This window comes from Leptosomus discolor, chromosome 7 (genome assembly GCF_034619465.1).
Source record: "Leptosomus discolor isolate bLepDis1 chromosome 7, bLepDis1.hap2, whole genome shotgun sequence".
Lineage (NCBI taxonomy): Eukaryota > Metazoa > Chordata > Aves > Leptosomiformes > Leptosomidae > Leptosomus > Leptosomus discolor.
The window spans coordinates 25,417,189-25,561,367 of NC_141397.1; the positions used below are offsets into that span (position 1 = coordinate 25,417,189).

General features: G+C 40.7%; 1 protein-coding gene across 2 annotated transcripts; it reads left to right on the forward strand.

Annotated features, from left to right (window-relative positions):
• Positions 1–30,756: 30,756 nt before the first annotated feature.
• STAC (SH3 and cysteine rich domain) lies at positions 30,757–104,413 on the forward strand. Of its 2 annotated transcripts, XM_086468243.1 has the most exons (11): positions 30,757–30,864; positions 56,313–56,589; positions 78,099–78,199; positions 80,430–80,511; positions 81,951–82,066; positions 86,437–86,518; positions 90,425–90,489; positions 91,386–91,474; positions 95,162–95,213; positions 95,338–95,475; positions 104,315–104,413. In XM_086468243.1, the coding sequence occupies exons 1-11, from the start codon at positions 30,757–30,759 to the stop codon at positions 104,411–104,413; spliced, it is 1,209 nt and encodes a 402-aa protein (XP_086324369.1). The 2 variants fall into 2 exon arrangements, with proteins under 2 accessions (XP_086324369.1, XP_086324370.1); XM_086468244.1 differs by lacking the exons at positions 78,099–78,199; positions 80,430–80,511.
• Positions 104,414–144,179: the final 39,766 nt, after the last annotated feature.

Below are 144,179 nucleotides of genomic sequence, written 5' to 3' on the forward strand. Positions count from 1 at the left end.
AGGATATTTTGTTTGATGCCTCTTTCAGTGACATTTTCCAAACTGATAACACGTTATGTGTCTAAGTATATTTTGCTGTGAATAACATGTTGAAAACAATCAGCTTGCTTTGATGAAACTGGGGGTTTGGGGTTTTTTAAATTTCTTTGCACAATAAGGAACATTCTGTACACCATAAAAGGTTGGAAAAGTCTAATTACCCGAAACAGAACTAAAGTGCTAAGTCCATCCTTTGAATGTGTTAAATTGCTTTGTTAAATTATTTCAGTTGCAGCTTATTTTATTATACCCCTTGAGTATTTATCTAACTTGAAAGCACTATACAAATGTTAATAAGGTATTTTTATACATGATATCTAATGACGTTGAAATAAAAACCCAAAGGATTTCTATCTCTTAGAAAACTATAGGATATTTTGTCAGTTGGTGAAAGTGGAAAAATTGGAATGGCTGTGAGGTAAAAATTCTTAACAGTCATCCAATTTAGAATTCAGCAGTTCCAAATAAAATTCTCAAATCTTGATTTCTTTGAAATTACACAATACTTTGAGGTAGCTTATTGCAGTACATTTCCTCATGGACATGAATTTGGAAAAAAAAAAAAAAAAAAAAAAAAAGAAATGCAGATCCTTCTGGATCTCCATCCAGACAGAGCATTCATCCCGTGGGATGCATTTCTCATAATACTCCCATCCCTTGAGTATAGTGTATTGATAGATTTAGACGGATGGCTGCAGGTGGCATTACACAGGGACAGTCTGAGGGTATATTGCACTTGGGGCTGAAGCCAGACAGAGATACTCTGGTCCTCAGCTGATCTTTCTACTCCCCTGTGCTGATGCAGATTTTGGGGGCCACAATGTAAACCAGATTAAAAATAGGCTTCCAGTACAGTTGTTGTCATAGCCTGGATCAGCACAGTGATATAAATATAAAAATAAAAATAAACATAAAATATAATGGACACATTAAAAGAAGTTTTTAACGCTTGTGGAGCCTTTGCCAGGTCCAGAAAGTATGCTCAATTTTAAGTGTGGAGACAGTAGTACAACTCATAATACCCCTAAAATGGGAATGAACTAAAATGAACTCATTACAACATCGTTTATGGCAGGCAGAAAAGAACAAACCACAAATATGTCAGTCACAATGTTTTGTTTTGCTAATTTTTTTGTGTCACGTTAAGGAAAATGAGAACAAAGAAGAAAAGACCAGTCATGTTCTCACTTGTGGACATAATCTAATATTGTGCCTCAAAAACAAAAAGCAAAGCAGCACATTTCCTGAAACTGATAAAATGAGACCTCAGTATTTAAAACAGCCTACGAAGAGGGAAAATTAAAGCAATTTCTCATTTTATTTGCGTATCACATTTCTGCAGCTGTAGTTCAGCTATATCAAGGCAGAGGTTTGTGGTGAATGTGATACAGAAAAGGGAGGGTTAGTGGTTAGCCTGTGGTGTGGATATTTGACTAGTGATGGGCTCTGTCGTCTGACTGTGACCCGCAAGCCCAACTCCCTTCTCCATGGAAAGCACACCAAAGGCATGGAAGACAGAAGATGGTCTTCCTCTAACCTGAAGTTAAAATGCCACCAGGTTGAGCTCTCAGCTCTGAGAAGTGACTCCTGCAGTTTACCTGCAGATTTCTAGCCTCAGCTTGTCTCCTACACAAAACCAGGGCAAACACTTCCCTTGGCATCCCCTCTATGCTGGGTTTGGATGTGCATTGAGGATTTTTTAAGCAATGTTCATAACATGCAACGTAGTTGCTCAAGGCTGAAAACACTGTCCATGCGGGTATTTTAAATGGGAATTTTTATCATTGGAGATGTTTTTCCATGGATTTTTCATTCATTGACTCTCTTGTTTAGGGACATATTCCCTTACAGATTTCAAAGGCAAGGAAGCCTGGGATGGGACATTTAGTCTGTGAAGCTAACTTCAAGTAGCCAATACAGTTAATGAGCACAATTTTACTGTTTAAAGACTGTTACACAACATGCAAGAAACCCCTTGCTATACTTTTCACCTTTATTCTGTAGGAAAAATATGGGTTTGGCATAGTTCCATTGCACCGTGGTTCCAGCTGATCCTTTTTGCTTTTGTCCTGTAAAGACAATTTTGCACTGCAAAAATCTCCTCTCTTTCACCAAGATCAAATTTCATTTTAGAAGCTCCCTATGTGAGCACAAACATGGGTAGGTTTCCTTAGGCAACCCTTCAATCTCTTAAGTACAAATAAGTTCTCAAGTTTTGGACAGTGTTAAAAGAAGCAAAAATGAGCTTCATGCCAAAGACAAACTGCACAAAAAGATGGGGACTAGTTTCACTTAAAGCCCTGACTGGAAATATTGGTGGTTAACAGAACTAAGACTGATGGTTAGCAGGACTAATCAAATCTTTGGCATTTACACCACTTTAGGCTCAGGGGGAAGAAAGAGCCTTTCTCTTATTTCCTAGCACTTTCAGATTTGCTCAAAAACTTGGAAAAAATGCTGATCGGCCTAGCCTCTGAAGTTAATAGAGGCTCTGAGAGGAAGACTGATGTAGATCCATTCAGCCCTCTCTCTACCAACACTGTGATCACTTTAATTACAGACACAGTATGTTTTATAAATATTTGTTTACTGCTTCCTGCATGAAAGCACAGGGAAAATATGGAAACAAATTTATATAATTATAGTTTAATGATCTGCATTTTAATTGAGATTTTACCAAATAATTTTTTAGGAAGTCAGGAATGCTCCAATAAGGCTGGTGTTTGGTTAAGCACTTGGGGTTTGAATTCTTTTATTTTGTTATACTGACACCTATAAGGGCATGAAGACAGGGGCATTAAAATACTTTCAAATGTCAGGATTTTTTTCTCACTCATATTTGCAGTATTCTAGAAAACTATGTACTCTTTTCTTATGTCTGGCTTCTTCTGATCAAAGTTTTGAAGAAGCACTTTGATTAAAGTTGATAGTGAGGCCTTATACATAATTGCAAAACACTTAGCTGTGTTGCTGTTACTCTCTGAGATGACCTCTCCCTAATTGTTTTTCTCTGAAGACAGAACCACATTTTCATGCTCTTGCATTTGCCTAATCCTCCAGTTTCTGCCCTATTTTGCCAACTAATGCTTATTTGACAGATATTGTAGCTTACGGAATAGAGATTTAAGACTGAGGTAGTAGAGGAAGTTGCCAGAACTGCTCCTAAGATAACTTTTTGCATAATTTATGAGAGTGTGACAATTGCCATGCTGGCTAAGCGAGCAGGAATTGAACCAAGATCTCTAATGGCCTGTGATACTACTATTTCATCCTTATTTGGAGCTGTAACAGACTCTTCTCCCCTGTCACTTTGGTTCAGAGGACAAACATACACTCAGTAATACTAAAATTAATGCGCTCCCCATTAAATGGTGTTGGAGACTAATTTTCCAGAGGGTTTTGCTGCATTTTCTAGGACAGCAGTGCGTTGACGAGTACAAAGCCTGGCTACCAATCTCCTTCCCTTTGCTCATTCCTGGTAACTTTAATACCACCAGCAAATCTTAACCAAACTTGCAAGGAGCATGTAGCTTCTTTTTGTGACAACAAGCTGGGTGGGAGGGGGAGACTCAAGCTTGTGCCACTCTGGGAGAGGTGATGAACTTCTCTGTGTTAGCCAAATCTATGCAGGTTCTCACACTTCAGATGCAGATCTGCTGAAGATTGGGTCTTGTTAGGTGAGGTATTGACAAAGCTATTACTGGTTCATGTTTTACTGCCTTTACTATAGCTTTTTTTGCATGTGTGTCCATATTTCAGATCAAACACTGGGAAAAATTCCAAATGGATGCAGCTTACTGTTTTCGAAGTGGTCCTCTGTAGTAATTCTTGTTTCCCTGCCATGTTCACGGGACCAGGGTTATCAACTTAAATGTATTTCTTTTCTTTGTCATTTTCCTTTGCTGCCAACTGCAAAGACCCACTTAACAATTCCTGAAAAAACATGTTTTGTGATTTCTCAGTTGCTACAGATGCTGAGGTTTTTTTAAGTGTAGTAACAGTAAATCAGAACATTCTTAGCAAGTGCACCAAATAAAAATGCAACTCTTCCCACAAACAAGGATAAAACCATTTGAATATATCCCTCTAGATATGGTTGTTTTCCAGATGTGCAGAGGGATTGCTACTCTTTTGGACTTAAAAGATCACAACCATGCATGAGATCCCCTGGGAATGGACTGAAAATTGTGTTTTAATTTGGTTCTTGTAGAGAAAAGTTGTAATGTTGTAACTTTTTATGTGCGACTTTTAGTTTCCTCAGAAACCTTTTCCTCTTCCATATCTCACCTCCACTGTCAAGCCTTGCCTTTCCTCTTGTGAGCTCTCATCCATTTAAAACAGTAATATTAGTCTAGAGAGCCATAAACAGGAAATTAGAGTATTATCAGTTATGGGCATTGGGGCTTGCAATGTGTGACTATTCACTGAGCCCTAACATACCTCTCCCAAGTCACAGAAGACTATTTGAGTGCAGACAAGAGTGGCTAGCACGTACCATTCCCGTTAAATATTAGACTTGGAAGAACCACCTGTGTCACGTAAAGTACGTGATGAGCAGAAAGCTTATGCTTATTTCTCTGCAGGTACTATTCCAGCTGTATGTGTGTGTAAAAATAGGTTATGTACATTAATTATGCATAGAAGTCATCCATAAGCAACCTTCTCATTTGGTTAAGAAAGATCCCCTATGCAATACACACATCTCTCTCTTTTGCACACAGCTTTTGTAATCTATGTCTCGGATATTACCTTACCTGATTTTACTGGGTATATTTCAGGCTGAATATCTTTTTTGCTTTATTTTCTTGCTCTGTGCTTTACCTTTTTTGTAAGGTAAGTTTTCCCTCCTAGGTAAAATATACAGCTATCTCTAGGCAGACTGTAGCTGAGAGTCTCTGGCTTTCACTTCTAGTGATAACCTTTGTTTCCTGTTTTCAGGTAACACATTCTGTGCTTTCTCATAGGCTAAACAGCCAGCGTGATGAAAAATATATAATCACCTAACAACCTGGTACTTAAAACCAGGAAAATCAATGTTGTAACTAATTATCTGTACTCTTATTTAACCCTATCTAATATAATTCTAATATTTTATTAGATTTTGATCCAAGCTTTCATCAAGAGCGTATGGACCCTAGGAAACAATTAGTAGCGAGTAATATTGCATTCTTTTCCACTATGAAAATATAATCTCATCACTGCAAAATAGTATTGCTTCCTACTGGTGTTCCATCTAGGCTGATAAAAAGAATGCTTAGTTGCATTAGACAAAATTAAATATCATGAAAAGTCTGAAGTCTTGTTACCTTAGAAAGACAAACAACAGGCTAGTCCATAATATATATATTTTTTGCTTTTCTCTATATCAGCCTACTGACTAGCAAAGGAAAAACGGTAACGGAGTAGAGGCAACATAATTGTGGTATCCTAAAGATAATTCATATTGGATCAAATTTAAATGTAACAGGTTGAACTGTTTTCCTGTACTGAAATCAGCAGCAAAGTATCCAGTGGGATCAGGGGCAAAGCAGTTGAGTTGCTTAATGCAAGCCATAATTCTCAGGAAAAAAGCGAGCTTAGACTATGGCGTTGTCCCATGACTAAATACAGGAAAACCAAGCCTTTCTATCTTGTTTGTACTATTGCAGAGTTGTGAAATCCTCAGAAGATGAAAGGACAGATCTGAGTGTGAAAGTGTGTGATATTTTCTGAGCAAAGGATGTTAGTTTTATGAACCTAAATATAGAGGGTGGACATAACAGTCACAAACTCCTAAACTCAGTGTGAGAGAATTATAATTACCATGAGCATAAAATTGCTGTTACATAATGTTGCAAAAGTCCTGACCAACACCAGAAAGAAAGAAAGGAAGGAGCCAGCATTTTCAGAAAGTCTTGTTACTCACTGATGGGAGCTCTAACATAGGCAGAAGGACGTTTGTGAAAATGCATTTCCTACATGGAAAGTAAGTATGTATAGAAAATGAGATGATGAGAATATGCAACTTTTTTTGAGGACTCAGGATTCAAAGGATTAGCTGCAGAAATTGAATGTAAACAAACAGCACTCCACTCCAAAATTGTCTTTATACAGAAAGCCAAGTTGTATTCTAGAGCCTTTTAGACTTTTTTCTCTGACTTTTCTCCTTGACATGCATCTGCTGACACCAGGAGGCATGTAGCAAATTCATCTTATTCTTCCCCTCCTCTCCTTCAGAGCAAGAATTAGTCTCCAGGAAGTTTTCTTCTTTTATGCTGCCTTCATGTCCTTGGATGTTACTAGTTTCAAACAGAATGTTATAGTAAAGCTTGAGAGAGCAAGCAAGGTTGCTTGTGGGGAGGCCTTTTAATTGCAACGATTGCACAGCTGCCTGTAAAGAAGGTAGATGTACTGCAACTTTGTGCAACTCCTTACCCAGGGAAAACTATACAGATGGCCATAAAATGAGAAGTGATGAGTGTGAGAAACTCCCTTTCAGTCTAAGGGGGAGGGTGGTTACTTCACACTCTAGCAGTCTTCCCTTTCAGGCTTCCAACAGATATTTCTCCTCTATTGACAAGAGAGAAACCAGGACTGCTCCTACAAATATTGCTCTCCCCATTCACTTGTTCATACGTTCCTCCCATTAAATGCAGAATTTGTCTGCCTGGGGCTGAGTGGGGTGATGCTACAATGAACATACCCCCCTGCACTGATTCATTGCACTCAGGGAGGGCTGTTGAATCATATGCCTTCGAAATAAAAGTTTTGTTCCCTCTCCACTGCTAGGGGTTTTTTTCCCCAAATCCAACAGCATGGATTGCTAGTGGGTTTTGTGCGAGTTGCTAGTTAGGGAAAAGTTAGAAAGAATTATTTACCTAGAGGGAAACACATTTAAAAATTTAAAAATCCTTCCAAACAAAAAAGCTATTCTCTAGCCTTTTTTTTTTTTTTTTCCACTTTGGTCATAAAATACAAAAATAATGATTAAAAGCTAAAGGGGAAACGTTGAGATGGTGACAAAAATAATTTGATGGCCCTAATGAGTCATAGCACTGCTTTGCTTACCATCTTTTCCGGTTTCTTATTAGTAGCCAAATGGACATACACATAGGAACATTTCCTCATGCTGGCTTACAGCAGAGCTGTAGGTTCAGCTGCTTATGATCCCTCAGCCAGTCATCTCCTCTGTCTTTGTGTAAGTGACTCCTCAGGATGCTATTGCAACAGCTGGATGTTTTGGCCATTTCCAAAAATAATCCCTTGTGAATGTCCCTGAGTTTTTAAATGAATCATTTCAGACTCTGAATCACTGAGATGTGCCACCAGGGGAAAACAATAGCCCAAATCAGTCATAGTTGAATTTCTAACTAAAAGCTATAAACTCAAGGCTTGTAGAAACAGGATTCTAATTTGGTGAAATACTTCAAACCCAAGATGGAGAGCAAGGACAACAGCTGCCTCTGATCAGCTTCTTGTCAAGCTGCATAAGCTGATGTCCATGATTTGGGGTGTTGAACTGCGAAGGTGTCCTGTGCTGCTCTTAGGAGATGCATGTTTTCACCCTCCCCTCCCACCTGCTGTTTAGCAGAGCAAAGGTGGGACACACACATCTTCTGGGAAGCATACAGATCTTCCAGAACTTGTTTAATTCCCAGCAGAGGCAACCAGTAATGACACTGATGGCTGTGACTTGGATGTGTATTTCAGGCATGGTCTAACATAGCCTCACCTGCTAGCGTTGCCTGGCACGGCTGCAGCACGTTGTTTACCCTAATTAAGGCAAATGAAAAATTGCATATCCAAAAGAAGTATTTTGCACTAACTGCATGAGTTGCTAACATCAGCCACAACTTAGCAGTGTCAGTTTTAATAAGATTGTTGACTGTTCATCTTCAAATGGACAAATACAATAAAATGTATTCTTGGCTACAGAAATTGCTATGTATTATGCCAAAGAAGCTCAGTAGGCCCCAAGGCCATAGCAGACCATTTAAATTTCTGCTGCACACTACTGTTCTTCGGCTTCATCAGTGAATTGCAGGTAAAGTCAGGGCAATGTCATCCTTGTTATAGGATAGGTTTATAGGTGTATGTGTTTTTTTTCAGGAGAAACACATTATGGTGTAATTGCCATAGACCACAGAGCCAGGATATAGAGGGGTTTGCAGTCCTTTTTGTACTCTCTTCTTTAGATCACCAAAAAAAATATGCTTACACATTAATTGTGCATTTTATCTTCTAATGAGTTTTTGTCTCCTCACAGCCATAGAGGGACTATCTACCCTGTTCCTAATTCTTTTATTAACCAGCTACATTTTTGTACATTGTTACATACAGGTTGTTTTGGGGTCTTTTCCAGCGTTGTAACTCTGTAGGTGTGGATTTTTTTCTGTCCTAGTATTCTGTAGACCTTCTTAAAATACATGTCAGATCTGCCCCTAAATGGCACCCCCACATTTTTTAAAGTGCACAGGATTTTAAGTGTGGGCATTGTCTGTAAGCATATTTTATAAACACATTACTGTGTTTGGAGAAACGGAGGTTTTTTCTTCCACAATTACACATTTTTCATATATGATACAATACTCCATTTAGAGGACATGAGGGCCCAGTGTGTTAATGCCTGTTAGTGGGTGCTAGTAAACTCTCGGGAATGTGCAGTCAGAAAAGACCAAAGCTTTTAATACACTTCATATAAATGTGTGGTTACTGAAATACATATGATTTAGTTGAATGTGCAATTACTATTTGACTGAATGACCTATCTGATGATAGTCTTTAAGTAAATGTTAAGAAATCTGGAAAGTAACCTGTGAAATGAGGTTAGTATAGCTGAACCGGTTTTGACAAAATCAAATGTAACGTTAGGCAAAGTTTTCAGCTGCATTGTTTACTAGCTGAAAAGTCAATTTCTGCATGACCTAAACAATCTTCCAGTGAGGAACTAAGTTCAGAAGAAAATTATTTTTGGGAATATTGAGGACCTTATCATAACACTACTTTTCATATTTCATGCAGCATTTTCTAAGTGAAAACATTTTCTCATTTTAGATTATGATAAACAAAAGTAAAATTTAGGAAAGAGATAACCAATGCCACCAGAAAAGTGCAGCTTTAAATTCTAAAAAATGTTTTTGCTTATTTTAATCTAGACAGAAGTTGGAGGAGGAAATATTACAGTTCAGAACACCTCATCCAAATTAGGACTTGTTTGTTGCTGGCTGGTTTCAGCAGTTTCAGTCACTAACCCCAAATAATCAATTATTTTTGCAGTTCTGTCTTTCTAAATGCTATGCTGAAAAATAGCTTAAAAGTTTTGCGACTTTAATTATTCCTACAGCTGTGGACTTTTGCCTTTATACAGAACTTGTAAAATAGTAGAAGGAAAGCTGACTGTCTTGCTTTTATGTCTGGGACTAGAAGGATGAGTCTGGGAAACTCATGAGATAACCTATTTTACTACGCACAGAGAACTTGTCAAAGTTGGCCAAAAAAAAAAAAAAAAAGCTTCAAGACCTTCAGAGAAGTATTCAAATGGCCTCATCCTGTTATAACTGATTCCTGAGCTTCCCACCTTTTAAGATTCTGCCAACTTTCGATGAACTTGTTTCATTTAAGCGAAAATATCCTCCTCCCCTCCACCCCTCCCAGAAGGCATTAACTATAGGAAAGAATAGAAATTGTTAGCATTTATTTTTTTGGCCGGGAGTTCAGATTAATTCCTTCATGTGTTTTATCACATTCTTCAGGAAAAGAAATGCCATTTTAGAGAAGTCCTTGGTTATGAAGTAACATAAAATAATAGCAAGTCTTGGGGTTTTTCCTGGTAAATACACTGTTTTGGATACTTTATTAGAGGGAGAAAAAAAATGGATAGCAGGAATTCATCATACAATTTCCTTGTCAATCTAGTTAGAAATTAGTTGTCAGCTTAAAACAAACAAAAAAAACTAATGAAAAAACCAACATGCATTCATGCTAGCACAAAATAATACAAAAGCACAAGAAGAGCTTATCTGGGATCTTGCTGTTTATCCTTCTGGCTGTGAATCTGTAGAAGTGAAAAGCATTTTGACATTTCATGGTAGTGGCGTGTCTACATAGTCCTGTAAAGACATCCCCAGCAGCAAATTCAAGGCTGAATGCCTCAACTGTCTGCCTGCTGTGAAATTCTGGGAACTGTCATACAAGCACATCACCTGACATGCTGGGAGTCCACAGAAGACATTTTAAATGGACCTTGCCCCTATTGTGCTGACAATAGGAGCCGGTATGAACAGCACGGCTGATGCTTGCTCAGAAAGGCCACTGGTCCTCCCTCCCACGTCTGTGCACCCCTGGAGCATCGGACTGACCATGCCCCTTGAGAAACCTTGGGCCTTTCCACCCTTTGCCTTACTGGGCTGTGGCAACATCAGGCTTTCTGCTGGAGCTGTGCCTTCTGCAGAGTGCCCTTCCTACTGCCCTCACCATAGAGAGACGTCTCCCATCCACATGTGTCCCCTGAACTTGCTTTGCAGCTACCACCCATGGTCAACCATCTGCCCTAAAGAACTCACTCCTTGCAAAAGCAACTGGCACACCTCTGAAGGCCTTTTTTTTTTTTTCTACGCAGGTTGCCTTTGCACAGAGGTCAGGTTTGCTTGGAGATCAAAATCTCAGTGTGTGATCCCAGGGTGGCATTGGCTATCCCCCTGTGCCTTTTCACAGATATGCTCACGCACTTCATATTATCATGGGCCTATTCAGCTTATTTGCATGGCCATAACTGCTGCCATCTCAGCCTTGCCTCTCTTTGTTCTCATCCACATCAGCACACCCCAATCCAGACAGTCTTACTAGTTTCAAATAGGTACCAGTTTTCCTTCTGGCAAAGAGCTATAGAGAAGTTTATCCACTGTGGTCTTCCCTGACATGCACGAGTAACCTCTTTGACTAAACTGGGCCATACTCATCTGCTCCACTTCTCTGAGCTGCTACCGGCTTCTGCTGGCAAACTTACAGCTCTGTCACCTTCCTCAAACACAGTTTGAGGAAAATCTCCTTCCACCCAGTGGGAGTTGAAGTCAAATGAGGGGATTGAGTCACACCTATAGATGCCCTCAAGAAGCAGGGAAAGTGATATTTGTTAGAAGGCCAGTTTTCTACCCTAACTTTTTTTTGTTTTCCTTTTTTTTCATTTAATGAAATACTAATTAGTTCTAAAAGTGCTTGTATCTCTTGCCTGTTTTAGTCAGTGGTTCTTAGACCTTTTGTCTTTGTGAATCTAATCTGAACAAGAGTTAGGTGGTCCTTACATTTTGGGCCAGATTTTGCAAACTCATTTAACTCACAGTAAGCATTTGGGCACCAGGCTAAGAGGCTGGATTTTCAAAAGAGCTCAAGAAATTGGATTGTGTAGATGCTTGAAATTCCACCGCAAATGCTACAGCAGGAACATGTTGAGAGTTCTTTAGTTTTCAAAACAAACATGTAAACAAAAATAAGTTCTTTGTCTTGGTAATGGAAGAGATAATTTGAAAAATCCTCCTATATCTGCAGACACTAATTCCTGAAAATGGTACTGTAAATACTCTTGGACTGATTGTTCAATATACTTGGTGAAAACCCAGTTCTTCCTGTCGCTAATAGAGAATTGCAAGTCTTGTGTACTCTGGTAGTAGAGAAAGTTTTTATGCCTTTGTTGCCAAGTTTTCCATATTTTATTTTTCAGATTTTAAATCAAACTTGTTTTGCAATCCAAAAAATGTACAGGTCACTGTATTTTTCACTACTAGTTTAATCGGAGGACAGTGTGTTTTGCTGGCTTTGTTTGTTTGACAGGGTTTTCAGTTCCTTGAGGTTACCATGGTTTGTGATGTCTTTTACTTGTAAGTACTTAAAGGCACAGTCAGCTTATAAGCTTTTTTTTCAGGCCTTGTTATTCTAGTATAAAGCTACCATGTTCATAAAGGAGTCAGTGTCTATTGATAATGAGCAACAATTAATATTGTTGTGCAGCGAAGTCACCCTTTTCCTCTTCTTGTCCTTTTATTTTGTCTTCAAAGTCCCCTTCTCTCTTCAAATGCTCTGCTTGGGCTAAAGAGTTGCTGGTGCTTAGTGAATCCAAAAATAGTGAAGTTGGCCTACAAGGTAGGATGGATCTCTAATTCATCACTGGGAGGGCAAGGCTTTAGCATAAGCCATTCCCAAGGTACGGGACTAGATTTGCGCTTGGGATCACAGGCCAGAAGGGTGCTGGCAGTGAGCTACAAGGTTAAGAAAAAGCTTGTGAGTGTTGATGCTGGTTGGAAATGATGACTCACTTCTTTCCGAGCATGATGTACTACAGTCTGATGTTGTTGTGTAGGATTTCCTGAGAGTCCCCTTGATCACAGATTTCCTTTATAGATTCATCTACTGCTTATGCACCATTACATGGGTATGATGCCAACCTTAAAATAAAAATTAACAGAGTGGCTCTTTAACTCCACTTACAGAAGGGGAAGGTTTTAGTTTTGTATTGAGGAAATATATTGTTTCCACAAAGCAGTCGCATTACAAAAAAGATTCCATCAAGCCACTAAAATGTCCTGTATGTAGCTGGGAAGGAAATATGGACTGGGGAAATGTGGAAGTAGTGTAGAAAATTGAATCAGAAGACTGTAAGACCAAAACTGAGCACAGTTTTAGTCAATTTTTGATAATTTAAAGAGAGAATTTTGAAATCACTTACTCCTTTCCCTTACCTCTTAATAAGAATCAGTTCTTCTCGCATGCCTTGTTAGAGACTTTGTTCTGTTTCTTTGTAGTCTCTGGCACATTCAGGATCCTTGCCTTCAGTTCTTATGGCTGGAATTAACAGCCATTTTTCAGGAAACTTTCTGTGGAGACATCCTCACAGAAATGGTCTAAGTAGTTTGCTACTCAGGAGAGAATTATCAAGCAGCAAGAAGAGAGCAGCAGGCGAGCATTTCAAAATGGAGTCAAAGCTGTAATGAAACTTTTGCCTCAAGCTAAAATAAGCCAGGTAGACTAGAACTAAAATAATCGCATGGTGCAAACACATGCTGAGTAGATGTAGCATAGCTCTTTTATCATAAAATCTTCCACACTTCATTGTGTAGTGTAAAAAGGCATCACCTACTCAGCACTATCATTCTCTACTCTCTCATGGTGGATTAGCACCATGTACTGGCCCAGGACTCCCCAGGTGTCAACTAGGTACACATACATGTAAAGTCACTCAGAGTGAAATCAATGCGTGCTGGATTTATCAGACGTATTGTTCATACGGAAGTTGATTCTGTAGTGAATGCATCTGTGTTTCTATCTGGGACCGTAATTTAGTCTATTAGATGGACATTTAGGTTATATATAGTTGTCCTGGGGCAAGTCTTTTGTATCCAGAACATCTAGGCTCTGTACATGTGTGGCATACCTGTGGCTGACACCTCTAGAAGGGCTGTCCAGACCTCTGGGGTTTGGGTAGTCCACTTAGACTTAGTGCTCCCCGGGGAAGTCTGTGTATGTTGAAATCCCAGGGGGATAACTAAATGCCTTATCTCTTCGTGAACAAAATATATGAGCAACAATAAGTCTTGCCAGGAAAATTCAGACTCATGGTAACTTTATCATGGGAGAAACAGGTTCATCACTTAATATATCCACGTTCCATATATTCACTATTTTTCTGATTTCAGAAGGACTTTTTAATTTTTTTTTAAGTTCTGCTGACTTTTTTCTCTCCTCTATTTGTTTTTAACCAAAACTATTGCTGTAGGAATTTTGGCCAGAGTGCCCAGCAGGGCAATGTGGGTGAAACATGCTGAGCTTCAGATGAAATTAATAAGAGGGCTTTCCATAGCAGCAGGAATGCTGACAGGCTTGTGCAGCTCCACTTAGAAGCCTGTGATCTGGATGTCAGTTTTTAAGCCAGAGCCTCCTCACAGGCAGTGGGAGTGTAATCTTTTTCTCTCCATTAGAGGTGCTTTCCTCATCCTGTATGTGGACCTGTTGTGTGGGTGGTGGAAATGGAAGAAAGCCCTATCACTTCTCCAGACCTCCTTAAGCATCCTGCTTCCCCCTCATAAGAGTAACAATGAAGGAACAGTTTCTGAATGACCTAAAATACAGGAATTGCTCTTGTTGGCTGACCCCCTCAACTGGCAGCTTGCAGGGAGAAGTCCACAACTGAGAGATGTCAGAAGGGTACCTGAGGTTGGTTTTCCTTTTTAGCTGTCAATACAGAGGCATAATAACACTTAAGCAATATATCCTTCTGGATGATCTTTAAAAATATCATCACCAGTAAGCCCTGGAGAGAAAGACTTGTACCGTTTTGCTGTAATGTATACATACATTCTTTCTGCCTGGCAAATGAAAGCAATTGTTTGTTTTAATTGTGCAGCAAAGGAGAAAGAAGTATGTGTACTTACTTTTATCACCATTAACCCTCCTAACCGTATATAAGGAGATGCTAGCATTTGAGAGCAATTGAACTTGTTCTGGTCATACTCTAAAGAGGTGAGAGTAGTAGTCTTTTCTAAGATTCCTATTCTTAAATGTCACAACAGTACTTGAAATGACTCAAAGTTCAGTGTAAATGTTGGATGCTGGCTGCTCTATGTTGATATTACTGTGGCATATTTCCCAGTAGCAAAACAAATAATTAGCACATGGGAAGAGGTTATTTTATTAATAAGCAATGTACAGTGACAGTTCATCCAATATAAACCTATTGCATCTGTCTGTCTAGACAGCATATATATGCTATAGGGCCATGGCCTCCTATCTGGCCAGAGTAAGAATGGTTGCTAAGTGGCTGGAAACCTGGAAAGATGCAAGAAGAGATGATTCAATAGTTTGCTTCTCCCTCAAATTCACCAATGATCCAAAGTAGCTGAGGAGATACTCTGCCTCTGGACATGGTGCCAGATTAATAACACTTAAAACAAAGGCCCTGACCAACAACGGGCATAACAGTCTCATATGCCTTGTTATGAGAGAGTGGAGTTTCCTGTTCATCCTAGGGAGGATAACTGTATTAACATCTATATCAAGTTCTCTTTATAGTCAAACTAACATGATGCAGTATAACTGCTTGTGTAAACTGGAGCAGACCTACTCATGTCACACAGGAAAGGGCAGTTTAATTCAGCAGAGGACGCAGCGCAGCACCCTTAGAAAAAGTTTCCTAGCAAACCATGTAGTATACACGGATTTGGCTGAACAGTTGGTCTCTAACCCTCCTCCAGCCTCCTTGAGAAAAGGTGAGGGTCTGGCTTTTCATATAGGTGTTGTTGAGAGGAGGAGCCAGAAACTGGAGCCCACCTGCCTGGCAGGCCACTAGGTAAGTTCACTCTGTGAGTGCAAGGAGGGAGACCTGACTATCAAGAGTAGGGTGATGGGCCCTTTTAAACCAGTTCACAGTGATCCAGACAACAATAACAGAGATGTTTCATCCCTTGAACTTCTCGCTACTTAATGATGAAAGGAACAAAAGCGCCAGCAAATTTGGAGAGCGCCCAGAGGCACATGTTTTGAGTTGGCATTTGCCCAAATGTGAGACATGAGCAGGGAGGGATGGTGTAATGGGATGGTAGTGAGGTTCAAAAGAAATATGTGAATTAAGATGGCTCCTTTCGTAATAGGGCCAACAAGGATGAGTTTCATTTTTCTTGAAGACGCAGCTTTCCAAAATCTGTGACACTTTCTTACGCTGTGGCTTCTTAGGACTTTTTCTTTTTCCTTCCATCTGTCATGCCGTCATCAGATGAAAGCGTAGTTGCCGCAAGCTTGAAAGTGAAGCTTCGCTTACCTTAAAAGTACTATTTCTCATTCCCCTTTGTCATGTTTTGAATCACTGTGACAAGCAAAACTGCTAACCTTAGCTCTCCTCCTCCTAATTAGGCAACAGCATTAAAACTCTTTATTAATGCCACTCCTCCCTGGTGGCTGCAGACATAAATACTTTCATGGAGTAATTGCTTTCTGGCCCTCATTCTAATCGGAGACAGTGGGAGGCCTGTGGAATTCCACTGCCTTCATCTCCCACCAATTCATTGTGCCTGTGCCACAAATTTAGAAACAGGGAACTATTTTCCAGATCTGCATCTGAAAGAATGTGTAAGTGAGGGGAAAAACCCCAACAACATTGCTGAGGTGTAAGAGGGATTAGATTGGGAGAAAACAAGGTCTTTCACTTTGGTTCCTTTTTTCACTGGGGAAGTGGTAGGGGGGATTGGTGAAAAAGCTTTCCAGCATTTCTGTTTAATGGCTTTTGTCTGATGTGCAGCTTGTAACTTGGTTAACCAGATCCTGAGGGAGCTTAAAGACTGTTTGAGACTAAGTTTAAATGTTAGTTAATATTGCACCTATTTTGCAGAAACAACCCTCAGTTTTCTGGGTCCTTGCAATCTCAGACAGTTTGTAGGGAGAGGTAACATCATGGCACAAGGGGAAATGCAATACACAATGTTACAGACACAAGTATGAAAGGAACTTCTCCCAGTTCAGATTTTTGTCAACTTTGGCTTCAGAAAAGTGTTTCAGTTCCATCGAACATTCATATTTCATTAGAAATGGACCCTTTTGAGGAGCAGAAAGAAACCATTGGCCAGAAGAAAATATCTCTACCAAAGAAACTCCAACAAATCTACAGGCTGGAAGGAGAATATATGTTCATGCTTGATTACACAAAATATAGTCAGGGGTTATTTTTATGCTTACAGAGAATAAAAGTTTTTGAGATATGTGCTTTAGCCAGGTATTTCAAATGAAATTAACAGTAGTGAAATGGTAACAGTATTGTTATTATCAGTCTGCAAAGTTAATATATGCTAAGGTGGGTGAAGTAATTCATATCAGTCCAAGCTATTGTTTCAGACAGTGACGCTTCTACTCCGTATAGTGTTCCAATTAATGTTTTCTAAATCATAATCGTAAGGATTAGAAACCATAATTACTCAAAAAAGTGTGTGGATACGACAGCATGAAAAGAAATTCTGTCTCTTATTTCAACATTTTAAAATAAGTTTTGTTTAATGCTTTCTGTGTTAAAGCAGAAATAACTTCCAAAAAACCGCAGGAATATAATTGCCTTTTGGGGATTTTTTTTTTTTTCAACATCTCACAGTTTTGACAGTTTTCAATTAATTCCACTAGAACTTATATCCATCCTTTGTTCTTCTATTTGTCTTTTCTTGATAAGTCTAGCTACTGGAGCACAGTTTCATGACAACCTAAACGTTCCCCAGTGCCACACACACAGAGGCACAATGCTCTACACCTGAGTGTCATTCGGTAGTAATTGCGGTGCTAATGTTTTGCTTCTTGTCTCTGATAAAAGGCTGATTACTGTTGCCAGCTCTATGCACAGTTGGGGGTTTCTGGAGAGGACAGTAGCTCCTCGTCATGTCTTTCTAATTAGGCTGATTAGTTTACAGGAGCCAACCTGATTGAGAGGTGTGCTTGGCTCAGTGTCCTTATTTCTAACTGCTTTTGCCTTGTGTTAAATGAACCTTTGCTGAGACTTCTCATGAGCCAGTCTTCCAGCTAGAAACAAAGATGCATGACGAACGTAATGCTGAAGAAGTAATACCTGTCCTGCTGACATGCTGTAAGCTATGCTACAAATATACTGAGGTCTTACTTCTAAATTGTGACTACATCAAGAAAAAAACAGTTGGGGGGTTCACAGATTAAGGACTTGGAAGACCTTCACATAACAGTAATCTGTATGTGGAGACTAATACAAGTGTATTAATCTGGTTCCCCATTTAAAGGTAGTTTGGCCATCCCAGATTTCTTTAAATCTGCATTGTAGAAGATATAAATAAAAGATCTGAGAAGACTGTGCTTGTTTCAGAGGCTGTGAGGCTACAGCAGATGTAGTTTCGGGCCTCAGTTCTTGTATCCCTTGCATAATTCAGTGATCCCATTCAATTCTCCTCCAGCAACTGAGACATTTGCTTAGGACCATTGACATCAGAAATGCAGCTTCCAGCGTTGCATAAGAAATAGGTTTTGTAGTAGCAGCAGCATGGAAACACTTGAGGAGGGTACACCTGATAAGTTATACTGGAGCAAAAAGGATGGGATAGGGTTATGCCTGGAGCAAGCTATCTGACTTCTGGGCTGCAAAGTCAAGAGGCAAGCAGAGGAGAGGAGGTGGCTGCATGGTGTGAAGTAGAATTCAGATGTTCATTCGTCTTTTAAATCCCAAACTTTGAGATGTTTAGATTTGTGAGATTTATTCATGCTGTAGTGGTGGCCCAGGAGCTAATTCTCTGCTGGCTGTAATTCTTGTAATTAAAACAATTAGTACAGCACTCCATGCCCAGAAAAGCATTTGCAGTATTCATATATACACATAAAATTGGATTTTGAACTCTCTCCTAAGTGGGGGATTGCCTTACTTGCAAAAAAATGTAGCTCTTACATTACAGCCTTTAAATTATCCATTGACTTTGAGAAGCAGTTATAGGAATGCTGTGATAACATAGAATTTAATATGGGAAAATGCTATTTTTTTGTTGACCCTCACAAGGAAAATGGCTCTAAGTGTCTGGAAACCTAAAACTACCGGGTGCTCTACTGGGTTCAAGTTCTGTTACAGTTAAGTTGCAGTTAACATCAAGTGCACCAAAATTTGCAGAAATCACGTTCCTTTAAAACAGATGAACCACCTGACAGATTTACATCAAAATCACAGACATATTTTGCAGCTTCATTTTATTACTTGTGAGAGTGTTTCATAATCTGATATTCTGCTGTGCAAATTTAGAGTGCTGCCATCAGCTTTGAAAACACTGCAGTGAATTTCACCATCCATGTACCTGGCCCAGCAAAAGTAAACCCTAACCCCATGTTCCTTGTCAAGATCCGAGTTCTTAATAAACTGCTCTTCTACCTTTGTGTACTTTTAAGGGATTAAAAAAAAACAATAAAATCATTCCATTTTGGAAGGAAGCTAATACAGCTGCAGCACTACTCAACATTTGATCCATTTTCCATTTCAAATATGCATCAGTATGTACAGCTGACATCCAACAAGAAAAAAGCTCATTTGAACGCAGTATACCCAGTGCATTCCCTCCTTTTATAGAAAGATCATTCTTCATGAGCAGTTGCCTAGAAAAAGACTTACTTCAAACACACAACAGATAAGAAAGCAAAGTGTTTCCACAAGAACACTCCTTCCTTGTTTCATAAGCTCACATGGCTTGATCAAGCTCTAATGACTCACAGGTTTGAAAGGCTCTGTCCACGTCATAAATGATAAACACTGGAGAGATTTGTCTGAAGAGATAAGATAAATTATTCACAACTATTCCAATCAAAGTGGAAGGTAAAGCATGGGTGGGAGAGAATAGTGTGCACTGGTCTGAGTGAGGGAATTAGGAGGTATGTTTGGTGGTTCAATAAGTAGATACAGGTATTAGCCTTCAGAGTGTATCACCTAAATGTCTTCATGCCATCACTACTAAGGCATTACAACTGAAAAGCTGGGCTTAGGAAAGGCTCAACAGTCTTTGATAAGTTACTTTACATTGTTGATTTAGAATTTCAAGGAGTAAAAAACCACCTACTCCTCTTCAGTTTGAATGACAGACCTTCATCAAGCCAAAACGGCTAATGAGTCTATGGTGGATAGGTCTTCATTTCTAATAGATAGGAAGCAGTTATTCCTCTCACCTCCATCTAAGGCAGCAGATAATCAGTGACCAAACCCTAGCTTTCTCCTAAACATGTTCTGCAACCTGCCTGCAGTCCATTCCTGAGTCTGCATGATATGAACACAGAGGCACACAGGTTTTATGTAGACAAATCCATGCTTTCCTTCCCCACCTGGGGAAGAAGGGAAGATCCTCTGGCCACAGCTCAAAGGGGAGTGCTCACACTCCAAACCTGGCCCCCAAGAAGCCTGCTTGTTGATGCCTCTCTACTAGGTCTGTGATGAGCCTTTAATAAAGGCCAAGACACCATCAGTGCTTTCACTGAGCAGCAACTCTCACCTTCTCCATTTTGGGAAAACCTATTCAGCTGGTTACAACACTGCCTAAGCTGACACCCATGCTTCTTTACATCTGCCGATAAATTCCAGTAGAGATAATAGTGTAGTTGTATTCTCTGAGTAAAAAAACAGTAGGTTAAATTTGTTGGAGAGCCTGGACAAACTGTTTGTTAGATAAGGTCCCCAATATCAAAGCTAGCCTTAGGGGGAATATAAAAACTATTTGATAACTAAGGTGAGTAATTAAAGAATAAAATCCTTGTTTCCTGAACTAACATGTAACATTTGAAGAGAATTAATAGGAACCCCTGAGGCTGAAATAGGGACGTGGCTTTTAAACTGTGCTGAAATGCATTGAAATAGTTACACTTCTTTGTGAGAAAGGCTATAGAGAAAATAGGAATGTGTGTGCTAAAAACAGGGATTGTCCTTTCTGAGTAGAAATATCTGACAGCTAAGACAAATTGGTTCAGCTTTGTCGTTTAAAATAGTAACCAATATTTTGTCAAGTTGCTCCCTTATGGGTAGACTCTTACAAAATGAGAGCGATGATTACATTAATTTGGGCCTCTTTCGTGGTCCCAGGTGATGCAGTTAATATAGTTTCTGTAATGTCAAGTTAACACTTATTCCTCCTTTTGGTGCATTCTTCTATAAATTTGCCCTCAGCTCATGTTATACCCTCTGGTAGTAGAGAAGTTGAACGTTGAAAACAGAGACTTTAGGCTTGATCTAAAAAAATTATAAGAGCTATCAAAATGAAACTTCCACATGTCTTCAGATGCAACTTAGGTTCTGGCTTGCCTGCTTTCCAGTGTTACTTCATCATTCTAAACTCATTTGTGTAAATTAACACAGCTCCCTAGATGCAGTTGAGCTATGATTGTTTAACCCAGCTGAATACGAACCAATATTGGTCCAACCCAAGACCTGGACATTTCACAGAATTTTCCTGCTTCTTCCTTTTCACCTTTGTCTCCACTTTACTTTTTCCTTTGTTTGTTTGGGGTTTTTTTGTTTTTGTTTTTTTTTTTTTTGTCTGTTAAGATTTTAAAGTAAAAAAATGCGAAGAGCACAGTCCCATAGAATCTTCACTTGTGACAACGATGAGGTATTTCAGCAGGAAACTTTGGGACAAAGTTGCCAAATGCAAAAATGCAAACCTGCTCTTGACTTGGATAATGCTTCCTAAGAGGCCTGGAGAAATAGCTAGTCCAGGGAACCTCTAGGCAGATGATGGAAAGGAGCCTAGTAATACTGGTCATCAGAAGATCTCCTAACTCAGCCGTTCCATTTCTTGAATTAAGTGAAACAAGCCAAGCACATCCATGCAGTGAAAACCTGTTTTCAGGAAGAAATTTCACCTAAACTCTCATTCTCTTTTATACGTCAATTACTGCTGATGAGCTTAAATAGTCAACAAAGCAGTTATTGATATTCTTCATGGCCCTAGGAATTTGTAAGTGGTCTTCTCAGAGGTGAAACAAATACTGGTGTAAAACTGTATTTCACAAAATAATTTTGTATGTTTCCAGGGATGCTTTTTTCATAGAGACTGAAAAAAAAATAACCAGGCTGCTTTGGGACAGTCAGATGGTACAAGAAGTGCTGGAAAGAGGTAAGCATTTGAAAGTAATATACTTCAGGATTATTTTTTCCTTTTTTCATGCCACTTGGAAAAAAAAACAACCCAGAGTTAAAACATAGTCAAAATTGATGCTGATCTCTCAGGCTAACACTTTCATGAGTGAAAACTTCAGGGAAGTTTGGCTATATTCCATTTTTTCAGTTCCGTGCTCTTTTAGGAATTTTAATTTTTTCTTGGATAATTAGATCTCTGACATTAGACACATATAATTAACAGGGAAAATGGTTTGCATGCAGACTATAATAGCACTCTCTGATCTGTTTGCCAGATAACTGTTATGGCCTGGTTTTTCAGAATCATCTTATTCCCACAGATAGCAGCAGACAGGGCTAACTGGAACCACCTGGATTTGATTGCAGGGATGAGATCCTGGGACATTTTACTGATTTCAGTGGTCCTATGCATCCTCAAATTTCCCTTTAAGATAAGCCTCTTTCAAAGTATTTATTGTTTCGCTAATTGAATGTGAATGACTTCCCCTTGTCAATAGAATAATAGGACTGAAACTTCATATGCGAAACTGTATTGCTCAGGGAAGATGTTTTTAGATTTTACTGTAATTTTAAAATGTGCTTCTCTGTGTGGGAAGGAGATATGTTCTCTTTAAACTAAAAATTAGCTTCATCTGTCTTTTTTTAACCAAAGTTCAGGACTGGTGTCATTTGTGTCTTTTGGAAAATTGTTCCCAAGTCTTTTTTAATAGCCTATTTACCAGCTGCTAAACAAACAACACCTAACAATAAAGGACTAGAAAAAAATTGGTTGCAGCTGCTTGTTTTTATTTATTTTATGCTACTTACAACTTACTTTTTGCATTTAGGTCAGATAAAGCTTTGATTCCGTAGAATAAAGCTTTCAGTCCTGACTTTTTAAGGAGTAAAACTATGGACATGAGGTGAGAGAAGCCAACACCAGATTACATGGAGTATTTTAAGGTGCCTGACAATAATAATAAAAAAAAGAAAAATAGATGTAAACTGGTTTGGACCAAAGTGTTACGATTTTCAGCTAAGTGCTCGATTATGGTACAAGTTTTCTGTCCAGGTCAAAGGAAGGCAGCTTTCACATCTGAGGAAGAAGAAAAAGGTCCATGAAGCATTTTTGAAAAATCCCATGATGATCTGAGCACAGTGTACTTCAGTTCATGGAGAAACAGCTTTTAAGACATATTGCAAGCATCCTTATAACTCCACTGGGTGCCATGGGATTAAAAAAATATCCCATAGAAGTCAAAACTTCTACCAAGTATCTGCAGTTAAAGCATATTGTTCACAGCTCTGCATATTCTTTGCTTTTCTTTGTGGAAGATAAAAACAGATTTCCTACACAAAGCTCTCATTAGAGGGGCACACAAATACACAGCAGACATTTTTTTTCTAAATCAGATCATTCTCTACATTACTTCTTTTGACGTCTGGAGTCCTTACTGCAGTGATCTTTCTCCTATCTTTCCTGAGTATTACTGCCTATTATTTGTTGTCTATCATTCAACAAGTATACAATATATGAAGCCATTGCTGTGAAAGTATGCAGCATATGAACATGTGCATATATATAAAACTACTGTTTAGCTTCTACTTTTTTATTTCAATGTCTTTGTTTAAACTTTCAGTCTTGAAAATACTGTTCTGTTTTGTTTTTTCTTTTTTTAAATCTTTTTTATAATTCTTCCTTCAGTTTCTAATAATCAGTGCAGAAAAGCAGAACTTTGTTTACCATAAAAGAATGGCGGGGGGGGGGGGTGGAGCTAGGGGGAAAGCAAAGGGAAAATTTTGGAGATAAAATTTTTGAACACAAACAAATATTGCACAAGTTAGATTTACAGTACTTCAAGGAATGACTAGACACATATCCACTTTTTAAAATTATTGTTTATTTTACTGTAATACCTGAGATCAGACATAAAGCAAAACTAGCTGCTAGATGCTAGCAGCTGTACAAACTCAAAATAGAAGGACAATACCTAGCCTGAAGAGCTCACAATTTAGACAAAAACTTTTTTTTTTTTCTTTTGCAGGAGTTCATGTCTGAGGGCTGGTCACAGCCCCTCAGAAAGACAATCTCATCTGTTGTATTCCAGCTTGATTACTAGTGCTTTCCTTTTCATATTTTCTCATGAATCAAACTTTTTTTCTGACTAGTGAAATTGTTTGCTTTTGCAGCTGAGCTTGACTCCTTTGAATAAGAGGCAGTGATATGTACTGATCAAAAGAAGCAGTGACTCCAAAATGATCTGTGTTGAGATTTCAAATGAAAGTAAGTGATCATATTCTTTGCTATTGATTTAAGCAACAAAATATAACAATTATATCCAGTGCAGCACTTTTTAGAATGGGTGTTATTTATGTGAAGTAATCTGGTTGGAAAGGTTCTCAACTACAATGCTTGGTGGTTTTATCACTGCTTGTAGGCTTAATAGTGAGATCTGATTTTTTCTATGTAAATTGACCTGAATCCTTTTAAAATGTATTGATCGTATTTGATAGACTTATAGGACAGTGATAGTCTTTACCAAGAAGGCAAACTTATCTTCCTATTATCATTTTGCAATGTACTCTAAGACTTTTTATTGCTTTAAATAAAATAGTACAAATCACATATAACCTCCTACAGTGTTTTACCTTTATTTTTTGCTCAGTTCAAATTTTACTTTCCATTTTTATTTTGAACTGGTAACTATGTAGAGAAATAACAACCCAGCTACTGTCAATCTTTCAAATTTTGCATGTTATCAAGATTCAAGGAACAAAATCAATGTATTTGGGCTGTAAGATATTCACTTTCTGATCAGATTTATAACAGGCTGAACATTTATTTTCTTCATTCTCGTTTGAGAGCTGTAATAGATTATAATAAGTTACATAATTGTGGGCAACCCTCATCATACACACTTGTATTCTAGCTGACACATGCACTAATCTGATAGAGTGGAATGCTAAACTTGATAATTTCTGATATTTCTATGAAGCTTTCCTTCCTATAGGGTCCCAAGGCATTCAAAAGATTTGCTGTGCATAATTGAGTTCTACCACACCCTGCAGAAAAGCCCCACTTTCCTCTCAAAGTCATTGGCATACTGCGAAATTATTCTTGCTTCCAAAGCAAAATATAACAGTACAACTGTTGCAGGTTTGCAGTTGAGAGTGAGGTTTGTTTTGCATTCGACATGCATGTTTGTGCCTAAATATTACCGTGACAGGCACACTGTAACTACCTAAGACAGGAAATCCTGTGCATGCACAGACTTTTAAAAATTGGTGCATAGCCATGAGATATCTGTACGAAAAAAAAATGCATATACATATCCTTGTTTTCACCACAAGCTATGCTGGGAGTGTTTGCCAGATCTTATTTTGGATTCTATTTACAGTCTAAGCAAAATGTTGCTCTCGATGCGTTTTCACTGATGTTAGTTAAGAAATAGCTTATGACGGTATTCAGAACCAGAGTGAAGGGAGAAAACAGGAACCTGAGACAAACCCAGTAAAGCCCTGTGAGCTGCAATACCCAACTCATGCTTGGAAAGGCTAACGACTGGACAAAGGAATTTAAGGGGCAATTCAGGGCATGGAAGGTCTAGGAAAGAAATAGGCAATTGAAATCTCAGTCCTATCAAAAAAGCCTTTCAGAAAAAAAATTAAGCCCAAGATCCAGCATGGTGACCCTGTGAGGGATTCCTGCCACCCTACCCTGGAAAAAGTTGAGGAAAAGAGAGAGGTAGAGCTGGCTGAGATGGTATCATTATATAAGACCCTTCTGAGTGCTACTGAGCCATCAGGAAGAGTCTTAATGACTGACTATCCAAGGAAACAGAAGTGAGGTTAAAACAGAGTCCAGAAAGATTGGAGGAAATTATGTTAATATGTCTTTGCTATCTCTTTACATATTTAGAGCCTGGATAGCCTGAAAGGATTGAGTGCATGGCTAAATCACCACTGCAGTAACCTCTTGAACTGGTTCGGGGCATTCCTGCTACAGTCAGATTGGACTTAGTCAGTAAATGGTTATTAAATGGCAGGAATTTCTAGGAGCATCTGTGATTTACAGGAAATAGTGCTACTGATTCCACAGGCCTCTTCTTTTTATATTGCATTCCTATAAAAAGTGAGAAGGACTTATATTGCCAGCAGAGATGTAAAATCAGGTCAGGACTGTCGCTGGTTATTTAAAGGTATTGCAATGCTTTTTGTAAGACTGAACATATTACATGCTGTATTTTGGCTAAATTCCATCTTTTATAATTACATCCTCTTCCCATCTCAAACATTTCTTGCTGTCACAAGAGGATGAAGCATTTGTCTTTTTTCTGGTATAGATGTCTGGGTAGCAGTGTTTCAATCTCAACATGATCTCTCTGAAAGACAGATTCAAGTTGCCCAAGATGCAGTGTGATCTCTGCATCAATCCCTGTGGCATTGCTGTGGATAAAGAGAGAGACGGTTTTGAAATTAATACTCGGGCAGAGGTTCTGTTTTTCTCCCTGCTTAAGTACAAGCACAAATCTGTTGGTTTGGCTTCTTCCACCATTACTTGTTTGCTACAGTGTAATCACTCCCTGGAGCAGTGGGAGGCTTAATACTTTAACTCTTAAAAAGTATTTTGAGATCATTTTAGTCAAAATGCAAACCAGCAGTACTGGGAATGCTTTCAGAGCATTGACCAGCTTGTGCTTCCAGCTTGGTGAGCTGGTGATTATAGCCCTTAGATGGCATTTTGATAAGCAGAATCCTGGGGGGGGGGGGGGGGGGGGGGGGGGGGTGTTACTATGTTAGCGGCTCGATGAACTGCCAAGATTGTACTGAAAGCAAACAAGGGGTGTGTGACTGTAAACAAAAAAAAACAGCCACCTGATACTATTTTAATATCTTTTTCTCTGTGGGTACAATGTTAGTGCCCACAAGCCCGTTACTTGGAAACACAGGCAGATATCCCACTAGAACAATGGTCTGGTATTTGCAGTCTAGTATCCTGCTGTAGGCGATAGTGGATGTTTGAGAGGAGAGCTTAGTGAAGATGTCAACCAGTACACCTGGCCAAATGCACCATGCCGAAAGCAAAATTCCCATCACAAATGGTGCTAGAGGGGAATCTTGTTGCCAGCTTCCACAAAGACAAAATTGAATTGACTGAGGAATGAAGCTACTATTTCTCACCTGGAATCTCACAAATTGGACCGAGTGGCTTGGGAAGAGGCTGATCAAGTTCCACTGCAAGTGTCCAAACTACAATCTTTTTTCTGTGTCTAATAGGTTTCTGTGGTGCTCAGTCTGCATCCCCTTAGAAGCTGGACTCTCAGCAGATTTAATTCCTGTTTTCTTCCAGGGCTCTGCTTTAGGGGCAACTGGACTGATTCCTCACTCTTTTGTACATTTCCAGAGAAAGGTACATGGTGGTTAAACCAGTGCCTTGTATCAGCAGGACCATTTCTATGTGCTCCCTTATACCTTCTTTACCCAGGAGTATTGGATAACTTATGTACCAGGCAGTGAATAGTGACACCTATAGCTCTTTCTCTCCTTTTTACTCCTTATTTTTCTCTAGTGAATATGTGGGGGTCTAAACAGGAATAACAACTTTTGATAAATACTGATTTCATGTATTTCCTTTGGTAAAATCCAGCTCTACCCAGGTACCTCTTTTGCAAAAGGGTGCTCAAATATTTCGAAGGAATGTCTGTACCAGAAGAAGAAGGCAAAAGAACATGGCATAGGCCAAAACCCCTACATCAACTTAATGTTGCCACTGTGGAGCTCTACAGCAGGTAGGAACTGGACATACAGCGGTGTGTGTATATTCATGGTGTCAGGAGCCTCTGGGATGCTCTTACTGTGCCAGCTGCAGCCAGAGCTTAGGAAGAACCACTGGAGCCCTGGCGCAGAGGAGTGCTGTGCATCACACGCTGTCACCTCTGAGTGTGTGGGCAGAGAGCGGGAGGGAGGGAGCATGGACAAGGCGTAGCACCCATGCACTCAGCCTCGGACCACGCAGCAGGGCAGTGCTTGACAGTGACTCCAGGCAGCATTCAAGTGCCTTTACACAGTGCAACAACTTCAGCTGGGGGTTGAGAATCATCTCTCATGTTTTATTCATCCAAATTGCTTTTCCCCACTCTAGAAATCTACACTCAGCTCTTCACTAGGGAATCTGTTCAATTTCCTCTTGTTTAGCACTGTGCTGCAGCGCTCACGTTTCCCCTGAGTACCTCCACTTCGAGACTGATCGGTGGTAATCACAAGTCCAACTTCTCAGGAGCGAAACACGGCAGAGAGGGGGAGATGTAGGTTCATCTAATTTGGTGTTTGGTTTTTATACTGAATATTTGATTTTCAATAGCCAGCTCCTGTGGAAGGAAATAAAAATATAAGAAATCCAGCTTCTTTTCTTTTTACTTTTTTGGTAAGACTTTAGGTTTGACTCATCTTTCCCAGGCTAATTGTCAAGAAAGTGACAGATCAGTCATGGTTGACAAGTGAGTAATTGGGAGAAGAGAGGGAGTGCAGCAGGTGTCAGTACTAATTTGGTAAAACAACAACAACAAAAAAAATGTAGAATGTGGTATGATAGTCACTTACACAGTCATGACGTTACAAGCTTTTCATAAAAAATGTGTGCAGGATTTTACAACGCTTAGAGCATTAACTATTAACCAGCTGGGTCCATTTCAAAGGTGCCGTAGAAGTTCACCAGAAGATGTTTTTGAGCCTCTTAACAGGAAAGACTGATTCACAACACTGCTGGGAGCTGGACAAAAACTAGTTTCGTGATTCTTACTTGTCACATTGCTGAACACCCAGAACAGTCCTTGCAGGGGGCAGACCCCATGCCCTGGCCCTGACTTGGCTGTGCTAGGCTGGACCATCAGGGAAGGATACTGCTGCCAGAGCTGGTGCATTCAATTGCTGTCGCCCTGCCAAGATCTCCAGTGACAACAGCTGCCCTAATTCTCCCAAACTGTGACTCTGCCCAGTCCCCTCTCATTGCTAAGAGGCTGATTTTACAGCAAAGCCCAAATCTCACTCGCTGAGTGGAAGATATGAGTTTGCACCTGGGCAATTCCTCTGGCTCTGAAGAGAACAGTCAAAGACGCTGCTGTATTTTAGAAATGAAATCCTTGGAAATAAATTCTTTTACTCTACCTGCCAAATCTGTCCCTCTGAGCTCTATGTTTCCTTTCTTCAGTCTCGGTTGTCTCTGACACTGCCTCGACAGCAGCTAGTGTTCTCTTTTTGATCTCCATAATGGTGTTTGAAACTACAGGCCAAATAATAGGTTCCACACACAGCCTCCTAAGATGCACTTTTACTCTGAATTAAGTATAAATAGGATTGCAGCATTTCACGTTATTGTCTGCTAAAAATTTCAGTTCCTTATATGCTGTATTTCAAAGAAATAAAGCTCTTTTTTTCCCCATCTAACTGCCAATCCTGAAAATTCACCAGGCAGTCAAAAAAAAAGCTGGATTTTTTCATGGTTTCGCCATAGCTTTATTAAGAATACAGAGGCTGCAGAGCAATTTCTGCTCTGGATTTCATCTGTATAACCCCTACTGTCTTGAAAACTTGCCTTTACTTTCATGTGTGGATTTTTTGAGGTGGAGGGGACCTGCAAGGCGGCTCCAGGTAGCAGTTATGTTTCTAAGGGATGGAGCTGGAAGGGAATCTGGTACCCTTTCCCAGAGCTACAAGGTACTGAAGCTCCTCTGACTTAGACCTCAGCAAATTGCCTCCAAACACCTGTACCTCTAGTATAGATGAACTAAGTGACATTTTTTTTCTTCCAAGATGTAAGTGTTGCTTATTGGAAACATGTTTGTGTTGGTTTTTTCTGTTTTCTTTTTTCTTTAAAAAAGATGTCTCTATCAGCCATACGGACTGGCTTCTGCTCTGAAAAGCGTGTATCTGGTGGGGAGTGCATCCATGCAACCTTCCACAATATGGACCTTAATTAGAAAGGGAGAGAGCTGACGGCCACCTTTGCAGCAGATTTAAATCAGAGGCAAAAACTCGAGCAATACAAAGCAATCTGAGCCAGCCAGCAAGTTCGTGCTGACCTTCTGCCGGTACTACTGCAGCCCCAAGCGTGACTTCGGGTGCCACATCCTCAGGAATGATGGCACTGGGGGAAGCCAGCGAGACCCTTCCTGATGGCTGCCTCTGCTCTGTTGCTGCCCGATGGAGTGTAATCACTATGACAACCTACAAGTATAGGATGTGTTCAGCAGCGGGAGATCCAGCTGACCCTGATTGCGTGTGCATGGCTTATAGCTGGGCTTCCCTGCCCAGGAGGGGAGCAAGGAACACGTGGATTCACAGGTGACTCTTCCCTGACTCTGTCCAGTCACTTGCTAGCAAGTATGGGATGTAAGGCAAGGTGGAAGCTTTAGAGAAACTGCGTAGCTAGGATTTTAAATAATCTTCTCTGAGACAAGGTAAAGGAAGACTCATTTTTCTCCTCTGTTCCTAGAGCCCTTCTTCAGGAAAAGACATAAGAATATAAAGCTGCCCTTCAAACTCTGCCTTCTCCAGCCTGTTAAAAGGTAAAATGTTTCCAAACCTCATTTACACTGCCTGTCTCTGTCTACATGTGTCTGTGTGTGCATGCATGCACACGTTACTTTCTTTCACTACTATGACAGCACATGCTCCTCCAAAGCTATTCACAGCATTAGAAATACAACTCCTCCCTCCAGTGCCCCGTGTGTGTGTGCGTGGCTCGGGCTTTCTGCTTCGGCTCACTCCCCTCTGATCGCGGGGCTGACAGTCACGACTCTGCTCCACACCTCTGGGCTTCACACGGAGGGGAGGAGGATCACGGAAAACACAGGCACACAACTGACCTACAGAGCCATCGATAACTTACTCCCCTCACAGCAGAATTGCATAGGGGAGGGGAGGGAGGAAGGAGCTGGGGGAAGGAGGAGGAGGAGAAGGAAATAAAGAAAATCCAGAGAATTCTAGTCTTGCAAATGTAGTGAAACCGAGCAGTCTTTCATTTGCTCTAGAAGAGCAGAGAAGAAAGGGGGCATTAAATGAAAAACAGCAAGAAAGATCTGTAGATTTTTTCCTGATAGTAGCAGTGTTTTAGAGGTAAAATGATTCCTCCAAGCAGCACGACTGAAGTCAACGTGGATAGCGTCGAGAAAGAGAATGAAGTGGAGCAGCCCCCCTCTCCAGCATCAACTACCAGCCAGGAATCAAAGGTACTCAGAGAATGAGGGGGTTTTATTTTTTAAATTATTTTTTTGTCTCTTTGTTTGGAAAAGAGATGTGTTGCTTTGATTTTTATTTGGAACCCTGTGCCAGGAGCAGGGGTAGAGTGCTCTGAGCCACCTCTGGTTGCAGTGCCTGCTCTGACACTTCTACTTCTGAATTCTCCCTGTCACCTGGGCAGCTCAGGAGTCTGAACAGGAAAAATACCTGTCTTTTCAGATGTTTAGGTTTGGGGATTTTTCCTTGTGTCTTCTCTTCCTTGTTACAGTAAGGGCCTGGGGAAGTAGCGGGGCTCAGGGAGGGGATCGATGCCAATAGATGTTGTTAGCTATTTTCACACCAAGCATTAGATCACTTAAAGGGCTTTGTCCATGGTTGGAAAGATTGATTTTTCTTGCATGTTCACAGAAGACAATTTTGCCTGGGGGCTTGGGGTGTTTCACCTGCCTCACCTTCTCTGGCAGACCTATCAGTGAACTCTCACTATTTAATGAGCTAGCAGTTGAAACAGGATGCAAGTGACAGTTTTGGCATAATAATCCTTATGTACACCATGCAGAAAAGGATTTTTTTTCACAGCCTTTTATTTTTTTATTAATATCTAAGTGTGGTTCAATTTACCTTACTGAAAACCAACTTCCAGCTCAAATAGCATGGCCTCTGGATTTTCAATTGACTTGTATATGAAAAGTTTTTCTGCCTGCCAGTATGTTACTTGGAAGATAGAGAGGTAAAGGGAGAAAAGCAGTAACTTCATATAATGAACATTTTTTGCAGCTTACCTGGATAATGTGTTTTTACTGATCATCTGTTGCTTACAAGTGATATCACAATATCATGACAGCACCTGACAGATCTTCCTGTGAAATTCATAGCCATGCTATGTGCTGTGTAAACATGTAAAAACAGGGAGGTCCTTGTCACTAGGAGCTTACAGCAGAGTAGAGACTTAGGAGGTAATGTAAGAGCAAAACAGCTACTTGACAGGGAAGGTTTGTGCTGGCCTAAGTTTAAAGGCAGTGGCTGCCTGAGTAACGTGGGAAGACTGCTATGTTATTCCGCAGTTATAGCTAGGTTTCTGGAGAATGAGTCAAAATTGTCTGTCTGTGTGGGCAGAGTTCTGACGTGGACTTTGGGATTATATTTTTTGTATTAGATGTTACACTCCAAGGAGGAGAGTTAAGGTATTCCCCGTGTAAAACTGCCGCTTTTTAAAAGAGCTCTCCCAGTAGCAATAGCATACAGTATTCACTATACACATCCAGCACTACTGGGACACAGCTGCAGTCTTCCTGGTTAATGGGAAATTAAAAGTAAACAGGTATTGGTTTAACCCTAGGCTTTAAGAGGATCTGGTTGATTAGTATCTAAATTCCTATGCTGAACAACTTCTCTAGAATTGCTGAATTGTTATTTGGCTCAGCCCCACAATGAGGTCCTAAAAGTAAGTGGGGCCTTCACTGTGCTGCCAGCACCAGCTCCTCGTGTACTGGGCTGTGCACAGGGCCTGGTGGGCTGTGTGCTCCCTGGAGTCCCAGCACTCGCAGCTATGGTCCTCACTCAGTGCTGGGCAAGTGGTTGTGGAGCTCAAGGTGCCCCACACATGTTTAGGCACTTCATTACAATGGTGCTTGAGGGAATTTCCCACTGGGTCACAGAGCACTGTGCCCAAGACAAACTGACCAGTATGAATCCTACACTGAGAGAAAGTAAAGCGCTGCATGTAGGATTCCTTCTTGCTGTTTGTGCATCCATGCACTGGCAAGGGTGACAACAAGAATTAGGTATATCTGGCCAGAGAAGAAATAGGCTACAAAATGGTTTATAATCAAATGTTATTATCATCAGTATTTTCAGTCTTGTGAGCATTTGATGCTATACACTGGAATAGGCAAAATCTATGACTGTGCAGTTGATGTCGTTACTTGCATACAGATATTTTTAGTAAGCATATAATCTGTATATTTGTATTTTAGAACTGCAAATACGATCAGAAAGCATGTTGTATTGTCATTTCAGTAGATGGAGTCAAAATAACCTTCTGATCGCTGGGGTAATGAGATAAGCTTTCTTTTTTTGGTCCTAGTAAACAGCAGGATGGAAAAATTCTCAGTGATTTCATAAAGATGTTTTTTGTGCTTGGGTTTTTTCTAAGAGAATTGATGTATTTCAAAAGCTAAAGACTTTGACAAAGGCCTGCCTGTGTGCAAGCTTTTATCCCGTGGTGTCCCCTGCTGAGGGAGCTATCCTGTCGTTCACAAAGGGCAAGCTTTCTTCAGGTGCTGTCTATTGCATAGGTTAACAAGTTCGTGTCTGCTGCAGTTACTCCAGAACAGTTTGTGCAGTATCTAATTATCCCACAACGACTTGGTTTTGTGGCAAAAGACTATTATGACTCCAAATACGGGAACAGAAACAACACGGATAATAGCAACTTTCAAAATGCATTTGAAAACATTTCAGTGGAAAAACAATTTTGAAAAACTAATGTAGACCTAACGTAGCAAGCTGGCTTCCAGTCCTGTGTAATCGTAGACAACTGTGGAATTTAGTAAAGGAAATCTAAAATTTGAAGGAATATGTGTCTGAAGAAAAGATTCCTACACCTGGCAATACTACAGTCCCTTGTAGTACTAAAGTCCAGAAAAAGATTTTATCTAGCACACTCCAGTCTGCACTCAGAAGATGACACAGAGGAGATATTGCAATTCCTGACTAGTATGAGTTTGAGAGACAGAACTCCAGGTTGCTACCAAGTAGCTTGAATTTGGAAGAATGACTTTTATGTTAGTCACACACCCCTGTCACAGAAAAGCAGCTCTATCTTTAATAAATGTTAAAGCCTCCCACCACCTATTCCTATGGATTAGGAACATATTTACAGGTAAGCACACACAGATGCTGAAAGACTAGACTCTCGTGTATGTCCTCATCATCATGAGTACCTTAACGCTTGGACCCAGTACAGCTGCTCAGAATGAGGAAATTGAAATACACTCTCAATTCACCACATTTCATGGGCTCTAAGAGCAAATCCATTTACATGTTCTAAGTATGTTTGCCTTCTGACATAGTATATATATTGCTGTATGATGTGACTGTGTCTTTTGGATTATGTCCTCAAGTACCTCACACAGAGTACATCCAGTGTACTGTCTTATTAATGTAACTTCAAATAGGTGTCCAAACACCTATTGTAACTGCGCCATCCTGTAGCACTGTATGTACTGCTACTGTGCTAAAACCCCTAGAGCTAAGGTTAAGAATGTTGTAAAACTAATAATTTATTAAATTAATTTATTGGCTCTTGAAAACATTTACTTCACACCTAATTACAACTTGGGTGGACAATTAGTTTACTAGGAGAGTAATTTTATGAGTGTACCGTACAAATACAAGTAATTGCTAATTTTATTACATTCATATGTTCGTAGTTGTGGCTCCCACCTGTTTGAGCCCTCCACATCTGGCTTCCAGGAAGGCAAATTACTAGTTTGCCAAAGACTTTTGTAGATCTATAACTCAGTGAGGGAGGAAGTCATTAGCTAATGAATCCTAAGGGAAAATTTCCTCCTGGTGGTAGCAATTAAGGACACGTTGCACACAGGTACAATCACTAACTTAGCAATATAAGCAGAAATATAGACGTAGCAATCAGATCATAATTTTGATAACTTTTATATAAAGGTACCTTGGAACTTAGTAAAGGAAACCTAAAATTTGAAGGAATATGTGTCTAAAGAAAAGATTCCTACACCTGGCAATACTTCTTTATGTTTTGGTATACTTGGCACATAACTCTGTTAGAATTATCCTTCTTATATTTAACTGGCATTTCTATACGAAGAAGAAAGAGCCCATCTTCTGATTTCTTTAGGTGTGAGTCAAGTCATTATCACTGTATTATGAATATTGACTGGGAGTATTCATAGACAATAGAGCGTATCTTAGAAAATTCTCTTACCATTTTGAAATTTTAGGGGGGCCCTGAGCATCTATGATGTTCGAGCTAGTTATCAGCAGGGTTGGTCAGCACTGCTGATCTTCAAGTTGTTAGTGTTTCATTTCAAGTATCTTAAACATCTTTCAGGCTCTTTCATGCACCTCAGAAAGGGATATCAAGCCCTGCCCCTACCATTACAGGCAATCTGTCATGTGAAAGTTACTTATTTGTAGATATCAGTAGACATATGTGAAGACCAAATGGTTTTTTTCACACCTTTGCCCATTTCCATCTACTCTTTGTAAAGTCCAGATATAATTGCGATGTACTGCATTCACACATCTTCAGTGCGATAGCTTCAAAATCTTCCTCTGACCCACAACTGGGCCTAACAAATTGCTTACACTTAGGTCAGTTATGTAACTTGAACAGCTGAAAAATGAGAAAAAAATCTCAACTAGACCTCCAGAAAAATATGGCATCTGGACCATGTATTTCACAAAATAAATGAGTCTTAGTCTGATACTTCCATACACTGACTATGTAGTGGCTAGTATTCAGGGAAATGCAGACCATTATTTTCAAATTCAGGTGTGGCAAATCAGGAGATGTAGCACAGTTGTTCAAACATTAGCTAACCTGATATGTAGTACATAAAATGGAAGTTGCTGGAAAGTAACAAGCCAAGAAAAGGATTAATCATTGAAGGTAAAGAGGTAGCCTTCATTTACATAGAGCCCCACATTGGTCAAGAAGATTGAACTTACTTTCCCCTGTCCTCCTGGTCCAACAGAGCAATATCGCTTACGTAAGGTTTCAAAACCAGGTGTTAATATTAGATACTGAACTAATGTAAACAGCTTGAAACTCTTTGGATTTTAATAGGATTGCATGGGATTTAAATCATGTAGGATTTGTGCTATGCTGTTAAGCAGAGATCTTCCCCACTTAAAGAGTTAATACTTTATGAGGTTCCATAGATGGTTAGTCATCAATTAATATTTTAAAAGGGCAGGGAGTATGGTGTACAGTTAGTGTTTCACCCACCACACCAGTGATAAATATCCAGTATGTGAACTACTGCTGTAGTCTTCAAAGGAATACCAAACAGCTTAAAAAAATCCTGTGAAAGGGGAAGAAAAAAAAACGGTTCTCATTTTTAATCTTACCTCCATGCCTCTGCAAAAAATGGTGAGTATATACTGTGAAGGTAAGACTAAGTGAAAGAAATGAGCTTAAGTGTTTTTATGTGTTTTGATAAAGTGTTAGGACAAATTATGTGCAGGAAGATTTCATTAATAGCATAAAACCAATACTCTTTCCTATTAATAGTTTCTTGAGCAGACTTATTCTTGTATTTACATTTATTTTGACTTTTCTCTCTTACTTTTTTTCCAGTTAAAACACTCAGGTATCGGTTTAGCTTTGATATATATTTCAGATCAGTTCCTAGGCACACTGAGATATCTAAGGCAAAATAGAAATGTGATCAGTTCATTGTCTTCTATCCACACTTTAGACTTTGCCAAAATGAAGAAAACATTTATTACTTTTGAAAAACTAAAGACGATTTGGCTAAAATCTGGTGTGGTAAAAAAAAAGGGATATACTAAAAAGTGCAAATTTTCACTGAAACAAAACATGTTGTTTTCAAAACTGGAAGACAGTCTAGTCCTACAGTCTCAGGCTCTTATGCTGTATTTTTTTTCATAAAGTAATCCTGTTGAATTCAGGTTTTACCACTACTTTTAAAAGGCTCTCCCAATACCTGGATGCTCTAACATCTAAGGGATGCCCTCTGCTCCGCTCATCCTTCTAATTCCAGTGTAAATTTATTTCTGGCCAGCTTGTGTAGCATTGTAATTTTGATAATGTTGCTTTAGCTTAAACATCTCTTTTCCATTCTTGGTGCAGCTTTCCATCATGTAAGAATAGACTTTTACATCTCTTCCCCGTCTTTTATTTTCTATATTAAACAAGTCAGGCTGACATAAGATAAACCGCCCATTCTTCATCTTGTTCTAACAGCAGATCTATGTACCTATTTCAGTTTTGAATAATCTCTCTTGAAAAAGGGTGACTGAATTTGTGTGTGGTATTCTATGTGAGATCTTGTACAGTATCACTAATTCTTCACTAGCTTTCCCAGAAACAGTGCTTCTGATGTCTCCTAGTCACCCCTTCGTCAACCAGAGGTCTCCATTCTGTTTCTCTGTAATTTTCAGTGGATCCAGAATACATTTGTCTGTCCTCATTTAGAATGTTTTGGATGAGGTCTCAGGTGCACAAGCTTGCATTTCCACAGCTGAATGTCATCACGTTTCTATGACTCCATTCCCCAAGCCCCAGGCCTCCTCAGTTTTGACAATGCCTCCAGCCTCATGTCAGAGGGAAATGGCCTTACAGCATTCCTAATCTTTGCATCAAATTAATAACAAAAATACAGAGAGCAAGATTAACCCTAAGACTAGGCTAGTGTTGTTCTTTGAAAACTCCACGAATGACTTTCCTTCAGCCTAGTACTTCTCCATTCAACAGTAACCATCTCCCATTGAAATTTCCTTAAAATTTCTTCACTACTTCTATTCGTTTCAATCATGGCTAATAGATTTCCTTTTGGTAGCACACTCTATAATTTTAATGGAATCCAAATAGAATCTACCTTTGACCTAAAACATTGTCTTTATCTAGAAAATTATTCATCTTATCCAAGACAACTTGTTTAGGATGATTGACTTTTTGTTTTTGTTAAGCACCATTGGGGTCAGATTTATAAATCTGTATTTGCTGGGGTAATTTTTCCTGCTTCTTGAAACAGACTTCTATTTTACTTTGTGAATTTCTGACTTGATAAAGCTTGTTAAGAAAGTTGTTTCTAGACTTCCAAAGTAAAATTTTGTAATGAAGATTAACTGGTTTCTTTTCTCACTTTCACCTCAGCAGATACATCAAACTGCTTTTTTTAATGCCGTAACACCCATTTCTGCAATCTCTTTTCTGTTACTCCTATTATTTTGCCCCAGGTTCATTGTTCTGGGAAGAAAGGAAGATGAAGTGTTTGTTGAAGTTCTGAGGCAACCTTTTATCCCATACTTGCTGTATTACAGCCTGTTTCTTCTTTTTCTTTCCCTAGCCTGAATCAATCCATTGACATTTCCTTAAATACTTTTTGCCAAGGACTCGCTCAGCTTTTCTTGACAGTTAACATGCTTAGAACTAAGGAAGTCTGCTTGAAAGCTCCAGTTTTATTTGTACACCAGTTTGGGGTTTTTTTCTCTATTTCTTTCTCTCGTTCCCCTCCCCACCATTCTTCGTGAACTCTTTGTTTATTCCAAATTTCCTTTTTGAGGTAACTATTTTCATGCAGTTTGCCAGGAGCACACATTCATAGAATCTTTTTATTTCTTTTCTTTTCATATTCCAGGTAGTGTTAACAGATTTACTTTGAAGAAATTTTGTGCCTCTTACACATCCAAGCACATCCAAGTATCTGACTATTTCTGATCAGTTGTGTTTGTCAATGAAGCATGTCTCTAATCCGATACCTCAAGGCTAGCAAAGGGCAAGGCTGTTCCACAACCCGTGGTCATCTGTGTTTATCAGCACTCAGTACTTGTTGAGAGCCAGCACTTGTTAGAAGACACAGTGACCTGCTTGCACAGCTGTGCTGCCTTCCAGACCACTGCTAAGACCTTCATACCTTCTGATAGACACTAGCTTGGGTCCTTCTGTGTAACACTCCAAAGTATGATATTGTCTAAAATATATCCCTAGGGAGCTGAGAGCACTGAAGACTTGAAATTTCTTCAAGGGAATGTAGCGCATCAAAGCCTATCCTTTTGAAATCCAAAACATGGCTTAGAGGTTTGTTTTTCTTTATTTAATTTAAATGGACTTTATTTAATTTAAATGGAAGTAAATCTTGATCACCTGATAGAAAAATGTAATTCCTCGTGTGACGAGCATTTCTCCTATTGCATGCCTGAGCCATTGCTGTATAATCTTTGTAGGTAGAAGATTGCATATTTGATAACTATGTGCTCATGCTTGTCAGGCAGAGGACTAATCTTTCAGATGTGAGCACGCATTGAGTATTCTTAACACAGTATTCAGTCTTGCACAACTTCTAGTTGCATAGGCAAATAGTCATTCAATGTTAAGTGAGCACTGCCTTTTCCAGGCAAATGAATATCTATATTCTAGCTAAAGCATAAGCAAACTTTTCATGTTCATAAGCAAAGAGGACCATAAGAAATCTATGTGTGAATGACTGAAATATCTTGACCTTGTTTTCCTTTGACATATGCCTCTGCTCAAGGAAACTCCCTTGATTCCATAGACCGACTGATACGATATATGCTCCTTGTCAGGGATTTAACTTAGGAACCCTGAAAATATATTTACAATGGATGTCTGAAAAGCAGCCTTCTTGCATCTTTGACATCAGCAGTTAAATATGACAAATGGTTTGCATATCTTCTTATTTAATTAAAAAAAATATTCTCATGTCTGTATACTCGCATAAATGTGCTAGATACTCATAGAAGATTTCCCATTGACAGGTCAGCATTTCTTAGCTGACCTGTTTTTAACTGAAGGGAATAGTTTGCTAAGCACTGTCAAATGGAAATGTTAACAGTTTAGGGGCTGTGGTGGCGAAACTTAAAAATACCATGGCATGAAAAATTGTGAGAGAGAGGTGTTTCCCAGCTGCAGGAGGCTGCAAGCTCAGTATGGAATTGCAGACAGAGTCCTGCAGGTGAGTAACAGCAACAACTTTTCTGTAGACATAATATGCTCCATTTCTGAGTGCCATTTAAAAGCTTTATTAAAATGCCATATAGGCACTCCTTTATTAATGAAGATCATTTTAGTAGTCTTGTGTTCTGAACAGAAAAGCAAAATTCAGCTGACCTATAGTAACCGATGATTAGATTTAATTCAGAAAGGAGCAAAATACTATAAATCGGTATTCACTAAGCTATTAAAATCAGCATTTAGAATACGTTTTTTTCTTAGCTTATTCATCAGAGTAAGACAAAGAAATGTACGCTATGGAGGTACAGCTCAGGTGAGACAGCAAAGTCAACCTGACATTTTTTTATAGCAAATACTGCTGAATACGATCTCGGAGACAGACTTGCATCTCCATTACCCCAATATTTGACTTCATTTCTGTTTTTACAAAAATTACGTATACATAGTGAAGGGAGACATCAACTTGTTGGCCAAGAGTTAGATTTTTGGCATGATGCACACAAGTCACTTCCTCGAACACCACATATACAGGTGTACTATTCATTATTGATTTGCCAGCATTTTCTCTACCAGTTTAAATACTGTGGTAGCAATTACCAAAACCAAAATGTCTCTGGATTGAACTGAGAGGCTGAAAACCTTGACCCAGCCTCACTTGCCTTTGTGCATACACAGGGTGAGAAATGGCCTTGAACTGGGCATCTCTGTCCTCACAAGTCAAGAAAAGTGTACAAGGCAAAATACAACATGGTAAACTTGGCAGAGTGCCACTGACTTCTGTGCAGTCAAACTGAGGTTCCAGTTGTTAAGATGATCAGGTCCATATGTGTTTTTAAAATGCACCTGCTGTTATCAATCAGTATCAATCAACTCAAGGATCCAGCAGATACAATTTTTGTTGTACTTCTTAGTATACTTATAAGTATGCGTAACTCATTTCTCACGTATGTTCACATATCCTCTTTTAATCCAAACTATCTAATTAAGGAATTATTTACAAATAAACATAAGGTGATTTGTAATGATTTGCCAGACGTTTCTGGTAATGAACATTCCAGTGAAACGTGTGCTTTTGGAGTGCTATTTTTCCTCCTTTTTTTTTAATGTCAAAGCTTCTGTTTTTGAGGAAATGTTCCATTTTCTTATTGTGTAAACTTTTGTCAGGAAGATTTCCCTGGTTACAGGTGAAATTTCCAGTCAAAAGAGGAGAAAAATGCGTCCTAGGTTAAATCATACCCGTAATTAGAGAGCAGCTTTAGGTGGTTAAGTTAGTATCTCTGTCTCCCTGTGTTATAAATGAAACACGGACCAAAATTGTTTTATCATAGATGATTTAGAAGAAAAGCCTGCCTTATGTGCTCTAAATTAGCCTCTCTGAGGGGAAATCTTTTTCTATTGACGATAGCAGGCAGCTACAGCTGAGTTAAAAGCTTGAATTTAACTAGGGTGAACATCACTGTGGATCTGTCAGAGAAAGGTCTTGAACCTTTCCTACAAAAACTGGTCAGTCATCTGTTCCCCAGCAGGTTAGTCTGTCTGACTTTCCCCTCTTCTGCCTACAGCTCTCTCAAAGACATTGTGAAAGGCTGCAGTTGTTTTTTATGACAATGTGGAACAAAAATCATTCAAACGTTGAAAATTTTTGCTAAGTGGAATGGCTGTTTTCCAGCCAGTCCTAGAATGGAAAGTTATGCACCTATGACAAAAAGAGAGAAAAATGTGAGCCTATCCAGGCTTCAAAATGTGAAGTGCTGCTATTAAACTGTAGCCACAAGATGAATCATGTACCAGTTTCATGAAGTATGGGCACACAGGAGTCTTTGGCAGGTTCACAGCAGTTAGATCTGTCTCCTGTAGTTAGTTGTAATGACTAATGGACTTCCTCCTCCTGGCCATTAAAGATCCAGGCGAACATTTAACTTTTTTGCTAGCTTACCCGCTCACTCTCTGCCTTTCAATGTTTCTCTCTTTCCTCTCTGTTCCTATTCTAACCAAAAGCTTTAGTCTAGGACCAGGCTCTCTGATACAATGAGCCAATGCAAGGTCTGTCTTTACAGGAAAAACTTCCAGGCTTCCAAGCTCAGCCAAGTTTAAAGATTCCTGTTAAGAAAATGGATGGTGGTTCTCCTGTTAAGGGGAGGGACCTTTTGTAAACACTGCATGGATGCTGGCACTCATGCCATAAGTACACTTGGGAAAAAGCAAACCTTAGTTTGCACTTTCCCTTTCACCAATACCCGAGCCACACTTACTTTATTCACAAAGAAATGCTTTAAGTTGTATTCTAGTTTGCTTGTGTTGCCTGGTATTACATGGCCTGTTCCTTGCGTATGGATACCTATTTATCTCTTGGTGTAACTCCTGTTTCTTTATATGTATGTGCAGGAAACTATACGTAAATACATAAAACCTAGGTGATGAGGTAATAAAAAAACATTCCTTACACAGAAGAAATTAAGCCCTCCTCTTAGTCTCCCCTGTCTTCTTAGTCTCTTCCTTTCTGGGTAGGTAGTTGAAGACTAATGCAACTCAGGAGATCCCTTTTCAACTGCACTGCCAGTGGAGGGTTTTGAGCTCCTGCCTCCCCAGCAGCTTAGGCTCACACAGATTTCCCTGGACTGCAATTCTGTGCTTCAACAGCACTGGCTTTTTCAGAAGTTTCTGCCTGGTATCCAAGAAAAATGCTCTGGACAAATGATTCCTTAGAGATTATCAAAGCTAAAATGAATGTCAACAGCTGTAACAGACCTACTTGAATCCTGCTAGAATGCAGATTAATTAAAAGCATTTCACAAATGTTCAAAAAATGATAGCCAAGCCTTAGAACAAAAATCTTAACAATGTGATTTGCCTCTGAGGAGAACTCAGCTATGACTAGATGATGGCCATAAGAAGTAGCCATTCAGTCCGGTCAAAAAAAGCCAGAGCTTTTTTAAACAAGATGAGAAAGCTAATCTATTTTTTCTGGCGCTGTTGGGAACACAGTGCAATAAATACAATATTCCTGAAGTAGCAACAGGGGTAACATCATTTGGTCTTTACTATCAGCTGCTGAGTTCCAGAAAAAAAAAAAAAAATCTCCTTTCCATGGGTTATCATCCCTCCAGTAGAGTTGTACATGTTGCTGCCACTGCATATAAAAAAAACCCCAACCGATAGGATAAAACAGATATAAATCTCAGAAGTTAGCACTGTTCTAGCTCTTCAGTTCAACAATGGTCAGTAGCTCTGCTTTCTGCTGTAGTATGACACACTCCTGATAAGTCAGTGCTGCTCTGTTTATACCAAGAATTGTACCTAATGTGCCAGTAGAATAGACTACATAAAGCGAGACACTTCATGGAAATTCCCCCTCTTACACAGGATTCATATTCATATTCTTTAAAACTCTCTCTCTCCTAACCTGACTTTTCTTTTCTCTTCCTTCTGTTGCCTGGCTTTCCTCCCTGCCAGAGTCCTGTGCAATGTGCTATTCCTGTTGAAGTCAGTCCTATTAAATCTTTTGATATCTTATGTCAATACCAACAGTTTTTTGTCTCTCAACAGCAAAAAGAATAAAGTTTGGATATGCTTCATTGAGGTGAGCACAACCTCATGACAGTGTTACAAGCTTTTTTTTTATTGTTATTATTAGATGTTTGTGTGCAGGATTTCATTAGCAACAGTTTAACTTGAGAGGATTCTGAGGGACTTAAAAAAACCTCTTTTAATATTCAGGAAAAAATTGTCTTGAGAAAGAGTTGTACTCAAATTCTCTACCTTACTGTTTGTGGTATTCTGCATGTAACTCTCTTTTTACATGAAGCTAGCTATCTCAGTATAAAAATACATTTTTGCAATTCAGACAGTCATTTTAATCTTGAAACTTTGATAGAGGTAATTTGAGGAGGAAAGTTAGGCAGCTAGTGAGGATAAAAATAAAATGTTTTTGTTTTGCAGGGTGGATCTTGAAACAATAGCTGGCTAAAGATGCTCAGCAGCTTGGAGGCTTAGGAAAAAATAAAAAGGAAATAGATTAGCCTGAGGCAAAAGGAGTCAAAGATATATGATATATCTCATAAACAACAACTCTCGCCAATTAGCATCTCCAAATATATGTATTTACATTGTCACTTTCTTGAAGCAGCATTTAGGCCTTCAAACGTCTCCATAAAGGGCCAAGTAACTGTATGTCATATATATGACAAATATCATCACCAAGTTAAACAGATTCTTCATGTGGAGAGTTAGCCTATTCTTTATGTAGGACACGGAATGGAGTGTTTGATGGGCATAACTAACACATGTAATAACAAGAAGACAAAAGACAGACTGAGATGGAAACTTTCTATACTAATACAAGTTCCTTGGAAACTGGTACTACAGGTGCAATTTTCCCCAAAATTATTTGAAGTACTTTTTGAAAATTAGAAAATTACTAAAGTAGATGTGTTGAAAGGGATAAATGTATGCCATAAGTCAGACTTTGAGAAGAGCTGTAACGAAAACTGTGCCAGAGCTGGACTAGACCTGGAACTAAACACATCTCTGCCACAGTGGACAGTAAGATAACTGGATGCAGAATGAACAAAAAGGAAGATATTACCGAGGTAGGAAAAAATTTTAATTGGCACAGCATTTGATATATATGTGATAGCTGCTGTAGGACTTTAGAACTTGACAGAAAGTTGAAGGAAACTCGGTGGGTACCCAGGTAAACCCTGGAGAAGTCCAGAGGAATTAGTTAGCTTTGCTTGACCTTGCTGTCAGCTCTTCCCTCGGATCAAAGGCTTCAGGCCAGAGTGGTGCCAGCGCAGCAATGTGGCTCCACACCAGGACCAGGGAGGTCCTGTTGGACTTGTGGTGTCAGAACAGGCAGTGCCAGGGCAGCCGCATGCCCTGGCCTCCAGAGTGGCTGGCAAGAAGCAGTGTTCACAGGATGGGCCAGAGTCGGTCTTTGGGAGGGATAAAAAGAAGGTGGAAGGCAGTAAATTTACTACCAGATTGCAAAAAAAATATGCACAAGAAGGGGAAGGGAACTGTGAAAAAGAAAAATTGGAAGTCAATGAACAAATGCTGCTAATATTCTGTAAGTCATAAGTTCCTACCATATCTCCCACTGAGAAGAGTTTAAAATTGAAAGATGGAAACAAGTTGTAAAATTTGGATCTGAATCTCTGTCTGCGAACAGGCAGTAAAGAAGGGAGTGTAGAAACCTGTGGGATCAAATAAGGCAAGATATCTATGTTTAGGGGCTTTTTTTAAAGCAAATAGGCTGTATAGTGCCCAAATTCTGGCATTGGGTTTCTGGTTCTTCCTTTGATAGGAAAATGAGGTAGCATCATTTCAGAGTTAAAGCACAGTAGCTAAGCAAGAAATTTGGGCAGAATTAATTTGCACAAAGTATGAATTTGAACCAAGTCTCTAGGAAAGACAAAACAAGCAAGAACTATAGGTGTCCCCCTGGATCTATCTATATTTGATATGAAGGAGCAGAGGTTGGCAGAGATGGTTTAAAAAAAGAGGGATTTGAGAAGGGTTGAACAAAGTCAGCCAGATAAGAGGATACCAAATGTGGCCAGGTATTTTTTCATGCTGCATGCAGAAATCTTTTGGTTTTAACGCACAGTGTAAAACAGTTTAAAAAAAAAAAAAAAAGTTTAATTTCAAAACAAAATAACCCAACCCAGCCAAACCCCAAGCCTTTAGTCAGGAAACATGCTCGCTAAAGTCAGCAGGAGTTAGCAGTAAGTAAAGGCCTTAGGATTTGGCCCAGTGACAATAACTTTGTTGTAGAGCTGAGCACTTACATGTTTTCATTGCAAAGCAATTTTAACAGCATAAGTTTGGAACCCCAGAAGTAGGAGTGGAAACACTGACAGAACATTAACTATAACAACTCCCAGTAGATCTCGGTCTTCTTTTTGTTTTAAGATGGTACAAATGTGATTATACAGTATGTGGGATCTGGTGCTGATATTAATTTGTGCTCAGTTAGTGTCAGCCTCCCTGCCGGTTGTATTTCCATATGTGCTTCAAGAGATATACTACACCATTTAAAGTATTATAAAATAGCCCTGTTTTGGGTTTTTTTTTTAAAAAAAAAAAAGAGGAAAAACAAATGGGTAAAATTAGTGGAAACAATTGCTATAGGTAAACCAGCACTTTTTAGCAGAACACTGTTCTATTTTTTTTTAAAGGTCCAAGGTAGTTGTATTGAGCTTTAATTTGTCATGAGATCAATAGTGGAAAAATAATGATGCACATTTTATAGATAGCAGACACGAGATACGAAGATGATTAATCTTACATTCGCCATCACATTCACAATCACAGTTTGTGGGACCTGATGAGATGCATCTGCTGGTCCTGAGGGAACTGTCAGATGAATTTGCCAAGCCACTGTCCATCATATTTGAGAAGTTGTGGCAGTCCAGTGAAGTTCCACTGACTGGAAAAGGGGAAACATAACCCCCATTTTTAAAAAGGGAAAAAAGGAAGACCTGGGGAACTAAAGACCGGTCAGTCTCACCTCTGTGTCTGGCAAGATCATAGAGCCAGATGGAAACTATGCTGGGGCACGTAGAAAAGTAAGGATGTGATTGGTGACAGCCAATATGGCTTCACTAAGGGCAAATCATGCCTGACAAATTTAGTGGCTTTGTATGACGGGGTTACAGCGATGGTGGATGAGAGAAGAGCAACTGATGTTGTGAACCAGGACTTGTGCAAAGCATTCAGCATTGTTCTGCCTAACATCTTTGTCTCTAAACTGGAGACACATGGATTAGATGGATGGACCACTCCACGGATAAGGAACTGGATGGATGGTTGCACTCAAAGAGTTGCAGTCAATGGCTCGATGTCCGAACGAAGACCGGTAAGGAGTTGTGTTCCTCAAGGGTCAGTATTGTGACTGGAGCTATTTAACATCTTTGTCAGCAATATGGACAGTGGGATTGAGCACACCCTCAACACGTTTGCCAGCAACACCAAGCTGTGTGATGCAGTTGACACGCTGGAGGGAAGGGATGCCATTCAGAGGGACCTGGACAGGCTGGAGAGGTGGGCTCGTGCAAACCTCATGAAGTTCAACAAGGCCAAGTGCAAGGTCCTGCACCTGGGTCAGGGCAAACCTAAGCACAAACATGGGCTGGGTGATGAGTGGATTGAGAGCAGCGCTGCAGAGAAGGACTTGGGGTGTTGATCGATGAAAAACTGACTATGAGCCAGCAATGTGCACTCACAGCCCAGAAAGCCAACCGCATCCTGGGCTGCGTCAAGAGAAGTGTGGCCAGCAGGTCAAGGGAGGTGATTCTCCCCTTCTACTCTGCTCTTGTGAGACTCCACCTGGAGCACTGCATTCAGCTCTGGGGCCCCCAGCATAAGAAAGACATGGACCTGCTCAAGCGGGTGCAGAGGAGAGCCACAAAGATTCTCAGGGGACTGCAGCACCTCCCCTGTGAGGACAGGCTGACGGAGTTGGGGTTGTTCAGCCTGGAGAAGAGAAGACTCTGGGGAGATTTTATAGCAGTCTCCCAGTATCTAAAGGGGGCCTGCAGGAAAGGTGGGGAGAGACTCTTTACCAGGGAGTGGAGTGATAGGACAAGCGATAATAGTTTCAAACTGAAAGAGGGGAGATTTAGATTAGATTAGATATCAGGAAGAAGCTCTTTACTGTGGGGGTGGTAAGACACTGGCATAGGTTGTCCAGAGAAGCTGTGGCTGCCCCCTCCCTTTGAACAACCTGATCTAGTGGAAGGCGTCCATGAGGGTTGGAACTAGATGATCATTAAGGTCCCTTCCAACCCAAACCACTTTATGATTCACTGCAGATTATTCATAGAAGGAAAAGATGTAAAAGGCCCTATTATTATTATTATTGACAACTCAGAGCAGGTAGATATTAGTGTAGCTTCCTTCACCTTAGCAGGGCTGCCTGGATTTACATTATTCTGAAATCCAGCCTTTTAATCTCCAAATTTCATTGTGCCACTTCCACGACAGCAAAGATTAGTAAATGACTAAATTGGGAGTTATCAAAGGGAAATCATGGTTCCATCCAGAAGCTGAAATGGAAAAGAGCTATCAAAACAAGGCAGGAAAAAAAAAAGGGACCTCAGAGATAACAGTCCAAATTTCTTCCATGGCAAGAGGTAGCCACAAGTGTGCCTCATCCTAGTGGGGACAAAGTATGGAGATGACCGGCTGCTTAGCAACCAGATGCCTGAGGTGAAATGCAAAGCACAAAACAAGATGTAAATACGTACCTGTCTTGAAACTGAAAGTACAGGGGGATTTTTAAAAAATGGAAGGACTGTTCCTAACCATCTCTTGCTTTCTTCATGATCTTTCCCATTGGTTTCAGGAGGAAAGACTGGAGACAATTCAATTGCCAAGACCATGAAAGAGAGATGGGAGCCACACAGGGGTTTTCAGATGGTTATTCCACCAGCCACCTTTCATAACCTGAATTATAAAAGATCTCCAGCGGCTGGTGCCACTCATGTTGGAACAGCTTTTTAGGAGCAAGGAGAATATAATCCTGGATACAAATACAGGATTTGTAGTCTTTCCCTCTGCTCCTGAAAGGAGCAGATCTTCTTTTGCTAGGTGAGGCTAGGAGAGGAGATGAAAGGGGCAAAAGGTTTTCCAACCCCAATATAAAACAAGCAATAGGCTTTGGTCTTGGCTGAAGTGTTGCTTCGTTTGATTTGTAAAGTGTTTTGATTTATGCACTTGTTCACAAAGGAGGAAGCATTGATGTTCATTGAGCTCACTCAACACAATGGATCTAGCAGAATTTACTTTGGCACTGTTAATCTGATTTTCATTAATTGGATGATAAACTTCAGAAAGCTACAGTAAAGCTTCTCTGAAAGATCTTGTGAGTTGTCAGCTTGAAACGCTGCAGATTTGGGAAAGATTTGCTGTTTTACCTCTCTGCTAGAAGCGGGCTGAACACAAACCATGGTTGAGTGACGTAATAATCATTTTTCCCAAACTAAACTTGAATCAAACCTGTTAAGAGTTTTGAAGAAGTACTAATAGAGACTGGATCTCTCAGGAAGAGAAATGCAATATGCACTTTTTTCTTTCTAGGTTACTCTTCCTAATATAGTTTGATTAAAAGAAAACATAGGAATACATCAAAATAGGGGTGTTCAAAAGCACAACCGCAAAAATCATAAAAAATTTGAGAGTTTTGGCAAAATAAATAAATTTATTAAATGTATCAGGGGGATTTTACTTAGGTTTTGATAGAGGAGTCTTAAAATTTTCTGGATTTGGCACACATACAAGTGTCATTGTATTTATTTTGCATGTTTCTATTTATAAGCTGGTTTAAACTGTTTAAATGGCTGTGAGTCTTTTGAAGTTAATAGGAAAATATATTTGTGAGGGAAGGTAGTACGAGCTCAGGGTAAGTCACAATTGCACAGTGCCTAAAACAGAATTTACTCTTTTTGTGCCTTAAGACTAAGTAGACAGTTTTGAGCATAATGGAGACAAAAAGGTTTTCCCTGAAATTTGATCGCAATTGCTATAGTTAATAAATTGTGTTTTTTCAAATCTATTACTCCCTGGATTGCATTACTTTGTACTGTCACATCTTGTGCTGAATTTTGAAGATATAAAAAGGAATTTGGAGCACAAGGGAGACTTTCCCGTGTTTTCAGGCCTTAAAATTTTCAGCACTTTATTTCACATTTTTGCTAATCCTGGTTCCTTGCAACATTAGAAGACGACGCACCCAAAACTGTAGGATCATTTCAAACCAACTGCAGGAGCAATTGTTGAGAACTAGATGAATTTTTCAGCTTGGTTTAAACGAAGCGTGAGGGTCGTACAGAATGAACAGGTCTGCTAAGCAAACACACTGTTTGGCTATGCATGCAGATTGTACCTCTTGATAATTTAGAGTTCTGCCAATTAGAGGTGCAAACACACAGCTGCCAAGGATGTAGTACATCAGGAGAGGGCTGAGAACGTGTGATTCACAGTGACATTTGTGGGAGCAGTGACAACTGGGCATCCCTTCAGATTTCATGCTTTCAAACACCGAGGCTCTTTCAGGGATTTTTGCTGTTGTGCTCTGGCATGCCAATCAGAGTATTTCATTGTAGTTAGGGCTCTGCATGTGAAACAAAATCAGAGAAAGAGCCCTGCCTGCAGAGGTTTATATCCTAAATAGGTTTGAGGATCAGTGAGTGGGTTTCAAAACCAGTATAGGGCAGGGAGGAGAATCTGAGGATGATGACCAGAGCAGCAAGAACCAACCAGAGTAGTTGGAGGTACCAAATTAATCACTAACAATGTTATTGTTAGGTATTATGGGAAATGTCTCCCCTTTGACTAGTCCAATACAGTATTCAAGCAGAGAGTTTGATTTATTTTTTTTACAACAATAACAAACATATTTGTTCTAATGTCAGCTATGCAATCTGTTTGGGAAAATACACAAATATAACACGTAGCAAATACTGCAATAATGAACACTCCCTCTTTGTCTGTAGTGGATTAAAGGATACAGCTTCCAAGAGAGCTGGCTAAGGCAGACACAAATACATGATAGGGCCAGATTCTCAGACTCTATAAATCAGCTACAATTCAAGTCAGTTTAGCTAATTCAATTTGTACTAGTAGAGCATTTGTACTACTTATTATTTAGAAAGAAGAAAGTAGAAAAGGAATCAGTTTTGCTCACAAATTTTATCATGGGTGCTCTGACAATAAACAATAACAACCCCTTAAGTGTTTGAAATATCCTTTTATCTTGTTAATGCTATAAGACATGGTACTTCTTTAATCAGCAGGCAAACACACGTATTATTTATGAAATTGCATACTGGCTTTGGGCATGTCATAATCTTATTTTTGCTCATTAAAATGCCAAGGCAGTGCATTTTCAAATAAAATCCAGAAAAAACCCCGTCCTTGTCTGTGCTCAAAAATCACTTATTTTTGTATCCCTCAATTTTAAGGAGAAAATAATTAGCTTTCATGCTCACAAAAAGTAAGCACTTCTGTTTGAACTGGTTCTTTGTTTGCTCTTAATCAGCGCAGCTAGCTGAAGCCCAGCAATGCCGCCAGGCTTGCTTACACCCTGGTAACATCCAGTCCTTCAACGAATGTAGTTAACATCTGAAGTATGTTCTGAGGGTTGCTAATACAAATTGAATGCTTCTTGACCCAGAAAATGTCCTGTAGTCAGTAGAGTAGATGCCATTCATCACAACTTTTGTTCTTTCCCTTATTTGAAAGTCTTTTCATCTAAGTACTTTTTGGTAATATCCCATGTACCTGACACGCTCTCTAGTGAATCTACAAAACGTCATCTGGGCCTATGCATTTAAGTCCTTCTTTTATAACAAAGTGAGAGTCAAATAATTTGGAAACTTGCCCTAAGAAGCTGAAAGGTAGAAGAAATGGTTCCTTGCAGAAGGTGGATGTTTATCTCACAGCAGAGTGAAATCTGCTTACAGAGCATTTTTAGCCTGCATAGCTAAACAAAATTGATGCATTTTATAAGAACTGCAAGAATCAGACTAGCTTGATGGCTCATTCCAACTCTGTTAATACCCTATATTACTTGTAATCCATCTAATGATATTGTTAACGCTAGTGTAAAGAAAGGTATAGAGAAGAGCAAGCAATATCTTTTTTTATTGCTAGCACAGTGGCAATACAGCAGACAACTGATGTCTGAAAATGAGGGCTTGGTTATATGGTTTGTCAGTAAATACAGTTGATAAGGCTGATTCATTTGTTCATTTCTCCTGGAAGATGGTTAAGAGTGGAAATGCATGAAAATAGTCTCCCTCTTGGCCTACACTGCACAGGAGCCTCTGCTGCTGGCAAGGATGGTTAGCAGTGGCTGAGAGGGGGACAAGACCAAACCTGTTGGAAAATAAGCTGATGTGGGTGGACTACGTGAGGGTTGCTCTGAATGCCAAACCTGATGGCCCAAGCAAACATAATATAATATAATATAATATAATATAATATAATATAATATAATGTAATGTAATGTAATGTAATGTAAATGTTTGTTCTCCTAGTAACCACCATTCACTCTGAGATCACTAAGGAGGGAGCCTCAGGAAGGGGAATGAAGTATTTGTGTGTATGATGTGGAGGGAGCCAGGCTTTCTCTGAGCTTTCAAAGGTGAGAAGGTGTGAGGAAAAAGTTGTGCTAAAGAAATGGTGGTGGCATAGGGGACACCTATCAGCATTTTAGTTTGATTTGGGAACATGGTTTCAAAGCAAATCTCCCAGTTGTTGCTGATCACTTTGGTCCTTGTTGTGGTGTGGGCACAGGCTCTATCACTTGGAAGTTTGCTTGTGCTCCAGGTGTGCACCTAACGTACACCAGAACTAACAGACAGGTCTGGTGCAGAGTACTCTGTGCCCTGAAATGCGTACAGTGTGTATGTAGGGTCCTCAACAGCCCCTGTTTCATTCTCCAGATCTACTCCTACTGAGCCACACTGACTGCTAATGTAGACAAGCTGGAGAGGCAAGGGAAAAACAGTTTTTAGGTATCAGGCAGCAGTTAGGAGCCTGAATAAATTACTATTTGCAGGGTGGATTATTATCTTTTGTAATTGCAAGGCTAGGGATTATAAAACAGCTCAAATCACTGATATTTTCCCAACTTCCACGGGAAGTTCTTAAACCAAAATTGTAGAAAAGGTTTGTGTGCTTCCAATGCTGAAGTAAAACAAAGTCTTAGTGAGGGCAGGTGTAATTCCTATTCACATCAAAAGCAGCAGCACCTAGTTATCACCAGGTGTTAACATAGCTGTCCTTTTGCTGGTTATAGCATCTAAAGAGTTGTACTATAGGGGAATTAGGAGCGGAGGAGGTGCTGATAAGCTGTGGCTCGTCACAGCTTCCTGATCCCTTGAAGCTTGAACATTCAGTAACTAAGAGGAAGATAGGGATTGTGTTGGAAGATACTGAAAAAAAAAGGTTAATCAAACCCTGAGTTTGAGCTATTGCACTTATCTCTACCTTGCATGTGGGGTTAGTATGTGCAGTCACTGAGAGTCTGTGTCACTGATAAAATGCTTTTAACCAGAAACAAACTTTTTCCCTGACTCTAATTTCAAACCACAAGAACATCCTGGGTTTGATATCAAAGGTTCATGCTTCTGAAGTGTCAATGTTCTGAAGCCTCATGATGCTATCTCGAGTCTAGAAAAACTCTCATGCTTGTGGGAATTTTATTTTTATTTTATTTGAATGAAAGCTAATTTGTAGCTTTCCTGTAATTTTCTTGCAGAAGAGAAAATGTGAAAGGCTTAGGAGATTTATCTCAAATACGTTTGTTAAAGTTTTCTTGTGCTTGGTTTAGTTGGGTTTTTTTTCTGTGCCAATACATGTTTTCTCACCGAAGTGTTGAAGTAAGTACTGAGTGCAGAACAACCCTAGTTGCAGGTTTTTCCAAAGTTTGGTAGTGTTTCTTCCTAAGATTTAACTTTGGACTCAGTCAGTCTGCAGAAAGAAATTATAAATAGTGAAATTTGCATATTTTCCTCTCTATTGAAAGAGCTGATTTCTGCCTCAGATGAATGCTATAGCAGCTCTGTTATGAGCCAGTGGCATCACAAGTGCATTAAATCAGTATATGAAAGATCAAAATCAGGCTTATATTACATGCCTGTATTTAATTGCATTTGAAATCTTCCAGTAAAAGAGCAGGACTAGGCCATAGCAAACTTCAAAATAAGGAGATAGTGATATTTAAGTAAGGGAAGTGATGCTTACTTGGCTGCAGGATAATAACCACTTACGCTTTTATGGTTTTACATTTTATGCTATCTGTACAACAACCTGCCCTTGCTTGGGCCAATTTTCCCTCAGTAAACCATCACATACCAGTACCCTATTTCAAATTCTCTCGTGGGCCTAGTATAAGAAAGGAAAGTTGGATTGGGTTTTAAAATCTCATGCCAATCTTTTATTGCCCTGTCTGCTCTCACTTATGCAAGATGGGTGTAAAACACTCTGGTCTGGGAAGTGCTTTTTAACAGTACTGAGCAAAGTATACAATTAGCTCTGCAAAATGATAAACGTTGCCTCTGTTCTGCATTTTTGCATAGTCACTTCTGTACACATATAACCTATTTGGGATATAATAGCTGCATTTCTGTTGATGTTTTAGGTACACAATGCAAGCCAAACACGTAAGTGTCTTCCAGTCTGAATGCAAATGAGTATGAAATCCACCTTTGGGTAATGACAAGGTTGCCCACCTTGTCTGAACATTATTTATCCACAGGGACTCAGGACAGTGCTCAGGGAATCTCAGAGAGGACTATTAGCTTGTGCAGAGATGCCTGCCAAATCTGTCAATGTAACTTGGTCAACTTGTTCTTGAGTATATGTCCTGCTTTGAACATTGTGGTTGGAGAAGCACGGAGTATGCATGGTTACTTGCTCACCTTAGTGTGTATGCATTTGTTTTGCTATGCATAGCTTGAATGCTGGACTACCCTTCTTTGGAAAAGAAAGCTTGTCGACTTTTCTGCCTGTGGGAGGAAAGTCTGCTGGTACATCCCTTGGCTGGCAAACAACTGTGCACAGGAGAACAGGATAAGGAGAGTAAATGCAGAACTCCTTAAAATATGCTGCATATATTGTCCAAACTTGCAGGACAGTTGTTTCGTGATAAAACAAATAGTGTATTGCACAGCTTAGTCTTCTTTCTGCAGCAGAAGCAGCATTTTGAGATTTAATTAACTTCATGTGGCACTGTAGAAATGAATGGCAAATCAATAATGAATGCCATTTCAGTCACCTTGTGGTGTTGTAATTCTCTGTGTTTTGCTCCACTAATTAGGTCTGACTTCAATGAGAAGCATTTCAGGAGAAAGGAGGTGAATTATTACTGAGTTCCTGGCTGTCATTGGGGAGATGAATTAATCTCAGTACTGAGGAACCTCAATGATTTCAGGAGCCAGTGACTTAACATCCAAGCAGAAGAGGGAAGAGCTAATGTTTTGCTTGTGCAGTTGTACAGTCAGTTTTGGGCTCAGCTAGTCCATGACTTACACTTCAGCTGAAAGAGCTTCAGAAACCAGAAACTGCTTTTACCTCGTAGCTGGCATTTAATGACTTAATTGCTCTTATTTACACATTCCCCTAGAGACTGAGTGTTTCTTGCAAACAGGTGAGTATTTCCTTCATTTGGATCCAGGGCTCCTTCTGTGAACCCAGAGAGGATTGTGGGTGAGAGTGGTGCATGTGAGATGGGCCCCTGGCTCTGATCCCCCGCTACTTCCAAAGTCACTGTGGAGAAAAAAGGAGAGCCGAATGCAGTTTGCTTCCATGTAGCAAACACAAGCACTGTTAACCAGAGGGAATGACAGCTCTTTGCCTGTTTATGGGACTCAGGGAGTTTATCATGGAATGTGGGGAAGAGAGCAAGAGTGCCTCCCTTCTCCAAGAACAAGCTGCTTGTGTCTGAACGTGGAAGAGAGGCTTCCCCCGGAATGTCTTGGGGTTCTTCTCTGACAGCATGCTTTCGGCTGCATCATAAAAAAATAGATGGAACAGAAACAGAATCTACGGAAAGCAAGTGCTCTGAGGCCACTAAGTCAGTGTGACAGACCAGTGCCATGCTTTTTTGGGAAAGTATGTGGACTCCCTCCCTTTATATTTGCATGAATTATGATTCCAAATCATCATTGCTTCTAACATAAACAGTTTCTAATATAAACCATTCCTGCTGGTTACCACGGACAGTCTGAGCAGCATGGAAAATCTCAGTTGTTATATCACGTTCACCCAGAGAATTGCAGCAGTGATTGAAGTGATGAAGTGGACGCAAAAATGAAGTGGACACAGAGCTGGCTTTCCTTTTACTTGGGCTCTCCCTGTGGGCCGTTGGAGTTGACAAACCCAGAAATTTGTGTAGCTGATATCCTGATGGCTTCTGCACCTCACCTAGCGCGCTTCTCAGCCTTATATAAAATTCAGGGGGTGAAGGGTGAGAGGAGCTCTCATAAGGTATGAGACAGCTTCCAGGTAAAGAGTTTGAGTTAATAAATTTAAGTAAATAATGCCTTACTGTGGTGCTTAATAGTCTGACAATACACTAGATGAGAATATATGTGAATGTGTGTTAACTAGTATTAATTAATTCATGCATTAACTATTAATTAGCTGGTAAATTATATTGTTTCTGCTCCTTAGCCTTCTTTCCTTTAAAAAAATGAAAGAAAACAAGTTGTTCTCAGTCAAAACTGTATATAATTTCTGTTTCTGCTAAATTCAAGAAATTTAAGTATATAAAATATAATTACTGAATTCGCTGTTCATGTGCTGCCATTTAACAGCTGTTCGTGAAATGGCTTTACAGGCTGCTTAAGGACCATGTGAGGATGAAAAATACTCTAAGTTCTCTCATGTGTGAATACAAAGGATACATTATCCAGTGCGTGCTACTCTCTGCAGTAACTCTTTGCTGTCATACCTGAAAGAAAAGACCAACAGAAGCATTCCTTAGGGCTATCAAGTTTATTGTCTATCAGAAAGCATATGTAGAGTAGTTTATTTTCTGACTGGGATCTGTTTTCTTTGCTGTGAAACTGGTGGTTAAATTCTAAAGTAAATTTTATTGTTCAGGTGGTTCAAGGTTTGCCAGTGGCTCCCAGGTTCACTCGGCAACAGCACACCCCAAAACCAGGAGCCCTGCCTTGATGTTGAAGAGGAAAAGGCAGTAATTGTAACTGGCTTTTTTTGTTACAGCTGCAGAAACTGAAACGATCACTCTCCTTCAAGACCAAAAGCTTGCGGAGTAAAAGTGCAGACAATTTCTTCCAGAGGACTAATAGTGACGTGAAACTGCAAGTAGACTTGATGCCTGAAGTCAGCACAAGCACCGGGCAGCTCCCCAGCTCAGACAGCCAGGCATCCTCCCCCACCAGAGCCCAGCAGCTGTCAGAAAACAACAAGGCTCACATCTTCCAGGAGCATATCTTCAAAAAACCCACCTTCTGCGATGTCTGCAACCACATGATTGTTGGTAAGAAAATTATTTTTTTAATCTGCATGGGCGTCCATGATAGAATTTGCAGGATGACTTTTCAATAACTTACATGAGCCCAGTGGTCTACTTGAAAATATTCATGCAAAAGGGATGTGGACTTAGGTCACAGCTGTCACAGGCTAGTACAAGTTCTATGTTTGTTGACAGATCTCGTGCCTTACAGATCTCTTGCCTTACAGACACATATCGTTATCACAAATTACAGGTGAGGGTTTCAACTAGAGTCCAACTCCTCTCTTGTTCAGGTTATATTGAGCACCAAGCACAAACTCTGTTGTATGCTACACTAGAAACAGCAGAATCTATCTTGCAAATTTGTGTCTGCTATCCTTACTCTTTTCCACAGCAGTAATTTTAACTCCCTTGTTCTTTGTGTCTGCCCCCACACCTTGCAGTGGCCCCAGTTCCCATTCACTGTGGTGACCATGCCCACCTCCTCTAGCTGCCTCACATCTCTCTTAAGTGACAAATGGGCAAGAAGTAACATCTGCTGGGTAGTAGGCCTAGAGCTGCTTGTGTGTGTGTGTGTTGGCTGTCTAGGACACATGCTTTGGGACGCCAGGTCAACAGAACAAATAGCTGAATTTACACTACAGACTTTCTTGGGATTCTTCTACCTGATCCCAGCTACTCACAAAACCTCACACAAACTTTATGACTTTGAAAGATCGCCCTGTCTTCTCTCAGAAACTGTCCATGGGACTGACTGACTGACTGACAGAAATAGAAGACAGAGCTAACAATTTATTATTCTCTTCATTGTGCAAAGAATAACTCCACGCTGAGTCCTGTTTGTAAGACAATTTTCAGTGCAGTGTGAAGGCCTAAAAAGCCAGCCTTCATGCTGCAGATTATCTATGTACAAGGGGAGATCAGGAAAGAAGTGGTGGCACATCGCTGCAGGTATAGAACATGCATGGTCACCTCTGTAGGAAGCTGCAGGAGTTGTATTCAGAAGTCTGGTCCTAGAAATTAACATCATTGAGGCTAGCTTGTTACGTGCATGAATTGGTCTTTTCGCTACTTATCATCTAGTTGTCCCAGGACAGGAGATCAGGAATGAATTCGGTGGCAGCATACCAGTGTGAAAGCGAGCGACACAATTTCCAGGTTTTTAGACAGGACAAGGAGTAAGACACTGTTTTAGCTTCATGTAGAAGTAATGCAGGTCTTTGAGTACAAACTATTGTCTCTCTAGCTTACTATAAGAAACTCATGTCCCTTGGCATCAAGTCACTGCCTTTCAGGTAACAGTATGCTAAGTTCTTGAAAAATGCTGATAGGATTGCTCAACCTTTTTCAGACAATGGTGCCTTTTTTTCCACATAAGGGTGCTCAGTGTTCCCCACTTGTGTGTGGAACTCATGTTCTGTGGAAAAGGCAGCTGTCTGCAGAACATTAAATGTGATGCAAGGCAATCCTGCTTCCATAAATTAAAGAATTAAAGACATGAGGCCTGATTTCATTCTCTCTGCACCACAGGTCTACTGAATCCAGCGAAACAAGAGTTTTGATCTCAGATTTTTGGTGTCATTTTCCAGTCTTTTAAGGTTTTTTCTACTTTAGCTGTTAAAACAAGTCAAAGAGAGGAGTAGTAAAGCATAGGTCTCAGGCAAGTTCATAGTCCAGAGACTGAAAGAAAGTCTGGAAGACAGGTTAGTTGGAATAACTTTGTGTATGGAAGCAGACCCAGAACTTGTCTCCTTCTGTAATGTGGATGGACGTTCTATCAAAGCTTAGTTTCACAAATATATACTGCAAATGTAAGTCCTTCACATTTCTGGCAGCTTCTCATGGAGTTGTATGGAGATTAATGTCATCACAAATCTGCACAACTCAGCAACACTGTTTCAAAACACTGCTGCTCAAGACAGATTATTACTGGCAGTAAACTTTGTAGGGAGTAACTCCAGTTCATAAATACCCGTGCCCTTCTCCTTTGTTGGGCAATCTGTGTCCCACCTGGGATAGGAAAGTCCTGAAGCATAGCTATAAGCTTCAAAACACCAGCTTTAACCCCACCTGCCTTCTGGACTTCTTCTGTTCTTTTCTATCCTTTGAGGGCTTCCCTTTTCCCTTTTGTATCTCAGCCACTTCGTTAGAGAAAGAAGCCTTTCATAATTGCTGAAGAAGCTGATGTAACCTATTTTGTCTGGCAGCAGGCTGAGTCAGGTGAATTGCTCTGACCTCCTCCAGCTTATCTCTGCTTGGAGGTATGGCAGAAAAGATGTAAGAGTTTTACCTTATAATGCCTTAGAGTCTAGATGCCCTGATTCTCATAGGCAGACGTCTACTCTATTCCTGCAATTCTCTCTCTCTGATCCTTACTGCAGTCATGTCTGGTTTCTCTATATTGTATTTTAAGTAGCATGGGAGATCAGGATGTTACTGTTTGCAGCTCAATTAATTCATATAAGATGTACAATTGTTGGTCATAGTGATGGTGAAGCGAAGCAGACAGCTTCTCAGGAAATCATGTCAGTGCTCCCAAAGGCAGGCTGAAAAAAATACAATTCTGTGTCTCTGAATTTACACTTGCAACATGGAGCCTATTCGTTCTCTCTGTTTGCATTTTTCGTGGGCAATGACATTTAAGAGTCTATGGCTTTAAATTCCTTATTGATGAGAATAAAGGCAAAGACAGATACATGTTTTGAAGACTGGGGGAAAGAGTCCAGGAAAATCCCAGCTTGACTTTAGATGGTTTCAACTTTGCCACCAAGAATGATTCAAGGTTCACCTTAAATGGTTCTCTGATCTATGAACTAAGCAGCTCTGTTTGGTATATGACAGCATGATGAACTGTGCATAGCACGCACGTGCAGTACAGGCTTCAATCTCATGAGCATGGCAGAATCTGTCTGTAGCTTCAGAGTGAACAGGACACTCAGAGCAGAGGCAGCAGGCTCCCTGTGCTTCTCCTTTCAGAACAAAATTAAGGCAAAGCAACATGAAACATTATCTTCCTAGAAAAAAAAACATGCATCATCTCTCCTTGATTTTCTGGCACTATGAGCCAATGGTTGCCTTTGGGATACAGCACGCGTGCCTGTTCATTTGACAGAAGTATAGTCATAAGATAAAGGCCAAATACATGTAACTGGATTCAGCTTTCAGAGGAAGATGTTTGCTAGGATCAATATAATGCAAATTTACTCATTCAAATGCTTTTTGTGCATCCAACACTGCCATGCAATATATTCAAAAGAAAATTTGCATTTTCTTTTAGGTTAGGTTTCAAAAAAGGAAAACCAGTATTAATAGTATGCTTCATATCTCACATTAAAGACAGCAGTCGAAGTGCTCCTACTAACTGGTAATAGACTGGGGCTAGAGTTCCACCTTCGTAAACAGAAGGAAAATTTGATACAGAAGCAGTAGTTTTCTGCCAGATGAAATAAGGGACTGAATTTCAGACTCAAGGGAACTCTGAGGACTGCATGGAGGAATCATTTTACCTTAATGGGGCCTTCTTGCAACATCAAATACTCCAATAAAATCATCAGTTCTAATACTGAAGTAAGCAGTAATAATTCATGTAATTTCAGAGCAAATCAATAGTATGTTGGAGCAGACTCTGTACTCCTTTCTGCTGCTCACTGTTCCGCTGCTGTGAGCTCCATGCATTGGTTAGTTTAAGATGAGGTTTCAGCTCCATGATGGGTTACATATTTCCCTAAATATATCCACTCATGAACATCCTCTCACAGCACGACTCTTAGAAACCCATTCGTCTTACTAGTAGTATTCATTACTATTCAAATATCTAACCCCAGCAAGGGAGAACTTTGAAAATCAAAGTATCTCGTGGTATGTATCACTAAATAATTATTTAGAAGATGTTGGTTTATTTATTTTACATCACTGTGAAAAGAAAATCAAGTCAGAACACTTCTGAGTTTGCTTCTTGTCATTTACCATTTTCTGTGGTTGGCAAGAATGAGGTAAGCTTTGGCAATGTCCAATAAGGGGAGGCAAAACTACCTAGCACCAGCAAAGATAGAAACTATTAAATTAATGTTGCATCAGATTACAGTCTCAAACTATGCTGATCAGAAGCAAGTTCTTGCTCTTCTTCAGTCTCTGCAATACTTTACTCTTGAAGAAAACATCATGTCAGTATTCTACTCTTGAAAAACTTTTCGTATTTTAAAAAAAAACCTGCGTCTGTAGACTTCTCAACATTTTACTCATTTGCAGTTCATTTCCTGTGCTGACTCACATGGAAAAAATGTTATTTTCCACACATTCCAAGCATATTACATGCAATTAATGTGTTCCCATCTAGGTCAAATATAAGTAGTACGGCAACAAAGAAAGCCACTTTGCTTTTAAAAATAGCTGACTTTAAAGTCAATCCTTTAAAGCTGCATTTTAAAGAAATAGCTGCTCATTTATAACAGCATCTCTGTATGTTTCTTTGTGTTTCAAAAGTGTATTTTGCAGTTTCATTCCACGTTTAACCTTAACTCCAACACAGAATTTTGACCAACCACCTGTTTTATTGACATACCTGTTAGGTGTCTTTGCCTGGAAAGACATGCTAGAGGGCCACGAACTTTTGGAAAGACCAAACGAAATTGTGGTCTGCAGTGTCCAATAACAGTCAAAACCAGATCCTTCTGGAACATGCCATTGCTGGCTTAGGTACCTGAGATACATGCATTTATAGGTGGTCTCAGGGAAACAGAAAGTTTCTGTTTCGGGTACAGATTCTCCAGACGTTTGCAGCTCTGGAGGTAAATAACTTAGTACCTCAAGGAACTAACTAGGTTCCACTCAGAGAAACCTGTAGAAAACAAACAATCAAGCTAAAAGATTAAACCAATAATAAACCTCTAGCACAGTTTACTTCCAGTCTGCTAATCAACAGTGCTTAAGTGGTGAAACTGTGCTGTCCCTTCGGTATTGAGCCACTCCTACCACTGTCTGTTCTGGTTTAGCCAGTCATCCTGGAGTTTCAAACAACCAACAAAGTTCCATGAATAATTCTTTCTGGACACATCTTTTAAAAGCATCCTGTATTTCTTTATTTCACTCTGCTGCTGTGGATACTATAACTTCCAACCGCTTTTATCCCCAAAGCTGTAACGCAACATCCTTCATAAGGCGAGGTTCAAAGTTGATAAATTGGCCCAGCTTTTCAAATGCAGGAACAAAAGAAAGAAAGAGATAGATTGGAGCTGTGGTCTACCATTCTTGTTATATCTACATCTGAACCTCTCCTCTTAGTCTATCAGTAACTGCAACTAATAAGTAATGGAAAAACTCATAGTCTGAGGAAGTGTTTATATAACTGTAATTTATGTGGACATTTATTGAATATAGGAAAATTTCACAGGAACTATGACACAGTGCTTTCTGCCTCCAGTCTGATCAGCTCTCTCACAAAGAATATTCCTGACTTTTTTTAAGCTTATTGCCTCAACTCCATTATGTAGGCATTCTGATTTGATTCAAGCCTGCCTTTATTCAGGTAGACAAGGATGCGATAAACAGGCACGGGTTGATCACCACTGCTTGGCAGCTAGACAAAGTAGAAGTACTCCTTGGAAGCAGGACTGTAACTGAAGCTGTGTTTCCAAGGCTATGGTCGTTTGGAGGACTCCTCCAGAGCACTTAAAAAAAGATATTAAAAATACACTTTTATTTACTGAGGCTTTTCTTGTAGGATGAAGCAAAAAAAAAGTTACTCATTCAGTGTTCACCGGGCCCTCCACTCTTGCCAGTATCCCTAGCATCTCCCAGCCCAGATGACCGTGGGGAAAGATGTTTATGCTGCTACTGCATCAGCATGGGAGTTGTTCCCTGTAGAGAAAGGTGAAGAGCTGCCAGTGAGGAAGAGATCACCCTGGAGCAGCTTGTGGAGGCGGATTCGTGTCCACCTCTCCAATGGATTTGAGCAGTCACAGCTGAGCTTTCCCAGATTTATCTTCTAGATGACAAACTATTACCATATAAAATAGTGTGTGTGTGTGTGCGTTGTTTATTATTAATGCAAAATGGCAAAGAGTTTCCCTGTGGAAAGAGGTTTTCAAAAGCAGCTGAATCCAGCCTCCTTTGCTCTTGACTGTGGGGAAAAGGGGCAGTTGTGTAACCTTGTCACTGACTGGTACCAGGTGCCAGCTCATATGTTATTAAGTGGCCTAAAGTCCTTGTCTCTCCCTCCTCCTTCCCTCCAGTAAATCCACTCCTGGATGTAGGAGACAGGTTCTTGCTCTAATTGATGCTGAATGGCTCTGGGCACCTAAATTTTCTAGCCCTTTTGAGAATCGGTGTGAATGAGAATTACTGCAGTCCTCCCTGACCTGCTGTGCTAGGATTTAGGGAAAAATAAAATTGGGGGTTTTAACACACATTTGCAAAAAATTGATGCAAAATAACAGTTTTAACATATCTGTTAGCCTGAAATTAAACCTGGCTTCTTCTATGATTTTGTTCTTGAGTTAATAAATCTCCATAAGCACAGACCTTCCCGCTTTTGAGAAGAGCCCTGTAAGAAGAGCTAAACAAAAGCCTTCTGGAAATATGAAGTACTACATTAGTCAAACTGTACAGTATGCAGTTAACTGTTAGTTATAGACTAGTCAGGTATAGATAACATCATCTGGACTCTGCAAAATTTCTAGAAAGTAAATAGTTTGTCTATTAAAATGCATAAAGTGGGGATGAATGGATGGAAAGAGGTGGAAACACATATGGTATACACTGTATAGGTGTGCTCCATCGGTACATCTCTTACTTTTAATAAGAGTGACAAAAAGTATCCAATTCATACAGCCCCACATTTGTAAAATATCTACGGAGGGCCAGACAGTATCCCTGCACTAAATTAATACTTTTCTTTGGCAATAAAGAGGTAGGCATACTTTAAAGCAAATACTGAAAAGCAAATATTTAGTCTGTTTATCCTCTGGGAGGGCTTCCTCCCCTGAGATGAGGCAAGAATGTTATCAGTAAATTGGATAATCAGGAACTGCTTAGCTGAGAAAAGAGGGTGGAAATATATTTTAAATTCTAATTTGTCCTTGAACAGCATCAAGCATGTTTCACATTTGTTACCAGATAATTTTCAAGCTTACTGTAATTTTGGGGAAATTGCTATTAATATGGAACTGCAATAATCCTCAGTGAAAAGAGACTTTTCTGCTTATTTAGATGGAAAACAATAAAAATTTCCAGCACATCTACAATCAGTGTTTTAACATGGTGTTAGCCAAGATGATTTTTGACCAAAAACTACACTGAAAAACACTAAACACTCTACTAAGTAGTGGCCATTGCTCCTGAGATCAGCCCTAGTAAAGAACATAACAAACCTAAGCTTAAGGTTTGTTAAAGACCTAGGGATGAAGCAGAATACAAGATTTCTTTTTTCATGTCCTGCTATGCACTTTTCCTGAACTCATGTAAGACATCAAGTGTTTTCAGAGAAGCAAATTAAATGCATCTTCTTTGAAGCTGACCTTCTAGTGAAAACATTATTTTTCTACTTAGAGTCTTTGTCTACAAGAATATCAGTTATGTGGATAATTACATTGCCACGTAGCTGACAAAAGCATCATCTAGAAGGGAAATTATTAGGAGCTTCACCTTACTATGAGTTGCAGAAGCCATAAAATTGGCAAAAATGCTTTTGTAAGAAAGAGAGCACTGCCATCATGTAGAGTAAAATGCCTGCCCACAGTTGCTTGTTGCTGTACTTAATATAGAAGGATGTCTCAGAGCGCAATGATCCTTGTAGCTCACATGGAGCATTGAACACTCTTTCTGCTTTGCTAATATGAATGCAAGTAAATGCAACTTCAGCAGTTACCTTCTCTAAACTGCCTAAATTTTGGTTTTCCAGGTATGCACAACCTATAACTTTTTCCCTCTTTGACATAAGTTTATCTCACATACTGAAGGATCCTGCACTCACATGGATCCCCTCCCTGACTTCTAATTCTGAAGACAAGCTCTGCAGTTGAAAATGGTGATTACATTGTCATTTCCTTTATAGCGTGCAGGTAATGATCCTGAAAACCTTGGAATACTTTGTTTTGATGACTAGATTATTTCCTGCTTAATGGAAGTATTGGAGGCAAGAAAGAAAAAGAAAAGGTGGCTATGTCTTTCCCCCAGTCCCCGCAATAATTCCCCTTTCCCAGCCAAGAGAGGAAATTGCGTATGGCTGGTATAATCCCTGAGCCAGTATGAACTACAAAGTCATAGTTCGTAAGTTCCTGGTTGCCTTCATCGGCAATCGCAAAAGAAAGGCTATAGATTTAACGCACAGGAAGATCCATTCGAATATGGACTGGGTCTACTGATGAGGGAAGTCATATTTGCACTGCTAATATTGCCTATTTTTCTAGCTGTACCTCTCAGAAGCATAGCAATCGTTCATATCCCAAGATCTGTGGCACATGAAACTCTCTTGACAGACTGTGCTGCCCCAGGGCTCTTTTTCGTAAACTTGTTGTTTACAGAGCTCCATCATCAATGGGCTTGAAATGAGAGGCTACTATGTGCAGCCTCATTTTGTTCCACCACTTTGCCTTGCTCTGTAAGCCCAGGCACAGCATATTGACATCATCAGGGGTTCATCTGCATGTCTTTTTGCAGCGGCAAGGTGACATGTTGTCTGTTTAGCAGTATTTGCTACAGCTAGCAAATATGGAGTTTACACCAAGGTGCTTGGTCTGTTTGGCTAGATGTAGTCACTCAACACAGGTAGGCATGGAAATCTATTTTCCATTAATAACCTCTGGATGGGTGTTGTGGTTTAACCCCAGCCAGGAACTAAGCATTACACAGCCACTCGCTCACTCCCCTTGAGAGGGATGGGGGAGAGAATCAGAATGGTAAAAACGAGAAAACTTGTGGGTTGAGATGAAAACACTTCAATAACTGAAATAAAATAAAAGTAATAAATAATAATAATAAATTGTAATGAAAAGGAAAATAACAAAGAGAGAGAAATAAAACCCAAGAAAGACAAATGGCACAAATGAAAACAATTTCTCACCACCAACTGACCACTTGTTCAGCTGGTCCCTGAGCAGCAACCCCCTGCACCAACCTTCCCCCTAGTTGTGTTGCTGAGCATGACATCATATGGTGTGGAATGTCCTATCCCTTTGGTCAGCCGTGTCCCCTCCCAACTTCTTGTGCACCCCCAGCCTACTTGCTGGTGGAGTTCTATGAGAATCAGAAAAGGCCTTGACGCTGTGCAAGCACAGCTCAGCAACAGCTCAAACAACCTTGTGTTAACACTGCTTTCAGCACAAATCCAAAACATAGCCAATACTCGCTACTGTGAAGGAGATTAACTCTATCCCAGCCAAAACTAGCACAATGGGATAAACAGCCTCTGAGTATGATGGGTCTCAAATGTCATCAGAAGGCAGGACACAGGATTGTTTCTCTTGGAGAGCAGCAGATGAGCAATAGCCTCTGATGAACAGTTGTTTTCCATAACAAGCTGATGACACGCTCTGGCAGACTGAACTGCTTAGTGGTATTCTCCAAAGGCAACAAACTCTGTTAGCTGAAACAGATATTTTTCTGAAGAGCAATAGAAAATTCAGCACTTAAGATGTTGATGGGGTTTGGGTGAGTCTCTCACAGACAGTCTTTCAAAATGCCCCATCTGGAAATCTAGGCTGTTTCCTAAACAAAGAATCAAAAACGATGCTGAGCTTTTGTCAAGTATGAGTCAGCATAAATGCCAATGTGGAGAGGATCTGGATGCCAGGTTTTATTGAAGAATCAGTGACATTACAGCTTTACTCATTCCTTCTCACACTTGCTCACTCCCTCCCTCCCTGCCAGCATTTCGTTCCCTAGGTCTCCCCTTCGCTGCACGGAGGTCACTGCTGGTGTGGGAAGGCTGGGCAGAAAGTTGTGCTGGTTCCTGCTGTAATGCTGCTTGCAGTTACCCATCTCAGGCACCACTGGCCAAGGTCCCTGGGCATCCCCTGGCATTGGTGTCCATGGCTTCCTCATCTCCAGGATCTTCCCTCATTTCCGAGACCTCACCCCAGGCCAGGATCTTCACCTTCTTTCTGGGCTCCCTCCTGGACTCCTTTCCGGGCTCCTTTCCAAGACTACTTCTTCCTTTCAGGAACCCATCCTTGGCACCAAATCTTCTTTCTGGAAACGAAGCTCCCAGTTCCTCCAGTCTAAATAGTGTATGTGCATAAGAACAGTGTATGATCAGCCTCTTAACCAGTGTGTCAGTTTCCTGTCTTTTTACTTATTGGCAGATTTGAGATGCATGAGTCTTGTTTAGTCAAAGTGTTACCAAAATTTCCAAGCAGCCCATACTGGTTGCAGCTTGCAAGGCCCCTGTCTGAGAGTTCAGGTGTTCAATTTCAGACATTCACCCATTCACATTCACACTTACCTACTTCTGTTCACAATTTCAGCTATTTTTTGCCTATGACAGCTCCTAAGTCTGAATGTGTGTATTGATCTAGCTCTCTGTTAGTGAGATCCAGCTATGTGCCAGTGTTTTCCGACACACTTTTTTTTCTCCCCTTCAAATCTTGCCTTCAGTGACTTCCTACTAACAGCTCCTTTTACACTGGAAATCACTTTGCTAAAAGGAAGGTTATCTGATGGATTTTGCCAGACTTTTATTACAAGTTATATCACTGTACAAGGCAGACTGTTGTAGCTACTAAACCTATTGCTACCCCTATGAGTTTCGTTATCTCTAACAGTGCTAACACAATTATGGTGTCCTGGTTTGGCTAGGACAGAATCACAGCCCAGCCATGCTGGGCAGACCATCAGCAGTTTCAAGCCAGCCAGGGCAGCTGACCTGAGTTAGCTGCAGGTGTAGCCCACACCGTAATGTCGTGGTCATTATAAAAGGTTTACTGAGGAAGGTGAACTGCTGTGGGGTTCCCGCTGAGGTTCCTCCTGCTCCTCCACTGGCTTCTCCTGAGAACTACTCTCTGGTCAGTTGTGATGACTAGATATTAATCTGTTTGAGTATAACCCTGTATGTCTCCGTTTCTATTGATGTTACCTCATTAAAATCTGTTCTTACTTCCAGCCACATGTCTGCTCTCCTTTTTCCTGATTCCCCTGCCTGGCTAGTGAAGGATTGTTGAGTGATAGAGCAACTGTAATCGTTTAGCCCTGGGCACAGGCTAAACCTAGACATATGGTCAATGTTAATTAAGGCTTTTGGACAACAAACCACGTAGGCATGCTTGTGCAAACCCCATGTGTACATGAGAAAAGCTTAGGCTTGAGTTGGCTTGGCTAGGCTTGTTCCTACTTGAATCCAGAGTGTGTACAGATAATGTGAATACTTTCTAACCATGGGCAGTTTATGAATTATCCCTGTTGATAGGCAAAATCTTAAAAAGCAGATTTTTTTATATTCTTGGCTTAAAGATCTAAATATTTAGAAATGCAGTAAATTTTCAGCTTAATGTTCGTATTTTTTCACTCCCCATGTTGACCCCCAGGCAGGTAATTCTCTTTTTGCGTTGCTGAGCTGCAGAAACTTCTGTACAATCATTTGACAGATGTTTTTCTTATTCATTTAAACAATAATTGATGCCATGTGGAAGTGTACTTGTGGGTGTGCTTTAGGCCAGCACTGCTATGTGTCAAGTACTAAATTCTCTCAGGCTGTAACAGTGAAGGCTGAGATTGCCTCTTTGAGCAGATGACAGTAGTAAACAAAAATGATTTTCTACCCAACTTGTGTGATTTCACTGAAATCAGTAACTTTCTGGAAAAAAGTAATTTACAAAAACTTGCATGTGGGTTTCATTTTAATGTTTTTCCACATTTACCATTTTTACCATCTTTTATTTTCAAAACCACTGTAGAAAAGAAACTGAAATACTTTTATTATAAAATGATGGTAAAATTCTGAAAAGAAGCAACACATTGTGACTACCATGAAGATGATCAGGGGCCGAAGCACCTCCCCTATGAGGACAGGCTGACAGAGTTGGGGTTGTTCAGCCTGCGGAAGAGAAGGCTCCGGGGAGACCTTATAATGGCTTTCCAGGACCTAAAGGGGGCCCGCAGGAAAGGTGGAGAGGGACTCTTTTTTCAGGGATCACAGTGACAGGATGAGGGGTAATGATTTCAAACTGAAAGAGAATAGAGTTAGATTAGGTATTGGGAAGAAGCTCTTTACTGTGGGGGTGGTGAGACACTGGCACAGGTTGCCCAGAGAAGCTGTGGCTGCCCCCTCCCTGGTGGTGTTCAAGGCCAGGTTGGGGCTTGGAGCAACCTGGTCTAGTGGAAGATGTCTCTGCCCATGGCAGTGGTGTTGGAACTAGATGATCTTTAAGGTCCCTTCCAACTCATTCTATGAATCTATGATTCTATGACTAACTGTAAAAGTAACTCCCCTGAAAACAGATTCCACCACACTGGCATAACTGCCCAGTTACTTGCAATGATGCACTGAATCATCTCTAGTCTGAGCAAATCATGCTGTCAATTACACCTGTAGCTTCTGATTAAGTCTTCCTCAGCTACATGTGATCCAAGGGAAGAAAAGGCTTTGGAACAGAAGCCTTTGTATGGCCAAATCCTGACTGTGCACTAGATTTCAGGTGGAGATATGTATAGTTATCTTCCACTGGTCTGCTTTCCAGCTCCATCACTAGGTACTGTGAAAAGAGGGAGGGAGAGGAATCACGGCCATGGTAAAGCATGTCAGTGTGTGAGGTTCATCGCTGCAGGCACTGCCAGTCAGTCTGTGCTAACAAAGACCAGGAACAACAAGAAGTTGCACTAATCAGGGAGCATTTTTGCTACAGGAGGAAAGCGCCAAAAACCTCAGCAAGTTTGGAACAGCAGTAGGCCAGAGAGCAACTGGCTATTTACTTATCGGGTTTTTTTTTAAACTAAATCTTTTATAGTCCTAATTGATTGTCCTAGTCTTCTGGCATATAGCAGCCTCTCATTTCAAGCCCATTGAAGATGGAGCTCTCTAAGCAATAGGCAATATTAAAAATCCATTAGCAGATCAGAGAGGATATTAAAGCCTTTTGATGAGCGTAGACTATTCTTTTGTTCTGTAACTCTTTTCCCACATTTTCAGCAAGCCCAGAGCCTTGCTCTTCATTTTGCAGCATAGTTTTTGTTCAGATATTGCTTTTCTGTTTTGAAATTCTTCTGTAATGGTACAATGCCTTTGAAAGATCAAGGTTTCGGCACATGTAAGTGGCCCTACAAAATACAACTGCTTTTTCAAAGCATCTCAAAACACAGAAAAAAGGCTGTAACTAGATGTCTTTTCATTTCAACACATGTAAGAATACAGATACAAATAACCTTAGCCTTCAATATTGAAATCTGACTTTCATCATCTTCATCTCAAGAAAAGTTACTGAACACGCTACATTTATTAATATTACTGAGACTAAGATCAGACATTGATCTCTGCTTGTTCTCCTTTGGGACACCACATCAAGTTTAATTTCTCCATGTTCCCTTGCCCAGTTCAGCTCTGGTACCATCATCATCTCTGGAGCAGTTCAGCATCACCTCCCATTGGCAAGTCTATACCTGTCATCTCTGAGATATTTTCCTTCTCAGCAAAGCAACCCGATGCAAAGATCTACAAGCACAGGCTCAGCAGTCTAGAAAACTGTCTAGAAAATTGTCTAGAAAAGTGGGTATTGAGATATTGTGGTTGGTTTGTCTAGAGCAAAGAACATTAAATATGATTTATCATGTTTGGTTTTTCGAGGAATGGGACTTTTTCTTTTGATAATAGTAGGCTGTTAGTTTATTTATCACAGTGTTCCAGCATCTTAATTAACATTTAGATAATCAAAATCCTGAGATAGTATTCTAAGTATGGAGGTGGATAATTCCTTTCAGCAACAGATATTTATAACAAAGCTTCTGAATATGTGAAAAGTGCCTTGAAAAAAAAACCTCGTGTCCAAACTTTTCATCACGGAGCAGCGTGTTTCATCCTCTTCTGATCACCAAACATCAAGAATGAGAATCACTTTTGCACCAAAAGACAGGAAAGGACTGTTTGCATTTTAAGTAAGACTTATTGTTCCTGAACCACAGAATAAAAGGTTTGGCAGCATTAAAAGTTCTTTTCAAGGAGTTAGAGTTGATTTGCAAGAGGAATAAAGGCGTTTCCTCTTGCTGATATGTATGGTTTAAAGCTATGAAATTAGAAAGGACTTTATTTTCACAGGGATATTTTTTTCTCTGTAACAGCCTTGAAGAAAAGTCTGCCTACTACTGCCTTAGTTTTTTTCTCAGCACATGGTTTCTAAAGAAAACTATGGCATTAGGAAGTCAGTTCTAATTTTATGCACTGTTTTGTAGCCTGCTTACATGCAAGGCAACTTTTATTGCTATTTAAACATTGGATATTTTTATGAGGAAATTGGGTAGGGTAGGCACTCAAACAGACCCATACCTCTCAGTGACACACAATCTACAATTTATTAATTTGGCAAGGTAGGTACCATGGTTGGATATCAAGTCCTGTTCTACAGAACATAAACATACAAGTCCCAGCTTCTCCCCACACCCCATTTGGATTATATTGGCACAAAGTGAACTCAGAGGAATGGGACACTCCAACCAGTCAAGGTGTCAGGTCCAGACCTGTCAGCTTGGTCCCAAATGGAGGGGTTCCTCCTCTAGCTCCCACATGTTGTTGGACATCCCTGTACAGTGTACCCCCAACCCAGGGAGCTACTGATTTAACCTATCCACAAATGTGCACATTTAGAACTGGCAGATTTAACCATAAAAAAAAACAAATCCACAAAACAAAAAGAATCCCTTACTAAAGAGCAAAATATTTGAAATCAATTCCATGCTGCATTCATGAAAAATTGCCTAAGATTTTTTTCCTAGTTTTCTCTGTTTAGTACTTTTTCATCCTACGCTTCTGTTGTTTGTGCATAGAGTGCCTTTGCCACAGTGTGCAAATGAGTGTGGACTATCTAGACAGGTCAAAAGAGAAGGGTGTCTGTAAAGCGCAATTTTGTCTCCCTAGAAAAGGAAAATTGATCCTTTTGAATTATCAAAATGACAATGCTAAGGGCTGCCATAATACATTTATCTGGGGATACGCAATACATAGCAGACCACAAAATTTTTATGTCCTTTTTTTATTACTTTTTTGAACAACCCATTCAGTCCTGTATTTAGCAGTGGAAAATGTAATGGGAGGATTGCTAACAGCACTGGTAATTTTATGTGAGGTGAATATTTATGTATCATTCAACACACCTGGCAACTGTGCATCTATCGAGTTAAATTAGTCAGGCATCAGAGGGAAATGACTTCTAGTGGTCAGTCATCTAAGGGCTGGGGAAATGTGGCTTCAGGCTTTGATCTGTAGTTCTCCTGATGACCAGCTGAGGAGCTGCACCTCTGTCCTCTCCATGATGTCAGCAGGGGTTCCAGCACCAGTTAAGAAAATGAAGCAGGAGGGTGTCAGGTATTAGAACAGAGAAAGGGGGCAATTGCCAAGGTGGCAGGAGGCATGCAAGGAGGCTGAAGGGCAAGCAAAGGGATGCCCAGCTCATCCTTATAAGCCTAACGATTTGGGGGAATTAGGCTCAAGATTTTTAACTTTAAAGGTGTGGGTGTCTTGCATAGAAAATGCCATTCTCTGATCTCCCTACAGCTCTTGACTGAGGCAGAGCAGGGGAAGGAGGAGGGCGAGCACTTGTCCAGCAGTAGCAAGCCACAGGGGCAGGAAGTAGCCATAGAGGGATTTTTAAAAATAGTCTGCCTTTCAGCATCAGAGCTTTTACACACACACACACAAAAAAAAGAAAATAAAAAAATAAAAATTAAGAAGGGAGTAGGAGAGGAGCTTGCACAAAGGCTTAGAGACGACTGCAGGGTCACCAGTGACATTTCAGGGACTTTTCTTTCTCCTTCTAAGGTGACATCCTAAACCCTTCATTGCTACAATACTGGCCCAACTTGCTTAAAATTCTCCATTTTGCATAAATTCTGGCATGGAGACAGATTTCTGGTGACAATTGCAAATGCGCTTGGGGAGAAGGGGACAAGGCGCTCATTATTTTTATCAGCCTCTCACAGCAGAAGTTAAAGTTCTATGGAAAATATGACATTTTAAATATATTTATTTATGAAAGTTTTAAATCAAAACAATTTCTGACTAGTATGTTCCTCTCAGCTGGAATGATAAAAAATAGTGGTTGGGTCATAGCTGGATTAGCTGGAGGTGACAGTCTCTGTGTCTCTTTCCCTTCTTCTTTTTCTCTTTTATAGACCTGAATCTTTTATTTTTTTTTTTTCCTACTTTAGCATAAGTGCCTAATATAGTTATCTTGATACAGTTAGCATAATGTCATGTTGTTACCAACATTTGCAGTTTTCTTTCAAATTTCTCCAGGGTATAGGACTTGTTCTGCCTTTCTAGCTATTAATCTTATGTTGAGTCTTGAAACAACAGGCAAAAAGCAACAGCCAACAGTGCTGCAGCCATAGCTGTGCTGGTCAAGAGGATGATAAAAGTTCCCTTCACATGCATGTGACAAACATAATTCTCATTTGCATTCCTTAGGATAAATGTCACTTTCCTGAAATGCAGAGTAGTTACTAAATTACCTTTATAGGAGAGACAGTAGTAAAGACTTGGAATCTAATTCTGCCCTGTCTCCTCTGTCCCTCTCTGCCTCCAAATCTTTCCATTCACCTATATTGAGGTGTTCTGTTTTCATTTAGGCTTCCTCCAAAAAAGGCTTAAATTTACAAAAGTGATGCAGTGTGTCCTTTTGGTAGTATTTAAGGTCAGATTATCACAACAGTTTAAGATTCAATTTTCCATGGCTGTTCTGAAAAACCAAGCCACTGGTTTAGATATTCAAACGGGAGTTGACCCAGCCATTGACTATTTCTAGCAAGGCGTTATTAAACATGACCTGCTTCTCAAAACAGGGCGTCCTTCCAGTGCCAGGTGTCTGGATGCATTAGCTGGTATCTGAAGAAAATGACTGTGGCAGAACCTCATTTGTAAGTTTACTTAAGAGCTACTCGGGTATCCTGACGTGAAATTTCCTCATTTGCTTCCAGTGAAACAGTGTCTTTTGTCAGTTTTGACTTTTTCATTTGCAAAAGGAATGCCAGATGTTACAGACTGAGAGATAATTAATAGATACATTAATACATAGGACACAGAAGACATATGTGCAGAGTATGTGTGAGTGGTTTTTTCCTATATGAATTTCATTACTACATTGACAGTTATGTTTATGGGCTCTCTGAGTCAGCTAAACATGTCCAGTACTTTCTATTCTAAACCCTCAGTTTTAGCAGCTTGCAATTTTTACAACTTAAACACTAGTGTCTGGGCCAAACTGTGACAGTTCTTCCCATTAGTCCCTCAGATGGGAGCCATCCCATTCAAGTTTTGGCAAACATACTCATATTGCAAGGCATAAAGAGACAAAGAGAGTGAGCCCCCATAGGAAGGCCCATGAGGCTGTTAATCACCTTGTATTTGGAATTAGGCTAATATGGTACTCAAGATGATGCTTAAGGACGCACACTGACCAATGAAAGTAAAAAGAAGTATTGAATAGAGCTGCCCATTCATTGAACACTGTCCACCCTGCTCAGTGAATGAAGTAGCGTGTCTTGAAGAAAAATAGTGACAAACACGTCCTTAGATTGCAATCAAGAAGTGAGTGAGCAGAACCTTTGGTCTGGCATGCTCAGCATTTAACAATTTGTTTAAGTAACCTTAGTAAGGTCCTTGGAGAAGAAGGCGGGAGCGATGATTACTTCTTGAAGGTGATAACAAAGAGTCCATCAAAGCTGTTAGCCTACTGTCCCTTTGACTGAAAACCAGAGGAAAAATAGTTAGGGTACTCTAAGTTTAGCTTAATTTTGAAGCCTTTAGTTCCTCTGTTTCTGATTCACCACAAATGGAAATGATTCCAGGTAGACTAAGACATTTCAGTGAGTACTTTATACCAGTAGCTTCCAGCTGCTTTTTAAGGTTGGCATAGGGGAATATCTGCTAAGGGGAATAAATGGTAGGCTGCAGTCAGGCTGTGGGCTATTTAGGGGGCACGAAGCAAACAAGAGAGTGATGGTCAGGCTTGCAGGTCATCAGAGTACGTTCAGCAGAAGTGTCCAAGGAGAGCATTTTAGTAGCCTAGACTTCACTACTTCTGCAGGAACACTGCCCTTTCCAGATACTGCTGTGGCCATCTCAAATGTGAACCGTCTCCTTACCCTTCCCCTTCCCCATGCTTCAATTTATGGAAAGATTAACCTAGTGGGAATAAACAAACCACAGAGAGGCTTTCAACTTCAAACAAGCCCTCTTACCCTTGGTAGATAAGTGAAATGATAGATACAAATTCCCCTCAAATATTATGCCCCATTGTGGTGTGATTAGTACTACTATTATTGTTATGATAATGCGCCATAATAATATTAATAAATTTTTTATGTTCAGGCCAAATTTCTAGTTTTCTCGGGGGGGGGCGCGGATATTTCAACATATTGCAATATCCTGTGCTACTACTTTAGGCATAATGACATACCTCTCTTATACCAGCATGACTGTAGGACTCTCACTGTACTCACTCATTTTTACATAATTTGTTTTCAAGATCCATGTTCTGTCTGGTTTTTCCCCATTTCAAACTACCAGGATGCCTTCCAAAACCAGCCCCATTCAGGCAACCGCAAAGTCAACAAGCTTGCTTACCTAGGAGGCCAAAGACTGATGCAACAGGCAAGCCCTGGTCTCATTTACATCTATACTAAATATGGACCTGTTCTTCTGCATAATGTGAACTGTGGCTGAGCCTCAGTTCTGAATCCCAGGAACTTTTGGGTCAGATACATTGCCAATATGTAGTTGTCTAATCTCCGGCGCACAGTTTTGAAACAGCTTAGCCATGATTCTCTGAGGAGGTTTGATTTAGTGTGATGGAGATCAGAAACTGAAGAAGAAAGAATTATCCTGGTGAAAAAAGGAAATCTGTCTTGTAGAAATGCCATTTTGAGAGCTTGAGATATGGTAATTAAGTGTAAATACAGAATAAATGCTGCTTCTTTAAGCCCTTTAGTTATTCCTCAGTGGGAGGCAGGGAGATGCATGCAAATTATTTCCAAGCTGCCTAGTCCCACAGTAAACCAAGTAGTTAGAAATTACAATGAATTAAAGATTGAAGCTTCTCGTAGTTACAGGGAATTTAATTTTGATTTACAAAGACTTCTTGTAGACTCGAATGTGTGGTTGGAAAATACTTTTCCTCTCTTTGAAGCCACTACTTACCTACCCACAGGTAGCAAATGGCATTCAGCAATAAAAATATAGTACTCTTCTGTGATTTATTGTCTTATACATTTCACATGACCACAGATTTCTGTTCTGAAGAAGCTGGGGTTTGATTTTTGAAAGTAGCACAGATATTTGCATTCATCTTGCTCGTCCTTTGGGTGTGCAGGTGTATTGACAAATGTGTATCTTCCGTGATCATATGGTTATAACATGTAAGGACTAATATCCGCATCCACCTTGTAATGTTATCCCTAAAATGGCTGAAAGAGCATAACAACCAGCAGAAAGGTCTGTGAGACTGACTGCCTTTTCAGCTGAATCTCGGGAGTAACTTGGTGAAGCAGGTAAGAGTTATGCCAGTACAGAGCAGTGTGAGAGGAGAATTAGACCCAGTGTAAGCATGGACGCTAAATACGTGTTGTATAGGCAAAGTATGATGTAATTTTCTTTTTTTTCTTACTGTGTCAGTTGTTGACAATCAGGAAGGGTGATTCAGCATTTCATCATCAGTAATAAAAACACACAGCCACAGAAATCAGTATTGGTTTGAGCATGTGTTAATTGAAAAGAAACTATAACTGAAAAAATCATCACAGCACACTAATCCAAGTGCAAACATGGGGGGGGGGGGGGGGGGGGCGGGAAGGAACAAACAAACCAGGAATGTGTTTTTTCTAGTAAATCCTGTGTTTACTAAGAAAAGAGACCCCAGGAATGAAGCCAGACGTCTGCACACACCCAAGCAGTGAGGTGCCATGCATTAGTTCAGCTGAGAGTGGCCAGGCAGGCAAGAAGCAGGGAGCAGGCGCTGACCCCACTCTGTGGGAGTCCCTGGGATGCACACCACACTCAAATCCATTCACTCCCCATCTCTCCAGCAGTCTCAGTAGGAAGGTGGGAAGGATGTTTGTTCCCTGTCCTACAAGAAGTGCACAAGTGAAACGTCTGAGCCCGGCTCACTGCAACTCCTCCAGCCTGCCTCTGTTTGGCTTGAAAGTGGCCGCTTCAGGGACCTCTTCCCTGAAAGCAGTCCTATCAAGGCCCAGGTTTTGTCACCAACTTGATGAGCCCTTACCTGAAGTGCTTCTTTCAGATGTAGCATTTCACTGAATGAAGTCAGCAGCATGTACATGGCATTGACTACTCAAATAACCAAGAGCTACATGAGTACTTTCAGATGCAGGATCCTTCTGACTAATATTCCTGTCATGTCTGACTATTGAGGGATGGTTAAAATGCCAGGAGTTTTGGGGGGGTTTTTTACTGCCTTGTTTCTTATTCACTCTCACAATAGATGATAATGAACTGCCACGTTGTTTACTCAGTGCATTAATACAGTCCTGTGGGGATAAAAGAGTTGCTGCAGCTTATCTGCTTCTGCATAGTTTAGAAAGTCTTACGGATGTATGAATGAGAGTGACTGTTCCTGCCTGGAAGCAAGTAGGTTTGGCTCTGTCATTTAAAAGTAGGTCCACATCGAAGATAATGCAGAACAACTGTCGCCCAAGAGGGAGAAGTCTGCTTCTGTAAGGCAAAATTTCTCCTGGAGCTCCTCTACCTGTGACGCCAAATTTTTCCACTGCCAGTGAAGGAGAGCAAGGTCAGACCCGTGACATCCTCACTGCCCCACTCAGTGATGTGCAAGGACCCTTTCCTGAACCCTCTGAGCACTGGCCCAGGGAGGTGAGAGCAGCAGTCCCTGAGTGCATGGGTGGGCAATGGTAGGAGAACAGGTTTAGTCCTCTCACACACCTCTGGAGCTACCTCTTACCCACAAAACCTGGCCCTCCAGTCCCTGGCTCCCCAGGGCAGCTCCAGAGTCTGGGTGTTCCTTCGGTGGCTCCCTCAGCCGTGCACAGCTCTCACGCCAAGCCCTTTCAAAATAAGAAAGGGATTTTGCTTGACATTCGTGAGGCAGAGACGTCACTGATAAGACTATCATACAACAGAGCATAATCCAATATATATCTAAAGGCAGCAATAGCCTAGGAAAGAGCCTGGGGCAGAAATGCCTAAAATGGAGAGGCTGTAAAGACAAGACATGTGTGAATGTATATTAAAAAAAAGTATGCAAGAAGAATGCTGTCAATATTTACCCTACTGCAACTGATCTCCCCATCGGTTCTTTCAGGTCATTTGTTAAATGCATGGAAACTATTGGTTTTGTCTAATTAAATCATTTCCATGCATTTCACAGGGACAAACGCTAAGCATGGACTGCGCTGTAAGGCTTGTAAGATGAGCATCCACCACAAGTGTGCAGACAGTATTGGACAACAGCGCTGCATGGGCAAGCTGGTAAGTGAGCAGCTCAAGGCAGCAAGTGCAGTGGGAGGCACCAGCTTGTGCTGGAGGCACTTCGCGTGCCTGACCCCTAGGCTGGCATTTAGCTGGCGCATTAACAGAACTGACACCAGGTCACTTTACTGAGGCAGGAAAAGTAAAGCCAGGTGGTGCCCTGTTATCAATTTGGGCAATGGCTACTACTCAAAACCTGAACAAAAACTAAACACAGATCTGGCCTGCTTTATGGATGTGAAATAATCCAATTTTAGCTAAATAACAGAATTAATTTCCTCAATTTAAACTGTGCTTGCTATACTGTAAATCTCTCAAGGAATGCTATAGATTAGTCAAAATATTTCATTGGAGTTTAACAAATTAAAAATCCTGCAAATTATATCTTGTTTTTTCCACTGTTAGGGCTTGAAGGAAAACATAGTTCATCTTAAAAGGGAAGCCAAGGATATTTTGCAGTGAGACACTACTAAGTTGGAAGAAATCAGTCTGTAGGAGAGACTGGGAGGAGATCTGCCCCTGTATGGACACAGCACCTTAGTGCCTGGGTCACGTTCTGAGCAGCAAATTCTCATTATTGGCAAAGGCCGGACACTGTGTTTGAGATGATTCTAAACCAATTTGATGACTTTTATCGGAATATGGTTCTTTTGGTTACTTTTGGAAAAAGAACTTTAAAAAATTGTGATTTGGAATATGAAAACTGAATACATATATTCATGTTTCAGACACTCTCAGATTTGTTTCAACCTTAAGGCACCCGAAACAAATATGAACTAAAACTGTTTTACTGTGTTAAATGGTGAAAAAATGCAAACATTGACTTCAAAAAGGCTAGAAAACCCACCTTTCACTGGGAAGATCTTTTCTCTCTAAGAGTATTCAGTGAAAGCTATTGTTGTTCACACACCTAAGGCATATCTTTATGCATTTAAATCATAATCATAACCCTAGTGTGAGGCATTCTGGTATAGGAAGTTGGTCTGTGAAGAGCTGAATGACCTCGTTGCAAGCCCTGGACAAGCCAAATAATAAATCACGTGAATTGTTTCACGCATTTTTTTATTCCAGTCTCAGCTCTTGTGGTCACTAGTTTACAAAAGCAGAGAAGTAGAGGCCACATTTACAGCAGGCAGTCATCCAGCAAAGTCACGGGAGTTTTATGAGCTTGTATTGTGTCTGGATCTAGTTTGGGGGCAAACTGAGGACGGAGAATCTGGAATTTATTCCTGTAAGAAACCAAATTTATCAATCCCCTCATTCCTTCTCAATCTATGCTGCAGCTTACTGGCAAAAGAACTAGTTGTCTATCATTTTTTGATGTGTACTGAGTGTACAAGACAGAAAATATGCACATCTCCATTAGACTTCTCCACTTCTCACTGTGGCTGGAAGTTCTCACAGCCTGCAAAGATTAGAAATCTGAGACACCGTTTGTGAATCTCTTGAATGCCTTGAAGGGCCTTTCCAAAGACTTAGATGTTAGCACCTTCATTTTGGGTACTCAGCTTTTGCCTGAGATACTTACTAGCTGAGATAGTAAATACAGAGGTAACAGGAAATGTTTAACTTTCTAAGAATGGGTTTTAGTGTGGTATAGGGCACCATTATTGGACATGTTGTAGTATTCCATAATGGCATAACTTGTGTTGTTATAGTGCATTTCTCTACAAATGGACGTTGACAGGACATCTGGCGATGACTTGGGGAGTTTTTTGACCTTACAATACAAAAAAGCAGTAGAAGCTGCAGTCAGCAGCAAACCTTAGAAAAACCTATAGAAAGGCTCTAAAATTCTTGGGTTATGCAAGTGCATATGTGGGAACATAAGCATTTGGAGTTAGGGTGAGGAAGGATAGTTGCATATTTAGCAAGCGCAAAACAACGCAAATTCACATTACATAAGAAGAAAGGGAGAACGAAACTTCCCAGAACCTCTAATGATTCAGCACTTCTGCTGCAATCAATTAGTGCTGCTTTTGTGTAAGACAAAAGAAAAAGAGGAGCTGAAAATGAGCCCCTCCTTCCACATAAATACAGGAAACTATTTTTTCTGGGAGAAAAATCAATTAAATCCCTGATCTCTAAACCCCACAGTGACTCAGCGACAGGAGGCAAATTTCGAGCCTCGCCACACTGTTATACCATTAGCTGAAGAGCTGAGGTTATTTCTACTATGTCAATCATGGCAGCAATGCACTTCAGTTGTTTTTGCTTTCTCTCCCTCCAGCCAAAGGGATTTCGACGGTACTACAGCTCACCACTACTCATTCATGAACAGTTTGGCTGCATCAAAGAAGTGATGCCTATTGGTAGGTTTTGATTGCTTTTCCGTTCAGTCTCCCTTTGGCAGTGCTCTGCAGCAGCAGCGGCAGACTTCCAGCCGTGATATTTACCCTCAACAGCCCTCCAGCTCCTTTCGGTGACTGGATATCCTTCTGCCGTCTCAGGAAAGGACCACTTCAAAGACACAAAGCTGGAAGAGGAGAGGGTGTGTTTATTGTGTGTTTCACTCAAAACCTCGTACATAAAACCTCTTATCAATTACCCTGTTTATAGTAGTATCTGAGATCAAGGTTTCAATGGGAAGAAATACTGGAATATTGAGGTGAAGGTGTAAGCTGGGAACAACAAGATAAGAGACAGAGAGAGCAAAACAGCAGGAGGCATTTAAACCACTGGTCTGGCTTTGGAGGGATGTTACTTGGTTCCTGAGTTAATTACGTGGATTTCATCTAAGTTTCTCTTTCTAAAAAACATCCATCATTTTTGTCAGAAGTAATAGAAACATTCTGAAAAAACTCTGGCTGAAGAATGAGGTGTGCTTGTGCATCAAAATTCAGAACCCCATGTATTTTCTCAGTACTTTGGCCAAAATTTCCCTCCTTCTACACAGTACTACAATTGTACTGTATTCTATGGGTTTACCGCCTTGTACTGCAAGGGATGCTGAGGTCTAATAACGCAGTATGTAGAAGAGAATTTGAACCAAATTGGAGGCGTCCATTTCTCTGCCACTTGAGATGACTTTTGGGGCCAGCTAGGAAGGAGAGTGGGAGTGAGTGTTGAACAGACATGCACCAATGGGGTGGTTGGCCTTTCTGGCTGCTTCTAGACTGAGCTGAGTAACCTGGAGCACATTCCCAACAGCAGGCACCTACTCACAGCTGCCTCCGGACCCCATAAGGCCCCATAGCGGGGATGTCAGTGCCTTTCAAGGAAGATCCAGGCCATCCTGTTTATCTACATTAGCTAGGTAGGAGCACTGTGAGAGTAGATGGATAAAGGTGGTGGCCCACTCATACCACAAGGATGCTGAGGCACAATGCAGGGTTTTTCCCTTCAAACATCTACTGTTGAGAGCAATCCAAGAAGTCAGAGGTAAGAAGAGGCATCAAACATGGATTAAAGCTTCCTGGTACATTGTCTTCCTTACCTCAGTGTAGGCAGTATCAGCAATGATTAGAGAAGGAGGATAGCAGGCAAGAAGAGACAATGCATTGACAGGGACATGAAAAGACTGTATGAGGGGAGGGTGATCTTTATAGGAGCAGAGAGGCAGCAGAAAATCGCTAGCAGAAGCCAATTCCATTAAGTTCATCAAACACTTTTTATCAGGATAGTCTCTCAACTTGTGTCTAAGCATACACCCCAACATGTTGGTAGAGGCAAGTGTTTCTCTAAGTGGAGCAGGAACATGACCAGAAATATCTTCCAGGGACTGATGTATGTTTTGCTCCTTCTGTTGCAGCCTGTGGAAATAAGGTTGACCCTGTGTATGAAACTCTCCGCTTTGGGACTTCCTTAGCCCAAAAAAACAAAAAGGGCAGTTCTGGAAGTGGATCTGACTCTCCCAACAGAAACTCTGTAAGTATCCCACATCTTCCATTTTCTTTCTGTATTCATTCACAGGAGTTTGTATCAGAGTTCACAAAACTTGTATGTCAAACTGTAAAAAAAAGTATCTCACTCAGCTACCAAAATGGGACCAGAAACCACATTATTTTGCAAATTCCGGGTTTAAGTGTCTTATATTACTCTTGAGAAAAAAGAGAAAAATACAAATCAAATTAATAATCTTCTTTTATCAGATTGGAAAAGGAAATTATATTCTTCTGATTTTGCACATATGTGTAAAAGTGGAACAGAAATATTTAACTGTCGTGCTGGAGTAGATGAATCCTGCCTGGTGTTGATGGTGGGCATTTACCTTCCATACAAGTGATAGCGATGGGTTCAAGTCCTCAGAGCCTAGATTTAAAAGTAAAAGTTCCATGATACAAGCCCAGTCAAAATTAAGCGGCTGCTACTGCAACAAGGCAATGGACTGGCACCTCCACCCCTGCCCAGTGTAGACTCAGGAGAGAGGCATCACAGATTTGGACTTCTTTCTCCAAAACCCCTATACAGTCAGGTGTGCCAAGCTTGTTGTATCCAGACAGGGAGATTTTCACCTTCATGTTACTTTGTCATTCACTGTCTCCTCATAGAAGTCACTTTCTTCAGGACCATGACAGAATGGCTGGAGAAAGAGGACAAGGGAAATGATAGTTCTCTTAGCCCTGCTTTTGCTAAACCCATACTTAGTTCAACAGTAACCATTACCAACTTCTTCATTATAGAAATGGTCATTTCAACAATATTGGGACCCACGAAATCAGGAGCACATTCATGGTATTGAAAGAATGTTTCATAGCCTCTCATCTCTCATAAACAGGCACTTAAGCCTATGCTTGAGGCTCTCTTTTTTTTTTTTTTCCTTTTTTTTTTTCCCCAAGAGAACCTCACCACTACACCCTCCACGTACAAAAATAAATTAAAAAAAAAAATCACACCTGAATACACTGGAGGCTAAAGCTGACGGTCATGTCTAAAAACCAAACCCCCATTATCTGACAATCTCTCCTGCACTCAGCGCAGAATGAAACTCACCAGGCATAGAGACAATGAGACTTGGTCTCCAGGCCTCAGTGGACATACTTACATATGTAATATAAAGTTGTGCTAATACTGGTCTATGTTTGGCACAACATTTCCCTGTACTTAAATATATGCTCACTCACATGGCTGAACTGTAAACTCAGGTGGTATGGGTGTTCTCTAAATAGATGTCCATTTGTGTCAGACGGGAAAGAAGACAAATAAATTTAAACACGAATGAAGTGAAATCTGCAAGGGAGTTACTAGAGGACATGTCCTACATCCACCCTTGTTTGTGCCTTAAAAGGAATTTGGTCATTTCCATTCTTTTTTAAAACCCAGAGTGACTCTACCACCTGTCGCATTGTGATTACAGTTCTTTCTTTCAATTATTTAATTTACTTTGAAACAGAAGTTCTACAAATGTAATTATTGCTTTCTAAATCAATAAAGCATTCTGTTGAATTATGAACGACGACTGAAGCGTAGAAATCATGAACGTTGTGTCAGTTTGCCCTAGGCAGCTGATCATAACTAGGTGGGGTGTGGGTGTAGAATGAGGAACACAAGTTCATTACGGGAATTTCTCCAGTGTATTGAGGCTAAGAGAGAATATAACCTGTTAACATACAGAAAATAGAAAACGTTGGATAACTGAATAAACAGACATGCAAACCCGTAACTTCTGCCAATGCAAGCCTCTGGATTGAGACAAGGATTAAAAACCAGGGGTAGACATAACCCTCATCCTAATGATGGAGTCATGGAACTTTACAACTGTGATGTGCGATCCAGGAGCAGGCACTGACAAGTCACCAGAGCAGGGATGTGACACAGAGCCCTCAGAGCCCAGGTAAAAATGCACCAGAGCATGTGACCTAGCAGCACATGTGCAGTTAATAACGCATTGGGACTACAATTTTTCCCCAGTGGTCCTCACTTCTGTGCTGCTCTCAAAGCAGAAGTAGCGATGCAGCTGTGAGGCTCACAGCAGCAAGAGGGCTTTGTGCCTGGGCTGTGCATCAGCCCTGTGAGCTGGGGAGTCCTTCAAGGTTCTGCCATGTCACCAAATCTGGGACACCAAGGAACATGGTGACACCTGGGATCCTACTTCACCTCGCAGGTGGTGTCCAAGCTCTCAGAGGGCTAGGTCTGGGTCAGAGCAGTATAGTTGCTCCTGCTGAAGGCAGTTAATAGCACAGGTGACAAGCCTAGGAGCTATGCCTTGCCTCTACAGCCATGAAACTTCCAGGGCTGTAGTACATGTCTCTGCACAGAGTAAAGGAAACGTCTTGCTCTGAACTAGTCAAGGTATTTTTAACATGACTGAGCAGTGTGGACTCACCCACCATGATTTTTTCAGCCCGGATTCTGTATTTCCCACAGAAGAAAGTGGCCATATGCTCCAGATTTACTACCTACTGCTTCCTTCAAAAATGTCCTTCTGCAACCCACATTTATACAGAAAGTCACTTGAGGTGATGTAAATGTAATTCCAGTTCTTGTTAGTTTTTCGTGGATCAACTCCTCTCAAGAGCAGCTTTGTACCTCTATCATTTCTATTAGACCAGCTTTTGACTGAAAAATCATTACAGTAACTGAGATCACGTCAGGAGATTTTGGATGAGGTATATACTGAAGAGACAGTCACTGCAAATCCCAAATGCAGTAGTACCCAACAAAATATGAAGCTGCTCAGCAATTATGAAGCTAGTCTCTGAAGACTGAGGAACATGCTGTAGCAAATAGCTGGGACTTACTGTTTTAACAAAGCCAGCCTTTCCTTTCTCCACTCAGTAACTGGAAATCCCTAAATATGCTCTGCACTGACTCTGTGTTAGCATTGCAATTGCAGTGCCTTCTCATCCAGAGGTGACCGATTTGTGCAAGATACAAGACAAACACGACCTGCTGCAACAGGCTGAGTCTAAAAACAAGCATAACAAAGCAGTAAAGTAGAAGGCTCTTAAAATAGCAAGGGAAACAAGACAATCACAAGATATCTGTGGCATAAATCTACTTTTAACCTCTTTGTTCATTAGGATCCTTGGATGGAGAAGTACCTAGGAAAGTACTAGACAGGGGAAATAAAATTGTCAAAGTACTTTCTATAAAAAGACGTTTTGTCAACACGAGTAAAAGGAAAAAAACATAGAAAAATCCATAAAGCGATTCAGATTTTTTGGCCCCTGAACAAAAGCAGTGAATGTTGCTCACTTGGCTTTTCTTCCTGTAATGCAGGCAAAGGTCTGCAAAGCAATGTACAGAGCTATGTGTACGGTACAATTGTAAAGTGTCACAGAAGTTAAGTCCTTCCATTTGTCTTTAAGTCCTGTTAATGAGAAATAAATAAAGCTTAGGAGCATATAAGGATTTATAGTTTTTCATGTTAGAGAGAGCACCTGACTCAAGTTCAATGTTTGGGGTTTTTGTGACTCTAAACGATGTTTTACCCAAAATAGTCACGTGTGGAGAGTTCAGAAACTGAAGCTCTGTAAAGCCAGATTCGGACAGAGTTGTTTGGAGCAGCTCCTGGTTCCTGTTGGAGAAGGTGACGGCCCAACTAAGGAATCTCATGCCTTATGCAGAGTATGCTTCTGAGGCTTCAGATTATGTCATCCCATGTTTTCCTACACCCTAGAACAATGGGTCCCTAATCATGATTGACATTAATAAGGTACAAATAAGAAATCATAGTAATTCTAACAACAACATTTGGCTTTCATTTTTCCCTAACCATACCAGCCAGATGACTGTTTGAAAAGAAAGTGAGGGCAGATATTTAAAGACTGACTTCACCAACTCCATTACGCTCCAGCTTGTTCTTCCACAGCATATTAACAGAACTAAATCACCCTTATATTACAGTTGTTTTACTGAATAATGTATCGAGGATTAATAAATTAATAGTCAATAGTTTCAACAAATGTCCAGTCTCCTTGGTAGATAGATGTTTGGTATACCTGGAGGTATACAAATTCCCCCAAGCCCCTTTTGTTTTATACAGAGAACTACATTTTTTAACATAATCCTTTGTTTCTTAACTTTCACTTCACTTTATATTGCAGAAATCTTTTGTACTCCAGAGTGTAAACTTGGTCTGGAGTTCTTTCTGGGTTTTCACTGCTCCCTGTGAAGTAGGTATTTGTTGTGCATCACCAGATACAGCGTTTTCTGCAATTCCATTAGGCTGACTTGCTCTGCTCTGATAGCACCAAAGTACTGCATTCCCCAAAGGCTCTTATGTGGTCTTATATCACCTCATTGCTCACTTTTTCTGGCTTATCCCATCTTATTTGCTCTTTCTGTCCCTGCAGACAGCTGACCTGGCAGAAGTTCCTGAGGAAGGAGATAGCTCTGCAGGCAACCTTGACATAAGCAGGAAACGCAGCAACAGTGGTGAGTGCTGACAGGCCAGGATAGCATCTTCAGATATATAGGCCTGTGTACAACCTATTTCAGATGGGTTTTTTATGGCATGTTTGTGTTTTAGCAGCCTTCTGGTTTTCAAAGTGGGAGGTGAGCAGGGTATATAGTTGGTTCAAGAATTTGGGGAATGCTTTTTGCCGTTCAGATTAAATCCAAGCCACCAGTTTTCTTAATTTGTTGTGTCCAGACCTGACACTAGACAAGGTTCAGGTCCATTCCCTATCTTCTACACTTCATGAATGGAACTCTAGACAAATCACTTAACATGCTTCAGTTCCACATTGACGAAGTGGAACAAAAAATAACTCTTTCTTTTCCGTATGTTTGACTTGTCTACATGTCTCTATATACCATAACCTCTTTGGGACAGGCAATGAATCACATAATATCCACATGTCTGTAAAATATCCAACACAGTGAATCCTGATTATAGTTGCAGCTTCTCAGTACAAGAGTAATGTTTTTACAGCATTGGTATGATGTGATTTCAAGACTATCATACCAATAGAGAGCTTAATAATGAAATCTCAGCCATTGAGAGATGGTGTTTGTGACACCATTCTTGAATTCAGTCATGGTGAGGGAAGCAATAAGTACAAAGGGGTTTGGAGCACTAAGCAAAATTTCAGGCCCAAACCATCGGAGCAACTTCTCTACCAGCACCTGAAAGCTGCTTTGCTGAATCTCACATTAGGTGTACACTACAAAATTAATTCACAGTGAGCATAGCTTTCTTCTTCATAGCACCCCCAGTGCTCCTTACATGCTGCTGGAAATTTGTGTAGTTGAAACTCCAGCTTCAGCTGTCCATTCCTGTTTTATGCTACCTCCTTATTCGTTTCCTCCCCTTCTGGTCCTATCGCTTCTCCTCGCTGTGTTCCGTCATTTCCTCCTTCTCATTTTGTGAACATCCCATCTATGTTATCTGCTTTCTCCTGAGAATTTTTTTAGGTTTTCTCTCTTGCAAGTGCAAGTCGACCTGACCTGGTTAAAGATAAACTGTCCATCTGCTTCACACTGTTTAATCCTGCCCACCTGAGACTAATTTGGCCCTATTTAAGTTTTCAGCTAACTTTTTGTTTCATTTTTGATCAGTAGTTTCATTTCTGAAACCCAAAGAAACTTTTTTCTCAGAGATCTGTATTCACTGAATGCACCGAGAAGCATTCAAGGAACTTACACAAAGAGATTAGTTTAAAAACTCAGCATGTGTCAAACCTCCAAATAACTTCCGCGGCACATTAACGATTCCTTTGATCAGCACTGGCTTTTTTACAATCCATCCTTCAGAGGCTCAGGGTATAAATTATGCATCAGTGACTCCAAAAATTTCCCCTCGGTAGATTTTTAATAGACTGCCCGCACTGTTTGCATAAACTGTGGAAATCATAAAAAACCTTTTCAGACTGTAAAAATACCCAATTTTATTTTATTTTATTTTTTTTTTTGGTCAGCTGCTTTTAGGGGAAACAAATGTGAAAACTGACAGATTTCTGTTGTGTGGAGATGTGAACTACGTACCTCTATGGCCTTCAGATTCAAGTGTTTCCTAGTACTATCCAGAGACCATGAGCTAACCAGAGAGTAAAAATTTAACAATGTAAATTCAAAATGTTGTTACAGAGTGATTCACCACTTTTTTCCTCAGTTGTCCACTGCCTCTTTAGCAGGCATTTCCTTCCACATTAATACCTTGATGAATCAGGTCCATTCCAGTTTGTGGGGTTTTTTTTTCTGTTAAAAAACTGTCTTCTGCAAATAAGATCTTAGGAAAATACATTTGAGACTCCGCTTAAATAGAAATAGCAGAAAAGATACAGCCAGCAGAAGGGTGAAAGGACTTAGCACATGCGTGGCCATGTAATTGCTCCTATGACAACGACTTCAAGGGACGATTCTTGCTTTCAGGCCCTGGCATACCTATGATGAAGCAAAGCTTCCTAGTTTACAACTGTAAGATGGCATACCTAATTTCCAGTCCTTCAGCCTCCTCTAAGCCAGTTATACTCCTGCACTGCTGTGAATTGCCATCTGTAACAGAAATCCCGCAAGCCAAAATCTGCTTCAAGTGGCATGTGTGATCTTGTTATCAACAGGGATTTAAGTACTTTCCCCTCGAGTCAAATATGGGATGTCCTCCCTGCAAACCCAAGTTTGGTGAGCACTTCTTGGCAAATACAAGGCTACAGGCCAGCTCCCTCCCCACCTGCTAGGTCAGCTCCACAGCTCACAAGGCTGTACATTAGTAACTCAGCTTTATTTTCTGTCACCAAGCAGAAATTACTCTGAACGTGATGATGAAATACTTGCACTCAGTCTGACGGATGACTTTCTGCAAGTCCAAAATGCTCCTGATTACCCAACTCATTATTCACCAGAACTTCTTCTATTTGCCTCCCTAACTCCTTTTCCTCTGGACACAAAAACACAGCATGGTTATCTAAGCAGGACTTAGACACTGCCAGATTGTAACAGCAGCATTTTACACCCTTTTAATTAGATATCAGACATACATATATACCTATACTAGAAGATACAGAAAATTAATTTTATTTTTAAGGTTTTCCCTCTGGTACTCGTGGCAGTTTGCAGGGTTGGAGTCACTCTACAACAGGACTTGGTGAGCAGCACAGTGAGGCCCCCAGGTCAGCTGCAATCAGACCATCTGGACAAAACTTGGGGCATTTTCAGATTAAAAGCTGCAGGTATCAGCTCACATGCAGTCTCCATATTTGCACATTGAACTTTATGACTACAATATTGTAGGATGAGCAAGTGAAAGAGCAGAGGGGGAAAGAAATCCAGCAGTTTGGTGTTCTCTGGCACCTTCTTTCACCTGAACACATGTAACTGTATCACAGAGAAACAAAAGGAAAATGCACTCAATCAGCCCGCTACTTACTACCATTTTGGAGATTTCAAAATTGTCAGAGACTATGAAATCCAGCTGCTGCTCAAAACACCTGCAGAGGTAAATGGTGGGAGAAGATGCTGATAGTTCTAGCTGCTCAAAGACTCTAGCTGTTAAAATCATATTCAGACTTTATGTAGAAGAAAGAAACACCAGACAAGTCTTAAAATGTGAAGGGGGAATTCAGTCAATGTAATAAAGCCATTGTGGTTTTTCTAGCAAGATAACTGAGAACAGGCATCAGTCAGCTCTTGAAGCAATTACAGTAGAGGGTAACTGATTAGATATCAGGTATGTTATGTGTCGTGACCATTGTTTTATTCTATGAGTTTCTGATTTAGTAACTTAGAAGCAAATTTTCACACATACAGGCCTGTGTCTCAGAAAACCCATCCTGATTTGAAAGCAATTCAGGTACTCCCTATAAAATCAGAGGGAGAGGCAGCATATCCAATGCCCCCCAGGCGGGGCCTCCTGGAGAGAGAGATCAAAGAATGCTAGCAAACATTTAGCGACAGAGGGTTGAAGAGGAGTAAGAAGGGGTTTTGCATACAAACTTCCCGCAAGATTGCTCGTATATGGTTTTGCAGGTGCTTTTAAATGGAAATACTGCTCGTCCTAAACATGAAAATACAGTGATCAGTGTAAGGAAAAGGCTGCTGAACTTCAAATAGTAATGCCTTTACGGGACCTAGGTTCTATTCCTTTGCTGTACTTGTATATATTCATCTGATCAAAATGGTTTATTTGTTACAATTGTAAATTCTTCAGGACAGTGATTGTATTGTGTGCAATATGCCAGTGGCATACGTGGGGGTGTTGGGGGTGTAGAAGGGTTCAGAGGAGAGCACAAAGGCATCAAAGAAATTAAGTGGGAAAGGGAAGAGATTAACAAAATAAAGGTGATCCTGTTGAACTAGAGTCTTAAACTACTCCTAAAATGTCGTGTGTTTGCTTTATTTCAGTGTTTACATACTCCGAAAATGGCACAGAACACTCTGGAGAAGAACCAAAAACTATACATTCCCCGGTACGGGCATAAATTTTGTGAGAATGCAATGGAAAGTCATATAAAAGTGTTGTTTTTATGGATAGCTGGGGGTCTTGAGTAGATCGACTGGGGCACTATTCTGGAGAAACATCGGTATCTGACTGTCATATTTGCATACCATGTCTGGGCCACTGGCCACAGTTGCAAGCAATATACAGGACTGGATGGCTTACCCATTTTGGTCCCTTTGATGTTCTTCTGTTTATTACAAATTGACATTGTGAACATAAAAGACCCAGTGTGGATGGAGTCCATGTCATTACAATAGCACTGCAGTACTGTAAAAATCACAGCTTTGATTTAGAAAATTATTTGGGATTTGGTTTAGGTGCGCTTTTTTCTCCAGATTACCAGTGGAGAAAGTGAGGAGAGAGAGTAGCCAGTCTTCTCTGTGGGAAGCCCAGTGCAAGCAGCTTTCTGTTTAAGAAACTGATTTTCCCACCCTGTTTTTTGGACCTGTGCACTGTACAAGTCTAGCTCCATCCATAACAAAGACTGTATAATAGACACCTTATATAATGCCATTAATACACAACTGGGCTTGTAAGAGTCATACATTAACAAAGAGAAAAAGGCAGAGTAGTTTTTAAGATCTCACCCAAAAGACCAACTCGTGCAGATTTGTACTTGTGTTCTTTGGAAGCCTGGAATTTGATCTTGGGGTTCAAATAATCTTATTTCTAAATTAAGGTAATTACTGCCTTAGTGGCTCGCAATGTAGCTGCGCCGTAGTCCTCCAAGGTGTGAAAGCAATCAGATGATTTTGGCTCATTTCTTTGGAAGATCAGGCCCTGGTTCCTCTGTCTCTAATAAAATTAACTGAATTCCTGTACAGGACAGATATTTAAATTTTCTCTTTCTCTTTTTTCTTAAAGGGACCATTTTATAAAAGCACATTACAGATGAACACCTATGTTGCCTTGTACAAATTTGTACCACAAGAAAACGAAGACTTGGAGATGAGGTAAAACCCCAAAATATTTGTGACTTGATTTGTCCCATGAGAACTGAAGGTCGCATGGCTGTATATGACTTCGGGGGAGGAAGGATTCATTCTGACTTTTGTACTAAACACTTTTTATAGAGGTAGATACAAAGATACTCTTATAGATAAAAAGCTGGTGACCAGCTTTTTTGGCAAGGACACAGTAGGTAAAAGGTTTCAAAAACACTTATGTCACTTTAGGACCAAGACGTATTTCAGCTAGAAAATCTTCCATTTTCCGGTTGCTTTGTTTTTTCAACCAGAACTTTTCAACTAGGAATTCCTCACTAGCTCTCATGTTAATGCTGAATATTTTGCCAGTCCTGTGTGCTTTTCCTTTACATTAAGGTTATGCCTGAGAAAAGACAATGATGTCCGGCTGCTGGATGGCAGTGCTTTCACATGAGAAAGACGCATTCTGAGCTTTGCAAAATAATCTTGTTAGTTATAATTTTTAACAGTTTCTTCCTCGGTTCTGCATCAGTTGCTAGCACTGCGAGATCTAATCCAAGCCCACTGAACTGAAAGGACATCTTTTCTTTTAGTGCGATTTGTTTGACTCTTGCTACTCACATTTTGCACAGTCTTGTTAGAGCTCTTGTCGTGAAATGCATCAGCTGTCTTCAAGGCATCCCTTATATCAAAATGATCATGTGCATGCAACAGAATTTAGGGAATTGCCAGAGAAATGCCCCTGTTGTCAGCATCTCCTTCACTGAAAGCCTTTTTCCTGTTCCCAGCTGTGCCTTCTCGTCACTCTGGAACTAACAGGTGACATGTAAGGCAGAAATTACAAGCTTCCCTATCATTCTGCATTGCTGGCATTTCCTGATCATTATTTTAGAAATGTCAGCTTTTCAAGAAATAACTACAGGGTATGGAGACCTTCAGGACAACTTGCCAGCTATTCTGCTTGAGGGATTCCACTTTGCATCCTGCTCCTTTAGGGGGTATTCCAGCTTGCACGTTTGTTCCATGAAGAGGAACACCACCACTCGGACAAGCCTGCATTAAACTACCATCCTCATCAAGACATAGTGATCCAGAAAACACATCATTCTCCAAAATTCTCCTGCCCCTCATATTAGGGGAAAAAGCAACATGCGGTCTGCAGCTGGGACTGTCATGACTAAGAGGCTCCTTCCAGAGACACCAGTCAGGTTTTAGACTGGTGTTACTCAGCTACAGCAGTGCTGTTTGTCACATGGCCGGAAATTCAGTAATACAGGGGTTGACGCTGTTTCATAAGGGATACGAAATAGCTAGTAATGTTGTTTGCTCACTGCAGAGCCAGGCAGGATTCAGCTCAGTTGTATGAATCTTCGTTTAACATAGTTGAGTTGCTGGAGATGGGTTCAGCATAGCAATGTTGTCAAGACTAACAAAGCATTGTCCTACGAACCCAGGTTAGGGACGAGCTGGGCACTGATCAGCCCTAACATAATGAAGGCAAGTAGGAAGGGAGGGACCTGAGCTGGGAAGATTTCTGGAGATCTCGGTTCACCTCTGAGTGGATGTAATGGGTAGCAGATTACTGCAGTGAAGAAGTGCCAGCCCTGATTTCAGCACCAATTAGTACTTGCCACAACTTTGAATTCTTCCTCAACAGCAGGAGCAGCCAGTCAGGTTTTCCAAAGCTCTGGCATAAGTAAAATAGGACATTGCAGTAATAAGCTTATTCTATGAGATGGCCTTATATTACAACAAGTAGAGAATCCTGGAGACAAGCAACTCCAGGTTTCAGACACTGCAATGAATAGAACAGTTGGAAATAATGTACAATGATCATTGGTGGTTGCCTGGGCACTTCAGGTTGATGAGTGCCTATCTTGCCACCTACTGAAATCAAGAGCCCTGATGTAAAGCAGACAACTTATCCAGGGTTGTGATTGTGATTTACAGAAGAAGAAAAATGAGACCTGAGAGCAATTTCAACCAGTAGGAAACACCAAGCAGTTTGCCCCCTTTCAGGACTTAGCAGCCTAAGTCTAGGCAGCAAGAGTAACATAGATCTAGCTGGTGCTTCTATTTTTAATCCTTTTTGGAGATTAGAGACATCTATGTTAGCCTTATGCTAAAAAAATATCAGAAAGCAAAATCTGCAAGTCTTGCATGCAAAAATCTCAATGCTCAGACCACTGACACAGAGAGACTTTAGGTTCAGTTGTCGTCTTTCTCTGACAGCCAAATAGATTTTTATTTTCTAAGTTATTTTTCTAACAACCAGACTGAAGGGTATTCGGAGGACGGGGCTCTCTAAATCCTCTTGTAAGTGTTCTTCCTTGCAATGTAAAGGCTGTAATGGTGTTACAGCCTATTTATTTTGAAGTGGCAAGATGGGCTCCCTCAAAACCTCTGTGTTTTATATTAATAAAGGAATAAGTAATAAGGGACTCAGATGTCCTTTCTCATGGAAAAAATCTTTTACTACTGGGATACCAAGTTGTCCTTTTTCTCTACCTTCCTTTCACACCTCAGCATCGTTTAATTATTCCAAACATATAGGAACAGCTTCCTGAGAAGGGCTTGAGCAAAATCCTACCCTATTACCCTATTGGTAGCTCCTTTCTCTGAAAGGTGGAAAACTCTGGTTCAGATCACACAGTGTTACAAGACTAAATACCTGTTTTTCCAGTTGTCAGCAGTAATGATAACCACTTGGAAAGTGGACCAAAGAGGCCCACCACCACCCCCACCTCTAGCTGCATCCTGGACAGGTCCACATGTTCTACGTGTGCTCCGAAAGAGCCCATTAAATTGGACCCATTACCCATCATATGCTCCAGACACGTTTGCAAGCTCTTGTGCTGATAACTCAACAATACAGTGAACCTAACAGGGAATGCAAGGAAAGCTGAATAATTAGGGGTCAACCATTACTTTTATTAAGATCAAAGAAATGTCTGTTATGAACCAGACAGGGTTTTCTGAAGTTAATCCATTTGGAAGTGGGCTGCTGCTTACTTTCTACAACACAGCGTTATTGTAATTACATAATAACATTGATGAAATGCCACCAATGGGGGGAAGGAGGTCAAATAACCATTCAAATACCTGCACAAAATCAGCTCAGCACATTTTGTTATTAGAATTTCCAGCCAAATTATTCTCTTAGCTCTGCTTTGGAGCTAGTCAGCTGGATGCTGATACTTAGCAATTACAACCCTGCACCACACATTATAAAGGTAAATACGTCCCATTCAAATCAAAAAGACATTCTTGGGCAGGATTATATCGCTGCTGACTAATTGCCTTTGACAGTTAAATAGAACTACTTTCCTGCTGCCTTCCGTCTGCAATCACAGCTTGAAAACACAGATGATAAAATGGTGTGTCCCAACAATGTGAAATGTCTTGAAGTAACAAGATAATGCCTGTAACAAATAGGGACTGTATTTTAAACAGTTTCTTATTAAACAGGAAGCAGAAATTCCAGTTCACAGACATTGTCTCAAAATAAAGGTCTAGCCCAAATATACAGACTCTCTTTCTACATTACCGTATATGATTGAAGAAAACCTTGCTGCCTCATTGAGTCTACCTGCAGCAAATGCTCAGATAAAATGACCAGGAAAGGACCACCTCCCTATTAGAAGGTAATCGTGGAAGCTGACGCAGCATAACAATTAAGAGTCATCTTGACTATTATTGCTCTTCTAATTACAGGCCAGGGGATATGATCACTCTTTTGGAAGACTCCAATGAAGACTGGTGGAAGGTATGTGCTAATTATTTTATATCTGTTTTCTTCCCAAAGGGAAAAATACGTTATTTTCAATACTGAATGTTTAATAAATTACTAGTGTTAACAATCTTTTTCTATCACCATGTTTCTTCCACAGGGGAAAATTGATGACAGAATTGGATTTTTTCCCGCTAATTTTGTTCAAAGAGTGCAGCATGATGAGAAGATTTACAGGTGTATCAGGACATTCATTGGCTGCAAGGAACAGGGACAGATAACTCTGAAAGAGAACCAGGTAAGCCCCCCTGTGCTGGATCCCCACCAGACTTGAGCATCCAGCAGTTTAACCAATGACCGGAGGAAAAGTTGTGCAAGATGAGCACAGGCAGATGCTGTTCACTGCAATTTTACTACAAGATTTATTATTTGTATGGTAAGCTTCTAGTAGCCAGTTAAAAGCAGTGTTGGCCTTGTGCAAATGCATGCTCCCTGCCTAATGTAACCTAAATTTTCAGTCTCACAGACATTCATAAAGCTACTTTACATATTATGCACTCTCCTACTGACTTCAGAGGTACAGCTTGAAGAACACAGTCTTAAAGGGAGATCTTGTGTGCCTAAAAAATTATCTGTTTTTTTTGTCACTATTAGAGCTGATCAAAAAAAGACAGTGGCTCCCTCCCCAGACCTTAACTTATCTAAAGATCTAAACACAGCCCTTTGTTTTGGTTCAACAGGAACAGAGTTAAGACAGCACCAAACAAACATGTAAATCTTAAATTTAACTCTTGTTCACCAGTTGCAAAGTATCTTTAATCATTAATTGCTTGTGCCACCACTTACACATCCTCTCTACAGGCTGTAATTTCTTCCAAACTAGTGCTGTGAGCTAAAATACACCATGTACAGTGAGGATTCACAGGGTCCATTCCCCCTGATGTACTTTCAGCAGCTCCTTCTACTTTGTGTCCTTCAGGTGGTTTCACTACGTGAAAGCCATGGCCACCATTATGAGGTTTGTCTTTGATCTGATCTTAAATGTGACTTTAAAACAATTTTTACCAGACATTTAATACATCCAAGTGTCAAGACTTGTGATGCTGCTATAAGTGCTTGCTGGGGTAAAGTGAGAGAATATGGCTCAAAACCTGAATCAAGGGACGGTCAGGTTTATGGCATAAGCTGATGTAAACCGGAGGATGGTTGACTAAGGGTGACGCAAGCTTGAGTTCTCTGACACCTGGACGAAATAGAAAGCTAGACTTTTCTCAGTGCATCTTGTGAAGCCCAGTGTTCTTCAACATCATCTGGTATTTCCTTTCCTTTGGCAATTGTCTCATCACCAGGAATCGTTTGCCTTACAGTGCCTGAACAGACACTGATTTTGATAAAGTAGAGCAGAAGTCAGCATCACAGTGGACTTCAAGGCCATAGACTTTTCCACGCAGAACTTGTGTAACACTTCACTCCACTGGTGCATAAGATTAGCTTACACCCTTGCTGTTGCTGTCTTGTGGCATGGCATAACATACAAATGCGAATAATCCTTGGGTATACACAGCTTTTTAAGGAAGGCTCAGCAATACAGTGACCAGAATGTATTTTAACAGCCCCTGCGCACATAGTATATTGGGCAATTCTGAAGTTGCTATAAAGAGAGGAAGTGCTTAATTTTTTTTTACCCAGCACCTCTTTTGATTATTTATATATGTGCACAGAGAGGGAAAAAGTATTAGCAAAGCAGAACAAGAGGTTTTGCACACTTTGTGCTCTAGAATAGGCAATACAAAAGGACAAATCTTGAGGAAACGGTAGTGTGGGGATATGGTGTGCCAGCATGACAGAATGGTCAAGGTCTGAGTCCCTGTTCATCAGTAGGGATACCAGATCCTCTCTGTTAGTGTGGCTGCTGCTGCAAACAGTGAGGGCCCGCTTTCTTGTCTCATTTCTCACAAAACCACAGCTTCCAAGTGGGCAGGTCTGTCAGCTTCATCTAAACACAAGGATTTCCTATTGTCCCTATTTCATAATAGGCTCACAAGGGAGCTCATGATTGGGCATGTCATCATCTCTGGTAGGGCAGGAGGTAAAGAAAGGGATGAATTGTCCTGTCTGTTTACTGTTGCCTTTTTTTTAGCAAACTTATTCAACTCTTTCTCAAACCCATGCAAACGCTAAGGTTGAATGTGAACGCTGTCGGGTCATCATTCCACGTGGCAGAGGCTTCAAAGGAAGAAATAAATTAATATTTGGTGTCAAAGAAGGTGCAGCAGTCAGACTGAACAAACACACAAATGCAGAGACATGAAAGGAAAGGTGTGGAGCCAACAGACATCACTCCAGATATCTGGAACAGATACCCTTGCACAAATTATGCAAAAAAGGGACATTCAAGTAGCTTCAAGGTCATTTTGAGTAATTTCCAGGCAGGACAGTCACAGCAAGACCATGGACACTCATCTGCTTCCTGCTGTCCCTCCATACAGGGTTTGAGACCCCCATAATAGCACCCAGTGAGAGCTGGCAGCATGCATAAGACCAGCTTTTAGCAGCAGCATGAGGACAGCACAGTCTGCCAAGGCTAGCCTGTGGGTCATGTGCCCGTCATGGAGATCACTGCTTGAATGGCACAATTTTTTGCCTGTCTTTTTAACAGAACAACTTTGCCATCACTGTGGAAAAACTCATTGCGAAAAACATTTTAGCTGTTATCGGGAATTTTTTGCTCTAAAAATATATTTTATATTTCCAAAGTCAAATTTCCTTTCTTCTTTCTTCAGCCTTTTCTCTTATTTTCTGTCCTTTATTTCCTTTTTTTTTTTCCCCCTGTGAAGCAGAGAGAGGGGTGTAATAGGGAAGGCATAAAAAGAAAAAAAGTTATCGGAATGGGACTTTTGAGAAAAGTTCAGCAGAATTCTTTTTTTTTTTTTTGGTCATATTTGGGGATTTCTGTGGGATGTAACCAGACGTTTTAGCTGTCTCTGGACACAGTGTCCAGTGCTATGAGTGTGCAATATATGCACTACGTGAAAACACTGGCTTGGTCCAGATTAGTAAATAGGAGAGATTATTCATTACTACCAATTCCTGTCAAGTCTCACTTTAGCTAGAAAAAATCATTAACTGGTCTAATAAATTCTTATGACTATAGTATGGCAAATTGTCTGAATTTTATACTGTTAATTCACTGGGTCATATTCTATGGTGTCCAACAAGAGTCCAGAACCATTCTGACAACAAAAGCAAGGATGATATGCCAGCAGAAAAACTTATCCAGTGACAGTAATTTGAATTTTCATTATATTGCTGGATACCATCCATAGTTTGTACTGCAGGACTCTATCCCCTTTGTGCCTTATATAAATGTTCCCAGGTAGAGAGTCTATTCTTGTAAGGCAAAAGGCAATATATTCACATGAACAAAGCCACATGACTACCTTAAGAAAAGCCATTTCAGGCAAGCAGAGACATTTTCAAAGTTTGAAGCACAGTGGGTGAGGCTTTCTCTGGAAACACCTGGCAGTTTCATGCCCCAGGAATAACAATTTGAGCTTCAGCTTCATGCAAACCTTTCTAGCCAATACTCAAGGAGAGGACTGAGGGAAAAACAACACAACTTGCTCACCCATCTTGAGCAAGATGAGTGAGCTCGTCTTCACAAAGGATCCCTTAAAAATTTCATTGTGAAATATGAAACCCAACCTGGGGGACAAAAAGTGTACTGCTTCAGAGACACCAACATCTTGGAGTTTAGGGTTCACTGACAGATTTGTGGGAAACCAAATCAGAAGATGACTGTGCACCACAGGGCTCAATCAGGAATCTGTGGGAGGGTAGCAGACATAGCTCCTGACATCAACAAAGCAAGATTATTAACAGGAAAACAAAAACCAGCCAATTTCTGTGGCTTTCCACTCTTTTAAGCTGTCTCACACACAATACTGGCTGCATAATTTCCAACTCTGATTGATGGTACCATCACTCGGGTATGTAAAGTTTTCTCCAGCCTGTAACTTCTGCTCTAGCCTACTCGAATTCATTACCACACATTATACAAATGCTTCTTTGCGTGACTACAGGCTCTGATTTGACCTCTTTTCACAAAAGAAAAAGTCACCTTATTTAATATAACATCAATGTTTGGAAAAGCATCTCTTAAAATGTCTCTAACATTTTTGGTCATCCTTATTTTTAGAGAAGTCATAATAACCTATTGTTTGAATGTCTGGTTTTACTCCTCTTATAATATCCTACTTAAATAAAGGAAATAACCTCTTTAAAAAAAAACTACTCATACCCTTCACTGGCTGCCTCTATGACTTCTACAGTCACACTGATACAAACCACTTCAGAGCTGGGCTTTTTGTGATTAATTAACACGATGAATTTTAAATTGCCCAAGCAATCTTGTGCAACAGAAGTGACCCCAAACCACAACATTTGTAACAACACTGGCAATCAGAAACTCTCTGCCTCATCCAGGACTGAGTTTACGTAAAGGTCAGTACAACAGATCCATTTTGCAATGAATGTGTTTTATAAATGTCACTGATGTAAACTAGACCCGTTACCAAAAACATCTCCCAGTCAGCTTCTGCAATGACTGCAAATAGGCCACTGCTGTTGTAACCACCACCATTTCACAACTTCCAAACCAGAGCCATGAGCCTTGCTGTCCCCTTGGCACCACAGCGCAGAGGACAAACTTCTCTCCTACCCCAACAATGAGTCTCAAAAATTTCAAAAAGAGTGACTTTCAGGCATGTGTATTTTAGGACCTACGTGCAAATATGATCCAGTCACTTCAGGAGAGCCTGTGAATGGGCTTAAACATATCCACGAGGCTAGGCTCATCAAGGCAGGATTGCAGCCCAGGTCTCCAGACAAGGGGATCCACCTGTCTCAGGTCTTGATGCTTTGTTGCTATCTGGCTTTTCACCTCACTGCCTAGGAATTACTTTATGTCCCCACATTTTTCATCCTGGGATACTTAAAAAGGAGCTGAACTTCTAAGATCATGATTCAGCTGCTTTTGAAAACCAGTTGCATCACAGTGACTTATGCATGCAGACTAAATCACTTAAAACACAAACCTAGCGCAGAAAATGATGTTGCAGTTCTTCATGTGCTCCCCAGCTATAACTGCTGCACTTCATAGCTAGGCTTAAGGGGAAAAGGGTCTTTTTCCAGCTATCTCTGATTTTCATTGACATCAGTCTTACTGAACAAGTGTGGGTGTCTCTATACTTTTGGAGATACTGAGTGGCACACAAGTTTTACAAGAGTCCAAAACATGGCACAGCCAATTATGCATCCAGTTTAGTCCAGGTCATCTTTAAAACCCTAAATAAGTGCAGCAGGTAAAATAAGCTGTTGTTCTCGGTCCAAAAGCTAATGAAACAGCTGATATATAACCTGTCATCATCATTTGCACTGTGGCTAAAGGGGTATAAAAACTGAACTACTTAGCATTTCCTACCCACAAATCTCAAGTAAGCAAGAACTTCAGTGCATGAGCAGCAGCAGATGTAGAAACTCACAGTGTCCCTGTGCTGTCATTCTTACAGACAAACAGAAGACTTGAGCTTTCAAACCTCTTGACCTAGCACTGTCTGCAAGCTCCAGGACAGCTTTTGAATGTGTACTGTCCTCATAACCGAATTCCTACTTTATCAGAACCAGTCTGTGTCTGACAGATGGCTTAAATATATGGGAGAGAAAAGATAAGCAAAAGACAGCAGCATAAAATTAAAGCAAGTTCAAAATTACTCCTGGACAAAGAGAATTTGTCACTTGATCCCAAATTCAAAATACAGGACTCAGAAGAACAGAAGAGTACTAATGACCGTGCAGCTTAAAGGGTCATTTCCTAATTGCTTCCCTCCCCCATCTGCTTGGGTCTGACTGACGGATAAAAAATCCTCAGGGCAGATGTTGACAAGTTCAGACAACAGTCATGATCTGAATAGTTGTTTGTTTTGGTTTTAGTGTTTTGGGGGGGGGGTTAAACAAAATGAGATTAAAGAATGGGGAAGCGACTTTATAATATTAGATCCCGCTTTCAGCTAATTCTGAAAATCACTTGATGACTAAGAAATAGCCTGAGATGTGATTTCTTACCCTGTGACTTACTCCACTACTGACCTCTTGATCCAGGGTGCAGGGGAAACAAACCACATATATCTCCATTTGTGCTCCTATCAAATTCACTGGAGAGTGTCTGCTCAGTGGCTCACTTACCTTGTCAGGCCAGAAGCCTTCCCCCCAAAACATGCCGGCTTGAGTAGCTGCCATTTTAAGCAGTTTCCAATTTTATACCGTGATGATCACATAATGTAGCTGTGGCACCTTGTGCCTTCACAACTGTAATGTTTGCTGTCTGTTACCAGGGCTAGTCCTCAGCAATAGCTGATTCATCAGGTGGAGCCAAAACTCCGGATACTACCATACACTTATCTGGGGTTACTCCTGATTTATAACCACCAAAGAAAGTCAAGAGCCAAAGCCCAAGGCTACAACTTCTGGGTGAAATCCTTGGCAGCACTCTCCAAAGGGGATGAGGACAAAAGAGACCAAACATGGTGTTGTGTTCCCTTTTTTCTGAAACTGCAGAATCTGGAGCAGCTCCAGGTTTTTGCAAATTTCCAGTAGCTGCCACAGCCCCAGGAAACCTCCTGAGTCGCACAGGATTAGGGAAGTATGGCATATTGTGGCCAAGCTCGCTCTGCCCCTGACCCATCCCCTTCTTTGGGAAGAAGTGAGAAAAAACTCTGCCATCTGGGGGCCAGCCCATGCAAGTCTTAGTGTATTAGTGTGAGAGAATTTCAGCTGGAATTTGGGAGAATTCAGATCAATGCATTAGTATGTAAAGTGAGGCAGTTTCTTACACATAGGCCTTGTACTCATCATGCCCAGTGAAGATCTGGAGTTATTGCTGCACCAGAGCACTCCCACTGATATCAAGGAGCACTCAAATCAGCAGCAGAACCAAAAAAAAAAAAAAACCCTCTAAAAAAAGGCCAAATCTGCCATCCTTTTTCACTCCAATGATAAAGAAAACCAGTGTTCAGAAAGCTCAGTATTGTTCTTGTGTCCACAAACCATTCTGCTGACAGTACAAGACATCAGGGGAAAGCACTCTGTTCTTGTAATATGTTCTGCACAGTACCAGCTAAGCAAGAAATGCAGTATGGTTAGTGAGCAGTGCAGACCTGCTGGGCGTGCCTTCTGGAGACCTACTGTTTTGGGGATTCTTTGGCCCACACAAACAGCTAGAGGTCTTGCAGACACGTTTAGTTAGGAGGAAAGCTGAGTGGTGGAGTCAGGCATTCCTTTTAACCAGCCAGGCCTACTTATGGAGAAGTTGCAAAGGCTCATTTTCCCACACAGCAGCAAGGATCAACCGAGAAGGGGCATCTTTCAGCCAAGATGCTCTTTCTCACTTTTGGATACTGTGCCATGCTCGGCTATCCTTAGTCTTATGTTTCTTTGCAGGCTTTTTCTGTCATCATTGAAGTTTTCATAGTCTTTCTCAGAGACACAGACCAACATCTAGCAGCAGTCAGAAACACCTTTCTGTGTACATGTGCTTTACACCTCTCTGCTTCGAATGGTGACATGACTGCAGAGGGAGCAGCTGCTGTGCTAGGCATTCATGACACAAATGAGCTTGACTGTTTTGTAACAGAACCTAAACTAAATGGCATCAATTCCATACCTCTCCCATGTTTTCCATGTGATTTAGCCCAAACAATACATATTTTTAGTTGCATGTCAGCTCTAGTCATTCTGCCCCAGGGATCCAATTTGGTTAGTGCTAAGTGGGTAGCTTAAGTAATAAAAATAATGAAACCATTTGCTTTCCAAGACTCTGCAGGTACAGAGATGCACCTGACCATTTCCAAATATGGGAACAAGGTGGGAACTATGAAGCAACTTCACCTCCTTCCTATGACCTTTCATTTCTCTCTGGCAGCATCAGTGTTGCTGGTAAATGTATGTAACAAGAGAAGGACAAGCTGGCCCAGAATTCAGATGTGGTATTTAGGTGTCACCAAACAATCCATAACAGTCAGGCTGAAATGGATTTATCCAGGAACACATTAGAACCTTTTTTGTTCATTTCATACCCTCTGAATTATTGTAATTAAACACTGTAAATACCTATCAGAGCCTTTGTGAATGTTAGCCCAGACAGAGGGCTTTATAGACCTGGCACTGACATCATGAGAAGTCAACAAGTTGGTCTCAATAGGACCATCCGTTTTCTGCTAATTTTTTAAGGTTGGTTGATTAGCAGGAGATAGATAGACAGTTTGGCACAGATGTTTGCAAACAGTTCTTTATTTTGTGTGGCTCTGTGCTCAAGTGCCCAGTCTAAAGTATATGTGCCACTAGGCTTCCAAATGGCTTGCCCGTTACCAGGAATGGCCCTGAAGTGGAAACACCTGAGATCACAAAGGTCTTCAGGAAATGCAAGCCTTTACCATGATGTAATACTTATGCTATTGTAAAGCCCATATGGTTTCGCCATAACTGCCTCATTTAGAGTAGGGGTTATGCAAACACAATCACAGAGCTGGATTCAGACCACATACTTTGCTATCCAAAACAAGATACCTGCAGGTGCAAGGGCTCAGTAAATAACATAACCCACTGCTCATCTGAGAAGCACCTGCGCTCCTTAAACATGCGGAAGAGAATATGCTTGCATTCAGATCAGCTGCTACAAGTGACCCAACTTGGTCTCATGATTACTTTTCACCACCAACTGCTGAAGGAGCCAGCTAGCTCATGATCTGAAATACCCATTCCTCTCATATACAACTAAATCACCATCTCTACAGTAGGCTGAAGTCATAATTCGAGTTTCAAAATCTGTGATCTACCATAGAGTTCTTAATTATTTTAATGTCTCTTATGTGTATGTGGCACTTCAGGGAGATGGGTGAAAGGTAACATTCTAAATGTGTGAGTCTGAGTTTCTTATCAAAGCAGTGAGAGTCTAAAAGGGATTGTTCTGCTTATAGACGTAACTAGCAGGATGTCTAAGCCACCTGATAAATAGCCTAGAATAATTTGTCGCTTTGATCATGGCAAAGAGTTTATTATTTTCGTACCTTCTTTGCATTCAGATTTGTGTGACTTCTGAAAAGGAACATGATGGCTTTATCAAAGTATACAGCGGGAAGAAGAAAGGCTTTGTCCCCATAGACGTCTTAGAAAACATCTGATTTCAACAGCCCACTTGCTGCAGTAGGAGCCCTTTGTTGGCAATGCCTGTCTGCCTCATCTCACACTGTGTCAACCCAGATGGGCTGTCTTGCAGATGTTCAGGGAAATAGTGAGAAAACTGCAACTACAAGAAGAAAAAGACATTTAGACTGACACAGCAACACTAAGAAATAAGAAAAGTCGAATGTTTGAAAGAATGTAAAGTCAGAAACCACTAGGGAAATGAGAGGTCCTTGGATACTAACAGGAATAAGGTAAGGAAAAAAAAAAGTCTGGGCTGATTTCTGTTGCAAGATGGCTGTTACAACCCTGATGGAGACAGACAGCTTGTTCTGAAGGACTAAGCTCATGTCCTGTTCTTGTGTCTTAGAAAACTATTGGACTGCTTTCGTGTGAAGTGTGTTTAGGGGGGGAGGGGAGGGAAATACCATTCAAACTGTCCTCATACTACAGTCCAATGCTTGTGGTAAAGTGTGGCTGTGGTTCTACAGTTTCGTCCCCAGTATCAATCAATCAATTCAAGTGTTTGATCCTGGTGTTTAGCCTCATAACAAAGCAGTTTGGAGACACCATGTGAACATCAGTTCGAGAAGTGCACTGTGCCCTGGAAGTTGGCAGCTTTCTCTTCCTGTGCAATCTTCCCGTATGAAAGAGTAACGAACTCATGTGTCCTTTGTTTTCTCTGTACCAAATCAAAATCTCTCAGCATATGTTGGGTGTGATGGCTGCTGTCATAGCTCACAAAAATAGTCGGTCCTATGATTCCAAAGCCTTCTTGGAACTGTCCCTCTGTGTTTCCTACAACTTCATTTGGTGATACAGAAAATGGGCAAGCATCACAGCCTTGAAATGTTTTATATTTTTCTGTGTTTATTGCACTTAAAAGATTTTATATATTAATGCTATTTATAAAAAATAAAACAGTTAACTAACCCCTTGAAGACTGAAAATGCTAGGAAAGGACAGACTGCATGTAGAAGTGAAGTATGTAATTATCAAAAATCCGGAAATCGTTAAAGAAAGGCACTGAATATCTTAGCGTTCTGGTCACACATTGAAGGCGTCTTCTTCATTTGCTAAATAGAAGTTTCACAGATTCAGCAGTAAATACACTGACATGAATTATTCCTTGGCATAAACCACCTTGAGCATCCCATAAATCTTCTCCATCCTAGTGAGACTGTGCAGCCAGCTCTGCTTTGTCCATGTAAGACTCCATCTTCAAACATGTTTTGGGCATATGAACCTTTTCATACCTGGAGAGCAGTCTGCGGGACCTGTAGATCTTGACCAAATTGTACAAGTCAGCCAGTGCCAATCCTGTTGTAGAGCGGGGGCCTTACGATGTTTAAAGACAGGGAACCTCATTTCCAAGTATTTAATTGGATGTAATTGCACCAAATACACTTAAACAGTTTAGCATGTATTATGATGTAGAGATAAAGTCCTACCCCAAAGCTCCCTGCTGAATTCATGCCTTATTTGACCAGCTTGAGCCTGAATGCCAGTCTTTACAGTGATTAACCCCAAATTGATGTCCTAAATCATGATACTGCAAGGAGAAATTCACATGCTGCCAGGCCAGTATAGGCCTTTGCAAAGTTGACACTATTTCTAAAAACAAGCTACAAGTCCTGCTTCCATATACCGAGGCAGTTTGAATCTGCATTGCACAGCCCAGTTCTCAATAGTTGGGGTGCCCTATTTGAACAGTGGATCTTTCTCAAAGCCTTATGAAATCCAGTGCAACTCTACACATGACCAGAAGTTACCAGTTTCTCTGAGAGACACATTTTGCAGCTCTTACGTATCACTTCATTACAGAGGAGGAAGTTGCAGGGGTGTCAATTACTGAAACGTGGTCATTCGTAACATAAGTGGTCTACACCAATTATTAATGTCCTCCTGGCTGATCAAAAGTATCTGATTTCATATCTTCTGTGGGAATATCAGCAATTTATAATTTTTTTTTTTTCAGCTCAAACAATGAACGTTTGCTTAGCTCATTTTCCTAAGTAAACAATAAACTCAGTGAGAGGACTGAGGAAAAGCAGTAGAAACATATTAATCCACTCTGCTTTATAAAGTTTGGGGTTTTTTTATATTCACTCGTTCACAGCAAAAACTCAAGTGTTTTTTAGAATTAAAATATTTGCTACTTTTGATCAGGTCTGTCAAGTGGACATAAGAAATCTGTATTAATCTATACTTATGTGCTGTTGTTTACATGATTGCATCATACCGTGATCCCCTCCTATTTCAGTCTTCTATGATTTCAATTTATCCCTACAATGTCCATCATACTATTCAAAGAATTATATGAATATTACCTGCAACTCACAATGGCCTTTAATCAATGTCAGTTCTATTTCTTTGATACTGAGCAATAAATAATAAAGTGACTGAGTGAAAATAAAACAGACCTTACTTGGACTGTATGACATCTTAGAAAGCATTGCTTCCGAACCAAAGCTTTCATGATTATCTTTTGTGGGTTTTTTGTTTTGTCTTTTTACTGGGCTTTTTGCTGCCATTTGATATGTAGAGGTAATTTATGCCTAATTTAGCAAGAAGTACATACATGAGTGCTACTTTAAGCATGTGATTCATTGGCTATTTGCATGCTTAAAGCTGAAGCACTTTGCTGAATTAAGGTCATTTTCCTCAAATTTATTTTGGATGCCTTACTCTGAATCCAAATGAGTATTCTGTCATTTTTTTCCTGCCATATGCAGTCTGCAATAGATACTGCATTAGCAAGCAGTTAAAAGTCAGACAGAAGATGGAATGGACTTTATCACTTTATCTGACACAAGCTCCGAAAAAATTAATTTTAGAAGATAAATGCCATTCAGATTTAATTTCATATTCTGCTCAATAAAGACTATGTGATGGTTGGAAGGAGAATAGAAGTGTATGTTTCTTGGCTTCTTTGCATCAGACCGTGTCATTTTCAGTTATACACCTTCAAGAATATTCACTAAACCAAACAGATGTTGTGAGCATTTCCATTTAAAATCTACAGCACTTGCATTTGCCACGTTGAGCAAACCATTTCTAAAGCAGTTCTTGGGCAATGTATGTAGCCCATGTAGAATCAGAGTGAAGTTTTGTGGTGCGGCCATCCTGAACATTTGTTTCTGACAGATCGGAATGGATTTTAAGCCTTTCAACATCTCATCACCACATAAAACTGGCTAGAGAATATTTTCATAAGTGCTAGGAACAGTTGATCAACGTAAGTTGAGGATGAGCTTCCTGAATCATGATCTCCCTCCGTCCATAAATAACATAGTATCTCAGTTTATTATCACCTTTCTCTACACGTGGCCATTTGGACTCAGTGACTTCCTTCAGAGACAGATGCTGCAGTGCACAGCTGTGGACACATTGCCCCAGGGGAACTAAGACACTTATTCCTACAAACATTGTGTATCTTTAACATTGCTTACAGGCCTTTTTTTTAATTATTTGTTGAGATACAATTGACTAAATATAGCACCCAGTGTCATCAGAAGAACATCTACAGGGCCAGCAGGCACTGACATTGGAGATTTGGAAGAGCCGTGACCTTCTAAAGAAGCCATCAGAGACCATATAAGTTGTCTAAAATGTCACTAGACAGATGTCTTTGGAAAACGAACCCAACTCATTTATTTTAAATATGTGTAGACATGTCTGATTGATTGAGCACTCAAATTGCATCTTTCTTTCCCTAAAGGACACTGAATAAATGCAGCAAGCCAGATCAATCTTGTCCCATTTAAACTCATTGTAAAAAGAATCCTTGAGCGCCACAGGGACTAGAGTTCAGTTATTACCTTGGAAAAGGCTAGTCAGTGTTACCATTCTCCCAAAAATCTGTTATGTAATTTGTCTGATCTAACTGTAAATGTCTACAACTAAGCTAGCAAATCAGTTGTACTTCCCTCTTCCCCAGAAAAGACAGTAACATGCACTTCAGTACTATGGTTCATCTGACCAGCTGAAGACTACTGCTTTTGTATAAGCTAGATTATGCCTCACAAGTGCCTCTTTCTACACATCGACAACCAAGGGAACCTTGGATAGCAGGGTCAGATGTATACCTCCACAGATGTACCATCTTTACCAGGGCAGAAGAATTCCTAGCACTAATTTCTGGGGGTGTAGGAGTAACATATATAGCTCTGTAACAGATCCACCTGACTACCATGCATTTTGTACTTTTTACAGTGTCTCTGAAGATACCAGTCCTGGTTATTATTAGAAATGAGAAAAGAGGTGCATTTTTTTTTTCCCTTTTTTCTTTCTATAGAATTTTCTTTGCTGGCTGGTCCATAAGGGTGGCTTCCTAAATAGAACATTTTGTGTTTAAATACAAACATAACTTTAATATCGTATAGAACTGATCCTATTAAGGACATTTTAATTTAAAATTCTAAACAGGAAGAATATTAGCATGACCCTATCCCTGCCTGCAAGAATACTGACTGTCCGTAAGTTCTGAGAGCAACAGTAACACACACCATATGCCTAGGGAGGTAGAGTTGTGTGTGATTCATTTTCTACTACTGTTTCCCAGTGTTTCTGCTGGACAATATTCTGTGATCCTACAAACCACCAGAGCGAAGAGCATTGGCCTGGGCAATCAGACCAGCGTGGGTGTTGCTGTGCTCATTCATACATAACAAAAAGCAAAATGCAGTTTTGTATTTTCTATTCATTGGTTACACACTTATCAAATAGCTTCTACAGCAACAAAAATAAACACAAATGAAAGTGAACAAGTACCAAGAATGTCAGGTTTTGTTTAAAATATAAGGAGGGAGGATGATGAATGATATTCCCATGCATACTCCTTCTGTACTTTGCTCTACTACAAATAGGGTCAGACAAACACAAATGTTTAGTTTCATATTTGAGACGTTTCATAAAAAATGTAGTCCCAAATTATCATCCAGACTACATGCACTAAATTTTGTAGAGAAAGGAGAATAAATATTTTCTCCAGTGGGAATATATGTCATCACAACATCATTGAGTTTTCCATAGCTAAAAAGAACATTTGAATCTAAGAGGTACATGAGAGTTATTTTTAAAACCATTCTTTATATAGAAAACTGTTATGTGCCTGGGGAATGAACACTTGGCAGGGTGTTCACAAAAGAGGCCTAGAAAAACTATAGTAGGACTAATTCAGGTCAGCATGTCTGGCCATCTGCTGAGTGGCTCAAGGATCTCTGTGCAACATCTACCTAAATCAATGTCATTTTTCAATCAAATAAGCTTAAATTAATTTCTTATTTTATTTAGGTACATACAGGCAACACATAAACATATATAGATACATATCATACATTCATTAACATCAGCCCAATGGCAAGAGCACATGCCCTTAAAAATCTGTCCTGACTGACTTTTTTTCCTTATCTTAAAGTGCTCTGCACCTAGTTAGGTTGGTAATTGGTGCCCAATAAGTACTGAGATAGACAGCTATAAGGGCAGAGAAGTCTAGCCTTGACAAGTTTTATCTGTGTTAGACAAAGTATATAACGTATAAACACAGTTACAGGCAGTTGAACGGCAAATATGCAGTACATTGAGCACAGTCAAGATACTCGCTGCTCCGAAATGCGTGTCATTCATCAGGCAAAGTCAGAATTGCATGCCACATACAAATTGGCAGCATGAAAACATTGTCAGAACAACATGTAAATCATACCTCTCTGACCTGGCTGCCTTACAATAATGAGATATTGAAACTAAAGAATAAATTCTCCTTGGAGGCCTGAAGGAGAGGAAGCCGGGAGACATTCCTATGGGCTTAAAATAATTTTTTTTTTAAAGTGCTAGTCAGTCCCACATGCACACTGTGGGAAGGGCACATAAATTTACCTCCATTAGAATGAAGTAAATCAACATCTGAGTAACTACTATGCTGCCAGCGGTTTGCCAGCTGATAGGGTCAGAGGCTGACAACAGAAAACTCAGAAGCTGTGAAAGATCTTTCAGCTTTGCATCACAAACAGGTACAAAATGAGAGGTAGCTATGGCTAAAATCCAATTTTTAAAAGAAAGAGTGCTGTAGTGGTACTGAAGCAAACCCTTCAAAAGTATCATCTTTTCAACATAGCACCCTTTCCCTGGTAGGCTGGGCCAAGTGGCCATGGCAGCAGCTCCCACCCCATACTCTCACCCAAGGGCAGCACTGCAGGTGCATGGGCACAATCGCAGATCACACCTCTGCCCTGTTCCTGGCATGCCTAGCCGGTGCCAGCAGAGCCTCTTTCCAGCTGTTCTTCCTTCCAGGGATCATGCCAGTTTTGTTGCTGGCTGGCCACTGCTTGCCCTCGTGTCTGGCAAGAGAGAATAACCAAATTATCCCAAGCAAACTGAAGCCAAACAAAGCAGCCAGTGTGACAGCAGTCCCCAAAACCTTGGGGTCTGGCCTTCCTGTACACACCTGCAGTGTTGTAAACTGCACTGCAGAAAATGGTCGTTCCTTGTGCCTCCCTGCAAGGTGACACTGCCCTCTGCTGCTTGTGGTCCTTCTCTGGATGGGCAGACTGCAGCACCTTTCTCATCAACATACCAGCCATCCTCATTTTATACCCATTGAGTCTCACCCTCTGTCCCGCCAGGAAAAACCTTTCAGGCCCATCCAGTGTATCTGCTCTGTTAAATCCTTGCTGTCAAGCAAGTTGCCCCAAAAAGGCAAGGCTGGCCTTGGCCCTGGTTCAGCAGCTTTCCCACATGGGTATCTTCTAGGAACTGGTTGGAAACCCTCATTCAAAGGGATATGGGGCTGCCATTACTGCCCCAAGAATCAGGGTTCTTTTGCCTGGTGTGCAAAGACCTGAAAAACACACAGCATCAAGATATTTGTTTAATTCAAATTCTACACAGAAAAGGGTGCTAGGTAGTAACTCCACAAAGGTAGTACACCTTTTGAGAAACAAGCCGGGTCTTCTATACAAAAAGACCACAAAAGAAGAAATTCCCAATCTTCCATATGAAAACAGCCATTTAACATTCTCTTACCTTGATACTCCTGTTGTATTTGAGATTAGTTTGGTGCCACCAAGCTCTCTTCCCCCAGCCTGTGTTCAGGCTCCTAATCACCCACAGCTTCCTTTCCCAAGACTCACTAGCCACTTGCTTGCAGGCAGGTCTAAAGTATGTTATCCTGCATTAGCAGGCATGGGGGAGACTAAGCTGATATTTCATGTGGTACGTATTACCCAAGCACAGTTATCCATATTAAAAAGTATTGGTTGAATTGACTAAGCCATTTGAAGCTCAGTCGTGCCAGGAATGAGGTATCAGCTGCACAGAGAAGAAGTAAGCCCAGGCTATTATAGTGTAAAGAGAAGGTTACCCCATAAAAATAGTAGCTATATCCCATGTGTTCAGTTTCTGGCTTAATCATGGACAAAGTAATTCATCTAAAGGTACTGGAGCTAAAATGAAAGTTAATACTGTGTTGGGACAGTCTAAGCACACTGGAGCAGATATGTTTTTTCAGTATTTATATATTTTGCAGCATTTTACCATGTAAAATGGTAAATACACAAAAATAGCCCAAGACAAAATTATTATCTCGCTCCTACCTATCTTCTTATACATGCAGCTTTTAAAACATCTGTTGTAGTTTTCCTGTAGAGGTGTGTACAGTCCTGTGGCCTCTAGAGGCTACTGTAATATGAACTATTAGTACCAATGGTAGGCAAATCTACCGACATTCTGAAACAAACTCATGAGTGCTTTATGGAAGGAACAGAAAAATCAGTTTAATTCTTATTCATAAATCTTCATTGGACAGTAAGGCATTTCCTACAGTCTTCCTTAGAAAGGCAAAAGGTTCTACATGCCCAGACGGGAAAAAAAACAAGTTTGTTCTTGAAGAGTGCAGCACCAACACCATTGCTATCCTCCACGCTGCTTGCAAGGCTTTGCTCTTTAAAGATCTCAGAGACACCATGAAAAACCTATGCTAGTCTTCCATCCGAATACCGGGAGTGCAATGGGAGATGCAAGCCTGCACACAATGTTAACTGGGACAATCTTTGTATCCTGCATGCTTATATGAATTTTGTGCAAAAAGAAAAGGTGGCACGCTAGGCATATCTTTATCTACAATGTGCTCCATCCAGACACAGTGAAATCTTGATTGTAGGCTGGGTCTCAGCTGCTCTGCAGCACAGCTGGTGCACAGGGTGCATGCTAGCTGTGCAGAAAGAACCACTTCCCAGTCTGTGTTCAGGCAGTGTCGGCCCAGCATTGACCATATTGTTTTCATGGGTCACAATGCTCCAGCTTGATTTCTCCAAGATCCTAGTAGCCTTTGTGTTGGCTTGTGTGACATTAGTAAGGGTTGTAAAAATACAGTCTGCTTCTCTGCTTAGTGTCTCCCCTACACGCGAATCCAATTAACACACCAGCTGACAGATCAGATGCTGGAGCAGGCACACAGTTCATCTGACAGCACTGTAGTCACCCCTTAGACTTTGCTTACACAAAACCTGCTAATTGAGAAGGAAGCTCCATAAGTTCTCGAGTTTTAAGTCTCTTGTCTGCAGTGCCATCTCTGTGAGTGAACTGCTCCACTGCTAGTTCAGTGCAGCCATGGGTGTTGGAGTTAATAGGAATGGTCATTTTTGCTCTTGTTCCTGTGGGGTGGTTCCACCTCCAGACTAAGCTAGGTCACCCTCAGCCCAAAAAAGCTATTTTTGCAGGCTGGCATCACCAGGTAGTCTCTGCATGTTTTAACTTAAAAACCAGGAGGACACCCCTTGACCCTTCAGAGTAATACTACTTTCATAGCCAGCTTTCAAAGATGTTGCCCTCTTGTAAGTCAGACTCACCCTCTTTTAAGCAGCAGCACTGTGGCTTTGACCTCAGACCAGTCAAGGAAAGACCCAACAAGTAGATGGAGCAGTATCTAACATAATGTTGTAGCCTCTGAGTCTCTCTATGAAAGATGAAGATTCAGTGCCTGCTTAGTGGAAAAACCAGACGCAGATGTGGTAAGTGCCTTCCCCCGCACTGTCTTGGGAGCAAGGGAAGGAAGAGCTGTCAGTGCTAATGAGATATAGAGCAGGTGATGTAATTATCATCTGAGAGCCTGAGTAGGATGAGACAGATGTTGCTTTCAGGGTTCATAGCTTTATTAGCAACACCTGCTAACCAGCCTACATGATACGCTCTAGCCACACTGGATACAGCCCAATACAAAATTAACTGTTTTGTGTAAAACCAAAACACTCTAGCTGATATCAAAGCCATACTCAAGGCTGTCCTTAAACAGTGGGAGTCCCAGCAGGAATTGAAAATGGGGTCATAAATTATCTTAAATAAAGTAAATAGGCCATTCCTGCTTCCTGAGAATTTGCCTCCAAGCTTGTACAACACAGCAAGTCCCTTCTTCCCAAAATGTGACCACCAGCTTTTCACAGAGCTGTGGAGGGATGGTGACTCCCTACTTATCTGCAGGCTGAGAAATAAACTAGTTAACCATGGGTTTGAGGTTATTGTAGGAAGGAGGACCCAGCTGATGTTCACCCAATCAGATTCAAGTGGTGCTGAGGAATGGAGGCAGCTTCCACCACAGTGAGAATGGCACAGGGAGACTTGGGGCATGTAAAACCCACAGTTGCACATTAAATTGCAGTCAAACACTTGCAATAAGGCCCAACATGACAGATCATTACTCAAACAGGCAGGATGTGTTTGGGAACTTGGTTTTGCCCTGGGGAAGATGAAGGAAAACAAGAAGACCTCATGGATCAATTTAAACCCCTGCAGCCCCAGTGCAATGGCATAATAACAACTGTATGCCATGTGATACTGGGATCCGTGGTCATCCATGCTACTGAGGGCTGAGAACAAGTGGACAAGGGTGATAAAAGTACATTAAACATGAGACAAGGTAGGTGAGTTAAGACTGTAAAGCTCTTTGAGAATCTTGTACCACTGAAGCCCAAAGTGTTACCACAACACAAACATCTGGCAGCAACTGACGCTCTGTGAATCACTGTAGACTGAATTAGATTAACTCCAAAGGCACAGGTGGATAGATCTAAAATCACATCCAGAAAATGTGTTCCTCTTGCTCTTAGGCTTGGCTGGATTGCAGGGGGCAACATAAGATCTTACTCAAAGGGAGAGGGTGTTAACGGTGTCAGGAGGCACAGAAGATACGTATTTTTGCCATTAGCCCCACTTGACAAGCGAAAAGGACTTTTTCTTTTTGAGTTGTGTTCACTCAGTTAAATATTTTCCAGGTAATTAACACCAGGCACCAACAGAGCTGATGTTCCTTGAAGAAGAGTGTAACATTTATTACCATTCTTGTCTTCCTTCCTGAAAAGATCGAGGTGAAAGAAAGGTTAGAAGGATAATCTTTTCTGGGTTGTCTTATTTCTCTTTTGCCTTTCACGTAGGTTCCAGGAATGGAAAGTCATTAATCACCTATCAAGATGGCAGATGAGAGTTGCCTTGGGGTTAGCAAGGATTGGAAAAGATCATTTAAGCATGGCAATTAATTTAAATGAGTAAGATGGGGACAGACTCTTTATTCAAAAGTAAGTAGCAAGTGATAGGCAACAGATTTGGACTGGTATTAAGAAAAATTGAGTGAGGAATCTTAGCTGACAAAGATGAAAAATAGAAAATGAGTTATAAGGTATAAAGAAAAAGCAGTAAATGAATGGAGAAAAAGGTTTATAGTGATAATTCCAGTTTATTTGTTGTTTTAACTTATTCATCTGGAAACCTGACTCTGTCTTTCCTCCTAATTATGTTAGCCATGTCAGTACTACAAAGACAAAGCAGTGGGAGCCAAACATCAGCCGCCTTTAAGGCTCCAGAAGAAGAATTCTTCAGTGATTGCATTATGCATGTCGGTGACAAAGTTTTCTCTCCCAGTTAGTCTCCAGGAACACCGCAGGTACGGTGGTGATCCCGGAATGCTGCAGCCACTGAGCTGCATGAGCTCTCACTGTATCTTTTATTGGTTTTATGCATCCTGTGCTTTTGGCACAACTGCCACCAATTCCACCATCCTCCTCCTCACACAAGGCTCCTCTGTGTGAAGAACTCCTTGGGAAGGTCCTGCTTACCGCTCATCTCTCCCAGATTTGCTGCAGACTCTCAGCATTGTTTTACAGGGGCAGACAATACCACCAAAACACCTCCTGCTTTTATCTCCTCTCTGAAGGAGGTGCCAAAAGCCGATTAAATAGACTGCTTTGAAGAGCCAAACAACACAATAAAACCTGTCTACAACCTAAAAATACCTAAAAGATTCATGAGGCCTTTCCTTTGAAAATCTTATGGTCAGAACAATTGGGGATGAAACGCTTTTTACCATAGTCAGTGGTAAAAAGCCTGCATTCCTAAGAGTCTCTGGAAGATAGGATTTGATCAACAGACAATCTTTTAACAACTATCAGTTTCCACATGGGTTAATTCCAACTCTTTGTTCAGCTCAACACACTCTCTACTAAAGAAATTTACAGTCCCGAACCCATGCAAAAAATTTCCTGATGGCATATTCAGAGTTGGAATTTCATCAAAATAAGTAAAATCTTGAATCAAATGCTTCAGTTTCTACAAGTTCCCGTTTCTGTAAGAAAAGGGCATTAGAAAAATTTTAACATGACAATAGGTGCTGCTTCTTACATGCTTAGACGTTGTAAAGATGCAGTAAGGCTACAGGGTGTTGTGGTGTCTATTGGCAGGGTCTGCCATGCTTCCTTGTTGAGCCTGTTTGGATTGCCCACAGAGGTCTGGTGCAATGTGGTGAAATCACACCAGAGAGTGGGCAGAATCCCAGCTTGCCACCAGAGCAGCTGTTAAAAAAAAGCTTTGATCTCAGAGGAAACCTGTGAAAGGGAAAGTTTCCCAAGAGGAAAAATTAATTAAATTCACTGATATTATCAGCTAGCTACAAATTGTTACTCTCTAGAAGAACTGCATTTCAGACAGTCGTATGTTCAGAAGTTAAAATTTCTCTCTAACTGCTTCTGAGCAACTCATAGTCCTTAAATTGGGGCAGAAGCATCCAGGACTAAGTATTCAGCTTCCCTGTGCACACGATGTCCATTTCCTAGTGAATCCTGACATCCAACTGCCAAAGGTCAGGGCCTCTTGGAAGTTACCCCTTGGAGCAGATTTTTGTCCCGGAGCGGTGGCTTCCAGATAAATTAGCAGCCTCTCAGTCATCACTCTCCCTTTCACCTTCATAAAAAAAAAAATAAATTCGAAAGGGTACCCTTCTTGTCGTGACAGCTAGCAAAATGAAAAAGCATTCACCTCCTGGAGCTGACAACTGATCCCTGTGCCACATAGGTGAGGCATCCAGTTGTGACTTTTTCATTCCTGATGAATGAAAGACCCATTTTAATAAATCTTTGATGCCTTCTAATCAAAGTTCAGTATTTGGTGCAATAATTTTTTTTGCATAAATATCCTGTTCAGCTGCTAGCTGAAACACGCAGAGCCAGGCTGATCTAAAGCAGCAATCTTGAGGAAATTGGAGAAGTTCATAATAAGCTCTCAGTCATATTTGCAATGCAAGATTAACGCCATTTCTGGATGACTTGGCTCGGTCTAAGTCCTGAAAGACCAGTAACACCCAGAGCAGCTGTGATTAAAGTTCACGCACTGGGCTGTTATTTAGTGGACATTATATTAACTACAGTCCTGCTGGCTTCAGAGAATTGTACTGCTGTCTTTTAAGATACTAAGGCTGTTGTAATCACATGTATTCAAAATTAATCTCAAAAAACTGAGAATAAATTTCAAAAAAATAGATGTTCAGGTGGCAACTTTGTTAAGATTGGGAATTTGAAACTAGGTCTGCTGCAACAGGGCAGATTCAGCTTTCCAAAAATGATGTTTTCTTCACATATGCTGGCTGGTACAATTCTCTTCGTGTGCACTCTTATAGCTCAGTATATGAGGCATGACTCATGATACATCACAACACAGAGTGATAGCTAGAGAAGATTGAGCTTCTGAAAACTGAGATTAAAAGGGAAAAGCCACAGGAATAAATAATACAGTAGACAGATGGGACTTGAGCATACAAATGAGATGTCTCAGACTAAGTTTTGGCCTGTCATCTAGCCCCTGGTAGAGGGCTGTGGACACACTTTATCTTCCTAGCGTCCTAAGGGAAGTGTGAGATAATTAAAAGAGGTGAAGCATGAGGCCTTCTGCTGCCAAGTCCAGAGGTGCTGATACATGAGGGTCAGAGACTTGTGTATTTTCCAGCATGCCCTTGTTTTCAGCCCTCTGATAAACAGCCGTGGGCCACCAGCCAGCTCTGTCCACCTGCAGCCTGCAAGGATGGACACCTGCAGCAACTCCCCTGGATTCAGGTCTCAGCACAGCAACCCATTCCCACCCAGTAAACTTCTTGCTTAGTTTCTGCATCTCTGCACTGGGTGTGGTGGGTCCTGTGGAAGGAAAGCTTCAGTCTGGCTTTGCCCCCTCAGTAGAGACATTAGTGGTACAAGTGTAAGTAAGTACTGCACTCCTACCAACTTTTTTTTTTTTTTTTTTTTTTTTTTTTTACTTAAGAGTCTGACTCGAAAATTTGTCTTGCAGTTCTTCCTCTGAAATTCATGTTTGTCAGCTGGTGCCTTTTACAGTGCTACATGATTTTAAGCACTGCTTACAACTAGTAAATCTCTTTGCAAATTTTGCTTTGGTTTAAGGAAAAGACTGCATGTTCCTTCCAGTATTTCATACTCCTCCATACTCACAAATTCACGTGCAGACCATAGTGCATGAGCCGAGCAGAGCACAGTTTACTACCTCTGCTGCTTACTTTTGGGAACAGAAGAGAGAGCAAGTTTGGCAACCAGAAGGAAAACAAACAGGGCACAGAGTGGTATCAGAGAGCAAAGAGAAGGAACAGTGTTCTCAAATCTCTTGCTGCTGTTCTGGCTCTGTAGATAAACACATGTACGTTAAGTTAATTATCAGGCCTTTTTGTTTTCTTCACAGAATGACTATCTCTCAGTAGTAAGATGCAGAGGCTGATGTTATAAAAGAATGGATGGTTTTAAATTAAATTAAACTAAAACAATAACTTCATAATGCCTTTTCCAGAACATAAGCGTTCTTCCAGCAAAAAAATAATCTGACATTATTGTAAGAGTTGATAAGCTTTCATACACAAATTGCCACAACATTGTAAACTAAATCAATGCAACTCATGTATTATTTGTTATTCTTAGCCCTACTAGCCTTGCCACCTGTCCTTTTGTTCTGCCTTGTTTTCAGAGGCAAGCTGCTGAAACACTTCTCAGAAATGCTGGAATATACGTGCCCAGGAAAGTCATCTTGCGTTGACCCACCCACATACTTTCCCATTTGACAGACATCTTTTGTTAAATCAATACCACAGAAAAGCCAACAGAAAAGATCATGTGTGTCTTTCTGCAAGTGCATACAGCACTTCAGTGTTGATCACCCTTTAAACAACTGGGAGCAAAATAGCACCAGCAATGGCTTCTATTTTTCTGAAGAAAACAGTAGAATCTCAGAGGAGTGAATGAAATATCTATGCTCCCTCCTTGCTTTTAAATGATGGCCTTTTTCCCCAGTGAGTCAAGCCCCAGCGGTGCCAGAGGGGCTTTGTGTGGGCAAAAAGGTTTAACTGCCAAGAGCTCACTCAGGATGGAGGTCAGACTAAGCAGGTCCTAATCCTGTTTCCATTAAAGTCAGCTGAAAGACTCCCATGGAGAGTATGATCCAGCCTCTCACTGCCTGTGTTTTAGTGTTGAAAAGAATTAAGGAGCAGGTTAAACAAGATGGATTAAGAACAATTTTTTTAAAAAAAAAACATGTGATGGAAGGGGGAGAGAAGGAAGGAACAGAGATTGATGCATTTGGGAGGAAACTTAACATTTCAAGTCAAGAAGAGATACACGAATGAAACATAATCATTAATAATTAGTAGTTTTAATTTAAATGCCTATATCTTTATTCCTTAAAGAAAAACATACTGGACCCAGTAAAGTTCTAATGGCCCCACCTAAGGAGATGCTACAGCTGGGGTGAGGGTAATGCTGAAGAGTCAGTAAAGGAGAATGAGTTTCCAAGTCACTTCTGTGTGAGGCGATACAACCTGGACAAAAGAATGCTAGCCCAAAGACATCATCAAATCCCTGTCTCTGTCTATGGAGGAACTCTAGTGCAATAGTGTGAAAACAATCCTTTGTTAAACACTCTCATTGTTCTCCAATAAAGGATGTTATTACCAATATTAAAAACAAGAAAGAAAATCAGAAACCAAGAGAAATTGATATGGAACAAATTACAATGCATAAAAATTGATTCTAGCTTTTTCCTTAGTGTCTTTACTTTTCCTCTTTTATGTTCTACACGTTAAAACTTGGAGTTTATACTGAAGATATCAGGGAAAGATCTAGGACTGTCAGGACAGGGAGAGGGGAGTTTTCAGAGTATGTTCAGTACAACCGAAGATGTATGAAGAACTGCCAGTGTCGATGCTGAAGTTCCACTTCAGCACTAGACAAATACAGCCCCAATCTTTTTGGAAAGTCATGGCAAAAGGTACTCATAAGGCGGTGAGATGCTTGTTCAAGCACACTGTGAGCTGGCACTCACAGACACATGATCTCTCCCAGATGGATGAACAGAGACACTTTTCTCTAAGAGGAGAAACCACAGACCTTCAGATCAGGACAGTCACATCCTGAAACTCACTGAAATGGATATAAGCTCTACAGGTTTCTGACCCAGCACAAAAGAAGCTTCAGCAGCATGCTGTAGGGATTTAATAAAAAGACCATAGGTTACATTTAAAAAAAAGAAATATGTGGCCTACTGTAAGGGAGATTTTGTTACCTGTGCAGGCAACACAGGTAAGATGAACACCAGCTACAGAACTAGTTGTAATTTAGGTGCTAAAAAACCTGGTGCTGGAAAAGGCATCAAAAATTATGCCAGACACATCAAAAATTACTTCCAGCTAGGTAGTTATTAAAAAGCTCATCAAAAGGATGGTTTCTGAAGGTTTCATCTGGTGTTATTACTTTCAGAGAGCAAGGCCAAGGCCAGTGCCAAGTTCTTTCATCTAAGAAAGTCATAAAAAACCACCAAGGACTCAAAGATGAACGAGACAAATTCAGACCAGAAATAAAGCCCATGTTTTGAGGAGCAAGGCTAACTGACTGATCGGACAAGACACCGTAAGAATGGCAGAGTTTCAGTCTGAGAAAGAAATCACTTAGAAAATTACCTTCATCCTACACTGAAGTTATTAGCCTCAAGACAGCAGTAACCCTGCAAGACCAGGAATAAGCAAGGAAATGTGGGAGACGGTATAAGGGTTGCTTCTGAACTTATCCTCTCTGAACTGTTGTTGAAAATGGTTGTTTCTAATCTGAAATATAAAACGGGAATTAATCACTCAAAGCCTTTGAGAAGCCTTTCATTATAACTATCCTTGCACTTCCAAAGAAACAAAAAGGAACAATTGTGCTATCCAGGAACAAGGAGTGGAAATTATTTTAAACCTTAAAAATGGCACTTAGTTTTTCAAGAAGTGTTGCCCAAGTCATTAGTCACAGTTTTCAACTGTCTAATCACAGTTAATCTCAACCTCGAAACCAGTTATTAGTCAGCCAGCCACTGGGAAGGGGAGGATGAGAAGGTTTTGGTGTCACACAGGTGTTAATGCAAAGCAACCCTAAAGAAGTCAGAGGAATCATGATCATGTAAAAGACACATATAATGTAAAAGACACTTATTCTGACTCTGGGGATTGCACCTATGCCAAAGTGACTGGCACATTAGCAAACAGCACTGAGAAACAGCCCCGGGTGCAGGTAGATGCCTCCTCAGCCAGTCATGTAATATGCAAAGAGATTCCCCAAAACCCACTCTCCTAGATGGTGAGCAGTAGCAAGCACTTGCAAAAGTAGTGTGGAAATGAAGTAACAGAAACTAATGCAATAGCCACTTGTACTCTCCTGTACCCTGAGGCACTGCTTTTATGGAAGAAAATATGGTGGGCTCAAGCAGGTTCCCTTGCTGGCCAGCCCTGTGACTACACCTGGAGGTGTAGCCAACATTTCAGCAACCCAACTGCTGACCTGGGCAGATGTGGACCTGCAGCAGCAGTGGACAAGGAGAATAGCAGTCACCACAGGTCAAGGGCACGCACTTGTTTCTGTCACTGCTACTATGTGTGCCCTGAATAACCCAAGCATGAGTGGGACTAACATTTGAATAATACCAAAGTATTAACTTTACAGTTGCATTTTTCAACCTCAAATATCAATGACCACACAGAAAACCTGATCTATGATAACAGAGCTACCACTGACTTAATTTTTTAACTTAAGGAGGCAGGCACAAAGAAGTAAGACCCTAATTCTTCCAGAGATAAATTTGCCATCTGGGGGGGAGGGTTGGAAAAAATAATTTTGAAGAACTGCACCATGAAGTCCCATCCATTTCTTAAAGGTAGACAGACCTGGCATGTAGTGATCACCATACGAGTTTATATGTCCCTGGTGTAAGCAGAAGACATGCTGGTGTGTATCTGCTAGAAATGACACAGAGCAATCCTGATCAGTGCTTTGAAAGCAGCTTTTCCCCTCCTCTGCATAACTATGTAATCTTTTAGCATGATCCTGGGAATTATCCTTTTTCCAGTACCCCATTTGACTTTGTTGTTGATGTCATGGAAAAAAACCAGTCAGCTGTTTACCAGAGCATTCAATTTCTTATCAGCAGATCTGGCTATGAATAATTATACCACATATTAATACCATAGTAAGCCAGCTAATGGGCTACAGACGCCTAACAAATAACAGGATGAGAGAAGAAAGGGCAGATTGGCAGAAGGTTGTTTGCCTTTGTGAGGGTTGAATTATAGAACTGGCCAGGCTTCAAAACTATGAATCATTAAGAACGTGGACACAGCAGTTTTACATCAGTGAGCTCTATTGACTGTAGAGGAGCTAATATTGATCTACTAAACATATGGGAGTGGGGAAGCAGGTCCCACATATTTAAAAACCTGGTTTAATGCCTGTCCTTTGAATGGTATTGGTTCCCTGAAACACCCACGCATTTCTGACTTCATGACCAGACCTTTACCCGAAGCCTTTGAAACGATAGAAGTTTCCTTTCAGGTTCACAGTGACAGAAATCTTTGAATGACGACTGAAGAAAGATGATTGTGATTTACCATACTTATCACATCTTGTATCTCCCTTACCACATTAACCCAGCTTGCAATACCTACACTGATGTCTATATTCATGGAGATGTTTCTAAATATCAAAAAAATACAGATTTAACTCACCTTTCTTTAGTAGCTGGGATTTGCCTCCATTTGTGCAAATGGGGCAAAAATACTGCCTCGCTGGTCTGCAGACAAAACTGTTGTAAACTACAATATGAGCAGCAAGGAGCCTCTATACAGTACTTTGTTCTACACTCCTGAAAGGAAGGAAAGATGTATGTTGCACACCATGAAATCGTGCTACCCCAGTGAAGGGAAGTCAGGCTATGATTGCTTTTCTACCCATAAATACACTTCGTTGTCCATTATAGGAGATAGCACAAATTAGCCCTCTGGATGTTAGCGGATATTTCATGGGGCAACCACAAAAAAGCTTAAGCAGAAATTATACTTTCATTCTAACAAGCAGGTGCACATCCACAAACAGTCTTGGCAGCCTCCAGTAACAATAATCAGACTTGCAGCCTGTTGAAATACAGAGAAGAATCTCTCTGCAAGGTAGGGTTACGTGAAATACAAGACATTCTCCAATTCAAATGCTGATTTTCCATCTCTCCACTGTAAAGAAGTAGTGAGTGTGTGACGTACACTTGTTTCAAGGAAAAGCCTGTGTGCAACATGACCTCCACACATTGTGGCCTGTGCAGTGGTAAACAAACTATGCATGATGGAAATCTACCATTTCAGGTTTGGCTATTGAAAAGCAAGAATATGAGTGATTCAATTTTCAGCTGTTTACAAAGAGGATGAACAAGGCACAGAGCTCTTTCATTTCTCCTGTTAATCCAGCCCACCTCATGGGAAACCTGAGCTGTGGCCCTTTGTGACCCTTTTCTTTCACATTTATGTAAGAGAAAGAGAGGAAGACCAGAGGAAATTAAAAAAGCAAAGGAGATAAAGTGATGTCTCAGATGACTAAGACATCGAAAAAAAATTCAAAACCAGCAACTCACCTTGAAGTTTCCAAGTCTCCAGTTCCCTGGACCCTCCCAGGGAGCCAAACTTCATACCTTGCTGTGAGGTACATTATCAGCCTCCTCCTTCAGAGAAAACACATGTGGTTTAAAATTATGAGGGACAAATAAATATTTGCTCTAAGATTAATCTTGGTATGCAAGATCTCAGGGAAGGACCAATTTAGGGCTGATCGGTCGCTTCCCTTGCACAAATATTTGGTAATTTAAAATTTGATCACTTTAAGTCACTCAGTCGTAATCAAACTGTAGGTCAAATTGCATCCTTGTTTTCCCTAAAGTGCTTTTGGAAATAAATGAGATCACTGGAAAAATAAATTGGATATTTACCGGCTATCTATGTATGGTCAAGAAGTGATTTCACCATTGAGAGGAGACTGTAAGCTAATGTAAACAGACTGGGCATGGCAGAAGCTTCCATTTAATATCAAATGTATTTAATACAATTATTTTGTTACACACTTCTGAATGAAACACAGTCTTTCCAACTGCAGTTGACCTGCACATGCACAAATGAGAACATCTGGCTTACAGAGCAAGGGATAAAAAAATAAATGGAAACCTTTATTTCCTTGAAATATGCTGTGAATACTTGAATCTTAAGGAAATTTGGCAGCTTCCAGTAACTGAAAGATATTTATGGTACTTATACAATGATCAGATTCACACCTTTTGCTTTATGATACATTTTTGATCATTATTATTCAAAACTAGTTTGATTAAAAAGCATTCTTTCATATAGTGTGAATTAATTTCTTTTACATGGGCTTCTAATAATTCTAATTATTATTGTAATAATCCTAATAGCTATTAACTCTCCTCCCTTTCAGTTTCACATTCTTCAGCTCAGACAATACCCTGGTAAAGCTTTCACATCGACTCTTCCCAAGAGTCATGGCTGTTGGATTTAAACCACTGCACAGTGTTGTACATCCTCAGTTTAACAGGTCTTGCATCTGCTGAACCCTGAGCAAACTCTATAGAGGAAGCCAAGCAAGTCCAATAGGAAAAGGAAACTTGCTCTGCTTGGGGCTGCAAGTTATCTTCTGCCACAGTGCAGTCACTTGGCTTGTTGGAAGACAAGAACTGACCTTCAGGAATGATGGGCAGAAACCAGAGCAGATTAGATCTTCCCTGTTTTGCAGCACAAGGCAATGCAGCCCTCTAATAACCACAGGGCTGGAGAAGACTCACTTTAAAAGGGATACTAGAATTTCATTTGAAAGAAGAACCAAGTATTGGAGTGGTCATGAGATGTGAAAGAAAATGAAGCAAGACACTTATTCTTTCCCATCTGATCTCTGGATACCGTGAGGCTGCCCCATTTTAAGTTTTATATTTCTCACCATTAGTCGATTTACTCAACGCTGTTAGAAGTAATACAGTCCAGTGAAATAATATATCCCCACCGCTCGCTTTCACACCGATCCTGTACTCTGCTTAGAGCTTGGATTTCGGAATTTTGTATTCATTCTCTGCCCATAGAGCTAATTACCTTGGCTAGATGACAGACCACATTACTTGCAGAGTGACACTGGCGAACCCAGCAAATTAACTGAGGATCACACAACTTCACAATCCCCATTTCAATGAGATGTTAAAGTGAAAGCTCTGAAAAGAATTGTCATTCTCTGGTCCGTCTCCACCTCCCAAAAGACTTTTACCCAAGAAGAGGACTTCAGAATGGAGATTGCTATCAATAAAATCAAATATGCCAGAGATAAGGCTATAACGCTAGCTTCTTAGTGGGAGTCTTTGGTTAACTACACTGTTCATTTCGGTTTTTTAATAGCAATAAATACTTGGAACTGGAATGGAGATCTGATTCTAGGAACTAAACTGAACATAGGAGACTGTACAGTAAGTATTCATGTGGTATTATCCATAACAGAAGCAGAGATACTGCTGCTATTTGAATTAATGACCAAGAAAAACTGAAGCTGATCCCCCAAGGAAAAGGATGTACAGTGCCGTTTCTCCCTGCCCTCATTTTAAGACTCAAACTGGTTCAAACTATTAATGGGATAAATATTCAGAATTTTTCTTTCCTTTACCATCTGCCTCTCCTATTTTTACCTTGGTAGGCATCATTACCATAATATAGGCTCATTATCTTGTGCATTGGGCCCAATTTTAAGTGCTTAATAAGATATCCTCCCTTGTCCATGTACTGCCATTAAACCCAATGGGACTATTTGTGGGGTGATTATTTATATAATTAAGGGTTGTACTACAAAATGTGAAGCTGCCTTAGCAACATGTTCTGTGTATTTATTAATTTCTATTAACCTATTTATTAACAAAATCAATATGTTGAGGCGTATCATGATTGTTATTATTTCACTATCTTACAACAAACAAAGGAGGCAGAAGGGAGGGGAACAGAATCCCACACTTACAATAACCACAAGGCAGGTCTCAGAAAAATGGAGGGAAGGAAAGGAAGGAAAACACCAAGCAAACAGGACACTGAGGAGAGTAGATACAAGGAAATATAAAAAAATTGTATGGATGATGGCAGAAGAGCAATTATGATATACAACAATTTTGCCAAGCATCTAATACCATGGCACAAAATCTTACTGTCAAAGTTAGTTTGAATTGCTTTGGATGTGAACACTGTCACCTAGACAGAAATTTGATCAAGTAGCTATGAATTCAGGGTGATGACAGGAAGCAGCAACACAAAGCCGAGAGATGAAGTATATGGTCAGATTCTGTCTGGATATGAGTTTTTGGGAGCTTGGATACTGTGGCAGGGTACCACAGAAGTGAATTTAGAAGATTGATTGAAAAAACAGAACGGCAATTGCTAATTTTGAAGAAGGGGCAAAAGGTTGATGAGGAAACAGAACAAACATTACTTAACAGGAACTATACACTTTGGTCAGGATGAAAGCATACAAATCGTTCACTGCACAGGATTGCAGCAGGCACAAGGTGGGAATGGCCATTTTGGGGCCTGATGATCCAGTGAGCCCAATGACTCTTTTCCAGTGTGGATGAGGACTGATAAGAGCAGAAGTCGGCAGCTGGTACTTGAGGAAGGCAGGAAGCTCAAGCCATGCAAAGAGTGATCCTTGCCCTGACTTCACCTCACTGAATCAAACCTCTGAGTCCCTCCTGGGTAGAGTGGTCCTAATTCATACACGTTCCTAGGGAGGAGACGGTTTACAGCATACCTCCACACTGGGTTGCAGAGAAGAGGTTGAGTAACGTTTTCCAGGATGCAAGGAAGACAAACATCTCTGTTACCTCCTGGCCTCCCCCAAAGCAGAGCTACCCTCTGCAGCAGTGACTCTGCCAAGAAGAAGTTTTCTTTGATCCTCCTGAATTTGTCACTGTGGTGGTTTGGCCCTGGCCAGATGCCAGGTACCCACCAAAGCCACTCTATCACTCTCACCCCCTCAGCTGGACAGGGGAGAGAAAATATAACAATGGGCACGTGGGTCAGATAAAGACAGTTTAATGAAGCGAAAGCCACACACGGAAGCAAAAACAAAACAAAAGATCTTATTCCCTACTTCCCATCAGCAAGCGATGTCCAGCCACTTCCTGGGAAGTAGGGCTCCGGTACGCATAGCGGTTGCTCTGGACGACAAACGCGAAACGAATGTCCCCCCCTTCTTCCTGTTTTCCCCAGCTTATATTGCTGAGCAGACATCATGTGGTATGGAATATCCCTTTGGACAGTCTGGGTCAGCTGTCCTGGCTATATCCCCTCCCAAGTTTTTACCCACCCCCAGTCTACTGGGGAAATGTTGGGAAAGCAGCCTTGGTGCTGCGTGAGCCCGGCTCAGCAGTAGTCAAAACACTGGTGTGTTATCTAGCTACCACTGCACAGCACGGTGAGGGCTGCATCTCAGGCAGACCCATTACAGTCACATTGCCTGATTCAGGTCTTTGGAGAGGAATTGGGTTTGCCCTTGCAGTTGCCATCATGCTTCTGGGGAACTAGGTCCCAGTGCTCACAGCACAGTTTGAATCTGACGTGGCCCTGTGGAAATCAACTTGGATTCCTGTCTGCTGGTGGGAGTCAGTCACAGGCCCACTGTGACCAGGTTTTGAAACCACATATAGAGCTCATAGACATACAAGCAGACCAGCTCTGGAGACCTGATCCACCCACATTTGCTCTGTGGTAGCTCTAATTAGGCTGAAACACAAGAAATAACAACAGCTGTCTCTCCTGAAAGTCACAGCTCCAGGGCACAGTATACAGCATTCACAAACATCTGGCACAGGATTTAGACTTGTTGCAGTACACTTACTAGGGGGTATTTTAGCTCTGCTAATTATGACAGCATTACATCTTATTTAGTTCTGTAATTGGAAAAATCAGGTTTCATGTGCAATAAAGTATTTTAGTGAACACTTTAATAAAATAGCTTCTGGATAGGATAAATGTTCTGACGTTGGGAGTGGCAAGGAAACAGGTTTCTTAGCCAGGTTGTCTACTTACCTTTTCATAGATTCATAGGGAACAACCCCAGACCCAAAAGCCACAAAGACACACTCTGCTGTCTACCTCCCACTCTGGGTCAGCACTAACTGGGGCACCTCTCTGCTTTCCAGGTCACCCTCACACCTTTCTGCCATGCCTTACAGACATGTTGCTTGCCACCTCTACTGTGCCTTCCCTCTCCACCACCACAGGTCACCAGGATTGGGTCAGTTCAGGAAACTTCATCCTCCTCCTTGCCCCCAGAGATGCTAGCTGTGGGATAGGGGACAGGATGTCTTGATGAGAGCAGGTCTACAGGCATGTGCCCCTTTTCCAACTTCAGCTACTTGCAATCTGATTGGAAGAAAAACTCCTGGCTGGCTCCTTCCACACCTCCCCACTGTAGAGGCAAGGGAAAGAAATAGAAAGCAGAAAGTAAATCCAGCTTGACTTCAGTGCACTTGCTAAGAGTGCTCCCTGTCTGCCAAAGAAAAGCACCATGGTAACAGCAACAAGCAAATTAATTAATTGGAAAACACAGATCTTTGCAAATTGTAGCTATAACCACAAAGCCCCATACAAGGAAAAAACCTTACAAATTCAGAGGCATGTGACACAGGTTTAAGACAATTGCACAGCTCCCTTGTTCAACCAGAGAAGGGTGCCAAATCACAGCCATATGCAGGGATCTAAGGACTGATTTCAGATGGGGGACTTCAGTTTTGTCCACTCTGATTTTGCTTTTGTTCCCGTTAGATTCTTGCCATGGGAGTCCTTTGCGGGAAGAACTAAATCTACTGTTATTTTAACAGTAGGTAAATTTATAGTGAAAATCGTGGGATGGTTCTCCATTCCAAATTACACTGATTTTACAAGTGCCAGTTTCTTACTCAAATAGCAACACAAACAAATTTCAGAAAAAAAATCTGAATAATCTAAGCCTCAACTTAGGAAAGAAATCACAAGTAAAAAGTCTTGATATTTTAGGTATTCATGAGGTACTTGCTATTCATTTTTTTTCTTAGAGATTTTTTGGCCTTCCAGCAAAAGGGCATTTCATTGGGGAATCAAAAATTAGAGATCACTTTTCTAGATATTTAAGGAGCATTTCTTAAATGTGAAGAAGCAAAGGACAAGCAGAAGCCCCGAAGTGTTTGAAAAATATAAGAAATGGGCAATCAAACGAACAGCAGAGCTGCCCCAAAAGAGAGAGAGATTGTTGATTAACAGCTGAGAGTTGTGATGATGGATGAACAGCTAAATTTTATCTTTCTTGAACTGGAGCTGGGGATGACACATCAAGAGGAAATGCCAGACAGACAGGCTGAGGTTTCATTTGGACACAAGCAGATGGGTCTGGAACAGAGAGATTGATCCGAAGTTTGTCCATAGAAACACAGTAATTAACTTTGAACTTACAGATGAGTCAGGTACATGAGAAAAGAGAAGGAAAGCACAGGCTGACTGCTCTACAAGACTGAAAATGTGAGCTAATATTTTCCTTCCCTGTTTCCATGCCTGTGTTACAACGTGTGCACTTTCACATCACTTGCTTCAGTGATTTCTTATTTTAACACAAAAATCAGATTTTCCTCAGCCCTAAGCCTTCTGAGGCATCCTGCAATACAAAACATGGTACTGACAACAGCACACATTTTTCAGAAAAACAAGATGTATTTCAGTTTTGGGAATCTAAAGGGTTACTGACATATGTACAAACACTGAGTTATGTATTAAATATTGCACACATTTTATATGACACTTTGAGAAGAGAAAAATGAAGTCTCACTGGTGTACCTTACTGACAGACCTAGAGACTGAAGCTACCAGTCTTTCATTTTACTTACCAGATCTGCAATATGACTTGAAAGTTGTCTCTAGAGCCTGCCAAGAGGGCATCAGGCTGCTTTAGATGATAGAGGGTAATTTCTTTCAACACAGGACTTGTGCATGGGACATAGTTCTTTGGCTCCTGTGGATGCTCAGGAAATACTGCATCCATAACAAGATGGGGACCGGTGTGCTCTGTGGTTAGCTCATCTTCACAGAAACAGAGTTGCTTCAATGTAGTTCCCAATAGGACATGAAAGATGCGGGATGACCCTTCATACTGGCAGTAGGACATCCTGACTTGCACCAAGACCAACAACCTATTCAGTGATGTTTCAACACCCCCACACTTGCCTCACTAATTGGTCAAAATCAGTGCTGCACAAGCCCTTCTTGGACAGCTCAAAGATGAAGACTGCCTTTAGGTTGGTGCTTGGAAATGCAGTCCAGTTACAATACCTCTGAAAATCTGCCCTCTGTCAGAAAAAGGCACAGAAAGATGCTGACTCTCATCATTTCATTGTAAGCTTCTGGCTGTCTCGTGTTTTTGCCAAAGCCCCAACGTCCGCAAACATACAGCAGACCTCAGCTGCTTTTGGCAGCTGCAGTCCTCAGTATCCACCAGCTAGATGACACCAATGAATACTCTCATGGCTGCTACCCTTCTGCCTTCCCCTCTTTAGCGCCTCTCTCACTTGCGACATCTTCAGGTAAAGGCAATGCTAGTGCATGGGTTCAGTGCCCAGACTCCTGTGCAGACATGCACAGCACACATGCACTGGCTGTTATCCAGGCTGTACCACAACAGCCATAATGGCTAATGGGACACTAAGGCTGTACAATGGTTAAGGGTGTAGGTATATGGGTGCATCTGTATAGACAGCTTGAAGGGGACATTCTGTTGCATGTGATTTTTTCAATGCAGGGTTGTATCTTCTGAATAAACAGATCCAAATTAAGCATATACTGCTAATTTAGTTTGCCAGTAAGTACGTTTTGCAGTAATCTTTATTAGGATATGAAACACTATTAGAGCTCTGTTTGGCTAAATTTAGCTATTTTCCCTCAAGTACCAGAATTTTCTTCAGCTTCTTTGTCTCCTCTTTTCTCTTCAGGTCATTTGATGAATGACAGCTCAATGTACTGCAAGAACATTGGAGGGTAAGAGATTACCGTGTGCTGCAGTCAGAAGGTCCATTTTGCATCAAAATGTATTCTCTTCATTATTACCTATTTGACAAAGATTTAAGAGGGTTTTGCAGCTGAGGGCCATATGTGAAAAGGCTACAGATAATTTCCAACAGACAAATTGCAAAAAGCCTGGGTAATTTAAAGTGAGATATACTCACCTACATTAGTGAGTTGATGAAAGCACATCTTCATGGTGCACCACTGCTGCACACCACATCATGGAAAGGAAATTGGAAATAGCAGGCAGCAGCACAGTGGGTTGAAAATTCTAGGACTCACATATTCTTCCACTGGAAAATGGAATTTCATTGAACTGGGAAACAGTAAAATCTCCAATATCTGTTTGTTTCTCTGTTTGTTCTACTATTAGCAAAAGCAAAGCCATACATTATGTCTTCAGCTGTATGAAAAAAAAAAATCTGCTGAGTTTGAGCTGCTTCAGAGTACTGCTGGAGTTGTAGTTCATTTCCCCATTGCTCTCACTTTCCCTCTGGATCCTGGACCCCAGCTGGATCAGACATCCCTGGAGCCACATCAGCCTTCCCAGAGATGCTGCTGATGCAGCAACCACTGCATCACATCTCCCCGATGAGGCAAGGGAGAAAATGTGGCATCAGAGGCACAGCACATCTGCCACCAGTGTCAGGAGTGAAATACAACCTCCTGCCCTGCTCTCCTCCTCTATCCTCACCTTCATATTCTGGTGCTGGGCCTGCATGCTTGTTATTCATGGTAGACATGATGCTGCACAGCACAGCTTGAGAAGCAGCGCTTGGCCAGAGAGCAGCGGAATGTCAGGGAGGAGGGCCAGGGAGCTGCAGGTCCCGTGAGGGTAGTTCAGGCAGATGGAGAAACTAATGACAGCTCATAATGCACAAAACACTCAGAGAGAAAGCCAGCTTTTCATTCTTGTGTGTTGATCCAGATTATGGGAACCCACATTAATCTCTTATTTAATGCATGACTGCTCTGCAGTACCAGCCATCAGAAGCCTCGTACACTCCCTGGTTCATCTATACAACCCAAAGATGCTGGCAGTGATCTTTGATGACCTGAAAAGTCAAAGAGATACTAAACCACAATGCAGTAAATCACCTTATATTTTCACAGAAAAAGTAAAATTAGCTGTTTGGTGAACGATCAGATAACAGAGGCAAGAAGTGCTATCAACAAGCTTTTGAATTCAAGCTGATCCCAGTGATACATATATCTTAGTTCAAGGGCTCCTTTGGAGAGTGTTTCTGTGTTTAGATAAGAGACACCAAACACAACCTGAATGTTCCATTAAGCCAAAGATGCCGTTGCAGGGAGCTATGCAAGAGCAGTATTACTTCAGCCCATGCTTGTTTTGCTTTTTGTGTTTGGTTTCGAACAGCACTGAAAACGTGTGCTTTCATCTTTGCCACTTTGCAACACCAAAACAAAAATAACTACTATAATCAATATTATAAATAAAGACAGAAGAAAATAAGCATGTCATTAGGAAATTCCCTCTCTTGCCTAAATGGGAATGATTCCCCTCTAAAAGTAATTCACAGGGTTTCCAGCGTCTCTTTCCCTTAGTGACTCTCTGATGCCTATGTAGCACAAGCTTACTGACACTGCTCTGTGGATGCACTTTTATAAACCCTGTAGGAAATTTTGATCTTTGTGACAAATACACCTCTGTCAGATATGACTGACATTGGCAAAGAGTTGTAGGTAGAGGGACATGTATTCTAGGAGTGTGATCATGCAGCCTCATTTCCATAGGGAACCAAACTGAGGAGGACAAACCCTTGAGACGGGAAGCACTTGCAGCCAGATCATGATGCCACCCCATCAGGCTACATACCTGAAGAAGGTGAGCCACTTGGGGAACCTACAAAATATGTAGTAAAGGGGCAGAAAATTGCTGAGAAGGCATAACAAGCAATGATTCAGTTGTTTGCTGTTTGGCACATGCAAGGAAATCCACAAACCCTCCTTGCTTGCAGCACTCCCCGTGCCTGCACCACCAGCAATTTTGCCTCCTAGACCTCAGTTAACCAACTTTCACCTCAAGGCAGAAAAAGGACAGGTAGATTCACTGCCTGATCCCATATGCGCTGCTCTCACTGCTGTCTTGACTGGCCAGTCCCTGTACAGGAGAGGGGCAGCGGGGAGCTGTCAGAAATTACGTTTCCCTCCCCACTCTTTGCCGTGCTGGTGACCTTTCCCAACCTGAGCTAACAAACTGGGAAGGAAACATCTGCTGAGGGACTGGTGGTGAGAGCACTACCCACCCAGCACAACTGCGAGGCCACCGAACAGCAGGGATGACAGGTGGGACAAGCAGGACGGGCTGTCAGAGGGCAGCTGAGTGGCTGGCACAGCCGCTGGCTCCAGGGATGGCACAGGAGACTCATGTGTAGGTACCATTTGCACATAGATTTGTGCAAGGGTTTTGCTTGCCTGGGACCTCATGTTGTTGTTCTGTTCATCTCTGACTGAATAAAAGGAAAGCACAGAAAGGAGAGAGAGAGGGAAAGAACATCCCTAGAGCAAAGCAGTCACTGAGTAACTTGGGTGTCCTCATCCTGAGACAGAGGACCCAGTTCAAGCCCCTCCCAAGTCACAGGAAAGGCTATCATGCTCTGATCCCCTTCTCCCTTGCTTAGCAGGCTGCAGCTCTACAGCCTGGTTCCAAGTATTTTCGTTCTGCAGTTTTTAGAAACTTCTCTTTCATCTTGAAGTCAAGACAGCAAGAGACAGATGTATTCAGACCATCTAAAAGTGTTACCCCACAACTCTATGGCCTCAGGACAGGCAAACTTCTATAGGGCCCACTAAGCAAGTTTCTATCTTTCTCATGTTGACTGTGTGTTTCTGCCTAAAAATGCAATCCCGTGCTGCCCTTCCCCCCTCCCAAAGAGGTGCAAGTAAACAAAAATGGAGTGGTTGTTTTCCTGGAAGAAGAGAAAGCACATTTTCTGCAAGCCACCAAAAAAAATGATGTTATCTAAAAAAAACCCCAACAACTCTAAATTTAGTAAGTGTCAGAGCATTGCTTATGCACTGCTCAGCTGATGGATGGGATGCTGAAAGCAAACCAAACCTCGGTGCCACTCTGAATGCCATCTACTGAATAAACTACTCATGTCATCAGCATCAATAGGCAGCTGCATTAATGACAGCGCCTTGCCTTCCTTAAATCAGAGACAAGCTTTAGTCAAGCAGGAGCAGGAAGAGAGATTACAGCCTGAAGGTGCTACAGCTTCAAGCCAGACCCCGACACAAGGGCCTTACAATGCAATGAAACAGTGTGGAGGTGATCTCCTGACTTAGTCCCAGGTTCAGTAAATCTGTGCTCTGAATTAGAACTATATGATCCTGAGCTAATCTTGACAGGACTATTTCACCCAGGCAAAGGACCACTATGCGGCTATATTTGCTCAATTATTGGAGCATACAATAACCTCTATGTAAAAACAGCCTTGTCTTAAACAGGCTTGAGTACTCAATCACTGCAACAGAAGGAAATCTGGAGTTTTCTCTTCACTCACATTACTGTTTCTTCTTTTGCCTTAACCCAGAATTTGGTAACGGAAAGTAGAAATACATTGAATTAGGTCCAGTAAAAGAAACATTGAGACTTACTAATCTTTTATCATTTCTTGTCCACCACCTTTTCTGGATTTTGGGTTCCATGGAGTACTGTGGACACATTGGCCTAATGGTTCCTCCAGATGGCTCTAAAAATTTCTTTGTTCAGTGTCCAATATAGTACCCTGAGTTGGTCTCCCAAGCATTTCAGGTGCTTTGCAGGAGAAAAATATGTCTGACTTTGGGTCTCTGACAGGAATAAGTGAAACAGAAATGCTATGTAAGACCATGCAGAAAGTCTGGAAGGGCGAAACAGAGGCTCAGACGTTGTTAGAGAGACAACCAATGCCTTGTCTGCGTTTGGCACATACTTTTCTATTCTACAGGCCGGTCATTCAAGCGGTTCTTGCTGTCATTACAAAACAAAAGGGGATCTTGTAAAACTTTAATTTTGCCAGAGAATAAGAACAAAGTCAACCAGTGTTAAAGAAGAGTCCTACTGACAACCTCACAGAGGATGGAGAATGGGAATTCAAGTCAGTCAAGCAGTGAATTAGGATGGATTGGTGGGAAAGCATAAGCAGTTCACACTACTGCTGATGGTGTCAAAATTTTCAGAGCATGTGCTTGACCAAAGATCCTTGTCTAGGCTTTCCTGGGCTGCTCCATTCACATATCAAAAAAAGTGAAAAGCTGGAATAAGACAAGACGAGCACCAGAAGGTTCACTTAGGAGAGGGGTAAAGAATACAGACATTACCACAGCAACGCTCTCCATTGCCTAGACGACAGAAAAGAGATACTTAGTAAGGGAAGCAGAGAGTTTTAAAATTATGTCAGAGATTGTGAATGTCATTTTCTGTTTGTTAGAAGTCTTCAGGTCTCGTCAGGAAACAGTTCATTAGAAATTCCTCTGCAGCTAGTACAAAATGTCTGCTCTGAAATACTTATTAATAAGCTCCAATATAAGCATAGCGTGCCTAGAGTTGCAGTGGCAGACATTATAATAGTTATTACAGTGCTTGTCTGAGCTGCTATACAACAGGTATTGTAACGTCAGTATTTAACTGAAGTGCTACTAGTGATGCAATTCAGACAATGTGATAGTTTGGAGTTTGGTACTTCTAGAGAGCAATTTATCCTACTTGTTGATAGACTTCTAGGAGACAACCATCAAAGCAATATACCAGCTAACACCACCACTGGAAGTTAAATGGTGGTTATTTTTAACTTTCTTTTTCTTGGTACCAGTATCAGTTTCTCCAGTCAGGCTAATTCTCTCACTCAAGTCTTTGACAGTGAGAACCAGATCTTAACCTCCTTGCATCCAGAGGAAGGATGCAGACAGGGGCTAGTAGCCAGTTAAATAGCCACATTTCCAGACACACAGCTGTCAGCCACATATGGTGTACATCAGAAGTCTGCTTTACCAGCTCATCCTTTCATCCTCTTTCCTTTGGCTGTGAAGGGGAATCTAAGTCTCACCACCTAACCTCCTGGTACCTACCTCCACAGAGCAGCTTTACTGCCTTCTTCAGCTCTGCTGACATCTGCCAGATTGCCTCTGCTACATCACTAGTAAGTGATCTCCAGGACTGCAACTGGCACAACTGTGAACTTGTGGGTCTTTGGCCTCCTAGATAGTGCAGAAGAAGACATCTCCATTTCTTATTTGTCTTTGGGCAATGAAAGTAGTGTGGAGTAACCTTCATAGGACAGCATTCATTTAATGCTTCTCCATATTAATTTCTGCCTTATCATGTTTTGGGTTGGTTTGTTTGTTTTTTAATAAAATGCAGCACAAGGACTCCCATGCAGACATCTTCATACCTTAGGGCTTACAAAATCAGACCCTACTGTCATTCATTTTATCTTTCCTTTTTCAAAGGGAAAAATACAAGCAACAACTTGCTATGTTCAAGGGTAGAATGATGGCTATTGCTTGTAAAGAGCACTTTTTATACTGCATTCAGACTTCCGTCTGCTGCAATTTCATTAAGGATAGTAAACACCTGTGTTTTCAATGGAGGTTGATCTCATCAGCCAAGAGAAAATTAAACACATACTTACTGCTCGAAAATATAGGTCATAGAGTCAAACATCTCCTTTGCTCTAGCTGGTCACTGTCTGACAGTCAAGAGCCGTAACATCAATTTTGAGGCTAACACTTTTGACGTACCTGGCACACCCAATGCTTATTTCCTCCCTGTAGACAGACCACAAGGCAATAGCAGCATCACAACCTCAGCAGCTTTCACGTGTTACCAGTCTCCATGCCCCAGAGCTCAATGAGCTCTGGAACAGGCTGATGCCTATGCAGCGAGTGATCAGATATCCACTATTTTTTTTTTAAGTGTATTCATCCTCCATTTCTAATTATCTCTAAAATATGGACACTTCATATTTTACTTTCATGACTTATCGTTAGCTAATTACATTAATAGAGCAGGGGTATATCAGCCATCATGCCTGTAACCTTTCTGGAGACTACTGGGTAAGTTTTGCTCCTAGATGTAAGAATTACCACAACCAACACTGGAAAATCCAGGAAATAGAATAAAACTCCTGTGAAGGGCAGCTACATGACAACTATTTAGACCAAGACACACAGAGGAAATTGGATACAGACGAAGCTCCAGGGGATGTTAAATATGGATGGAGTACCTTGAAAGAGAAAAGACAAGATGATGTGTCACAGTCTTAAAAAATGCACTGGGTTGAAAGATTCACTGCTACAGAAGTCCAGTACAATCAGAAACCTGATGCGTTACCTTGTGAAACATAACTCGACAGTCCTTTGACAAATTTCAGGCAAAGTCTATTCATTCTGAAAGGGTGAGGCCAAAAAAGGGGAGAGGGAGGAAGAAAAAACCAACCTGGCGAGGTTTTTTTAGTGCTTGCCGTTTCAGAATTATGACAGTTAATTATGGCAACTGTTCTCATTATGGGTGACCTCTGCTCACAATGAATGGTACCTTGTTACTGAAGCAAGCTGAGGAAATGAATTAAATCACTCACTGTAAGTCCTTACCCCTTCAAAGCATAGCAGAATCTGGCCCACAGTTAGTTATGCAGACACCTTGCCCCGCAAAATTTCTGCTAGAAAGAATGTTCCTCTGTAACGGAAAACACTGCAGTGGTACATCTCTGTGAGGGCTATACGTGACCTATCTGAGCCTAGAAACCTACAAAAAAAAAAAGCCCTAACAAAAGAGAAGAGATAATTAACATACCTATGGTCTTCATGTTACTATTAGGGATACACTCATGCTAGGTTTTCTGCTGATGCTCTAGTGCTTAAAAGAACATCTGTATTCCTGACTTGTTTTTGTCTCCATGAATAAATGCATGTCACAGATGGCTTTGTTAGCTGGATACTCACAGACATCAAAGGAGAGATGAAACTTTGAAGGGGGCGGCAGGGGGCGAGACGTCACGTCAAAGGTGAGCAAGTGATATTTCTCTTGCATCTTTGCTAAATGGTCATGAGAATAAAATTAAAGCAAGTTATATCTTTTCTGGACAGAGGAGGAAAGTTATTTGTACCTTTAAATCAGCTAAGGAAATCAGAACCCTTCTCTCACGACGCTCTGTGCATTCAAGCACTTCTTAACAAAAAAAAACTTTTAAACCCCAGAATATCATTCTTCTCAGGTAAATGTCAAAAAGATTATTTAGACAACGTGACATTTCTTTCTTGATTTTTCTTCTCAATTTAGAAATTTTTCATCTCTGCTGCAATTTTTCTACATTTGGCCTCCATTCTTTTTCCATAAGAATCTCCATTAAGCTCCAGACTTTATTTTCTTATTCTAAGGCAAATTAATTGAATCACGTTGCAGGCCTGTAGCTCTTCTTCAATATGGAAAAAGAACTATAATAAAGCCAAAGAAATTTGAATCCCATGCTACTGTACACCAAATTACTTTGCCAGTAGAGAGAAGTTCAAAGGCTGTACAAATATGGACTACTTCTTTTTACAACTCATAAAACTGCTGAGAAGCTTTGTGCAATGTTCAATATTTATATTCAGTGATAAAATACTCAAATATGATGATGCACACATGTACTTCAAAAGTAGTTTCAAAGATTTGATGAAGCACTTCTCACTTAAAAGACTTTGCATGTAAGCAATGTGAAGGGTTAATAACTCTACTAATTTGCCCAAAAAGGGGAACAACAATGCTTTTGTATTTATTGTGCTGCACAGCAAATCTCTGTCTTCTATTCTAGAAAGGCTGGGAGCAATATGTTCAGAAAATATTAGCAATGCTATCACTCCAGAAGGTTAAGAGAAGGATTTGCTTATCTGTAATGATTTATGGAACTGACAAGAGAGTGTACAAATGGGCTAGGAAATGCACAGGCAGAAAATCTTAGAAGGAAATAGTTTTGTAAGGACACTGAGCAGATAGGTTCTTTCAGTAATGAAACAAGTGTTTTAATTCATAAATTGTGTTTGTCAGGAATAAATAAAAAGAGAATCAAAGTTACTACATCCTGTCTGTACCACACACTGAGCAAAAGGGTTCTCTCCCTGGAGTATTACGGAGAAGGAAGCATTATTTGTTGATCTGCTCCAATAAGGCATGTCTGAGTGATGTTTGCCACCCTTCGTGTTTGTGCTGTATATTATCAATATTGGCTGCTGATGCCAAGGTCTCAGTTGTCAGCTAAGTACTCTGCTGTGACCCAGGTTTTAAGCAGCAAATTGTCAATGTCCCTCCAAGAGGTTGACACTTCAATAAAACCTATTACTTACTTTAATGGCCCAGATGTCGGAGAGAAGTTTTGTCATGGCAGATGAAGCTGTCTGTTAATCCTCCCTCTCTGCCCTGAGACCAATGGGATAACCATGCTTACCCATCCAGCAAAGCTCCTCACATAAATTAGCCCAAGCAATTCCCAAAGTGTAATAAATAAGCATTGACATCCCACTGATGTTCACTGGATGGCATTACAGGTGAGATGTACCCAAGGGAGTATTATTTTGGTTTAACGAATTTCAACCTTGGGGCAAGAGCAACACTTGACAGGATGCAAGAACTGACGAGAAAAACTTCCCAGATATACTGAGGATAACCGTGACTCATGCAGCATACTCTTTACTTATTGTAAACTACAGCATTGTTACAGCTTAGATCTTGGATCAGTGCTAGATCTTCCCCTGCCATTAAAAGACAGCAGCTGATAAATTACAATAAGAAAAGGTATTGCCTCTCCTAACTTTTATGATATAAAATTTAAGGACCTGTGTTAAGGCAGTTGTCTGATCACCCTCCATAGCTGACAAAGGAATCATATCCATATAGCAGTTGGTGTCACCTGTTTTAGATGTTTACCCCAGAGTGTTCTTCAAAAGTGCCTCCCTTTTACCTTCAAGGAGGAAAAAAACCACCCACGGTGTTAGAGGTGATTTAAGGTAACAATGCAACTGTGTACTTAAGCGACACATTTTTTTTGCCTGAGACAGGTTACACTCTACAAGTCTTCTTCAAACAAGAAGTGCGAACAACTATGCTGAAGCTATGAAAAGTGAAAGAACAAAGATACTGGGTCAGACCAAAAGCCTGGCTAACATAACATACTGAATCTAACAGTGTCACCAGGAGATAGTCAGGGAGACATACAAAACCAAAAAAGGGCATGGTTTGATATTTCCATGATTTGTCTAGTCAACATCTAGCATCATTTTATCCTCAGTACAATCTTACCTCTCCACGTATCCTTTCTGTCACCAGAATTCAACCAGTGAAGTTTTAGTCAAATCATGTGCAGATTTTCTGTATATCTATTCAGCAATAGTATAATTTCTTGTCTATGCAGGCAGCCTGCACCAGACCCTCAGTGCAGTTACACGTTCAGGTAGGGTTACATGGTGTGTAGATGTTTCTGAAGGTCCTTGCTTATGGAACAGGATTTTATTAATCTCCATGTCTTGACAAAAAGCAGACTTAAAAAGACTACCTTACATCAGACTACAGGACAATATAATGATCTCCATACATTCAGCATAATCACCAGTGTGAAAATGGGAAACCATTCTGACGGAAAACATTCAATAATGCAGCTATCCTGTAGTGGACATTGGTTTGGAGCAAATGTAGACTCAAAGGTGAAGTTGTTCACTGTGTGTCAGTGTCTCAGATGGGCTCATCTATTAGAGGGAATGGAAAAAATAAGTCATCCAAAGTGAATCTGAGCTTCCAATTCGGAAAATAATTGCATATCATGTCAGCCATAAGTAACAAGGGAGAGGCAGATTTGTGAACCAAGAAGAACCTTTTTTTGTAAAATTTGTCGCTTTGTTGAACCTACTACTCCTAGTAGGGGTATGCCTTTAAAACCATAACTTGGCAGGTTTGGGAATCTATTTCACACATTTCTGTGTAAGACTAGACTGAGAAAACTGGGGCAATGTTTCCCTTCATTGAAGAAAAACTTCACATTGACTCCTATTAGCTTTGGGCAGGTCTGCCTGAGGAATCACAGAAAATACTGTGAGCACATATGGATGTAGACGTAACCTAAGCTGAAGGTGACGGTGTATCACGGTCTTTGCTCAGGATATGAATATGTAGAAAAAGGGCACAGGGTTTGCTGTATCACAGGGATAGCAACAAATGCCAGGAGCTAAGCAACAAGAGCTACTAAGAACTGTCATTTTTACAGTCAAGAGACAGTAGACAGAAGAGAAACCAGCTCCTCACAGAGGTAGAGGTGTCCTTGGCCTAGACGGAGGAGTTGTTTGCAAATCAGGGCACCGTCTGCATGCTGTTTCAGATTGCTTCCTCCAGTAACAGCGACCCAGTTCGCAGACCCCCTGATGATGCTCCCACAGATGATTCACTGAGCTGTTGGCAGAGAGTATCAATGCGCACACACTACACTTGTCAGTGCAGGACCAACAGAGCCATTACAGAGAGCCGCGTCTGTCATCCTTCTGTAAGTCACTGAGCCACGTTCAGTGTTTGTGGTGAGCAGTTGAGAGAAGTGAGGCTTTTATTCCTTTCCCTTTCTTCCTCAGGAACTTTCAGCATTTAGTAAAGTTTGTGAAAACTGACCAGGACTAATGCTAGGAAGCAGAAGTGCTTTTGGTTGACAGTGTGCTGGGATGATCTGTGTAAGTCTTGTCACTAATGTGTCACTTCCATTTTTTCCAGCTAAGAAATAATGAGCCAGAAAACATTTAAATTATTCTAAAAAACTTTCCTTTCCCCAGGGCCACCAACCACATATTAGTCCACACTATACATCACTGTCTCTCACTGGCCACTCTATTCCAAAGAGCACAGGCCAGTTGCAAGGGTGACTTAGCCAAGTTAAAAATTCAGCTTGGGCTTAAAGCTATTACAATAAAATACATTTCATTGGCATTTCAGAGCAAACTAAGTTGATTGATTGGAGAAAAAAAGATTTGTCTGAAGTATAATAGTGCCTCTTTTCTACATTTATTACATTTCCTGCAATACTTTGTGTCTAGAGAAATCAAACTGGTTTTCAGATATTTCTAAACTATCTTTATTCATCTTAAATAATGTTTCTTTCCCCATTTTACAGAGATGTGAAAACATCAAATGAGCTTGCTTGATTTTGACTTCTGAAAGAGCTAAGAACAAACTTGGACTATTCCAATTCTCAATCCCATCCCTGGGCCGCATGGAAATATTTTTGAACCAGAGTACAAAATAGGGTTAACCACCCTATATTACACTGGATAAAAATTAATCCTTCCCTGCATGTGAGGAGTAGGCTGGAAGGTTCCTTTGTTCCTTCCTATCTATCTCACATGAAAAGATGAAGGAAGGACAGAAATTGTTTCGTCTAGCTTCAAGAAAATAGTTCCTGTTCAATCACGCTCTAACAACAGTGGCAACAAGAAACTCTCTAGGTCCAAGATATTGTTTACATTTCCCTGATTTTGTTCCTATCCATGCACATGTTACATATACAAGCAGAAAAGGGGAAAAAAAAAAAAAAAGAAGAAAACTGTTAAAATGAAAAAAAAAAAACCCACCAAGCCCCTCTTTTTAATATAAAGAATTTAACGCTTTAGAGTTCAGTTCACATTCTCAATTTACATTGGTTGTCAGTATAGGCGTGGCGGTTAACCTATTTCTAATTCTGCCTTGTGGACTAGCAGTGCCAGAACTTGCTAGCTTTCCATCAGTGGAGAAAGCAGGAATCAAAATAACAGCTGGCAGTTTACATCTTTTATGTGGTCTCCTTCCATTTTATATTTGAAGAATGGTAAATGTATCATTTTCTCCACAGTTCATCAGATAAAAATAATCTATTTCTTTTTTTACTTGCTCCCAAAGTAATTGAGTAATTAGTTTTCCAATTAAAAATCCAGTTCTGTCAGATAAAAAAAAAAATACAGACTGCAAAAACACTAAGATGCCTCCAAATCTCCCCTTTTGGCAAGTGGATGAGGACTCTCTTCCTCTGTAGAGATTTTTGGAGCCTTCATCAGAGGAAAATTATATTTCTCAGGCTGGAAGATACTCATAGCCCATTTGTCCCTGAGATCTTTGTCATCCTTTGGCAAACACAAAGTTCTAGATGTATATTTTTATGACTTAATCAAGGCAATTCTCCACTACTACCTCCATATAGAATCCCACACATAGCGTTGGGATAAAATAGCAAACCCACTAAACACACACAAACAAAAAAAACCCAAAATGAAACAACAACAACCAGAATACACAAAACAAAACAAACAAAAACCCCTCCAATAAACAAACAAACAAACAAACAAAACCCCAAGCCAAATAAAGCCCTTAAAAATGTAAACTGCAAATACATTTTACTATCTGCATCTCTTTGTGGACAGCTCTAAGAAATGATACTTTGTCCATCTCAAAGCTCACATGACTTTAGCATTATTGCAAAACACTAAGGAAACTGTCATTTCTAGCAGAGATTCTGTTACCCCACTTACAACCATGCCTTTATGTTTTTATGTCTGATTTCACTTCCTAACCTGCTGGAACAGTCGCTAATTATCTCTGTCTATTGTTGAACTTAACAGTCAACAGTATGACTTTGACTAATTAAATAGGACAAATACTCAAAGGATACATACCCTTCAAAAAAACTTCACATCAGTAAGTACCTCGAGAGTTGTTTTTATAGATGAAATATGGATGAATTTTCCTCTGAGACAAATCCTTTAAATGTTCCTCTAATCGAATACATTTCACCCCCAACTCATCTCAGAGATTGCTCTCTCCCTTTGGTACCCTCCACTGGCAAACCCACAAAAAGGAAAGAAGGTAAAATGAGCAGCCAAACTAAACCTCCAAGACACATCATTCTGATTGGTGATGCACACATGCTGGCAAAAGTACAGCTGGAAGATAAATAACCTCTGCGAGGGCGGCTAGCGTGGGGGAGCGCAGGGCAGCACCTGCCTGGGACAGCTGTTTGGGAAGCCCAAGTGACTGCCACAGCTCCAAGGTTTGCACCTCCTCCTGGGAA

What these genes read in the sequence shown, in the direction of transcription:
- STAC (XM_086468243.1), top strand. Translation starts at nt 30,757, where the DNA reads ATGATTCCTCCAAGCAGCACGACTGAAGTCAACGTGGATAGCGTCGAG. An exon ending in CTACCAGCCAGGAATCAAAG is followed by an intron (nt 30,865 to 56,312) that starts GTACTCAGAGAA and finishes TTTTTGTTACAG; the next exon opens with CTGCAGAAACTGAAACGATC. An exon ending in ACTCTCCCAACAGAAACTCT is followed by an intron (nt 82,067 to 86,436) that starts GTAAGTATCCCA and finishes CTGTCCCTGCAG; the next exon opens with ACAGCTGACCTGGCAGAAGT.